The 128,095-nt window shown below is 28.9% G+C and overlaps 2 protein-coding genes across 4 annotated transcripts; one reads left to right on the plus strand and one right to left on the minus strand.

Moving 5' to 3' along the window:
• Positions 1–1,763: 1,763 nt before the first annotated feature.
• On the plus strand, positions 1,764–106,949 carry Hr39 (Nuclear hormone receptor FTZ-F1 beta). 3 transcript variants are annotated; one of them, XM_075293428.1, is made up of 8 exons: positions 1,764–2,403; positions 32,110–32,128; positions 67,763–67,824; positions 99,049–101,737; positions 102,300–102,449; positions 102,530–102,632; positions 106,204–106,358; positions 106,424–106,949. In XM_075293428.1, exons 4-8 carry the CDS (start codon positions 99,314–99,316, stop codon positions 106,505–106,507), a joined length of 2,916 nt encoding a protein of 971 aa, XP_075149543.1. In that variant the 5' UTR covers positions 1,764–2,403; positions 32,110–32,128; positions 67,763–67,824; positions 99,049–99,313; the 3' UTR covers positions 106,508–106,949. The 3 variants fall into 3 exon arrangements, with proteins under 3 accessions (XP_075149543.1, XP_075149544.1, XP_075149545.1); XM_075293429.1 differs by lacking the exon at positions 32,110–32,128; XM_075293430.1 differs by lacking the exons at positions 32,110–32,128; positions 67,763–67,824.
• A 14,581-nt stretch (positions 106,950–121,530) lies between these two features.
• On the minus strand, positions 121,531–126,120 carry LOC142224455 (uncharacterized). Its single transcript, XM_075294226.1, has 2 exons — positions 124,360–126,120; positions 121,531–121,554 (listed from the first exon to the last, which is right to left on the minus strand). Exons 1-2 carry the CDS (start codon positions 126,118–126,120, stop codon positions 121,531–121,533), a joined length of 1,785 nt encoding a protein of 594 aa, XP_075150341.1.
• Positions 126,121–128,095: the final 1,975 nt, after the last annotated feature.

Consider the following 128,095-nt stretch of genomic DNA (forward strand, 5'->3'; position numbering starts at 1 on the left):
ACATTTGTTGCTTCCAGGTTTGTGATGGAAAATATAAATTTGTTTATGTTTATGAAGCGAGCATTGCGGTTTTCTATGTGTGTTGGACAAAATAAAGGCGCTTTAAAGCAAAGAAAAAAGCTAGAGCATACGCATGCGATTTTTCTTTTCGGCCTTAAAGGTTCGCAGAGAAGGAAAATAACATTATTTATAAGATTATCTGTAGATAGTATTATTTATTTAATTTTATATATAGATTTAAAATTAGCGTTTTGAACCGACCTCAGTCAGTATTTTTTTTTTTTATTGACAAAAGAACCATAGCGTATTGATTTTGAATATTCGTAACTGAAAGCGCAACGCCGTATAATTTTGGGAGCTCCTACAAGATAGGTGTGTACTACAGTTTATGGGAGCCACCGTGGTGCAATGGTTAGCATGCCCGCCTTGCATACACAAGGTCGTGGGTTCGATTCCTGCTTCGACCGAACACCAAAAAAAGTTTTTCAGCGGTGGATTATTCCACCTCAGTAATGCTGGTGACATTTCTGAGGGTTTCAAAGCTTCTCTAAGTGGTTTCACTGCAATGTGGAACGCCGTTCGGACTCGGCTATAAAAATCTGGTCCCTTGTCATTGAACTTAACATGGAATCGGGCAGCACGCAGTGATAAGAGAGAAGTTCACCAATGTGGTATCACAATGGACTGAATAGTCTAAGTGAGGCTTGATACATCGGGCTGCCACCTAAACTAACCTAACCTAACCATCACCTTTCTATCACCCTTCTTTGGATGTGTTACCTGGGAGTGCGTGTAACTGTTAACTTTGTGAGAATACATATTGTAACGTCCGTGGGCTAGGCAAATGGGAGGAACCTCGTTATTTGCCTAGTGCTGAAAACGGCTCGTAACAACAGGATGCACAAATTTATAATATATGTATGGTATATTATTTTGTAATATGGTATATTATTTTGTAATATGAAGTTCATGGTATTCATGTCTTTCATATATAAAAACCAATGCTATGTTTGTCTTTCGTAACGAAAATCCGTGACTAATACTTTCTCCTTACTAACTCTATCCCTTTTTATATATATTATTATGATCATTCTCAATATGTAGTTAGCATCTCGTGTGTTTTTAAGTGCATTTACAATTAGAGTGAGCTCAAAATATATTTTAAATATGCGTCTGTTACATTTAGAGCGGAAATATCACAACGGCAACACTGTCATGAGTGCAAATTCAAAAATGAATTTTTCCGATGTGTGAAAGATTGGAACCATATACACGAGAGGCCCCTGTTGTTCATATTCTGCATCTGAAGTGAGGCATCTGTAGGAAATTTATATCTTTGATAGTTATTTCGTGTAAGGTTGTTGTCTTTGATGCGGCTTTAGAAGCGCCACCTATTTGGAATACATTCAGTATTAAGATAATATTGTTGCCTGAGCATTTATAAAGATAACATTCTGTTGGTTTCTGATACGTTTTCACGCTAGATATAAACTAATTCCTCATAAAATAATATATAACGAATTCCATATATATTCTTAATAATAAACTTGTAATTCATAATAAATATTAAAAAACTTTTGCAAAATATACAATCGTATTCTTTAACAAAAGATTTGACATGTAAAAATAACCGATAACCACTATACTCTCATATCCACTCTTTGTTTTCATGAGCTCTCTTTCTCTCTCTCGAATTGTTGCTTATTTCACCTGGCCTCAGCAAGGTTGCAGCTACAGATAAAAACAATAGTCGTCGTTTTTTGTTTTCTGAAGGCGGTTGTATCAAGCGTGAGCGGTTAACGGTAATGTAAAGCGAGCTGAGCCAAAATCGGAACGTTTTGAAGAATTTGTTTTTTTATTTGAATTTATTAATTTTTTTTTCAAAGACCTGATGCACAAAATACGAAACCGAATTTTCGTATATGGATAAAACAAATGTAAAGTGAATGAAAAGTTTTTAAGTAACAAAAAAGTCTGATCATATTTAAACAAACATAAAACAGAATATAAAATAAAATAATAATACTTGAATTGTAATTTATTATTGTGTTAAAAAAAATCAAAGAAAAAAATTGTAAAGTGAAGGCGAGCTCATGAAAGCAATACAGAAGAGAGTAAAGAATACAGCCCAGAAAAATTAGTTTTTTTTTTGTGTAAAGGTCATTTGATGGGTAGAAGAAGAAGCACAAGAAGAGTCAGAGCGAGAGAATAAAAATGTAAAATAGCAGTGAAACCACAAAATAAATGAATAGTGTGTATATGTTTTTGTTCTAGATTTTCATAATTGGAAAATATTATATATTTTTCAAGTTATCCCAAAACAAAATAACGTTTTCCTAAGCATTCACAAAACAATTGGATTTTATTTTATCACCTACACCAACAATTGCATACTGGAAAAAGGTACGAAGATATCTCATTTTCAATTTTTGTTTTATTTTTCAATTTCGTTGTCGTTTAGCCCAAACAAATACAAAAAATTGAAGGTTATTTTAACATAAAGGCATGTATGTCCCATTCTCTTGTCCCTAATGCTCCATTTGATAATGCCTCTCTCTCTCAATTCTCTTTATTTGTTATACTTCGGGTTACCATCGTCTTCGTTGTTGTCATCGTCATCATTTGAATGTAAACAAAAAATCAAGTGTATCGCAAAAGCAACAACACCATCTGTTGTACACCTTGCCTGGCCATGGCAGTCATGCATTGAAAAGAGATGGACATAGTTAATCTAATAAGAGCGCGCTTAAGATACAAAAATCGCTGCAATAGTGTTTCATATTGTAAGTGATGCCAACTGGATTAGGCGAAAAAAGTGAAATGATATTTTTAAGTTTCTTAGATTTAAACATAGAAACCGTATAAAACGATGCCAATTGTCTACACCCCAAAACAAAGGAAACCCAGCATGAAATGTGAACTATTTCGGGTGAAATTCGAATTTAGTAAAATAGTGTATTTCGTTATAATATTTTTTTTCCCAATTCGTGTAATTAAAGTTAGAGTAGAGTTCGAGCCGCTAAAATTGAAAACAAATCTGTAAAAATATGTAAAATTATACTTCTTTGATGCAAAATTTTATTAAAACTTGAAGGGGAAATACCCCAAAGCAAATTTTCACAAATGTTATATTATTTATAGTAGATTATTAGAGAAAAGTAATTGTGAAAAATTGGCGATTTAAGCAGCTAAACTCGAACATAATACCCAAGTTAAGCAAAAAATAACTAAAATAATGTAAATAATTAAAATAATGACGCTAATGTAAGAGATTTGGACCTATTTCTTGCAGTTCCCGAAAAATACTTGACGAAGGATACATGAGATGTGGTTTCATAAAGAACGCTTGTTTCATAGCGTAAAGGCCAGTATTAAATTGGCAAGTGACCTTTTCCAAGGATACTTTTCTTTAACAATTCATTCATTTCACCGAAAATAAACATTTTCAATTTTTGTATTGAATCATTCCCCATCAAAATTGGCAACAAGAAGATATAACTTAATTCTGTTTTGCAGATTTAAACTCGAGTTTAGTACCCACCTTAAAGTATAAATTTACTGAACTCATTGTTTTTCAAATGCTTCTACAGAAAAATCCCATTGTTGCAGGAAGAAAAAATTTGTTTAAGAAAATGTATTGAAATTTTTAGCAACTTTCACAAAATTAGTTGTTGTTAGTACCTCGCCCACTTAATGTGACAATTTATTATGGTTTTGAATTTGTTAATAAGTAATAAATATATTTTTCGTCAAATTCAAGAAAATTTATTAGACATAGCTACTTTTTAACTCAATTAAGAAAATTTTGTGCTTGAAGGAAAATATATAAGTTTAAAATTGCAAAAATGTCTTTAGTACCATACGAATTTCAAGATAGGTGCACTATTGATAAATTTTAAAAATTTTAAGAAATTTATGCTTTGTGTATAAGTTTGCCATCTTTTTGGATCATTTAAGTAACGCACAAAAAAATTTTAAAGTCAAGGAAATATAATTGGCTTTAATGCCATATAGGGTTCACTTTCTTTTAGTACGGAATGGATTACATGGATGCGTAAAATTAACTAAAACAGCGATTTTTATATTTCCCTGTATTTACTTTTATAAACTCCGTATACAGTGCACTCGTGGTAACGTGAACACACCGCTTAACGTGAAGAGACTTTTTCTTACACTAACAACTCCGTAAGGTGAACAGACTTGAAAGCTCTATAACATGAACAAATTTTTTGTCATAAAGTGTTAGGTAATAGAGGTGTGCATGTGACACGAAATTTTCTCATGGCAACGGCGTGAGTGTGCGTGAGCGTGAGTCACGAAAATAATACATTCGTGAGTGTGCGTGAGTAAAGAATTACGCTCACGAAAATAATCCTGCTCACCAACATAAAACCCTTAAGAGTTAAACTCATTTACAATTTTAGTGATACCTGGGTTGTTAAGAGTGTAATAACGCTCCCGATTTGAATAATGCTCATGATTTCAGACACGTCGCTAAAATAAATTACTCATACAACTATTCGTGAGTCACGGCATTTTTCGTGAGTCACGACATTTTTCGTGAGTTACGACATTTTCGTGCGTGAGTGTTCGTGAGTACAAAATGTCTTTTCGTGAGTGTGTATGAGCGTTAGTTCTACCAAACAATATCGTGCGTGAGTGTGCGTGAATAGGATTTTTCCGTCGTGAGTGTGCGTGAGCGTGAGTAAACTATTACCCACGTGCACACCTCTATTAGTTAACACTGAAATACATGGAATTTGACGTTAAAGGCAGATTCACAATGCCAAATACACCTATGGTTTTTTTTTTTTTTATTTATTTATTTATTTTGGCTTCCTAGCACAACAAGATGTTTAATCTTATAAATTACAGTACTAGGTTAGTAATTGAATATTATATCATTGCAGCAAAAAAAAGATTACAATAAAAACTAAATAATTTGTGAACAGGTTTTTTTTTAAACATTTTTTGATTGAACGAAATTATAATAAATAGTTGCAATAGAAAAAAAAGTTAAATTTGATTTATAAAATAAGATTGAAGTGTTTTCTTGAATTCGAATGCGTTGCTCATTAACTGTATATTGATTGGACGATTGTTCCAAAGACGAATTGTACTGACTAGGAATTGATACTCCGAAATGGCATACTTGTAACGCAGTTGAATGATCTTCTTTCCACGATTTGATTGAGTAAATTTTAGTCTTTCATAGAGATAGGTAGGTTCACCGGAATAAATAATTCTTTGAAGAAATACAAGGCGTTTGAAATGTACAAGGCTGTCGAAACTCATATTGTATATTTGGTAGGCAAAAGATGATATCCGATCGTAGCGAGTTTTATTGAATACATAACTTGCTATGCTGTTGTAAGCAACATTTAGCTTTTTCTTGTCAGCGCTGTACAGTTTCCAAATATTTCAACTCCATACAGAAGAACAGGAACAAAATAAGTTTTAGCCCAGAACATCCGTATATGATATGGTGTTGAGGATTGCACGGTCCACAAGTTTCTCAACATTCCGTATGTTTTCGCAATATTGCTTTGAATGTGATTAGTCCACGTTAGACGCTCATTAAATGTAACACCAAGATTTACTGCATTTTGCACAATATCTATCAGCTCGTTATGAATACATATTTCATAATGTGTACTAATGTTGACATTTCTCTTGTAGATAAACAAGCATTTGGATTTTGTTGGATTGATCATTAGATCATTATTCAATGCCCAATTGTTTATTTTCTCTAATTCCGTATTGATTTTCTCAATGCAGTCTGGTAATTTATTCACAGATGTACTAGCATAGACTTGTACATCGTCAGCATAAAGATGCATTTTGCAATATTGTAAGACAGAAAGCAAATCATTCACGTATATGCAAAAAAGCAACGGTCCAAGCACCGAGCCTTGAGGTATGCCTCTATTAGTATTTAGAGCACTAGACTTTACATTGCAGTGATATACAGACTGGGTTCTACCAGTAAGGTACGATGAAATAAGTCTACAAGCTGAATCAGAAAAGTAAAACAAATGTTTCAGTTTACGTGTTAGAATACCATGATTCACAGTATCAAACGCCTTACTATGATCAAGCAATATAAGTACAGATACATTGTTGTCATCCATTTTAGATCTCAGATATTCAATCACATCCGTGAGCACAGTAATACAGCTTCTTTGTGGTCTAAATCCTGATTGTCTGTCAGTTAGAAGATTGTGTGAATTTATGAATATACTCATTTGATTGTACATAACACGTTCCAAAACTTTCGAGAGAAATGGTAGTATTGCTATAGGCCGAAATTCCTCGGATTTAGGCTTGGGTAATGGTATGATTTTGGTGAATTTCCAGGACGTTGGAAAAACAGACTTCGTAAGAATGGTGTTAAAAATGAATGTAAAATAAGGTAGACACTTTGGAAGCAATAAATTTATAAATTTTGGGCTAAGTTCAGCGTTTGACTTTATAGAAAGAAAGCATTTCAGAACTTCACATTGGTCGACACAATTGAAGCTAAATTGAGTATTAGAAGAACCACAACTCGATGGAAGAATTTTCAACGTCGATATCAGCTGGCGCTGAGTGTTTCCTTCCAATGCCAATATCACGTATTGTTTTCCACTTTGATCCACTGTCAACTGCCATGCTAAATTTCTGTCTATAGCACGCTGTTTTAGCTACTTTGATTTTTCCATTGACTTCACGTCGTAAATTTTTGAATTCTTCATGAAGCGAGGTTGTTTTATAACGTTTCCACCTTTTGTATGTTGAATCTCTTTTATTAATTAGTTCTTTAATCTCTTGACTGAACCATGGCTGTTGTTTTGGTCTAAATTTTTTGTTTTTTAGAGGGACAGTTGCGTTGAAAAGTTCTGATACATTATGTTGCATAAAATTTATTTGGTTCTCCACATCATCAAAATAGTTTTGCTTTTTTTTGTGAATTTTAATTATTAATTTAAATTATTGATTTAAATAATTCCATACCCACTGATATTTTTCCAATCTCTATTTTTTAATTTTTTCATGAAATTAGATTTATAATTTAATTTTCATATTACTAATAACAAAAATAAAAGACTATCACGCTAGAACGTGTAAAATTCCTGAATATGGCTTTATTAGTGCAAAAATGACTAAATTGACAACACTGTTCAGTAAATAATTTTCTTTGTACGAGAGTATTTACGAAAAGCGCATCAAATACTATCAGCCATGCTCTCTTTCTTATTGTATCTCGCTCTCATTTATCTCTGCCCTCATTCCCTCGGGCTATGGTGTTTGTTTTCTTTTTTCCACCCCTCTTTACCACTCCCTCTCCGATAATCCATGCTAGGTGTGCGCTAGTCAGCAAAGCCAAAGTTGTGAGTGTAGTATTTCTTTTCATCTTTACGTGTTGGTTTTATGTGAAATGTCAATAAACTCTTCGGTTTTTGTAAAATGTGTTTAATGTCGTAGTGTCGTTGTTGTTGTTTGTGTTTTTTTTGGGGGCTCTGCTGCGAATGTCAGTGGTGTGATGGTATCACAGTGCTGTTCTTATTGTTGTTTAAAAGATGATGATGACGCTATGATAAACAGATTCCTGCTGCTTTATATAGCTGAGTGTGTTGGTGTTTGATAATCGACCTTCTTCTTCAACTAGAACCAGATTCCAGACTCAATGCGGATTCAGTATAAAAGAAAGACTCCAAGAAATATCTTTTAGCCTCTTCCATCTAGTTTTCGTCATCTCCATCATGATTTAGGTATTAGCGCCGCATTGGCAATCAGCCATCCCAGTTTCTTCAATGTGCTAATTTTTCAATGTCTTCTTTTATGATAAAAGAAAGCAACGATTTAATAGAGGTGTTTTGGATTGTTTTTGCAAGAATATACATATAAGGTGTGTTTTGATTGATTCTAAGGATTGCAGATATGAATTTGATTTTCAATTTTTTGTATAAAAAAACCTGATTGGAAATTAAACTATATCACAGGTTGGCATAGGTTTTCTCGATTCTCTTTCTATGTTTGAGCTCGCTCATTATGTCTGAGTTCGTGAGTCATACATTTGTGGTAAAAACACGCTCACGAAGGAAACACCTACACGTACATATATACTCACGAACAAAATCACTCTCAACAATAATCAACGCTCATGAGCAGTGTTGCCGGTATTTTCCGGCCTCTTGTCCCCAAAATGGAACGCTTTCATCCCCAAAAATCCTCAATTTAATCTAAAATTTCCCACAAAAATCCCCAAGAAATTTGTAGCATTTTTTTTGACAAAAAAGTAAAGTTATAAACTCTGCTGTAGAAAATCCGTAAAAAATAAAAATTGGAAAAATATAAAATTTTTTATACCAGTTTGCGTGTTACAAAAAGATGAAGATTTCGGAACAAAATATGATCCGATACAAGCCCTCATCAGAGTTAATTATTGGTATAAAGAGTTCTCGAATTTTTTTCTTATGCAAATCATCTTCAAAACTTAGTTCTAAATAGTCAAGAAATAAAATTGGGTGATCGATATGAACTCTATTCTATTTGTATGGGATTTACATATATTCCAAATCATTGATGTACGCAGATGAGTCCTTACGAAATAATTTCACAATAGTAAACAAGTATATACGGCCGTAAGTTCGGCCAGGCCGAATCTTATGTACCCTCCACCATGGATTGCGTAGGAACTTCTACTAAAGGCTGTCATCCACAATCGAATTACTTGGGTTGCGATAACACTTGCCGATGGCAAGGTATCGTAAAACTTTTTAACACTGTCTTCTAAATTGTAAGTTAGCCCATACGGGGTATATATTAAACAAAAAAGGCGATTAAATACGTATATAATCTAGTTTGACAAAATTTTCTATAGAAATAAAATTTTGACAAAATTTTCTATAGAAATAAAAATTTTACAAAAATTTCTATAGAAATAAAAACTTGACAAAATTTTCTATAGAAATAAAATGTTGACAAAATTTTCTATGGAAGTAAAATGTTGACAAAATTTTCTATAGCAATACAATTTTGATAAAAATTTCTATAGAAATAAAATGTTGACAAATTTTTGTATAGAAATGAAATTTTGACAAAATTTTGTATAGAAATAAAATGTTGACAAAATTTTGACAAACATTTGTATAGAAATAAACTTTTGACAAAACTTTCTATAGAAATGAAATTTTGACAAAACTTTCTATAGTAATAAAATTTGACAACATTTTCTATGGAAATAAAGTTTTGGTAGATTATTTTTGGCGATATGGACCAATTTTTGTGTAATAAGTCATCGGCTATATATAACTAAAGACCGATATGGACCAATTTTTACATGGCTGTTAGAGGCCATATATTGACAAAATGTACCAAATTTCAACCGTATCGGATGACTTTTGCTCCTCCAAGATGTTCCGGACGTCAAATCTGGGGACGGTTTATATGGGAACTATATATAATTATGGACCGATATGGACCAATTTTTGCATGGTTGTTAGAGACCATATACTAACACCATGTACCAAATTTCAACTGGATCGGATGGTCAAATCTGGGGATCGGTTTATATGGGGGCTGTATATAATTATGGACCGATATGGACCAATTTTTGCATGGTTATTAGAGGCCGTAAACTAACATCAGGTACCAAATTTCAACCGGATCGGATGAATTTTGCCCCTCCAAGAGGCTCCGGAGGTCAAATCTGGGGATCGGTTTATATGGGGGCTATATATAATTATGGACCGATATGGACCAATTTTTGCATGGTTGTTAAAAACCGTATACTAAGACCACGTACTAAATTTCAACCGGATCGGAAGAATTTTGCTCCTCCAAGAGGCTCCGGTGGTCAAATCTGGGGATCGGTTTATATGGGAGCTATATATAATTATGGACCGATATGGACCAATTTTTGCATGGTTGTTAGAGGCCGCATACTAACATCAGGTACCAAATTTCAACCGGATCCGATGAATTTTGCCCCTCCAAAAGTCTCCGGAGGTCAAATCTGGGGATCGGTTTATATGGGGGCTATATATAATTATGGACCGATATGGACCAATTTTTGCATGGTTGTTAAAAACCGTATACTAAGACCACGTACTAAATTTCAACCGGATCGGAAGAATTTTGCTCCTCCAAGAGGCTCCGGTGGTCAAATCTGGGGATCGGTTTATATGGGAGCTATATATAATTATGGACCGATATGGACCAATTTTTGCATGGTTGTTAGAGGCCGTATACTAACATCAGGTACCAAATTTCAACCGGATCCGATGAATTTTGCCCCTCCAAAAGTCTCCGGAGGTCAAATCTGGGGATCGGTTTATATGGGGGCTATATATAATTATGGACCGATATGGACCAATTTTTGCATGGTTGTTAGAGACCATATACTAACATCAGGTACCAAATTTCAATCGGATCGGATGAATTTTGCCCCTCCAAGAGGCTCCGGAGGTCAAATCTGGGGATCGGTTTATATGGGGGCTATATATAATTATGGACCGATATGGACCAATTTTTGCATGGTTGTTAGAGACCGTATACTAAGACCACGTACCAAATTTCAACCGGATCGGATGAATTTTGCTGCTCCGGGAGGCTCCCCAAGCCAAATTTGGGGATCGGTTTATATGGGGGCTATAGGTAAACGTGGTCCGATATTGCCCATTTTCAATACCATCCGACCTACATCAATAACAACTACTTGTGCCAAGTTTCAAGTCGATAGCTTGTTTCGTTCGGAAGTTAGCGTGATTTCCACAGACGGACGGACAGCCGGACAGACGGACAGACGGACGGACGGACGGACATGCTTAGATCGACTCAGAATTTCACCACGACCCAGAATATATATACTTTATGGGGTCTTAGAGCAATATTTCGATGTGTTACAAACGGAATGACAAAGTTAATATACCCCCATCCTATGGTGGAGGGTATAAAAATTAGGAAACAGAGTAAATTGAAAAATAGCTCTTGTACCCCCAAATAAATGCAGTGGAATAAAGAGGAGGATTTTATTTTATTTTGGAGATTCTTTGTACTTCTTTAAGTCTTTTTTGTTGTAGAAGTAAAAGAATTTCATATAAACCATTAATCTTATTTATTATACGGAACAGATTTCGAAAATTCCCGAACTCAAAAATGTTGTCCCCATCCACGAAAAAATATCCCCGATTTGGGGAAACTCCTCAATAATGGTAGCACTGCTCAAAATGTCTCTCATGTGGAAGCAACGTTATTTCAGCATAAAATCCCTGAATTACCGATAAATTCTTGTGTCACGAAAATATCGTGTCACGTGTTCATTTGTAGACCAGTGAAATACCACGTGGCAAAGCTTCTGCATTTATTGAAGATGCTCAATTCTATTTTGAATACAGTGAAACCTCCCAAATTTGGACTCGGAAATTCACCAAAATATTCACGCAAAGAAGAAATATGATCACCTCAAAAATGTTTCAAGAGCAAAATGTTATTTTTGTATGGTGACCATGTAACATGTTTGTCACTAAAATGTTATTTTCTCCTCAAATATAACCTGCTTGCCGAAATCATCCGAATCCGAGAAAATGACATGGTTGCGAAAACCATGTTACATGGTCACCACCCAAAAATAACATTTTGCTCTTAAAACATGTTTGAGGTGATCATATTCCTTCTCTGGGTGTTGAAAGTACACAGAAAGAATAATTTTTGTCCTCAATCATGAAATTGATTGACCCAATTAATTTTTAATGAAATTTTTTCAATCACAGAAATGTCATTTTTAAAAATTTCAACTTTGTGACATTTTTTACTTTTCTTTAATAATCACGATTACTTTTCTTTAATAATCCATTTTATGGAATACAAACTTTGTGAAAATTTGCTTTGGGCTATTCCCCATCAATTTATAATGAAATCTGCAACAAATATGTATAATTTTATGCCATTTTTTACTGATTTAGTTTTCACTTTAGTGAAAAAACGACGATTTTAGCGGCTAAACTCGAACTTAATACCCACCTTAATCGATAGTTTTGAATTACTATGAGATATCGGCATTGCGGTAGCCAGTGGTGAGGTAATTATTGCGTGATGTTAACTTCCGGATTTTTGAGTAGACGCGATTACTAACAAATCTATTATAAGGCCCTTTGTACGCCCTGTGCTTGTTTCAATAAACGGGATGGAGTTATATAAGGCGCCAAACGAAACTTTAGCTAAATCGCCCAGCGAGGGAATTTTGCAAAATTTCATTTCTAAATGAAATATTGTCAACATTTCGGTGCTATAAAAAATTTTGCAAAATTTTTTGTTGCTATAGGAAATTTTGTCAAAATTTCTTTGTTATTAGAAATTTTGTCAAAATTTCTTTGTTATTAGAAATTTTGTCAAAATTTCTTTGCTGTAGGCAATTTTCTCAAAATTTCGTTGTTGTAGGGAATTTTGTAAAATTTCATTTCTAAAGAAAATTTTGCTACAATTTCTTTGCTATAGAAAATTTTGTCAAAATTTCTCCTTACGTTATGAGAAATTTTCTTTGTTGTAGGAAATTTTGCCAAAATTTTTTTTGTTGTAGGAAATTTTGTTAATATTTTGTTGCTTGTTATTAGAAATTTTGTCAAAATTTCTTTGCTGTAGGCAATTTTCTCAAAATTTCGTTGTTGTAGGGAATTTTGAAAAATTTCATTTCTAAAGAAAATTTTGCTACAATTTCTTTGCTATAGAAAATTTTGTAAAAATTTCTCGTTACGTTATGAGAAATTTTCTTTGTTGTAGGACATTTTGCCAAAATTTTTTTTGTTGTAGGAAATTTTGTTAATATTTTGTTGCTATAGGTAAAATTTCATTTAATTTCTCGTTACGTTATGAGAAATTTTCTTTGTTGTAGGACATTTTGCCAAAATTTTTTTTGTTGTAGGAAATTTTGTTAATATTTTGTTGCTATAGGTAAAATTTCATTTAATTTTGTCAAAATTCCTTTGCTATACGGAATTTTCGCAAAATTTGCCTTGAGGTCAGCGTTTTGGTTTTCTTCTTGTGGCAACAAAACAAATCGAGATGTCCGGAGAATAGGTCAAAATGTTCACGGGAAATTAAAAAAAAAATTTGAATCAATTTTGAGGATTTAAAAATTTCAAGAACAAAAAAAATAAAAAAACGAGAAAGAAATAAGATTTTATTAAAATAGAATGCGTAAATGTTATAAACGTAAATAATAAAATGACAAAAATCTTTTCGGCCAAGGTTCAGGGTTGATCAATCGCATGTAATATTTCCACTTTATATATTTAGGGGGTAATGTTACTATCCCAGCAAAAGCTGCCCTGGAAAACTAGGATAATTAGTTCGAGTGAAAACTGCTTACACTGAAAAAATATTTACGTGATAGTAAAGATTGTGCAACCTAAATTTTAGGATGCGCAATTTACAAAATATTAAGGACAAATTTCTTTAAAATAAAGTTTATAATCTTTATTTCAAAACTTTTTTAATTTTAATTTTAATTTTTTTTATTAAATTCAGTACACAAATTTTGTAAATTTGTGTTCCTCCGTTAAAGTCGTATGTCTTTGAATTAAAGAAACACATTTTTGATTTAAAGAAATCGGCGTTAAATTAACTGAAATATTGAATCTTTAGATTTAATATAAAAAAGCTTCAAATACAGGCTAAGACTTATTTTGAGAATTTAGCATCTTTGGTTTAAAGTTTTCTTGGAATTAAGAAAACATTTTTACTTTGAGGTATCCGCTATAATTTGGATTTTTTAACTGGAATTTGTTTGTACGTGCACACTGAAAAAACAGTGAACCCACCAGGAAGAAAACTTTTGATTAATTTTAGGAAATTTTGAATATTTTTAGAAATTTTTAACTAAACAGTATTACAAGCGCTGGCATCGCGCCGATATCACAAAAATAAGTAAATATTTTTCGACAAATTCAAGAAAATTTATTAGACATAAATAATTTTTTTCACTTTTTAAAGAAAATTTTGTAGTCTGAAGGAAAAAATTGGAGTTCAAAATTGCAAGAATGTCTTTAGTGACATACGAAGTTCACAATGGACGCTTTTGTAGTAAAATTTACAAATTTGAGGAAATAATGAACTATTTTATGGCATATACGAATTTAGTAAATCTCTGTCCTTAACTTGTGTATAATTTGTTCCCGTCTTTTAGTTCATTTAACTAACGTACGCAAAAAATTATTAGAGTAAATGAAACTTTCACCAAATATAATAAGTTCATGAACTAAAATATAGTTAATTTGGCTTTAGTGAAATAGTGAGTTCACTTTTTTTTGAGTGCATAGCTTTATTAATATACCGCGAAAAGAAAATGAAAATTCGATAAATTAGATCTGAATCCTAATTTTAATTTTATTGATCCTAGATTTAAGCCCAGATTGGTCGTTAAAAATTGTCTTTATTTTAAAGAAGCCACATCTATGGCTCGGAATCAATACCAAAATCCTTAAGAGAAGGCCAAAATCTTTGGACCCAAGTAAATTTATTTTTTAAGTGTACCAAGACAATATCCACAGCAAATACACTAAAAAAAGTGAACCCTAAATTTCACTAAAGCCAATTTAACTCTATTTTAGTTCATGGAATTATTTGTCGAAAAATATTTACTTATTTCTGTGAAATCGTTATTAAAGGGTGATACGGTCAAAATTTGGTTAAGGGAAAACGCGTGTAAATCGGTGAAATCGTTTATTTAAAAATCAAATTAAATTTCTTTTTCAAGTTCAATTAGTATAAAATTCAGGAAAAATATTCAGTTAGGCTTTCGCTTTTCCAAATCCGAATTACCGGGCCTCACGCTTGACACCTGCCATCAGATTTTGTACAGCCACCTTGTCCACCTTCTTCGCCGCAGAAAGCCAGTTTGCCTTGAACTACTGCTCGTCCTAAGCAGTTTTTTGGTCTTCTTTAGGTTCCGCTTGACAATAGCCCAGTTTTCTCAATTGGGCGTGTTGGGAGGGTTCTTGTCCTTGGGAACCACCTGCACGTTGTTGGCGGCGTACCACTCCATGGCCTTTTTACCGTAATGGCAAGATGCCAAATCCGGCCAAAACAGTACGGAACAACCGTGTTTCTTCAGCAAAGGCAGCAGACGTTTATTCAAACACTCTTTCACGTAAATTTCTTGGTTGACAGTCCCGGAAGCTATGAAAATTCTGCTTTTCAAGCCACAGGTACAGATGGCTTGCCAAACCAGATATTTCTTTGCGAACTTTGACAGTTTTATGTGCTTGAAAATATCTACCACCTTTCCCCTTCCTTTTGCCGTATAAAACTCCTGTCCCGGAAGCTGCTTGTAGTCGGCTTTGACGTAGGTTTCGTCGTCCATTACCACGTAGACAAACTTCGTCAGCATCGTCGTGTACAGCCTCCGGGATCGCGCTTTGGCCGTCGTATTTTATTTATCATCGCGATTTGGAGTCACTACCTTCTTGTAAGTCGATAGTCCGGCTCGATTTTTGGCTCGATGCACGGTTGTAGACGATACACACAGGTTATTTGCGGCATCTCGGAGAGAGAGGTTAGGGTTTCGCTTGAAACTACCGGCAACTCTCTTTGTCGTCTCAGCGGCTTCCGGTTTTCGATTTCCCCCTGATCCAGACTTCCTGGCTGTCGACAAACGTTCCCCAAACACTTTAATTACATTTGTAACGGTTGATTTGGCAACTTTTAGCGATTTTGCCAGTTTTGCGTGCGAGTAGCTCGGATTTTTGCGATGCGCGAGGAAAATTTTGATACGCTGCTCTTCTTGCTTGCACGGCATTTTGACAACTGAAGAGTGAATGTTCAGGTTTTTTAAATGCAAAATTGAAAGAAATACGTCAAGTTTATATTGACCAAATTTTGACCGTATCATCCTTTAATTGGTGATGCATAAAACTGTTAGAATTTTAAATTTATGTATATCGATTGCTTATACGTTATGTTAAAGCTCATTTGCCAATACCTATGCCAAGTTTATTTGCCCCAAAACATTTTTTATTATGATTTTTTTGATTATTTCCCGTAATTGAATACCCTTTGGCATGGATTAAGCTTAATTAAAATCAGTAATTTCGATTTTATCTAATGCTTCTAATAATTACACCTAATGTTTGTAATTAAACAAGCACTTCACCTCAAATCATCAACGATCTAAGGTTCAATGTAACCCAAGAGATTATCATGGATACCATGTGGTGTGCGCGGGTTTGTTTTTTTTTTGTATTTCTTTTAGCAATTCTTTGGTGTCTTCCCATTGGGTTCAGGTATTCAAGTTTTATATTTCATTAGGTTTATAAGGTAAGAAAAAAAAAGAGAAGACAAGAAACATAAAGGTGGAGAACAAAAGAAACGATTGTGAAAAGAACATAGAAAAAAAGCCCATAGAGTTTCTAATGGCCATTGTTTCAATTTTTTTTTTCAATTGATTAAAAGTTGAGGAAGACAAGCCAGTGTTTAGTCATCCATATTTGGGTATTCCGGAGCGGTAAGTTGGGCTATGAACAATGACCGTAGTTAGAGTTAAGTTTAGACATCTTGATTATCAAGAAAAAAAGTTTATGATCATTATAATGATCGATATACCATCTAGATGAAGGAACAAGTTTAATGGTCATCTTTCTGATGATTTGTTCATTCTGATGGCAAATGGTGTTGTCGGGCATATGTATTGGGTTATTGAAGATTTACAAATAATTATCTTTTGAAGTATTTTTATCACTTAACTATTACTGAATATGTAGTTCACATTTTTCTATATGTAGAGACATTCTCTATAGAAATAGATTCAAGCATTGTCGTACTATAAATTCTGAATATTTTCGTCCGATTATTTTTTGCAGCTTTCATCGAATACTTTAAGATTTTCATGGCCAAAGAAAAACGAAAACCGTTCATGAAATCGTGAACGCCCTTGGATGAAAACCTGAACATTCCGTTTTGATTTTTTGTCAACGTTTTCGTTTCATTTTGTTACCATACGTTCACGATTTTGGGACGTTAGTTTTTCTATTTTTCTAACAAACAATATCCTACTGTCCCTTACTACTATTAAAATTCTGATTAACTCAGTGCATGGATGACTTTAATTAATTTTTTGGCGATGAAGCTCCGTCAAGGATGAGTGTTTATCGATAGTGATATGGTGAATTCAACCGAGGTCCTAGTTCACTACACCGTGCCACCGTGGTGCAATGGTTAGCATGCCCGCCTTGCATACACAAGGTCGTGGGTTCGATTCCTGCTACGACCGAACACCAAAAAGTTTTTCAGCGGTGGATTATCCCACCTCAGTAATGCTGGTGACATTTCTGAGGGTTTCAAAGCTTCTCTAAGTGGTTTCACTGGAATGTGGAACGCCGTTCGGACTCGGCTATAAAAAGGAGGTGCCTTGTCATTGAGCCTAACATGGAATCGGGCAGCACTCAGTGATAAGAGAGAAGTTCACCACTGTGGTATCACAATGGACTGAATAGTCTAAGTGAGCCTGATACATCGGGCTGCCACATAACCTAACCTAACCTAACCTAGTTCACTACAAGACGAATTTCGTGAACGTCGTCCAAAATCAGTTTTTGTTGCGGAAATCATTGCAACCAACTAATATTGCAAGATGGTCATGTGACCTATTTTGATATTGAGATAATTTTAAGCATTAGTGGCAGCAGCATATACTTAATACCTAATCATTTGACCGTAAAAAATTGTTCGCGATTGGTTGACATCAATACTCCAAATTTCGATTGCGGTGTATGAGCCCGAAATTAAACAGCAATCGATTATATTGGTGTTTCAGTATGAGCGAAAGTTGCTCGCGCCCGAAGCACTTCCAAGCTAATGATCGTCTGTTTTTTCGAAAAAACTTGCAATCATATTGCAATCGTAGTGGACAAGGCAGAACAGTCAATTCTGAGTGGTACACAGTTGTACAGTTGTCTTCCAAGAAATCAGGAAAACCAGGCGCCGAAGGTGGATCACTCTTCACCACGACAATGCGAGCTCTCACACATTGGCTTAAAGAATTGCCGATTTAAGCACACAAAACACCGGTTTGATGGATCATCTGCCTTATACTTAAGATTTGGCATCGAATGTCCTCTTTTTATTTCCGTTCGTAAAAAATAAAATGGGAGGTCAACGTTTTTCGACACATGATGAAAAGGTTGATGTGTTCAGAATGCATATTTTGGAGATACCTCAATCAGAGTGGCAAAAATGCTTCGACAATTGGTTCCAATGCATGCAAAAGTATATAGATTTTAATGGGAAATAGTTGAAAAAACAATAAAGCGAAATGAAATTATTAATATTTGTTTTTGTTCTCTAATTGCAAAATATAAATATTGCACTAGAACAGTAAAATTTGGGAGGTACACAAAATATTTGTTTGCCAGTTGTCCTCGAAGAAATCAACCTCTGGTTTACTATAAAAAGGTGATCCACATAGCAAAACTTTTCTGTCTAAATTCCTACTGTTCCATACTACTAAATTTTTAAAAGTCATACATTTATGATTCTACAACTAAAAGCATCAACGTTTTACAAGCAATGAGTTGAATGACATTTGTTTCCCTAGCAGAACCAGAGAAATATTCGAATGAAGAGAAATATGAAACAAAAATATCCTACTGGTCCCTGCTACTATTAAACTTTTGAACTAAAACCCAATAGCATCCCGATTTTTCAAGCGATGAGTCGAATAACTTTTTACAGTTTGACCTACAAATAAATGTGACTGTCAGCACATCAAAAATGCCGTTGCGAAGGAGGCGAAAAGAAAACATAATTCAGTTGTGTCCATAAAATTATATTTTTTTTAATGATTTTTTGCGGTTATTTCGTTTACGATGACACCAATGTGGTGATAAAATCAATGTTAAAGAAACTAAAAAAAAAAAATACAGCGAACATTTGCTGGTGAGGATTGCAGCAAAATAAGAAGAAAACAAAAAACAAAAAGAGCATTCAACATTAAATCAACTTAAAAATACTTTGGGAATACGTTAACATTGGTCAAGGTCTTAAAATGGATGCAGGGAATATCGGGGTTATGGTAGACGTAGAATTGGTCATTTCTAGACGGTTGTTTTTAAGCTTTACTAAGTTGATGTTTTTCGTGTTTTTTTTTCTACTTGCTGGCTCTGGTTCTTGCATCTGAGAAATTGTGATTAAAATCAAAATTTTGCTTTTATGTCGTAAAAAATGGTTTGATTTGTTTTTTTTTTTTTTTTTTTATATTCTTAATGTTTTTTATCCACCTATAGCTGCGGTAGACAGAAGAATTCGATATAAGGTTGAATCGTATGTGAATGCCGTAAAGGTTGTTTTTATAAGGAATCCAATGAGATATGCCAAATTGGAATTCTTAATTTTGAACCTTAATGGACAAAATGTAATGTTTAAAGAAAAAAATTAAATCTATTACCGAGTACAAATCCCTTGTGAATCCAACGTGAGGCTAGTTGTATTTGGACAACATTTTCTAAATAAATAAAATTTGGCAAAATTTTCTATAGAAATAAAATAGAAATAAAAATTTGACAAAATTTCCTAAAGAAATACAATTTTGACAAAATTTCCTATAGAAATAAAATTTTGACAAAATTCCCTATTGAACTAAAATTTTATACAGACATAAAATTTTGACAAAATTTTCTATTGAAATTAAATTTCTAACAAAATTTTCTACAGAAATACAATTTTGACAAAATTTTCTATAGAAATAAAATTTTGACGAATTTTTCTATATAAATAAAATTTTTACAAAATTTTCTATAGAAATAAAATTTTGACAAAATTTTCTATAGAAATAAAATTTTGGTAAAAATTTTCTATAGAAATAAAATTTTGGTAAAAATTTGCAATAGGAATAAAATTTTGAGAAAATTTTCTATAGAAATAAAATTTTGCTAAAATTTTCTATATAAATAAAATTTTGACAAAATTTTCTATAGAAATAAAATTTTGACAAAATTTTCTATAGAAATAAAATTTTGACAAAATTTTCTATAGAAATAAAATAGTGACAAAATGTTCTATAGAAATAAAATTTTGGTAAAAAATTTTCTATAGAAATAAAATTTTGGCAAAATTTTCTATAGAAATAAAATTTTGAGAAAATTTTCTGTAGAAATAAAATTTTGACAAAATTTTCTATAGAAATAAAAAAGTTGACAAAATTTTCTATAGAAATAAAATTTTGAAAAAATTTTCTAAAGAAATAAAATTTTGTCAAAATTTTCTATAGAAATAAAATTTTTACAAAATTTTCTATAAAAATACAATTTTTACAAAATTTTCTATAGAAATAAAATTGTGAAAAAATTTTCTATAGAAATAAAATTTTGACAAAATTTTCTATAGAAATAAAATTTTGACAAAATCTTCTATCGAAATAAAATTTTGACAAAATTTTCTATAGAAATAAAATTTTGACAAAATTTTCTATAGAAATAAAATTTTGTTAAAATTTTCTATAGAAATAAAATTTTGACAAAATCTTCTATAGAAATAAAATTTTGACAAAATGTTGTATAGAAATACAATTTTTACAAAATTTTCTATAGAAATACAATTTTTACAAAATTTTCTATAGAAATAAAATTTTGACAAAATTCTCTATAAAATAAAATTTTGACAAAATTTTCTATAGAAATAAAATTTGGACAAAATTTTCTATAGAAATAAAATTTTCACAAAATTTTCTATATAAATAAAATTTTGACAAAATTTTCTATAGTAATAAAATTTTTACAAAATTTTCTATAGAAATAAAATTTTGACAAAATTTTCTATAGAAATAAAATTTGGACAAAATTCTCTATAAAATAAAATTTTCACAAAATTTTCTATAGAAATAAAATTTGGACAAAATTTTCTATAGAAATAAAATTTTGACAAAATTTTCTATAGAAATAAAATTTTGGTAAAAATTTTCTATAGAAATAAAATTTTGACAAAATCTTCTATAGAAATAAAATGTTGACAACATTTTCGATAGAGATAAAATTTTGACAACATTTTCTATAGAAATAAAATTTGGACAAAATTTTCTATAGAAATACAATTTTGACAAAATTTTCTATAGAAATAAAATTTGGACAACATTTTCTATAGAAATAAAACTTTGACAAAATTTCCTATAGAAATAAAATTTTGACAAAATTTTCTATAGAAATAAAATTTTGACAAAATTTTCTATAGAAATAAAATTTTGACAAAATTCTCTATAAAATAAAATTTTCACAAAATTTTCTATAGAAATAAAATTTGGACAAAATTTTCTATAGAAATAAAATTTGGACAAAATTTTCTATAGAATTAAAATTTTGACAACATTTTCTATAGAAATAAAATTTTGGTAAAAATTTTCTATAGAAATAAAATTTTGACAAAATCTTCTATAGAAATAAAATGTTGACAACAGTTTCGATAGAGATAAAATTTTGACAAAATTTTCTAAATAATAAAATTTTGACAAAATTTTCTATAGAAATAAAATTTTGTTAAAATTTTCTATAGAAATAAAATTTTGACAAAATCTTCTATAGAAATAAAATTTTGACAAAATGTTGTATAGAAATACAATTTCTACAAAATTTTCTATAGAAATAAAATTTTGACAAAATTTTCTATAGAAATAAAATTTTGACAAAATTTTCTATAAAAATAAAAATTTGAAAAAATTTTCCTATAGAAATAAAATGGTGACAAAATTTTCTTTAGAAATAAAATGTTGCTAAAATTTTATATATAAATAAAATTTTGACAAAATTTTCTATAAAAATAAAATTTTGAAAAAATTTTCTATAGAAATAACATTTTGGTAAAAATTTTCTAGAGAAATAAAATTTTGACAAAATTTCCTATAGAAATAAAATTTTGACAAAGTTTCCTATAGAAATAAAATTTTGACATAATAGTCTATAGTTTCCAAATACTTATTCCAACCAATTTTTTTATTTCCAACGAGTTCTAATATAAAAAGTTTAGAGAAATTTTAGAAACTATTTCGGTTTTGGTGACATAAGCAATATTAGAGATCTATTTATTTTCGTATGTCAAAATACTTATGCTGCATAAAGTTGACAAAAAAATTCTTCATATTCATATGGACTGAAACATATCCAATCTCAAAATAAACAGAGCAAAATTAAAGTTTCTTTCAACAATTTCTCATACCAATGGCAAACACATAACAATCGCAAAAACCAGTTTCTACTGCAACCATTGGAATAAGGCCAAAAAAATGGAGTACAAAAAAATCTAAACTAGTCTAAAAAAAAAAATCAACAGAACAGTTACCTCAAACAGTGGAGCATGGAGGAGCCTTGCTTAACAGTTGAAAAAGGGAAGGGCTCCACACATAAACATTATGGCCTAAACAAAAATAATTTCACTACGTCTTTGAAAGTAGACGAAAAACACAGACGGAAAGCATTTACATGGCGACAAAAAAACCAAATTCTTTTCATATAAAATAAGAGTTACACTTTACCGAATGAGGTAGCAGGATGGAAAATATAAGAGCGCTTAGAAAAAATTTCAATTTTTCAATTAATATTTTAATTGAATTAAAAAAAGTTACAAATAAAAACATAATTTATTTAACAATTTTTTAATTAAAACCAAATCACAAAAATTTATTGAATCAATTGATTTTTTATGGACCTAAGTGACCGATAATATTATTTCTGTGATTGGAAAAAATTCAATTAAAAATTAATTGGACCAATTAATTTCGTAATTGAAACCAAAAATTACTTTTTTGGGTGAATGAAAACAAAATCGATTACATTGATCCAATTTTATTATATTATTTTTTAAATTTAATATTAAAGTCTTGACTTAATATTAAAGTCATTTAAAGTAATTTTCATTCTCTCCTCAAAAGTCTCTGCGGCCTTTGTAACACATCTCTGTGTTACATCGAAAGCCAATTTCATAATGGAATGATATAAAAAAAAAAAAAAATAAAAAAAAAAACTTTATTATAAAGTTGTTGTCTTAACTTGTCTGCTTAAAGCGTCAGAGAGTGTGTCTGCAATAGCAATACTGATGGTGGAATTGTTCCATAGTTCCACATGTATTATGGTTGTGACACTGTCTTGCCACAGCTACCAGAGACACCAGTCGTTCATATTCATTCAATATTCGACAATTCGTGGAATTAAAGAAAAATCTCAGCAAAAATAATAACGGCGACATGGATGGTTTGTTAACTGACTGAATATAAAGTGCAGTTGTCACTCAGATACTTCCTCAGCCCTGACGGCATTGACGTTTATAGTATCCTGACGTTAAAATGTGTCAACATTTTCTGATTCGTTGTAAAGTTGGTATTTTATTTTCCTATAGGCCATGCCAAAATAAACAATGAAGAGACATACTTTGTTATAAATAATAACAAAAAAAAAAAATAAATGAAGTAATGCGTTCTTCGTCTTCGCTGAGAATTGAAAAATTTTCCATTTTCTTGTCCAAAGTAATATGGAATTGTTTGATGATTGGTTGGTTGGTTGGTTTCTTTGGCTATAATCATCAAAATTTCCATTATGTCAACGTCGATGGTAGTGCTGATGATGGTGATGATGCCGTATACATCAGCGATTAACATTGCCAAGGCATGACTCACCGAAAAATAGGATTGCCAAAATAATGGCTGACAAGAATTTGGAGCAAAACCAGATCCGCAAGAAATGCAAGTTGCTTTGGGTCATCGTACCTTAATGATCGCATTGCCTTTGGAGAAAATTGTGAAATCGATTTTGATTTGCATGAACTTGCATGATAAATAAAATTAATTAATAGCGATATTGAAATATATAAAAATGTTCTAAAATCCTACTAAACTGACATACCCTTGGGTAAAATTTAGAGTTTGAATTGGTTAAGCCAGCCCCTTAGACTAGTCCATTGTGTGAGGAATACTAACAATTTCAAAATATTCTAATTGTCATAAGCACTGAACATACCCTTAGGAGTAATATATACACTCAGAGAATAGTGAACTCAGAGAATAGTGAACCAGTGTTAATATTGAACTTCGTATGTCGCTAAAGAAGCATATACCCATAGTAAGTTCAACATCTTCCTATAGGTTAGTAATTTGTTTTAACTTTTGTCAAGTTCAAATTTAACTGTTCAGAAGTAAAAAATTAACTAAATAATACATTTTTTGAAAACAAAAAAATTATTGTTCGGGATTTCCTAGACCACCTGGTGACTTGCAGCAAGGGGACCTCAAGGGGGAGGATCCCAATTTCTACATGACATATTATATTTAGTACAAACCGCTTACTCTTCTGTAGTACAAATCCTTTAGAATAATTTATTAGATTTTATTTTTATCATTTTATAAAATTTTACCTTTTGTCCGGACGGAGGACCGAACCGCGTACCATCAGTTTTCTAACTAAACACACTATCCACTGGGCCACTTAGCTCTTACACTCATCAACAACCAAATGTGACTTTGTTTATTCTTTTCTTGCTTGGCTGCATGTATTCATTAACACATACAGTCAAGGGTGTCTATTTTTAGAAACACCATACCACCACATGTTTCGGAGACGAACTATCGCCTAGAAGTAGATTCACTCAACGGTTGTTAGAATTGACATTCATCGTTAGTTTATTTATACTAAAAATGGAAGTTTCGTGCCCAACTAGACTCCGTAATATTGCACAGTAAAATTTCAGTAACGCTGAGAAACTTCTTCGTACGTTGGAGAAAATACGTACTCGCTATTATTATATTTGCTTCAGTCCATTTACGAACCCATTGGGAGTTCTTAACCATTTTGCTGGTAATGGCCGTAAGTTCAATTTACTTCCACTGAGTTAATTTTGTTCATCAATAGTTAAATTTAACTAACTGTGAGTAAAATTTTGAACTACTCAATATTATGAAATTTACTTGTAGTTACGACGTAAAATTTTCTAAGTGTAGATTAGGTTAGACAATAGAATCTAGAATCTAATCCAGAATACACGAGGCTTCTCTAAACATTAACGAATATGCGGATTGCACTGATCAAATTTTCTATAGAAATAAAATGTTGACAAAAATTTCTATAGAAATAACATTTTGACACCAATTTCTACAGAAATAAAATTTTGACAAAATTTACTATAGAAATTAAAATTTTGATATAAATTTTGTAGAAAAACAAAATTTTGACAAAAAATTTTTGAGAAATAAAATTTTGAAAAAAAATTTTCTGTAGAAATACGATTTTTTATAGAAATAAAATTTTCAAAAAATTTTCTACAGAAATACAATTTTGACCAAAATTTCTATACAAATAAAATTTGTACAAAATTTTCTATAAAAATAAAATTTGACAAAATTTTCTATAAAAATAAAATTTTGACAAAATTTTCTATAAAAATAAAATTTTGTTAAAAATTCCTTTCCAATAAGCTCAAATAAATATTGTAATAATTTCTAGTTTAAATGATTTGGACATTGAACCAGCCTGCATTGATATCAGGCTAACATAAAAAAAATTTATTTTTACAGAAAATTTTCTAAAAATAAAAAAATTTTGACAGAAATAAAATGTTGACCAAAATTTCTATACAAATAAAATTTTGACCAAAATTTCTATACAAATAAAATTTGGACAACATTTCCTATAGAAATGAAATTTTGACATTTTCTATAAATATAAAATTTTGTCAAAATTTTCTGTAGAAATAAAATTATGTCAAAATTTTCTGTAGAAATAAAATTTTGACAAAATTTTCTATAGAAATAAGGTTTTGACAAAATTTTCAATAGAAATAAAATTTTGATTTAAATTTTGTAGAAAAATAAAATTTTGACAAACATTTTTTGAGAAATAAAATTTTGAATAAAATTTTCTATAGAAATAAAATTTTGACGAAATTTTTTATAGAAATAAAATTTTCAAACAATTTTCTACAGAAATAAAATTTTGACCAACATTTCTATACAAATATAATTTGGACAAAATTTTCTATAAAAATAAAATTTTGACAAAATTTTCTATAAAAATTAAATTTTGACAAAATCTATATATATAAAATTCATATTCTATAGAAATGAAATTTTTACAAAATTGTCTATATATTGAAAATTTTATTTTTACAGAAAATTTTCTCCAAATAAAAAAATTTTGACAGAAATAAAATGTTGACCAAAATTTCTATACAAATAAAATTTTGACCAAAATTTCTATACAAATAAAATTTGGACAATATTTCCTATAGAAATGAAATTTTGACATTTTCTATATATATAAAATTTTGTCAAAATTTTCTTTAGAAATAAAATGTTGACAAAATTTTCTATAGAAATAAAATTTTGTCAAAATTTTCTGTAGGAATAAAATTATGTCAAAATTTTCTATAGAAATAAGGTTTTGACAAAATTTTCAATAGAAATAAAATTTTGATTGAAATTTTGTAGAAAAATAAAATTTTGACAAAATTTTTTTGAGAAATAAAATTTTCTATAGAATTAAAATTTTGACGAAATTTTGACATTTTCTATAAATATAAAATTTGGCAAAATTTTCTTTAGAAATAAAATGTTGACAAAATTTTCTATAGAAATAAGATTTTGTCAAAATTTTCTGTAGAAATAAAATTATGTCAAAATTTTCTGTAGAAATAAAATTTTGGCAAAATTTTCTATAGAAATAGTGTTTTGACAAAATTTTCAATAGAAATAAAATTTTGATTTAAATTTTGTAAAAAAATTAAATTTTGACAAATATTTTTTGAGAAATAAAGTTTTGAAAAAATTTTCTATAGAAATAAAATTTTGACGAAATTTTTTATAAAAATAAAATTTTCAAAAAATTAGACAATAGAATCTAGAATCTAATCCAGAATACACGAGGCTTCTCTAAACATTAACGAATATGCGGATTGCACTGATCAAATTTTCTATAGAAATAAAATGTTGACAATAATTTCTATAGAAATAACATTTTGACACCAATTTCTACAGAAATAAAATTTTGACAAAATTTACTATAGAAATTAAAATTTTGATATAAATTTTGTAGAAAAACAAAATTTTGACAAAAAATTTTTGAGAAATAAAATTTTGAAAAAAAATTTTCTGTAGAAATACGATTTTGACGAAATTTTTTATAGAAATAAAATTTTCAAAAAATTTTCTACAGAAATACAATTTTGACCAAAATTTCTATACAAATAAAATTTGTACAAAATTTTCTATAAAAATAAAATTTGACAAAATTTTCTATAAAAATAAAATTTTGACAAAATTTTCTATAAAAATAAAATTTTGTTAAAAATTCCTTTCCAATAAGCTCAAATAAATATTGTAATAATTTCTAGTTTAAATGATTTGGACATTGAACCAGCCTGCATTGATATCAGGCTAACATAAAAAAAATTTATTTTTACAGAAAATTTTCTAAAAATAAAAAAATTTTGACAGAAATAAAATGTTGACCAAAATTTCTATACAAATAAAATTTTGACCAAAATTTCTATACAAATAAAATTTGGACAACATTTCCTATAGAAATGAAATTTTGACATTTTCTATAAATATAAAATTTTGTCAAAATTTTCTGTAGAAATAAAATTATGTCAAAATTTTCTGTAGAAATAAAATTTTGACAAAATTTTCTATAGAAATAAGGTTTTGACAAAATTTTCAATAGAAATAAAATTTTGATTTAAATTTTGTAGAAAAATAAAATTTTGACAAACATTTTTTGAGAAATAAAATTTTGAATAAAATTTTCTATAGAAATAAAATTTTGACGAAATTTTTTATAGAAATAAAATTTTCAAACAATTTTCTACAGAAATAAAATTTTGACCAACATTTCTATACAAATATAATTTGGACAAAATTTTCTATAAAAATAAAATTTTGACAAAATTTTCTATAAAAATTAAATTTTGACAAAATCTATATATATAAAATTCATATTCTATAGAAATGAAATTTTTACAAAATTGTCTATATATTGAAAATTTTATTTTTACAGAAAATTTTCTCCAAATAAAAAAATTTTGACAGAAATAAAATGTTGACCAAAATTTCTATACAAATAAAATTTTGACCAAAATTTCTATACAAATAAAATTTGGACAATATTTCCTATAGAAATGAAATTTTGACATTTTCTATATATATAAAATTTTGTCAAAATTTTCTTTAGAAATAAAATGTTGACAAAATTTTCTATAGAAATAAAATTTTGTCAAAATTTTCTGTAGGAATAAAATTATGTCAAAATTTTCTATAGAAATAAGGTTTTGACAAAATTTTCAATAGAAATAAAATTTTGATTGAAATTTTGTAGAAAAATAAAATTTTGACAAAATTTTTTTGAGAAATAAAATTTTCTATAGAATTAAAATTTTGACGAAATTTTGACATTTTCTATAAATATAAAATTTGGCAAAATTTTCTTTAGAAATAAAATGTTGACAAAATTTTCTATAGAAATAAGATTTTGTCAAAATTTTCTGTAGAAATAAAATTATGTCAAAATTTTCTGTAGAAATAAAATTTTGGCAAAATTTTCTATAGAAATAGTGTTTTGACAAAATTTTCAATAGAAATAAAATTTTGATTTAAATTTTGTAAAAAAATTAAATTTTGACAAATATTTTTTGAGAAATAAAGTTTTGAAAAAATTTTCTATAGAAATAAAATTTTGACGAAATTTTTTATAAAAATAAAATTTTCAAAAAATTAGACAATAGAATCTAGAATCTAATCCAGAATACACGAGGCTTCTCTAAACATTAACGAATATGCGGATTGCACTGATCAAATTTTCTATAGAAATAAAATGTTGACAATAATTTCTATAGAAATAACATTTTGACACCAATTTCTACAGAAATAAAATTTTGACAAAATTTACTATAGAAATTAAAATTTTGATATAAATTTTGTAGAAAAACAAAATTTTGACAAAAAATTTTTGAGAAATAAAATTTTGAAAAAAAATTTTCTGTAGAAATACGATTTTGACGAAATTTTTTATAGAAATAAAATTTTCAAAAAATTTTCTACAGAAATACAATTTTGACCAAAATTTCTATACAAATAAAATTTGTACAAAATTTTCTATAAAAATAAAATTTGACAAAATTTTCTATAAAAATAAAATTTTGACAAAATTTTCTATAAAAATAAAATTTTGTTAAAAATTCCTTTCCAATAAGCTCAAATAAATATTGTAATAATTTCTAGTTTAAATGATTTGGACATTGAACCAGCCTGCATTGATATCAGGCTAACATAAAAAAAAATTTATTTTTACAGAAAATTTTCTAAAAATAAAAAAATTTTGACAGAAATAAAATGTTGACCAAAATTTCTATACAAATAAAATTTTGACCAAAATTTCTATACAAATAAAATTTGGACAACATTTCCTATAGAAATGAAATTTTGACATTTTCTATAAATATAAAATTTTGTCAAAATTTTCTGTAGAAATAAAATTATGTCAAAATTTTCTGTAGAAATAAAATTTTGACAAAATTTTCTATAGAAATAAGGTTTTGACAAAATTTTCAATAGAAATAAAATTTTGATTTAAATTTTGTAGAAAAATAAAATTTTGACAAACATTTTTTGAGAAATAAAATTTTGAATAAAATTTTCTATAGAAATAAAATTTTGACGAAATTTTTTATAGAAATAAAATTTTCAAACAATTTTCTACAGAAATAAAATTTTGACCAACATTTCTATACAAATATAATTTGGACAAAATTTTCTATAAAAATAAAATTTTGACAAAATTTTCTATAAAAATAAAATTTTGACAAAATCTATATATATAAAATTCATATTCTATAGAAATGAAATTTTTACAAAATTGTCTATATATTGAAAATTTTATTTTTACAGAAAATTTTCTCCAAATAAAAAAATTTTGACAGAAATAAAATGTTGACCAAAATTTCTATACAAATAAAATTTTGACCAAAATTTCTATACAAATAAAATTTGGACAATATTTCCTATAGAAATGAAATTTTGACATTTTCTATATATATAAAATTTTGTCAAAATTTTCTTTAGAAATAAAATGTTGACAAAATTTTCTATAGAAATAAAATTTTGTCAAAATTTTCTGTAGGAATAAAATTATGTCAAAATTTTCTATAGAAATAAGGTTTTGACAAAATTTTCTATAGAAATAAGGTTTTGACAAAATTTTCAATAGAAATAAAATTTTGATTGAAATTTTGTAGAAAAATAAAATTTTGACAAAATTTTTTTGAGAAATAAAATTTTCTATAGAAATAAAATTTTGACGAAATTTTGACATTTTCTATAAATATAAAATTTGGCAAAATTTTCTTTAGAAATAAAATGTTGACAAAATTTTCTATAGAAAGAAGATTTTGTCAAAATTTTCTGTAGAAATAAAATTATGTCAAAATTTTCTGTAGAAATAAAATTTTGGCAAAATTTTCTATAGAAATCGTGTTTTGACAAAATTTTCAATAGAAATAAAATTTTGATTTAAATTTTGTAAAAAAATTAAATTTTGACAAATATTTTTTGAGAAATAAAGTTTTGAAAAAATTTTCTATAGAAATAAAATTTTGACGAAATTTTTTATAAAAATAAAATTTTCAAAAAATTTTCTACCGAAATAAAATTTTGACCAACATTTCTATACAAATAAAATTTGGATAAAATTTTCTATATAAAGAAAACTTTGACACAATTTTCTATGGAAATAAAATTTCGATATTTTCTATAAATATAAAATTTTGACAAAATTTTCTATAGAAATAACATTTTGACAAAATTTTTTATAGAAATAAAATTTTGAGAAAATTTTCTATAGAAATACAATTTTAACAAAATTTTCTTTAGAAATAAAATGTTGACAAAATTTTCTATAGAAATAAAATGGTGACAAAATTTTCTATAGAAATAAAATTTTGACAAAATTTTCTAAAGAAATAAAATTTTGACAAAATTTGCTATAAAAGTAAAAGTTTGACAAAATCTTTTAAAGAATTAAAATTTTGTTAAAATTTCTATAGAAATAAAATTTTCTATAGAAATAAAATTTTGACAACATTTTCTATACAAATAAAATTTTGACAAAATTCCCTATGGAAATAAAATTTTGACAAAATTTCCTGTGGAAATACAATTTTGAAAAAAAATCTATAGAATTTTAAAATTTTGACAAAATTTCTGTAGTAATAAAATGTTGACAAAATTTTTTATAGAAATAACATTTTGACAAAATTTTCTATAGAAATAAAATGTTGACAAAATTTTCTATAGAAATATAATCTTGACAGAATTTTCTATAGAAATAAAGTTTTGACAAAATTTTCTATAGAAATAAAATTGTGACAAAATTTTCTATAGAAATACAATTTTGACAAAATTTTTATAGAAAAATTTTGAAAAAATTTTCGATAGAAATAAATAATATAATTAGGCATACTTTAATTTAATATTCTTAATTCAGAAGAAGTTTTTTTTTTAGTAAAAAAACAACACCTTACTCTCTTCACCTATGTAATTTATTTAAGCCATCAGATGTTCATATATCAATGTTAGCCTGTTTTTTGATGACTAATCCTTGGAATATTGCTAACATTTCGTTTAGTTTTCTGCTACAAGTTTGGCATTTTGGCTTTCTTGTTGTTTGATATGTCTTGCCGCAGGCTTTCAGTATACGAGAAAAGAGCAAACCATGGAGGTTCTAGTAAAAAAAAAAACCATAGTCAATGTCGTTTTAGGTTGGTAAAATGTGAGAAGCTGTATACGGAGATAGAGAGAGAGAGATGAAAAACAAGTTTGCTTACAGTTTTGTATCTAGAAGGGAAGTTTCCGGAAAGTTTGTATATTATTGCCAAAAATTTATAAAAAAACTACAAATTTTATGAAATAAAAAAAAATGTATTAAAGTTCGTTTGACTTATTTTAAATAAAAACTTTGCGGGGGTTATTTTGAAAGTATCTATGCTTGCATTGAAATGTATTATGAACACGTGTTCATTTGATTTTTATATTCACTTTTTTAAATACCTTAATGTGAATATGACCCATATTTCAATTTATTGTTTTTGATTCTAATTATTATTGTTTGTATTTTTCAGGTATAAAAAAATTACAAATGTAAGTGTATAATATTGTTTTTATATTGGATATTATTATTTTATTAATTATTTTATTTAAAATAGTTTAAAAGTATTTTATGCCTGTGCTAAACTGATACAAATAGTTTTGGTATATTAAAGAAATTTGTCATGACAATTGATCGAACTTAAGAATTTATTTTTTAATATTATATATTGTTGTAAAGCAAATTTCTCATAAAAAAAAAACAAAATATTTCTTACCACCATTCGTTTTTTTAACATATCACTTCAATATAATAATATTATGAATTATATGGTTCACCAATAGCGATCTTTTTTCTTGTTTCCATTGGGCCATTTTGAAATGATTAATTGTTTTTGCGAATATTATAAATATATATGCATATGGAGGAGACTCCACCCTTGCACCCTCCTGAAACAAGGTCGATCGAAATGATTTATTGTGGTAACGAAAAAAAAAATCGCATTTCCTACCTATCTTTCACATTTCTTTGGATTTTTTTGTATATTTTTTTAGCTTTCATATCTGTCGTTGGAATATAGTGAAACGTCAATTTGGCCTTTTGTTGTTCTCTGTTGAATACTGACAACTTAATTAATTTATGGCTTAAAAGCTGTTCACAATAAAAAAACAAAATAGTAACACATATATGCACAGAAAAAAAATATCACCAAAATATTTCCAATTAAAATGTTAATTGAAGTTGAAAATTTTTTCAATTAATAAATTAATTGATACAATTAACTTTTTAATCATGGTAAAAACATTAAGTTAATTAAGTCAATGATTGAAAATTTTAAAATTTTTAATTAAAAAATTAATTGATACAATTATTTTTTTAATCAAATTCTGAAGACTAATTCAGTTAAAAAAAGTGCTGATTTTTTTAAAATTTTTAATTAAAAATGTATTTCAAACAATCATTTGTTAATCCAAATAAAAACTCTAAGCCAATTCAGAGAGTAATTAAAAATATTTATCTTTTTTAATTAATAAATTAATTGAGTTTTGCAATCAACATCAATTAAATTTTTAATTGAATCAATTAAAAAATAATTGAAATTTGCTGAAAAAATCAATTAATTTTTTAATCAAGAATTTTTTCTATGCCCAATTAAAACTATGATTGATACTATCATTTTCGTGATTGAAGACATTTCAATTAAAAAATTAATTGGATCAATTAATTTGGTGATTGAATCAGAAAAAAAATTGTTTGTGTGTGTATGTGATTCTTGGCGAACTCTTATGGGTTGGACATATGTTGCAATTAATAAATTGGATTTTTTTATTCTTCTACGAGGGCGGTTCGGCAACTTCTTAGCCGATCAATGAAAGAGAATAGTTAGTTTTTCAAAAATATTTTCTATTTTTCAATATAATCTCCTGAAACTTCAATACACTTAGACCAATGCTTTTCTAGCAATTCTATACCTTGATTAAAATAGTTTTCCTCAAGGTCTTAAAAATAGTGGTTTACAACTGTAATTGAATCTTCATTTGAGGTAAAACGGTTTCCCCCAGCAAGGATTTTTTTTTGGATTTGGGAACAAGTAAAAGTCACCGGGAGGCTAAATCAGGAGATTAAGGTGGGTGGTCAAGCAACTCGTACTTTAATTCGTTGATTTTAGCCATTGTTAAAACACTCTTGTGCGCTTTTATCGACAAAAAATCGATTAGTCCAAAAGTAGGCCTTTTCGATATTTAGAAAAGCTTTTTTCGAATTTATAAAATTTTGAAAAAGTCCAGTATTGTGATTTTTAAAATCACTCTTCGACTTTGGACGGTTTGATGAATATTCACCATTTCCTTTTTTTTTTGGGAAATTTGGCTTTTCGAGTTTTTCTTTAAAATTCGATCAATCGATTTTGGTCACTATAAAAAATCGATTAGGTAATTTCAACCAATATCGGCAAAGCTCTCCGGTTCAGAGAATAAAGCCGTAGAGTCGCGCCGCTAATTTCAGTCGCCGCCTACCATTTTTTACCAGTCGACGCCCCCGCACAGTGGTTCCAAACCGCTTTTTTTTTGGAAATAGCTCTGCTACTTTAGAAACGGATAAAGTTATCAACATAATCCTTTGAGTTTGCAAATTTGTGGGTCCCTAGTGGGCCCACGGGCTGACCTGTAGGCGTTGAAAGCGGGTTACCTTGGGGGTATGCAATTTTGTTTTAGCTGTTAACTCTGCAATTTTGAACCGATTTCGATGATTTTTTTCTTTGCTGGGTAGAACTTGTAAAGCTCTGCAAAAAAAGTTTGCGTGCTTATGCAATTATCTTTTACCGATCGCACACAATTTATTTTTTTTGCAAAATTTGGACCAAGTGGGGTCAGTATTATGAACCTAGAAGTTCCGTTTTCGAGTGGATTCGTAATTCTTAACTGCATTCCCTACAAAATTCTACGAATTCTAGAAGAAAAAAATGTGTTTCCTGTGCTTTAGATTAAAAGTTGTAAAGTCCACAAATTGGAATTTTTTTTTGGAAAAAGGCACATACATTTTTTCTGTCGTAACTTTTTTTTATAGATTTCTCCCAATCTTTTTATACCCTCCACCATAGGATGGGGGGATATATTAACTTTGTCATTCCGTTTGTAACACATCGAAATATTGCTCTAAGACCCCATAAAGTATATATATTCTGGGTCGTGGTGAAATTCTGATAAGATCTAAGCATGTCCGTCCGTCCGACCGTCTGTTGAAATCACGCTAACTTCCGAACGAAACAAGCTATCGACTTCGAACTTGGCACAAGTAGTTGTTATTGATGTAGGTCGGATGGTATTGCAAATGGGAAAATCAGTCCACTTTTACGTATAGCCCCCATATAAACGGACCATCAGATTTGGCTTGCGGAGCCTATACGAGTAGCAAAATTCATCCGATCCGGTTGAAATTTGGTACGTAGTGTTAGTATATGATCTCTAATAACCATGCAAGAATTGGTCCATATCGGTCCATAATTATATATAGCCCCCATATAAACCGATCCCCAGATTTGTCCTCCGGAGCCTCTTGCAGGAGCAAAATTCATCCGATCCGGTTGAAATTTAGTACGTAGTGTTAGTAGATGGTCTCTAACAACCATGCAAGAATTGGTCCATATCGTTCCATAATTATATATAGCGCCTATATAAACCGATCACCAGATTTGACCCTCGGAGTCTCTTGGAAAACCAAAATTCTTCTGATTCAGTTGAAATTTGGTACGTGAAATATGGCCTCAAACTCCATGGTGGAGGGTACATAAGATTCGGCCTGGCCGAACTTACGGCCATATTTGCTTGTTTTTCTTTGCTTGTAAAGCTCTTCAAAAATGTTTGCTTGCGTGTGCAATTATCTTTTACCGATCGCAAGTTATAGGCCCCACAATTTATTTTTTTGCAAAATTTGCACAAGTGGGGTCAGTATTTTGAACCTAGAAGTTCCGTTTTTGAGTGAATTCGTAATGGATTCTTAACTGCATTCCCTACAAAATTCTAAGAATTCTAGAAGAAAAAAATGTGTTTCCATGTGCTTAAGATTAAAAGTTGTAAAGTCCACAAATTGGAATTTCAAAAAAATATTTTTTTTTAAGCACATACATTCCCAGCAATAAAATTGGAAGTTCTTCTAAAGGCACAACTTTAAAAGCACTTCCAAAAATGCTCTCCCAAAGATGTTCTTTATTTTAACTACACAGCTTTTGATTCAATTTCAATTCAACTCGCTTTTTTCATATTTTTAATAAGAAATATAAATTAAAATATAAAGGTCGACGAAAAATCAAATTAAAAATGAATAATTTACGAGTAATAAGAATTTTGTTTTTGTTTCAAATATGCTAAAAAGAAAGTAAGAATTAATAAAATGGTAACAATTATTTAAATTTTGTCGAAAAAAAATCTAAATCCATTCTAGAAAAATTGAAAATTTTTGAAAATATTTGATGTCAAACGTTTTAGACAAGCGTTAGAATGCAGTTAAAATCATAAAAAATTATGAAAAATATTTTTTTGCCAAAATATCACACAATTTTATAATTCACATCCAAAACATACAATTCGGACCACCCCTTATGAAGTGATGCAAATTCAGTGCAACGGCTGTTGAAATGGTGGACATCCGATCTATGACAAGCTCATGTTAAATTCATCGCTTCTGTGCCAATTTTGCACCACTTGCGGATCCAAAAAGAACATTTTCACTACTTTTTTGGCGATGCTTTTTTTTGCTGGGATTCTTTCTGTCTTAAGTTTTTTTTTATAGATTTCTCCCAAACAAAAACAAAAACGATATTTTTAACAGTAATTAATTGCCTAATAAAAGGGCTATCTGTCTCCTTTTTTTATAGACCACCAAATAAGGATACGTTTTAAGCTTTTATCGGTCATTTTGGTCAAGTAGTATATGTGAGTTCTTCTCCTCCAAAAATCGACAATTTTTCAAAACGAAAAAAAATTGTTTTCAAAAAGTCTCATTCGGCAAAGCACCGATTGCTAAGCCGATCTGTTTTCCAAAACGCACAATGTGTCCACTAACTAATTGTAAAAGGTTTCAACATCCTAACAGTAAACAGCTGAGAAATATGCAAATTACGTAAAAATAACGTTTTTTCAATATATCCCCAATCCCCACTATGGGGATTTTGGGGACCACTTTAGGGATTTTTGATACCAATTTATGGGAATGGTATATTCAGCAATATTTCTTAAAACAATTGTCCCTGCAAAAATCATAATGATATCACAGTTAGTTCAAATGTTTTTAAGGTTTCAATTAATATTTTTAATTCCCAACAAATCCGATTTCTTGAAAAAAATTGTTCCGTGCCCTAAAAACTTCAAATGTTCGTATTTTTTGTTTTTTTTTTTTTCAATTGTGTAGAAATAAAGCTCTCTTTGTAAGAGATAAGATTTGATTGTAAGATTGGTTGCACAACTAATCTCATTACCATTCGAATAACATCAATTTGTTTTTATAATGGATAATTGTCCGCCGCCGAATGGACAAATTTATATAGGCTTAGCCGTCAAGCCAAATTTTGTGTCAGCCGCCGCCAACAAAAATGGGTCGGCTTCATTCTTTGCTGCGGTCTATTGAAGCACTACGAAACGAGTTAATTATCCTTAATATAAAAATTCACTAGCATTTAAGTTGCAGGTTCGTGTCTCGACTAAGTGATCTCCAAAGAAACAAAAATTATTTACGCACATATAACTATACTAAATCTAGGACCTTTCACACACACACACACACACACACACACACATAATCTTTGCTCTGCTGTCTCCAAGAGTATTACGCGTAAGCAAGTTGTGATGAAGTATATTCAAAATTTTACTAAACCAATGTTTCGAACGTTTTATTTCTTGCGACCACCAATGCATCGTTTTTTATGCATTAAAAATTCATAAGTTTTTTGTTTTTTTGCTTTTAATGTAATTTTTTGAAAATTACTAAAAATAATATGGGAGGCGTATACAATACAGTCTGAATATATTATTTTGTTTATTAATTGCTTTTTCATATATTTTGTGTGTTTTTATATTTTTTGGGGGTAAAAAATGCTTATCATTCAAGTTAAAACAACAAACACAGAAGACAAAACGTTGCAGATTTTGCAGAACTGTGAACAATTAGGTCATAGCCGATGACACTTGAAACTTAAAGTTTATATTTTATTTTTGTAATATTTTCACTTTTATTTTTTTTGTTTATGTGTTATTTACTGATGTTTCACTATTTTTATTTTTATATATTAGCTAAAAAACTTATTTCACGTTTGTTTTCCTATATATATGAAATATCGTTGAATATCTTATCGGTATGACTCTGAATAGAATTCACTTCATATTTTCCACAGATAAGAAAACCATTTATAGGGAATTAGAAGATTCATAGGTGAATTGTTCAATAATGTTGCAAGTAAATTTTTCAATAAATATATAATTTTAAATATATTAATAGAAATGTAGAAAAAATTTACGATGGTTTAAAGTTTAGGAAACAAAATTTACACAATATTAAGGACAAATTTATTTAAAATAAAAAAATGTTATTAAACTAAAGTAATGTTCTTATCTTTAAATGTTCTTTTCATTAAATTTAGGATACATATCTTTGAAATATCTTTCCATTAAAGACATACACAGTCTCACACAAGTTTACATACCCCTGAGTTTGTTACCTCTTAATTAATTAATTTACTAAAACCAATATGCATGTATGTCCATACATGCATATTTTCTAAAATTTGAGTATACAAAGAAAATATAAATTCTTTAACCGTATGTAAACTTATGTGAGACTGTGTATGATTTTTTGATTTAAAGAATTAATTTTCAAATTAACTCGAGATATCGAATCTTTAAATCTAAAGTTGACAAGTATATACGGCCGTAAGTTCGGCCAGGCCGAATCTTATGTACCCTCCACCATGGATTGCATAGAAACTTGTACTAAAGACTGTCATCTACAATCGAATTACTTAGGTTGCGGTAACACTTGCCGATGGCAAAGTATCTTAAAACTTCTTAACACCGTCTTCTAAATTGTAAGGTAATCCATACGGGGTATATATATTAAACAAAAAAAAGCCGATTAAATACGTATATAATTCAATTTGACAAAATTTTCTATGGAAATAAAATTTTCAGAAAATTTTCTATGGACATAAAATTTTCCAAAAATTTTGTACACTGAAAAAATATGGTCGTGAGGTCAAAGATTTCATGTCTTTAAAATACGAATGCAAATTTTGCTTAGCATAGAAGACGCATTTCTCTAATATAAAGTTTTTTCCTTGTCCAAAAGTCGATAAACTTTTCAATGAAGTCGTATTGTCCTTATAATTAAGTGATTTGACTTGAAATGGGTATCATAACATGAAAGAAAAAATTATTGGGCTAAGGTCAACTTGACTTTAATAATTTAAAAAAATTCTTTAAATTTAATGAAATTGTCTTTAAATTTGTTGTCTTTTTGCATCTTGACTACAAAGCAAAAATTCGTTAAAATATAGGACACATTTTTCAACTCTTTATTTTAAAGACGTTTTTACTTGAAACATGCCATAATTTTCTTTGGCTCGGAATCAATACCAAAATTGTTAAAGTAAAGACAAAATCTTTGGAACCGGGCATGCTTTTTTTTCAGTGTATAGAAATAAAATTTTCTATTGAAATAAAATTTTATTAAAATTTTTTTATAGAAGTATAATTTTGACAAAATTTTCTATAGAAATAAAATTTTCAGAAAATTTTCTATATAAATAAAATTTTCAGAATATTTTCTATGGAAATAACATTTTCAGAAAATTTTCTATAGAAATAACATTTTCAGAAAATTTGTATAGAAATAAAATTTTCTATAGACATAAAATTTTGATAAATTTTTCTATAGAAATAAAATTTTGACAAAATTTTCTATAGAAATAACACTTTAACAAAATGTTCTATATAAATAAAAATTTGACAAAATAAAATTTAAAAAAAAATTCTATAGAAATAAAATTTTGAAATTTTTCTATAGAAATAAAATTTTGACAAAATTTTCTATGGAAATAAAATTTTGAAAAATTTTCTATAGAAATAAAATTTTGACAAAACTTTGTATAGAAATAAACTTCTCTATAGTAAAAAAAATTTTGATAAATTTTTCTATAGGAATAAAATTTTGACAAAATTTTCTATAGAAATAAAATTTTGAAAACTTTTCTATAGAAATAAAATGTTGACAAAATTTTCTATAGTAATAAAATTTTGAAAAATTTTATTATGGGGGCTATATATAATTATGGATCGATATGGACCAATTTTTGCATGGTTGTTACATACCATATACTTACAGCTCGTACCAAATTTCAACGGAATCGGATGAATTTTGCTTCTCTAAGAGGATCCGCAAGCCAAATCTGGGCGTCGGTTTATATGGGGGCTATATATAATTATGGATCGATAATGGCCAATTTTTGCGTGGTTGTTACATACCATATACTTACAGCTTGTACCAAATTTCAACGGGATCGGATGAATTTTGCTCCTCACCGCAAATCAAATCTGGGGATCGATTTATATGGGGGCTATATATAATTATGAACCGATATGGACTAATTTGTGCATGGTTGTTAGATTATCTCACCTCAATAATGCTGGTGACATTTCTGAGGGTTTCAAAGCTTCTCTAAGTGGTTTCACTGCAATGTGGAACGCCGTTCGGACTCGGCTATAAAAAGGAGGTTCCTTGTCATTGAGCTTAACATGGAATCGGGCACCACTCAGTTATAAGAGAGAAGTTCACCAATGTGGTATCACAATGGACTGAATAGTCTAAGTGAGCCTGATACATCGGGCTGCCACCTAACCTAAACTAAACTAGCGTGATTTCAGCAGACGGACAGACGGACATGCTTAGATCGACTCAGAATTTCACCACGACCCAGAATATATATACTTTATGGGGTCTTAGAACAATATTTCGATGTGTTACAAACGGAATGGCAAAGTTAATATACCCCCTCCTATGGTGGAGGGTATAAAAACGCTTCAAATGTAGGCTAAGACTTTTTTAATATTATAGAGAATTTTACTTTGAAGTTCACAATAATTTGGATTTTTACTATATTAAAATAATAAAAAATGGTAGATATAAATCTGAATTTGCTTCTCAAAAAATGACTTTATTTTAAAGAATACCAAAAAATCAATTAATACCAAAATCCTTCTTAATCCTGAAATCTTGGGATCCAAGTAAACTTTTTTTTTTGAGTATATGAATGAAACCTTTCTTCATGTGAAAAATGGAATAACAGATATTGGGTTAAAAATTGAACTAATCGACTGTCAATGCTATAATCAGAAGGTACCCAATTGTTAATAAATAAAAAAAACCGAAAACCAACAAAAAGCTTTTTTTATTATTTAAAAAAAAAACATATTTTATTAAATGTTCCGATTATGTGTGATACTTGAAATCTTTTTGGAAGAGATCAACAGATCTTCATCCAGACTGAATTTGATACTCTTCAAGGCTATTGCAAAACAAATTCACAAATTCTATCTTTTGCCAATCTTCTCCAGTCCAAGAGTCATTGTAATTAAATCCTCCTAAAATAGACCAAGAATTTCAACATATTTGTGATTAGTGATTAAAAATAACCTTGAAGCAAGTTCTTTTATACCCTTTTTCCTATATTTTATCTCCGATTGGTTTCTATAAACGGGAACAAGAATGTGATGAAAAAAAAAACGTAGAAATACAAACGCAAAAATCTTTCCAAAGAATCTTAAAGTAAACGTCCATGATGACGGTTAGCAGATTGGCCGTGTGATTTGTTTCCCATTTTTTGCCGTTTCTTTGATCGAACAAAAAAGATTCGCGAAAGAAATGGGCACATAATGAAGACCAAAAATAACGCAATATCTATTTTGGGACAAGAGCCTTTTAGACTACGATATACATAAATCCTTGAAATTGAGTAGAAGTTTGATCATTGATTTATTATTATTTCCTTTTAACGCTTTATGTAGCAGCAGCCGATGAAACGGGATGATTAAATTGGATGATGGAATTGGTATTGGGATTCCCAAAATACACACGCAGAAAAGGAATATCATACCCTCAAAAATGTTTCAAGAGCAAAATGTAATTTTTGGATGGGGAACATGGAACATTTTTGCCGCAAATATCGTTTTCTCGCCAAACATAAAATGCTTGCCGAAATTAAGTAAATAATTTCGCAGAAAATAACATGGTTGAAAAAACCATGCAACATATTTCTAATCCAAATCTCTCTCTGTTTCGCATGTGCTGCATTTCTGCGATTCAGAAGATTTTTGTATCTTTGGTTAAAATTTTGCCTTTTTGTTTTAAAATGCCACAGACGCATTAGAGTAGCGGATTCAACTCCGAAGATTTTAGTGGTCATTGTGTGGTAGAAATGCATGACGAGGAATCTCCGTTTTAGGACATTCTTGGTTGACGCATGTTTAGTGCGATGATGCTGAGTCCTTTTGGAATGTCCATGGTCGGTGGCTGAAATGTATGTCTGTCCTGGGCTTCAATACTTTATTTAGGAGATTTTTTCCGTTAATTGTGGCATTTAATTTGACACCACTGTTGATGAATTCGTGCACGGAGCGACCATCAGCCGTTATGGCGGCTCATACCATTACCATCTTTGGCACTTGAGATATAACTTTTAAGCTGACCTCCTCGATCATTTTGTTTATTCACAAACTGTTCAATGTTAAATGGCTTCTCATCGGATAGACCCTAATTCTGTAAATAGGCACGTTCGCGCAAAAGAATCAACCCTGGGCTCTTTCCAATCTACGTGTTTTTGTGCATCGGTGAGCCCTCGTACTTCTTGGAACTTCAATAGCTATAGTCCAATCTCATTTTTCTATGTGTGTTCCATCCGATCTAGCGACATCTTTAGCCCACGAGCCAGTTTCCTACCACTGGGTCTGGGATATAGATCAAATCAACCCTTCCTTCACTTTTCTGGTATTGTTATTTTTTCATCCACTTTTTGGACGCAATGCAACACTGCCAGCAAAAATGCGTTGCCAAAAAAAGAGTTAAAATGTTCTGTTTGGATCCGAAAGTAGTGTAAAACTGACGTAGAAGCACTGAATTTGCTTTTACTTCTTAGTGTGTGATACGAATTCAGTGTTTTTGGAAGTAAAGTAGAAAATTCTGTGATATTTTTCCAACTAAATAATTTTTAAAATAATAATATAACGATAGACACTTGTAGGTTTTCAGCCACATTCCGAATTCCACACCGAATAATTTTATGCAATAGATCAAAATGCTTTTGTAAGCTTGTAATCAATAAAATGAACTTTTAAGAAAACTACTCTTGTAGTTTAGTCAATGCAGAGTTTTAATCTGAAATCGGGTTTTAGCTTTTTATACCCTGCGCCACACTGCGGAACAGGGTATTATAAGTTAGTGCATATGTTTGCAACACCCAGAAGGAAACGAAATAGACACATGGTGTCTTTGGCATTAATGCTCACGGTGGGTCCCTGAGTCGATCTAGCCATATCCGTCCGTCAGTCCATCTGTCTGTGAACACTTTTTTGTGATCAAAGTCCAGGTCGCAGGTTAAGTCCAATAGCCTTAAAATTTGGCACAAGTTCATGTTTTGGGTCAGAATAGACCCCTAAATATTGATTTTGGAAGAGATCGGTTCAGATTTAGATTTATATATTTCGCCCGATATGGACCCAGAAGCCAGAGTTTTACCATAATTTGCTTAAAATTTTGCACAAGAAGAACAATTAGTGCTATAGTCAATCGGTTCAGATTTAGATATAGCTCCCATATATATCTTTCGCCCGATATGCACTAATATGGACCAGAAGCCAGAGTTTTACCCTAATTTGATTGAAATTTTGCACAAACATAACACTTGGTCGTATAGTCAAGTGTGCAAAATTTGATTGAAATCGGTCCAGATATAGATATAGCTTCCATATATATCTTTCGCCCGACATGGACTTATATGGCCCCAGAAGCCAGAGTTTTACCCTAATTTGCTTGAAAGTTTGCAGCAGGAGAACAATAAGTACTATAGACAGGTGTGCCAAATTTGATTGAAATCGGTTCAAATTGAGATATAGCTCTCAAATATATATTTCGCCCGATATAGACTTATATGGCCCCAGAAGCCAGAGTTTTAGCCCAATTTGGATGAAATTTTGCACCAGGAGTACAATTAGTAGTGTGGTCAAGTGTGCTAAATTTTATTGAAATCGGTTCAGGTTTAGATATAGCTCCCATATATATCTTTCGCCCGATTTTCCGTCATATGACCACAGAGTTCAAAGTTGTAGTCCGATTTACGTGAAATTTTGCACAGGGAGTAGAATTAAAATACTAAGTATGCATGTCAAATTTGGTTGAAATCGGTTCAGATTTCTATATACATACACTAATAGAAAAAATTGCGTTCCACAATCGTGAACGGACGGTGACAAAATGAAACGGAAACGTTCACAACAAATCAAAACGAAATGTTCACGATTTTGCCCACGGGCGTTCACGATTTCATGAACGGCATTCGTTTTTCTTTTTCGATAAAAGTTCTTAAAATAATCGTTAGACGTTGTTATGGCAACTCCGCCGGTGGTGCAATGTGCTAAGGCGACTGTTAACGCATATGGTGCGCACCACATAGGTTCGAGTCACAGTAGCGGAAATCTTTTTTTTTTTAATTTTGTTTATAAATTCGTAACCATTACGTTTTCAGATCATGAACGCTCGTTGTTGTTTTGACAACGGATGGTGTCATTTTAACGTTGTCAGATTGACCCCGTCTGTTCTCAGTTTGACAACACATGTGTGTTGATTCACTTTCATGAACGAAACGTTTTGAAATGACAACGCCGTTTATGATTTTTTCTATGCGTGTAGCTTCCATATATGTGTTTTTCCGATTTGGGCAAAAATGGCCAAAATACCCACATTTTCCTTATAAAATCGCCACTGCTAAGTGGAAAACTTGTAAAAGTGACTCAAATTTTTCTTTATTTCTAATACATATCTATCGATCGATAAATCATAAATACACTTTTGCGAAGTTGCCTCAAAATTGGTTCAGATTAAAATGTTTCCCATATTTTTTACTAACATAGTATACCATCCCAGGGCATTAGCCGACTTAAATTTTAAGTCTATAGATTATAAATTTTGTTCAGATGGAGTCAGATTTAAATTTATGTATTTGGGACAAAAATCTTTATATATAACATCCAACACATTTGACGGATTTGATATAGTATCGAAAATGTGGATTTACAAAGTGGTGCAGGGTATAATATAGTCGGCCCCGCCAGACTTTAGACTTTCCTTACTTGTTTATTTTGTATTCAAATATGAACAAAAATGCTTTTTATATCTAATCCGAAAGAATAAGATTTTTTTTACATATTTCAAAGTTACTCCAAACATGAAAAATAATTTCCGCCGTGAGTTTTGGTATAAAAAATATTTGGCGTTTTCCTGGTTTTTTTATCTTTTTGGGAGAAATCTAGCGGGTTTTTGTGAAACAATTCTGGCAACTCTGGTGAATGGAATAAATCTGACAGATGTCGGACGAGCGTTTTAGAAATTATAGCAACCTGCAGTTGGGTACAATACATATCATACCCTCTGTAAATACATGAATAAGAATATTAAATATTCATAAAATTCCCAATTGATAATTGTTGATAAAAACGAGCTCGAGGTCTGTTTTTATCAACAATTATCAATTGGAAAATCTATACAAAGGTCGAATATAATAAAAACATCCATAATATATTCATAAAATTATTTTTTTTTTATAAAATTTAAGACTACATGTTTGCTTTGATCATAACTTATTTTTCTAATCGATGTGTGTGTTCTTCTTCTTCTTCTTCTACTCTATGTGTATAACAAGACTTTTGATAATAATGATCACAAGAAAAGAGGACATTTCGTTTATGTAGCTTGTCCACATCTAGAAACTTTGCAATATAAAGTCAATAACCAAAGACCATAGAAAAAGAAGACATGAATTCGGCATGTTGTTATTCTTTTTTCTCAAGAACCAGAGATTAGCCCCATACATGTTCGATGAGAAGTTACAACTTTTTTTCGGTTTCTCTTTTCATTTTGCATTCGTAACAAAACCTAATTCTCTTATTTTAGCAATTTTTTTAACTTTTAAAAGAACAAAAACACTTCATAAAACATTTAATTAATAATTTAGTGCAAACGACACAGAAATTGGCAGGAACTTTTGAGAAAATAGCAAAATAAAAATTGTCTGCATCAAACCAGTAAGTTCGAAGCGCTTTTCCTACAAGTATGGGGCTAATCTCTGGTTCTTAGCACTAACACTATCAAAGCCCAATTCATGTCTTCTTTTTCTATGGTCTTTGTCAATAACCATAATTAGTATACGCGAATAAACGAAGAAGAAAAGAAGATTTAATGCGGCCTCATAACATTACGGCCAAAAGCCTACAATAAGGCCTAAGATAAAGACTCAACATCAGTTGAACAAGAAACACAAGAAACAAACCTATATATTGCTACGAGCAACAAAACATCAGTACAACCCCATCTTTGTTAGGCAACGCGGTGAGCGACAAGGAGATGGCTACCCATCTAAAGGAGTAGTTTGACGTTGGAAGGCCATAAGAAAGCCAAACCAATTAAGGCAAAACCACCAACCATCAAGTAACACATCAGCAACGGAAGAATAAGCCAAACGAAACAAATGGTAAAAGAAAATAAGACAAGAAATAGACACTCACTCACTACGCATTCACAACAGCAAGTCTGGCAATAAGAAAGCGGCAGTGGAGGTTATTTGCGGTTATTGACTTTGTCTCAATGAAATGACCTTGCCCGAAAAAGAGACTTTGAAGACAAGATTACCTAAAACAGACAAAAAGACATAGCTAGCAACAATAACGAAACTAACGAATAATGGATATATAAACAAAGAGAAAGAAGAAATAGTGTGCACATCGGTGTATATCATGGCATTAAATACGAAGAATATACCATAAACAAAACTCTAAAAGAACCAGAGAGCGAGGGAGAGTGAGCGAGTTAAAATGTAGAATATGAGTCAGGGATGGAAAATGCAGTACTATAGTACTTTTTTCAATACTTTTTCACCCCGGTCAGTACCGTAGTACCCCCGCGAATGATTTAGTACCTTTTGTGTAGAGATTTTTGAGTCGATATCAGATTTATGGTACAATAGCTTTGACAAAATATTTTAATATTTTGAGAAAGTCTTTATCAACCTTATTTGCTAATAGTCTTTTACAAATATGGCAAAACAGACATGTTCATGTGGGAAGAAAATCTCGATTTTGTAAAAGACATAGTCAAAAACAGGATTTTATTGAACTTCAAGAATGTTTTAGTCAAAAAAAGAATGCGATTCTATATTATCGATTTTTTATTTCGGTAGAAAATGCTGTCAAAATTTTATTTTTATAGAAAATTTTGTCAAAATTTTATTTCAATTGAAAATTTTGTACAAATTTTATTTCTATAGGAAATTTTTGCAAAATTTTATTTCTATAGAAAACATTTTGCAACATTTTTTTTCTACAGATTTTTTTTTTGCAAAATTTTATTTATATAGAAAATTTTGTCAAAATTTTATTTTCTTTAAAGTTTAGTCTCTTGACAATAATTTTCCAGTTAAATTTTTTTTGAAATTTAGTAAAAAGTACCTTTCCGCTCAAAAAATACCTTTTTTGTACTTTCTTAAAAATTGTATTTTCCATCCCTGATATGAGTACATTTATTTTGTCCTAATGTAAACAAACATTTGGTAACACCAAATACAATGAGGATTTTATTCTGTTCTTCTCTTCTGAGTGTTTTTCTCATATCTTGAGTAGGAATAGAGCAAAAAGTGTGTCTGACTTGTGTGACAACATCATTTTGTGGCCATATCAGAAAATTCAACATGAGATCGTCAACTCAGCTGTGATGGGTAATGAAGTAACATTGTACTCTTTAGAATACATTGTATCGAGTTATTGGTATAAAGACACTAGAAAATAGAAGATTATTATACCCTCCACAATAGGATGGGGATATATTAACTTTGTCATTCCGTTTGTAACACATCGAAATATTGGTCTAAGACCCCATAAAGTTTATATATTCTGGGTCGTGGTGAAATTCTGAGTCGATCTAGCTATGTCCGGCTGTCCGTCCATTTGTGGAATTCACGCTAACTTCCGAGCGAAACAAGCTATCGACTTGAAACAAGTAGTTGTTATTGATGTAGGTCGGATGGTATTGCAAATGGGCCATATCGGACCACGTTTACGTATAGCTCTCATATAACCCGTCCCCCAGATTTGGCTCGCTGATCTGATCCTCTTGGAGAAGCAAATTTCATCCGCTCCGGCTGAAATTTGGTACGTGGTCTTAGTATGTGACATCTAATACACATGCAAAAAATTGGTCCATATCGGTCCATAATTATATATAGACCCATATAAACCGATCCCCAGATTTTCCTTGTGGATCTTTCATCCGATCCGGTTGAAATTTGGTACGTGTTGTTTGTATATGGTATCTAACATTCATGCTAAAATTGGTCCATAATTATATATAGACCCCTTATAAGTCGATCCCCAGATTTGAACTCCGGAGCCTTTTGGGGGAAACAAGTAGTTGTTATTGATGTAGGTCGGATGGTATTGCAAATGGGCCATATCGGACCACGTTTACGTATATCTCCCATATAAACCGACCCCCAGATTTGGCCCGGTGATCCTCTTGGAGGAGCAAATTTCATCCGCTCCGGCTGAAATTTGGTACGCGGTGTTAGTATGTGACATCTAATACCCATGCAAAAATTGGTCCATATCGGTCCATAATTATATATAGACCCATATAAACCGATCCCCAGATTTTCCTTGTGGATCCTCTAGGAGAAGCAAATTTCATCCGATCCGGTTGAAATTTGGTACGTGTTGTTAGTATATGGTATCTAACTTTTATGCTAAAATTGGTCCATAATTATATATAGACCCCTTATAAACCGATCCCCATCCCCATCCCCCCATCCGATCCGGCTGAAATTTTGTACGTGGTGTTAGTATGTGACATCTAATACCCATGCAAAAAATTGGTCCATAATTAACAAGTTGGCTGATAAGTCCCCGGTCTGACACATAGATGGCGTCGCTAGTATTAAATGCATATTATTTTTATATAGTACCAACCTTCAAATGATTCGTGTCAAAATTTGACGTCTGTAAGTCAATTAGTTTGTGAGATAGAGCGTCTTTTGTGAAGCAACTTTTGTTATTGTGAAAAAAATGGAAAAAAGGAATTTCGTGTTTTGATAAAATACTGTTTTCTGAAGGGAAAAAATACGGTGGAAGCAAAAACTTGGCTTGATAATGAGTTTCCGGACTCTGCCCCAGGGAAATCAACAATAATTGATTGGTATGCAAAATTCAAGCGTGGTGAAATGAGCACGGAGGATGGTGAACGCAGTGGACGACCGAAAGAGGTGGTTACCGACGAAAACATTAAACAAATCCACAAAATTATTTTGAATGACCGTAAAATGAAGTTGATCGAGATAGCCGAGGCCTTAAAGATATCAAAGAAACGTGTTGGTCATATCATTCATCAATATTTAGATATGCGGAAGCTCTGTGCAAAATCGGTGCCGCGCGAGCTCACATTTGACCAAAAACAACAACGTGTTGATGATTCTGAGCGGTTTGTTAACTCGTAATACTCCCGAGTTTTTCCGTCGATATGTGACAATGGATGAAACATGGTTCCACCACTACACTCCTGAGTCCAATCGACAGTCGGCTGAGTGGACAGTGACCGGTGAACCGTCTCCGAAGCGTGCAAAGACTCAAAAGTCCGCTGGCAAAGTAATGGCTTCTGTTTTTTGGGATGCGCATGGAATAATTTTTATTGATTATCTTGTAAAGGGAAAAACCATCAACAGTGACTATTATATGGCGTTATTGGAGCGTTTGAAGGTCGAAATCGAGGCAAAACAGCCCCATATGAAGAAGAAGAAAAAAGTGTTGTTCCACCAAGACGCACCGTGCCACAAGTCATTGAGAACGATGGCAAAAATTCATGAATTGGGCTTCGAATTGCTTTCTCACCCACCGTATTCTCCAGATCTGGCCCCCAGCGACTTTTTCTTGTTCTCAGACCTCAAAAGGATGCTCGCAGGGAAAAAATTTGGCTGCAATGAAGAAGTGATCGCCGAAACTGAGGCCTATTTTGAGGCAAAACCGAAGGAGTACTACCAAAATGGTATCAAATAATTGGAAGGTCGTTATAATCGTTATATCGCTTGAAGGGAACTATGTTGAATAATAAAAACTAATTTTGACAAAAAAATGTGTTTTTCTTTGTTAGACCGGGGACTTATCAGCCAACCTGTTAGCACTATTTGCCAAATCGGAACATATGAGTGAATACTGAATGTGCGAAAGTGTACCAGCGAAGATATTTTATCAAACCACTATTATGGAAGCCGATTTGACTACAGTCTCTTTGTGTTCCATCCCAGTAAATGAAATAATAAATAATATGGATGATGGAGATGCTATTATTTATCGCTGCCTCTTTTCGGTCGTTCCATCTTATCTTATGGGTACAAGCAATTACTAATACTTACGTAGGTTACGAACGACATATCAATATAACTGTTTTGATTTTTTTAAACAAATTAATAAAACGAATGATGCTAGAATTTGAGAATTAACGCGCGCGCGAATTCTCATTTAAATTCATCACATTCACATCGTTCGTCCTCAAATTCTAGCATAATTCGTTTTATTATCTTATTCTAAACATTAAAATTGGAAAGATATGAGATGATCGACATGCTGCTGATGGGTACTTGAAAGAAATCGCGCGCGGGATTTTTTAGAGACGAACTGAATACTTCAAATTATACCAAAAAGGTCATTTTTGTATAATTGTACTTTTGGGAAGTGATATGTACCAAATTTAGTACAATTGTACCAACTTTTACATCCTTGATGAAAATAGTAAAAACTATCACATTTAGTGACGCGGTCTGATCGGAACGTTGATCCGAATTCTACTAAGAAGAAATCAATTTTTCCATGAATAATATTCAAAAGCTACATTTAACATAGTTCTCCTACTTAGCAATGAGGGTAATTTTATAATATTTAGTCTATATTCGTATGAAAGAAGTGAGCTTTAGTACCACCCACGTCCGCGAAGACAATCGAAAAAAAAAGTCACAATGCAATCTGGCAACACCGACGCGACTTGCACTGATGAAATGTTGTGGATAGAACACCAGTATAACGATGTTCTGGATGTTCTGTTGCATCTAGTAGTAAACGACAACAGGCCTACTATTGTTTCTAGCGATAACGTGATGCCTTTGAAGAGGTTGACAATATCAGAGACAATGATGTTGATGATGGATAGCTCATACCAATGTTGTATCCAGTACTAAAAGAAAACAGGCCTACTATTGTTTCTAGCGATAACGTGATGCCTTTGAAGATGTTGACAATATCGGGGACAATGATGTTAACGCCGGCAATGTCTTTGTGGACAATCCTTTGTCGTTTACTGGGAGAATACTTTGCATATGTTCGATTTTTTTTATTGATTGGTCTTTTTCGCACGTAAATATGTAATTACAAACGAGGGCCTTTGAGAAAACGAATCGTACTTGTTATAGTAAATGTAAAGTTATTATAATACTTTGTAAAAATTAGATATAACCCGGACCTCTGTTTAGCAAGCAAGAGAATATCTCTTATTTTGGTTAACACCATAGAGAACTCTTGGAAAACCCAAAGGCCTATTCATAAATTAAAGATGAGTAGATGGCTACGCATGTTTGAGGCTACGCATGTTTGAGGCACTGAAATTGGCAGATTGTAAGCAATGTTGTATCCTTATGAAATTAATAGGTTTATTCAGGAAATCCTCGAAAACTCTACAATTCTACAATTCTTTACAAAATTTAGTCTATTGCTTTAAAAGAACGTCACTTTCCCCGATAAAATATCGACAAACACCGAAGTGAATAGCACACTTAACCTACCCTGAATATTCCAAAAAAATCTAGAAACTTTCCTTCAAGGGCACGGATGGTTCCCTCCTCGTCCAAATACCCAAACAACAGGTACACCGCATTGATTTCATAACCTTCCCCCACGGCCTTTGTAAATTTCAAGAAAACTTGAGAATTTTAGTTTTTCTTCAGTTTTAGAGGAGAGCCCCCTCCCCGACCAAATATCAAAAAGTGATGTAGCGTACCTTGTGTAAACGTCCCAGAAAATGTCAAGCAAATTATATGCACAATTTTCAAAAAGCAGGGGTTGCCCCTCTTCCCGTCCACAAAATAAGTTATCCAATATTAATTTCATAACCACTCCCCACGTCCTCTGTAAATTTGAAGTAAATTGGAAAAGTTTATTTGTTTCTCTGTACGTACTTAATGAGAAGCGGATGTCTCCCTATGCCCTTTTATTTTTCCCCGACCAAATATTAAAAAATCAGGAACCTGATAGAAATTTCAAAATCTCGTCCAGTTTTTCCGTAAAATTTCAGTCGGAGGACTTTAGTTTTGTTTTCACTGTACTTGTAAAAAGTCGGGCAAAGGGGAGGTCCTCCTCCCCGACGAAATATCGAAAAATAAAGTGGCCGTTCTTTGTTTAGACGGGACATTACAAAATATAACAATTCAATTAAATATAATTCTATATTACAATTGGGCCAGAAGGGACCCTATAGGTCAGTAAGGACCACAGCGAGTCAGAAGGGACTCCAAGTTAGTTAGTCGAGATGGGTCAGGAGGGACCCCGTTGAGCCAGTAAGGGCTCCGCGGAACTCGATAGGGTTCAACATATATCAACAAATGGCTCAAAAGGGACTCCATATAGTCCGTTGAGCCAAAAAGGCTTAAAGTTCCAGAAGTCAGAGTATGGGACTCCAAGTTAGTTAGTCGAGATCGGTCAGGAGGGGCCCCGTTGAGCCAGTAAGGGCTCCGCGTAACTCGATAGGGTTCAACATATATCAACAAATGGGTCAGAAGGGACTCCATATACTCCGTTGTGTCAAAAAGGCTTAAAGTTCCAGAAGTCAGAGTATGGGCGCATCGTGTGTTTTAGAAATGGGCCAGAAAGGACCCTCCGAGCCTTTAGGCCAGTAAGTGCCACCGTATTATAGGGACTCCCGCCGTTAGATGAATAAAGCAGGCTCAAATGTATACCTGAAAATTAGAAGGCGACAACCCTTGAACACATCAGGTACCTCATATTAACTTCATAACCTCTCTGTTAATCTCAGATAATTTAGAGAATTATAGTTTTTTTTCACTGTACTTTAAAAAAAGTCGGACAAAGGGGAGGCTCCCCTCCCCGACCACATATGAACACATCAGGTACCGCATATTAAATTCATATCCCCACGGCATGTTCTCTGTAAATCTCAGGTAATTTAACGAAATTTAGTTTTTTTCACTGTACTTTATAAAAATGTCGGACAAAAGGGAGGTTCCCCTCCGCGACAAAATATCGAAAAATAAAGTAGCGGATCTTTGTCTAGATGTCAACCCCAACCTTCAATGAACATTTCAAGAACATCGGTCAACTTTGGAAAGGTCCCCGTCCGCGAGCATGTGTCAAAAAATGAGGTGCCCTATTTCCACCACATCAGCGCCCCCTACCATCTCTGAAAGTTTCAAGTAAATCAGTTCAGCCTTCAATGAAATTTCAAGAAAATCGGTCAACTTTGGTCACATTTCAAGAAGTCGGACAAAGTAGAGGTCCCCGTCCACGACCATGTGTCAAAAATGAAGTACCCCATTTTTACCACATGAGCGCCCCCAACGATCTCAGAAAGTTTCAAGTAAATCGGCTCAGTTTTCGAGCTTACCCGGAACATACAAACAAACAAATAAACAAACATACTTTGAATTTTATATATAGAATTATTTTCTATTCGAGCTTTATATTTTATTCCATTTTTCTATCCCTTCCCTGGTGATCAAACCTTAACCATTTCTTCTATGGCCAACATTCAATGAGAGGCCCTTTCACACCGCCCTTTACTCCACCCTAAGCACTGTAAGCACTCAATGTCTTTTGCACAGAATAAAGTAGTGCAATGACATTGACATCATTATAAATACGTTCCATTCTCACAAACATCAACACACACACACACATCTCATGTACAATATATTGAATCCGGGACTCATGATAATGTAGTTGTTGGTGCAAAACGAATAGTCGAGATACGTGTCAGTTTTGTATATCAGGTTGTTGTTTTTCTTTCATTATTCTTTGTTGCCTGTTTTGTCCTCTTGTAATTGGAAAGAGGCAAGGGAAAAGGAATGGAAGTATGATGGGTGAATGGATGGAAGAATTGAAAATACTCGATGGTTGTGTGGTGTACCAGAGTAGCAAAATAAAGTCAATGTCATATGATAAGTGCTGTCAGTATACGTGTACACAGTCCACACAACTTTTTCTTCTATTCATGATGACTCACTCATCCCAGGGCATTCGTTCGAATTTCTCTAGTTTACATTGGAATTACGTTGGAAAAATCAGATACATTAAGACAATATAGTAATTGTTGTTTTACTACACCAAAAATGTTTGATGTCTACACCCAAAAAATTGGATCCAAAAACGTTGATCTTCATTTAAGGGTTTTGAAAATGATTTCGAGCCATGGATGTGGTTTCTTTATATCATTAGGGCTGTTTTCTTTTAGTACTGGTTACTCTAAGACGTGAAAAGACGTAAAAAAAACAGAGTACCCGTTTATCCATTATATCTCTAAAAATAAGCAATACTGTCATCAGCTGTTTAAAAACAATCACAGAAAACAAGTGGAATTTGACATTTTCAAAGTACATATAAAATGCTCAAATAGTAATAAAGTAATTACTGCTGTGAATATTTTTGACACTATACCCTTTTGAATTTCATGTTATTCGACAAATTAGTCACAATAAGTTACTATTGCGAATCGAAAAAACGTCACTTTATCAAAATACAATCTGGCAACACTCACGCGACTTACACCAGAGAGAATAAAAACACAAGAGGACGAAGGTTAGGTTAGGTTAGGTTAGGTGGCAGCCCGATGTATCAGGCTCACTTAGACTATTCAGTTCATTGTAAAACCACATTGGTGAACTTCTCTCTTATCACTGAGTGCTGCCCGATTCCATGATAAGCTCAATGACAAGGGACCTCCTTTTTATAGCCGAGTCCTAACGGCGTTCCACATTGCAGTGAAACCACTTAGAGAAGCTTTGAAAACCTCAGAAATGTCACCAGCATTACTGAGGTGGGATAATCCACCGCTGAAAAACTTTTTTGGTGTTCGGTCGAAGCAGGAATCGAACCCACGACCTTGTGTATGCAAGGCGGGCATGGTAACCATTGCACCACGGTGGCTCGCTAGAGGACGAAAATTTCTCTTTTACAAAAACAACAAATGTCAACCGTATAGATGTCGCACAATGCCTGCAGCGTTGGTATTACCTACGTTGCGGTCGAAGCGCTGTTTTGATAAATTGTTTCTAAAGGCATCGGCAGTTATAATTTCAAATTGTTTGCCAAAAAATTTAATAGAATGAAAAGATTTATATAAAAGAACAAAGTAGGTTCTAAACCCTATTTTCTTTACGTTTCGTAAAGCCGGCAGAGAACTGAACTGGGTGACGACGACGCAAACTGCATGATATTTAAGAGAAGTGCCGACAAAAACCGCATGATATTAGAGAAATTTTCCTCATGACTGCCACCTACTGACGCAGTTTCGCTTGACAGTTTCGTTCTCTTGTTTTTTTATTCTCTCTGCTTACACTGATTAGATGTTCTGTATAGCTCATACAAATGTTGCATCTAGTACTAAAGGAAAAAGGCCTTATGATATGTTTTTTTGAATGCTACACTCAAAAAAAAAAAAAAAAACAGAAAACAGAAAACCCATCAGAAAGAAAAATTTTATTTAATTTAGCTTAATTTTAGAAAATTTTTAACTAAACTGTATAGTCAAGGAAACTTTTTCAAAACATAATAATTTCATGAATTAAAATAAAATTAAATTGACTTAAGTGTCATGTACACAGAAAAAATATCACCAACATTTTTACAATTAAAATCCGCTAAAATCGCAATTTTTCCCCGATTACTTTTCTTTAATAATCCATTTTAAAAAATATAAACTTTATGAAAAGTTGCTTTGGGCTATTGCATCCCTATTCTCATCCGATTTGCGTGAAATTCAAAATCTACATAGAACAAAAGTAAACTACATTATGTTAAAAATGAACAATCTCGTGCGAAAAATGAACTAAATTGTATACCAAATTTTGAGATTCTTTAAATTGAAGAAAATTTTCCGACTTTTTTGGATTTTTAATTACCATTTACGAAATGCATCTTTCTCGAGAAGAAAAAATGAACTAAAAATATAGAAAAAATCTTAAGCGCCAGATCATTCCCATTTTAACAACGCTGTAGTTCATTCTTAATATTTTTGAGAAGTGTACGACAAACTTCTTCTGTTTTAGATAGAATTGAACTAATTTATATGCAATTGAAATTTTACTGCCATTTAGTTCATAAAATTTTTGAGACATACTTGGAATAAAGAAAAAATCGTTGGGCTGGGAAAAATTTCTTACAAAATTTTAAATATAAACTAAAACAAAATAAAATGTTTACAATAAATATTAGTTGATTTAAGCATCAGTTTTGCAACAGACTTTTTTCCGAGTATAGGTATTATTAGCCCATATATAAGTAAGCTGAATATGGGACGTATCGATAAACGTTTTGATATAACCCCCATATAGACGGAACTCCCCATTTGTCTTCTAGGATTTCTAGACACCGCAATTTTTATCCGATTTGCCTGAAATTCAAAATGTAGCGATTTTTTAGGTCCTTAAAGGTGTAGCGAATAAGGGGTGGTGCGGTCCCTGTTTCCTTGGCAGAGTATCTGTCATCAAATCCACCGACGAAGAGTATGTGTGTGAAAATAAATTCGAATTTGAAATTTGCAGCAAAAACTTAGCCGAGACACAAACCGTCGCTTTAAATACTAATTTACGTTTTAACTTACTATGCAAAAACTAAGCCGCGTGCGGTATAGCGACTAGGTTTGTTGGAAAGGGCTTGAGCTCAGCTCTCATACCCACAAAAGTCTTCATTAGAAAGACTTTTGTGTGTATGAAAATTGAAAATATTTTCAATAAATTTTTACAACGGGTCCACTGTGCCAAAACTAAGCCACGTGTGGTATTGAGACTAGGTTCATTGAAAAGGGCTTGATCTCAGCTTTCATAATCACAAAAGTCTTCATTAGAAAAGTATTTGTGTATAGTGCAAATTTGCCAAAACTAAGCAGCGTGCGGTATAGAGACTAAGTTTATTGGAAAGGGCTTCAGCTTAGCTTTCATATCTTATGAAAGGTTCAATGGTTCATTATAAAAAAATGCATCATTTAATAAGTATTTACGGAAACTATATATTATGTACAAATTCATCTATTTTATGAAAAATTCCATAAACTTATAAAAATTTATGTAAACATTCATCTATTTAATGAAATAGTTCATAAATTTATAAAAATGTTTTAAGAAATTTATATTTGATAATAAAATCTCCCATAAAGGTAAATATCATTCCCCCGACGTAATGGCATGAGAGTTCGAAATGAATGGAGTACAATCTCAACTCGACTTTAACAAACTGAGAGCACAACCTCTCTACTTACCCTCCACCAAGTTCTTTTGTAACATGTCAAAGTGTAGATTTTGCCACACCCATTGCTTATAGCACCTACGTACATAATTCTGGAGAGAAAAAATAGTCAAATCCAGTTTTAATTTTTTTTTTTTGGTTATCACAACACAACCAAATTTTAACCCATTGAATATAACTGGACTTTTTTTGAATGGCCAGATTATCACCATCACTTTGAAAACTTTTTGCAACCAACAAAATGATTGCCAAACAGTTTGGTGTGCAACATTGTAAATTGAAGCTACTGGCCACAAGCTTAAAACCTCACCAAAACGGCTACATCCGCACAATCACAATCCTTAAGATGTATCCTATTTCGCACGAACTCCAACTTACAATGGCATGAGAAAAAGAGGAACACTCAACTGTGATTTCCTACTACTCTGGTCATATAATATACAGACTTCCCATATGTATACATGACCAGAAACTGGAAAGTTAGCTTTTGCCTTTGATACATTGTGCCTGGCGATGTGCAGGCAAACGGAACCCATGCGAACGATATAATTCCCATTAGAGAGATGTAGGGGGAATAATCAGAAACAATAGCCCCATACTCTATGACGAGGATGACGATGAAATCAACAAAAGAAGGAAGGTGTCATAAAACAAAGCCCTGGCAATTTAACCAAGGGAAGGAACAATCTCGACATGGACTACCATACATGGTTGCCAATCGTACCAAATATAAGCTACCACAATTTTACCAAAAAATCTACAAAATTTAAAATATAAAGTCTTTGGTCATATTTTTTTCAAAATTTACATAGAAATAAGATTTTGTCAAAATTGTATTTCTATAGAAAATTTTATCAAAATTTTATTTCCGCAGAAAATATTGTAACAATTTTATTTCTATAGAAATATTTGTCAAAATTTTATTTCTATACAAAATTTTGTCAAAATTTTATTTCTATAGAAAATTTTGTCAAAATTTTATTTCTACGGAAAATGTTATTAAAATTTTATTTCTATAGAAAATTTTGCCAAAATTTTATTTCTATAGAAAATATTGTCAAAATTTTATTCCTAAAGAAATTTTTGTCAAAATTGTATTTCTATACAAATTTTTTCAATATTTTATTTCTGTAGAAAAAATTTTCACAATTTTATTTCTATAGATTTTTTTTTTCAAAATTGTAATTCTATAGAAAATTTTGTCAAAATTTTATTTCTATAGAAAATTTTGTCAACATTTTATTCCTAAAGAAAAATTTGTTAAAATTTTATTTCTATATAAAATTTTGTCAAAATTTTATTTCTATCGAAAATTTTGTCACAATTTTAATTCTATAGAAAATTTTGGCAAAATTTAATTTCTATACAGAATTTTTTCAAAATTTTATTTCTATAGAAAATTTTGTAAAAATTTTGTCAACAATTTATTTTATAGAAAATTTTGTCAAAATTTTATTTCTATAGAAAATTGTCCCAAAATTTACATTATAGAAAATTTGTATAGAAAATTTTCCCAAAATTTACATTATAGAAAATTTTCTCAAAATTTTATTTCTAAATAATTTTTTTTCTATAAAAAATTTTGTGAAAATTTTATTTCTATTGAAAATTTTGTCAACATTTTATTTCTATCGAAAATTTTGTCAAAATTTTATTTCTATAGAAAATTTTCCCAAAATTTACATTATAGAAAATTTGTATAGAAAAATTTCCCAAAATTTACATTATAGAAAATTTTGTCAAATTTTTTTTTCTATAGAATATTTTGTCAAAATTTTATTTCTATAGAAAATTTTGTCAAAATTTTATTTCTATAGAAAATGTTGTCAAAATTTATTTCTATACAAAATTTTGCCAAAATTTTATTTCTATAGAAAATTTTGTCAAAAGTTTATTTCTATAGAAAATTTGGTTAAAATTTTATTTCTATAGAAAATTTTGTCAAACATTTTATTTCTATCGAAAATTTTGTCAAAATTTTATTTCTATAGAAAATTTTCCCAAAATTTACATTATAGAAAATTTGTATAGAAAAATTTCCCAAAATTTACATTATAGAAAATTTTGTCAAAATTTTTTTTGTCAAAATTTTATTTCTATAGAATATTTAGTCAACATTTTATTTCTATAGAAAATTTAGTCAACATTTTATTTGTATAGAAAATTTAGTCAATATTTTATTTCTATAGAAAATTTTGTCAAAATTTTATTTCTATAGAAAATGTTGTCAAAATTTATTTCTATACAAAATTTTGCCAAACTTTTATTTCTATAGAAAATTTTGTCAGAAGTTTATTTCTATAGAAAATTTGGTTAAAATTTTGTTTCTATAGAAAATTTTGTCAACATTTTATTTCTATAGAAAATTTTGTCAACATTTTATTTCTATACAGAATTTTTTCTAAATTTTATTTCTATAGAAAGTTTTGTAAAAATTTTGTCAACAATTTATTTTATAGAAAATTTTGTCAAAATTTAATTGCTATAGGAAATTTTGTCACAATTTTATTTCTACAGAAAATTTTGTCACAATTTTATTTCTATAGAAATTTTTGTCAATATTTTGTTTCTATAGAAAATTTTGTCACAATTTTATTTCTATAGAAAATTTTGCCAAGATATTATTTCTATAGAAAATTTTGCCAAGATTTTATTTCTATAGAAAATTTTGTCAAAATTTTATTTCTATAGAAATTGTTGTCAAAATTTTATTTCTATAGAAATTGTTATCAAAATTTTATTTCTATAGAAAATTTTGCCAAAATTTTATTTCTATAGAAGTTTTGCCAAATTGTATTTTATTTCTATAGAAAATTTTGTCAAAATTTTATTTCTATAGAAAATTTTGTCAAAATTTTATGTGTATAGAAAATTTTATCAAAATTTAATTTCTATAGAAGGTTAGGTTAGGTTAGGTGGCAGCCCGATGTATCAGGCTCACTTAGACTATTCAGTCCATTGTGATTCCACATTGGTGAACTTCTCTCTTATCACTGAGTGCTGCCCGATTCCATGTTAAGCTCAATGATAAGGGACCTCCTTTTTATAGCCGAGTCCGAACGGCGTTCCACATTGCTGTGAAACCACTTAGAGAAGCTTTGAAACCCTCAGAAATGTCACCAGCATTACTGAGGTGGGATAATCCACAGCTGAAAAACTGTTTGGTGTCCGGTCGAGGCAGGAATCGAACCCACGACCTTGTGTATACAAGGCGGGCATGCTAACCATTGCACCACGGTGGCTCCCTAATTTCTATAGAAAATGTCGGCAAAATTTAATTTCTATAGAAAATTTTGTCAAAATTTTATTTCTATCGAAAATTTTGTCAAAATTTTATTTCTACAGAAAATTTTTTCTAAATTTTATTTCTATAGAAAATTTTGTCAAAATTTTATTTCTATACAGAATTTTTTCTAAATTTTATTTCTATAGAAAATTTTGTAAAAATTTTATTTCTATGGAAAATTTTGTCAAAATTTGAGTTCTACAGAAAATGTTGTCAAAATTTGAGTTCTATAAAAAAATTTTGCCAAAATTTTATTTCTATAGAAAATTTTGCCAAAATTGTATTTCTATAGAAGTTTTGCCAAATTGTATTTCTATAAAAAAATTGAAAATCTACCAAACAGTAAAAACTCTAACATTTTGGTAGAATTTTACCAACTGTGGCAACCGTGGTACCATACCACAAGCCTACCATCAATCCATCCATCCATCCACCTATTCGTACCACACCATTTGGTAGCACCACCAAAGATTGCAACCAATGTCTGTCGCTTCATGTGTGCTATTCACATAATATGGCCGAGGCGAGATTTAGTGAGGCATGCAAAGCAGGTTGTGAACTCCAGGCATATGCAAACTGACTTAGAACTGAACTTTAAACGTCGTTATGCATTTAAACCCACATTATTGCATGGGCTTGCAACTCGACCTACCTCCCTCCCTCCCGCAATCCTGACCCCACAATATCCAGTACCACACTCACATACCCATTGGTCCAAATATGCATACATATTTCTTTGTTTGAACAAAATCAACCAACTGCAACACCCGCTTTTGCCTTCTTTTCCACCACATCACACCAACGAAACGGTGATTCTGTAAATATTGGCCATTCCATGATGTCAGTGGATGGCAAGCAAACAAAAAAATCTCTGCACATTTAAAGCCCCCAAGATGGTGCGCATGCGTAGCTCTATTCGTCGCGAATGCAAGAGAACTGTAAAACGCTCGTGTACAGCACATGGGTATGCGCATGCGTGGTTTACCTATGCAGCTGCTGGCATTGGATACCTGGTTGATCTGGGTTCATACACACGGTTAGTTTAGTAGTGTGCCTTACAACCAGTTCAATTGAATTACAGCCATCAGCCACTTGGTTTGTGGCGACTATATAGTGGTAAAGACCAAATGGAAAACTGGTTAATGTGGGCAATAAGTAACAACTGCTGGATTTCCTTTACTCACTGAAAAATGGAACAGTGGGATGAATTGGGAATTGAGTGAATATAAGAAGTGGTGTAAAGTCGAGTGGGGGTTGTCAGGGCAGAAAAATGGGATACGAACAAAAAAGCCTAAATCGATGTTTTATAGTCTTAGAATTCAATAGATCGAATTTTTACATTTTTTATGTCGAATCGAAATTTGAATTTGTTAGTGGCTTAACCCTTAATTTTTTTTAAGATACAACCAGAAAAAAATCTTACGTCTCAAATTTTTCACCGAATTCTATGAAATAAAGTTTGTTGCATTTAAAACATCATAACGATATTTAAAAAAATTGTAGTACTTCCGAGTAATCTCCATTCAAAATTGAAAAACAAATTTTGACCAAAAATTCAAAAAACTACAAATTAGAATTTAAGTAATATTTACCAGAGATAAAAGTAATGTCGTTAAAAAAAAAAAAAAAAACATTACTCATGATAAATTCCTTGTATAAACTCTTCAAGAACTTTGCGAAACTCCTTGGATCAACGTCTTTTTATCCTATTTCGTTCCACTGTCCATGCTTTAAGAGCATTTAAATGATGGTAGGAGAAAATGGTGGGGTATTTGAAGAGAAAGACCGACAGTTGGGTGGCCATTTGTCGTTGGCTCAAGTTATTGACCACAAATTCTGCGACCCCATTTAATTCTGTATCAGCAAGAAAATTTCCAGAATGTAGCCTTCGAGGTAGCATAAAAAACAGTGGTATAGGAAAACTTTTGCATAAAAGATGTAAAAAAAATTGTTGGGGATTTTCATTGGGGAATTGCGTTTCTAATTGGGGAGACGAAAGCGTCGTGATTTTGGGGCAAGAGCTAGAAAAATACTGACAAAATACTGATGGCAAGCTATTAGAGTTATTTTCCATTACTGAGAATAAATTTGTTGTTGTGAGAGAGATATTGGATAGTGAGAGTGTCTGTGTCTGTGTGAGTACTACGCACAAAAAAAATTTTTCTGATTCAATCACGAAATTAATTGATCCAATTAATTGTTTAATTGAAATGTCTCAGAAATAATAGTATCAATTAAAAAATTACTTGAAAGTCAATTAACAAATTAATTGAACCAATTAAAAATTTAATTGATAGTATTTAGTTTTGTGATTGATTTTTGTTTCAATTAAACAATTTGTAGAATCAATTAACTTTTTAATTGAATAGTTTTTAAAACTCAATTAAGACATTAATTGGAAACATTTTCGTGATTTTTTTTTGTGTTTCCTTTATGTATATAGGCTTTCACACATCACAAATATCGGGGATTAAGAGGAAATTTAGAATCTCTACTTTCAAAAATTATTCAATTTTCTATCTTATCTTTGGACTAGCAATTTTCATCAGTATTTGAGTACATATAAATATATATTGTTATATTCTTTTATAAATATAATTTCAAGTTGTTGCGTGTCTCTAATTAAACTACACAGTCAGCCAACGTCATCAAAGAGCCATAGTGCATTTAGACGACAAAAAAAACTAAAAATCACTGCAACTGCAACAACGACAATTATCATCATCGACGCAATCGGGCAACCACAGCAACCGACTAACAGCAAAAAGTTGTTTTGGGACAAGGTTATTTCTAAAGTTGCCGTTTTTTTAGTAGTGCTGCAGTTCGTTCGCTTTTGTTGGAGTGTTTGGTGGCCACATGAAACGTATGTGGTGGCCTACCACCAAGCCAAAGCAATGTTTAAGAGTAATGTAAAGAATCATACAGGCAAATACACATAGAGAAAACTTTATTGAAAATATTTTTGTGCTCTAAACGACAAAATTAACTATCAAGTTCGAATCAGACAATCAGATTAGAATAGAAAAATTTATTTGATACTATGGTATGGGCAAGACCCGAGTTGTATATTAGAAGTCTGTGCAACTAAATGAGGTGCAAAGTATTCCTCTCCAACTAAGAGGTACATCAATTTTTTATAGAAATAAAATTTTGAAGAAAGTTGCAATATAAATAAAGTTTTCACAAAATTTTCTATAGAAATAAAATTTTGACAAAAATTTCCAGAGAAACAAAAATTTCTACAGAAATAAAATTTTGACAATTTTTGATAGTAACAAAAGTTTCGATAGAAATAAAATTTAGACAAAATTTTCTATTGAAATAAAATTTTGACAAAATTTTCTATAGAAATAAAATTTTGACATTTTTTTTTTCTACAAAAATTTAATAAAATTTTTATATGGAAGTAAAATTTTGACAATAATTTCTCTTAAAATAAAATTTTGACAAAATTTTCTATAGAAAAGAAATATTGACAAAATTTTCTGTAGAAATAAAATTTTGATAAAATTCTGTATAGAAAAAAAAAAATTGACAAAATTTTCTGTAGATATAACATTTTGACAAAATTCGCTATAGACATAAAATTTTGATAAAAGTTTCCATAGAAATAAAATTTTGACAAAATTTTCTATAGAAATAAAATTTTGACAAAATTTTCTATAGAAATAAAATTTTGACAAAATTTTCTATAGAAATAAAATTTTGACAAAATTTTCTATAGAAATAAAATTTTGACAAAATTTCTACAGAAATAACATTTTGACGAAAATTTTCTATAGAAATAAAATTTTGACACAATTTTCTATAGAAATAAAATTTTGACAAAATTTTCTATAGAAATAAAATTTTGACAAAATTTTCTATAAAAATAAAATTTTAACAAAATTTTCTATAGAAATAAAATTGTGACAAAATTTTCTATAGAAATAAAATTTTGACAAAATTTGCTATATACATAAAATTTTGACAAAATTTGCTATATACATAAAATTTTGACAAAATCTTCTATAGAAATAAAATTTTGACAAAATTTTCTATAGAAATAAAATTTTGACAAAATTTTCTATAGAAATAAAATTTTGACAAAATTTTCTATAGAAATAAAATTTTGACAAAATTTGCTATAGACATAAAATTTTCACAAAATTTTCTATAGAAATAAAATTTTGACAAAATTTTCTATAAAAATAAAATTGTGACAAAATTTTCTATAGAAATAAAATTTTGACAAAATTTGCTATAGACATAAAATTTTCACAAAATTTTCTATAGAAATAAAATTTTGACAAAATTTTCTATAAAAATAAAATTTTGACAAAATTTTCTATAAAAATAAAATTTTCACAAAATTTTCTATAGAAATAAATTTTGACAAAATTTTTTAGAGAAATAAAATGTAGACAATATTTTCTATAGAAAAAAAAATTGATAAAATTCTGTATAGAAAAAAAATTTACAAAATTTTCTATAAATATAAAATTTTGATAAAATTCTGTATAGAAAAAAAAATTGACAAATTTTTCTGTAGATATAGCATTTTGACAAAATTTGCTATAGACATAAAATTTTGACAAAATTTTCTATAGAAATAAAATTTTTACAAAATTTTCTGTAGAAATAAAATTTTGACAAAATTTTCTATAGAAATAAAATAAAATTTTGACAAAATTTTGTATAGAAATAAAATTTTGACAAAATTTTGTATAGAAATAAAATTTTAACAAAATCTTCTACAGAAATAAAATTTTGACAAAATTTTCTATAGAAATAAAATTGTGACAAAATTTTCTATAAAAATAAAATTTTGACAAAATTTTCTATAGGAAAAAATTTTTGATAAAATTCTGTATAGAAAAAAAAGTGACAAAATTTTCTAAAGTTATAACATTTTGACAAAATTTGCTATAGATACACAATTTGGACAAAATTTTCCATAGAAATAAAATTTTGACAAAATTTGCTATAGAAATACAAATTTGACAAAATTTTCTACAGAAATAAAATTTTGACAAAATTCTCTATAGAAATAGAATTTGGAAAAAATTTCTACAGAAATAAAATTTTGACAACATTTTCTATTGAAATAAAATTTTGACAAAATTTTCTAATGAAATAAAATTTTGACAAAATTTTCTATTGAAATATAATTTTGACAAAATTTTCTATAGAAATAAAATTTTGACAAAATTTTGTGTAGGAAAAAATTTTGACAACATTTTTTATAGGAGAAAAATTTTGACAAAATTTTCTATAGAAATAAAATTTTGACAAAATTTTCTATAAAAATAAAATTTTGACAAAATTTTCTATAAAAAAAATTTAGACAACATTTTGTATAGGAGAAAAAATTTGTCAAATTTTCTATACAACAAAATTTTGACAAAATTTTCTAGAGGAATAAAATTTTGAAATTTTTTTTTATTCTAAAAAAATTTAACAAAATGGTTATGTAATATATAAAAATAAGTCGGCTATTCCTTCCTGACACAATAACTCCAGAACGCACGAACGGTTTTGCATTCATTGGAAAGGTCTCGGGCTCCATGAGGTTTATAGCAAAGAAAATTCAAGAAAAGTTTCAACGGAAAAGCGGGAATTTATTTTTACCTACAGCGCACATAACAATACTTTATAATTTGAATTCATCGCAGTTGCGTTTGTTATAAAATAATTTTATTTTTTCACATGAGAAATGTTCAGAGTACGAAGAGGGTAATCATGTGGTGAAATTAGGGTACCTCATGTTTTGATATCTGGTGGGGCAGGGGGACATAACCCTTGTCCAACTTTTTCAAAATTGGCCCAAAGTTCTTCGATATGGGTGCAATTTCCAAGGAAGCTTAGGGGTGATGTCTAGACAAAGTCCCGATACTTTCTTTTTGATATTTGGTAGCGGAGGTGGACCATCCCTTTATACGACTTTTGTTTGAAGTAGAGTAAAAAAAATCTCTGATTTACTTGAGATTTACAGAGAACACACCGTTATGTTATGAATTTATTATAGGGTCTCTGATTTTTTAAAATTTGGACGGGAAGGGGTAAAGTAAGGCAAGGGGGGGTTTGCCTTACTTTTTGAAAATTGGAACAAAATTATCTGATTTGCTTGAAATTTTCAGGCAAGAGGGCCTCCCCATTGCCCGTCTTTTTTTTAAAGTACAGTGAAAAAACTAAAATTTGTCGACTTACTGAAATTTTACGGAGAACTTGGGGGAGATTATACAATTTATATGAGGTATATTTTGTCGGGGAAAAATAAAAGGGTACAGGGAGACCTCATTTCTCCTCAAGTACATACCGTGAAACAATTAATTTTTTCCAATTTACTTAAAATTTACAGAGGATGTGGGGTAGGTTATATTATTATAATGGATATCTGATTTTGTGATATTCGGAAGGGAAGAGGGGCTTATAATTTGCTCGACATGTGTATGGAGCGATTAATCAGTATTTCAGTTTTTGTGCCAGATCGAAAGATTAACGAAAATATGCTTCGGGAGGCGCAGCGAAGCGGGCCGGGTTACGCTAGTTTTCTATAGAAATAAAATTTTTACAACATTTCCTATGTTGGTATTCTTCATCTATCCAGATATTTTTTAATAAATTTTTCCAGTGTACTTAAGTATTCGTATTGCGTTAATTATTTAAGAATGTCTTGAGTGTATTTTTGAATTTTGCAAGTTTTTTTTACTTTGTTTTATTTTTATTTCGTTGGCTTATTTCGATTTACAAAGTGAAAATGTTTGCCGTTAATGGCAATTCATCCATCACATCGGCTTTACAAGCACTTCTCTAAGGCAATTAAATTAAACATATATATTTTTGTCTATAATGAAGGTCATTTGCTCATTAATTTGTCGAAACATATACTATGTTGTTTTGTATAGAATTTCCATTGTAAATTTTAGAATAGGGAAAATTTAAAAAATTTCCCTTATCAACAAAACAAATCTATACAAAATTATTATGGTTAATTAAGATAAATTTTTAATTAATTTAATTTGTTGGCGGGGACATTATAAAGAATTCAAATACTAATGAAGAAATCATGATTTATTAAATAATTGTATTTTTTTTTCTTCTATTTTCAGATGTTTTATTTTTTCGAAAGTGGATATATTTACATATGCTTCCTACCAACAAAAGACTTAAGGTGAGATAAATTTGATTTTTTTAGAAAAATTTAAAAAAAAAAAAATTAGAACTTTTGGAACAGAGAAATTTTCATTAAAAAATGGCATTAAGATCGCATGGGAAAATTGTTCGTAACAATAAATAGATGGTCAGACGGACGGACGGACATATGCTTAGATTAACCTAGTTGGTGATTGCTGCTCGATTTTTTTGAGTAACTTTGAAACACTCTGAAATGCCATCAGCATTACTCAGAGGGGATAATCCACTGTTATGATCGAAACTGGGATTGAACCCACGACTCTTTGTATCACGGTGGGCATGCTAACCGTGTAAATTTAAATGTCATCGATTTTACATTGCGAGTAAAACCTATGGCTAAATTTCTTAAGATGGGAATTTCGACAAATTTACCCATGGATAGGGGGGAGGCGTGACGGTTGGTCATCATGGGGAAATAGCACATTTTTCTTTGGCAATATGGGACACTCATTGCACTAATTGTTATGCCCTAACTTTCGGGCAAAAGATGGCCATGTGCTCTTCTGGAATGTCAGTTACGTAGCACGAACCTTTAATCTGTGCCTAAAAATCTTGATAGTTCCCATCATTCGTTTCAAAGTTAATAAAGTCCTTGAATTAAAATCCCATTTTTTTTTTTCTTAAAGATACAAATTACAACTTAAACAGACTACTGCCGAATATATCTTTTAGTGGTGATAATCTTGAGAAGTATAGATTTCTGAATGCCACTTTATGTCGAGATATCAACATCAGTGGATATTAACCATAGAAATATGTATTCGAATAACAAGTCACTGCTCCACTACACCACACCCTCACGACTGCATTTGCAACGATGTCAGCCAGTGGTGCGACACCATTCAGGCTGTTTAAATAATAAAAAAAAAACAGAAAACAGATAGACTGACGGATAGACCGACGAATGTAAAAGAGACAACAGCAGCAGCACCACCACCAACAGTAACAAAGCCAAGTGTGATAGCGCTACAGAAATTATTTAAGTGTCAATAATCTGAAAACGTGATAAAACTGGACTCAAATGACACCAGACAACAAAAATAGAACATGGCAACATGGCCAGTCAGCTAGCCACACACCATGTCCATGCCATGTCATGGAAATCTAAGTGCCTGCTTTTAAGCATTTCCAATATAGAGATGAAAATATGGATGAAGATGAACAATTGCATGTAGGGATTTTCGATATGAGGATGGGAAATAATATATTTTGATTTGATTTGCTTTTCCTGGATTTCACAATTTCCATTTCTGCAGTTTAACAACAAATATGAGGGACTGAAAATTTTAAAATGTTTAGTATTTGGAATTTTTTAGACAATTGTTTTATTCAAATTCTGAAGTGTTTTAATAATTGATACTTTTATCATAATAATTTAAATTATATATATATATATATATATATATATATATATATATATATATATATATATATATATATATATATATATATATATATATATATATATATATATATATATATATATATATATATATATATATATATATATATATATATATATATATATATATATATATATATATATATATATATATATATATATATATATATATATATATATATATATATATATATATATATATATATATATATTTTTTTTTTTTTTTTATTTTTTTTTCAAAAAATAATAAAAATAAATTAACTAAAACTAATTTCCCCTGGGATTATGATTGTTGTAAAAATATTTCATAATTTCCAAGATTTGGAATTTTTAAACTAAAAATGTAATTTTCCAGTGTTTTTAATTTTATTGAAATTTGAAAAAAAATTGGTCAGAATATTAAATAAAAAAAATAAATTATATTAATAATTAAAATGTAATTAATAAAGTAAATAATAATAACATTTTCTTGATTTTTTTAAAATGAATTTGCCCGCATCTCAGAATTCCAATTACTACAGTTTAAAAACAAATATGAGGGACTGAAAATTTTAAAATGTTTAGTATGTAAGGGGCTACATAAATTGTTTTATTCAAATTCTGGATTGTTTTAATAATTGATATTTTTATCATAATGATTTAAATTAAATTTATTTAAAATAGTAAATTAATTTATGTAGATCCCGTGGAAGACTATCGACCCCTAGATTTGGCTTGCGGAGCCTCCTAGGGAAGCAAATTTCATCCGATCTGGTTGGAACTTGGTACGTAAGCACGGTTGCCACAGTTCTACAAAAAATGGTATATTTTTAACTGTTTGGGTAGATACTTCAATTTTCAATAGGAATACAATTTTGAAAAAATTTTCTATAGAAGTAAAATTTTGACAAAATTTACTATAAAAATAAAATTATGAAAAAAAATCTATAGAAATAAAATTTTGACAAAATTTTTTATAAAAACAAAATTTTCTACAAATATATATTTTTGGCAACATTTTTAATAGAAAAAAATTTTGACAAAATTTTCTATAGCAATAAAATTGTCAAAAAAAATTTTCTTAGACATAACATTTTGACAAAATTTGCTATTGAAATAAAATTTTCACAACATTTTCTATAAAAATAAAATTTTCACAACATTTTCTATAAAAATAAAATTTTGACAAAATTTTCTATAAAAATAAAATTTTGACAAAATTTTCTATAAAAATAAAATTTTGCCAAAATTTTATATAGAAATAAAATTTTGACAAAATTTTCTATAGATATAAAATTTTGACAAAATATTCTATAGAAGTAACATACTGACAAAATTTTCTACAGAAATAAAATTTTTACAAAATTTTATATAGAAATAAAATTTTGACAAAATTTTCTACAGAAATAAAATTTTTACAAAATTTTATATATAAATAAAATTTTGACAAAATTTTCTACAGAAATAAAATTTTGACAAAATTTTCTATAGAAATTAAATTTTGAAAAAAAAAATCTATAGAAATAAAATTTTGAAAAAATTGTCTAAAGTAATAAAATTTTGACAAAATTGTCTAAAGAAATAAAATTTTGAAAAAGAAAATCTACAGAAATAAAATTTTGACAAACTTTTCTATAAAAATAAAATTTTGACAAAATTTTCGATAGAATTAAATTTTGACAAAATTTTCTATTCAATTTTGAAAAAATATTCTTTGAAAAAAATTTCTATAGAAGTAAAATGTTGACAAAACTTTCTATAGAAATAAAATTTTGAAAAAAAAAATTTATAGAAGTAACATTCTGACAAAATTTTCTATAGAAATAAAATTTTGAAAAAATTTTCTATAGAAATAAAATTTTGAAAAAATGTTCTAAAGAAATTAAATTTTTAATTAACTTTTCTATAGAAATAAAATTTTGACAAACTTTTCTATAGAAATAAAATTTTGAAAAAAAATCTATAGAAATGCAATTTTGACAAATAAAATTTTCTATAGAAATACAATATTGAAAAAATTTGCTATAGAAATATAATTTTGAAAAAAAATCTATAGAAGTGACATTTTGACAACATTTTCTATAGAAATAAAATTTTGACAAAATTTTCTATAAAAATAAAATTTTGACAAAATTTTCTATAGAAATAAAATTTTTACAAAATTTTATATAGAAATAAAATTTTGACAAAATTTTCTACAGAAATAAAATTTTGACAACATTTTCTATAGAAATAAAATTTTGACAAAATTTTCTATAGAAATAAATATTCTATAGAAATAAAATTTTGACAAAATTGTCTAAAGAAATAAAATTTTGAAAAAGAAATTCTACAGAAATAAAATTTTGACAAAATTTTCTATAAAAATAAAATTTTGACAAAATTTTCTATAGAAATAAAATTTTACAAAATTTTCTATAGATATAAAATTTTGAAAAAATATTCTATAAGAATAAAATTTTGAAAAAATTTTCTATAGAAGTAAAATGTTGACAAAATTTTCTATAGAAATAAAATTTTGAAAAAATCTATAGAAGTAACATTCTGACAAAATTTTCTATAGAAATAAAATTTTGAAAAAATTTTCTATAGAAATATAATGTTGAAAATTTTGTCTATAGAAATAAAATGTTGACAAAATTTTCTATAGAAATAAAATTTTGACAAAATTTTCTATAGAACTAAAATTAAAAAAAAAAAATCTATAGAAATAAAATTTTGACCAAATTGTCTAAAGAAATAAAATTTTGACAAAATTGTCTAAAGAAATAAAATTTTGAAAAAAAAAAATACTCTACAGAAATAACATTTTGACAAACTTTTCTATAAATAAAATAAAATTTTGATAAAATTTTGTATAGAAATAAAATCTTGACAAAATTTTCTATAGAAGTAACAGTTTGATAAAATTTTCTATAGAAGTAACATTTTGACGAAATTTTCTATAGAAATAAAATTTTGACAAAATTTTCTAAAGAAATTAAATTTTGATAAACCTTTCTATAGAAATAAAATTTTCTAAAGAAATTAAATTTTGATAAACTTTTCTATAGACATAACATTTTGACAATCTTTTCTATAAAAAAATTTTTTTTTGAAAAGAAATTCTATAGAAATAAAATTTTGACAAAATTTTCTATAGAAATAAAATTTTGACAAAATTTTCTATAGAAGTAAAATTCTGACAATATTTTCTATAGAAATAAAATTTTGAAAAAAATTTCTATAGATATAAAATTTTGACAAACTTTTCTATAGAAATAAAATTTTGACAAAATTTTCTATATATTCAATATCATATTTCATGTTAGCCTGATACCGAAACAGGCAATTAACGTCCAAATGCATTATATCTAATTTTACAATTATTAATCGAGCTTTATGGACAGATTTAGATTAAGGAACATGATTAATTGAGTCATTGAAAAGAAATCGCAAGATACACATCTATACACGCCTGGACTGTACATGTTTCGATTCGGGCGAATGAATCTTTCCATAGCTTTTAGTATAGATCTGGCTGGGAGACATAACTCAATTTTGGGCCCTTTATGCTAACTCCTTATGTAGAAAACATTTGGGAATTTTTCTTCTTACAAATTGAATCATCTTTTCTCCTACTGTACGTTGTATGGCCTCTAATCGCAGTTAAAGGCACCCTCATATTTCTGGCTCTATAATTACAGCCCAAAAATTTGAGTGCTTCAATAATGTTTGTAATCTGCGAGATTTGGAATTATTTTTATCACAATAATAGCAAATAAATAATTTTTAATTAAAATTAAAATTTCCTGGAATTTTGATTTTACTGTTTTTCCTTTGTTCCAATAATGTTTGATGGAATAAAAAAATTGCTAATTTATTCTTAATTTGTATATTTTAAATGATAATTAAGAAATAATTTTTCTTAGTTATTAATTTCTCATACAACTATGTTCTTTCTGAGATTTTTCTGTAACGACACCCCTACCAGCGATAATATTAGTAACAACAACGTTTGCTGTTGAAATGAAACCAAAGTGGACAACATTTTTCCATTCTGCCAATGTTGCAGTTTTTTTTCTTCTTCATTGGGGTTTGCCTCACACAGGCATTAGAAACAAGAAATCAAATGGCATAGATTTCTCCTCCCCGGATTCTATATAGAATGGGAAAAAAATACCTTGTGTCAATTGTGAAGATTGGACATACCAATGAATGTCTCTTTCTTCGACTTCGACAGACGTCCCCAGAAGGCTATAAACGACAACCATTAGCCAATTTCTATACATGGGAGTGTAGCTGTATGTGTGAATAGTTAAAATATGGAAACTTGTCTTGACCATAATGGACGCACCTGTTGAAAATCATGTTTTTTGTTTTTCTGGCCGTGTCTTCTCGTCTCCTCTAAATGTTCAATAGTTTATGGTGCTAGATTTCCATGGTGATTTGGTTTTTTATACTTCGTCTTCTTAATTTGCTGCATAACTTGAAGCAAACAAAAATATTTGCAACAATTGCAACATTTTCCCATTAACATGGTCATCAGGTCTATCCGGCTTAGAGAAGGAAACGAGAACTACAATGTTGATGACATGAATGCCGTAGAATGTTTGAATATTACTAGCATATATTGAATATTTAATGCATGTGATCCTTGCTTAAGACGACTAGTTTGAAAGTCATTGACTCATAAGTGATGTGAAGAAATATTGTTTAGCAGCGGAAATTTTTGAAATAAAATTAGAAGTGAAAATTTTAATTTATATTTCAGAAAGATGAATAAAAAACTTCTTCCAAAAATGTGTTTAAAAATGAAGTCCCAAACTTGAAACTTGAATTGATATCGACCTAGTTTAAACTATTCCTTGGTTACTGTTAGATTTTATAACTGAAAACATTTAAAATAATGAAATGTGCAGCAAGTATTGTGTTTTTGTCATCCGTTAGAATAAATTGTTTTATGTATTTAAAAACTAAAACAAGATTTAAAATAGATTTTGAAGATATCGCAAGGATGTATTTGATATAAAGTTTAATAAATTGATATTAACTTAATTCGAAATGATCCTTGACTAACTTAGTGTCTGAAATTTTAAAATGATTAAACTGTATGTGTGCAGAACAATATTCAATTTTTTCGAATAATCCAAAACTAAAATTGATTAGTATACACCTAGACCTCGCTTTGCGTCGCATATACGTTCCAAAAAAACACGACGCAAACTGAAACGACGCAAAGTGAATTATGAGTTTCTATGGCAAACCATGCAAAGATTGGAGATAGGTTCCAGGATTACGAAAGTACTACTCTTTCAAAAAAAAAAAAAAAATTGAACAAAGTAATTAAGAAACAAAACAAAATGTAAACTTTTATTTAATTCCTAAGAATAACAAAAATAATATAAGTTCAATTAAAGCAAAATAAAAAATTCAATTAATAACCAAAAGCAAAATAAAAATTAAACGCTGTCTGATGAGGTGATAGTGGCTGTACATCGGTTCTCTTTCACAAAAAATTGGTTCAATGTTTTCTGAACTGCTTTCTTTTTCAATGTAAAATACATTTCCTTGTAGCAATTGATATCAGAGGCTACCGCCTGGGGCACTTTAAGACTCCTTCCGCTGTCAGGATCGTTTTTTATAAAAATTTCCATAGCTTCATCAATCAAACACATCGCTTTGGAAATTTATTTGCATGTCAAATTTTGTTCTTTGCAGATGTTTGTTGAACAATCACTGTCATCTTCTTCATTAGCAAATTGAAGTTCCAGTTGCAACAGTTCTTCATTAGACAATAGCAGTTCATTTATATCACTCTCCTCCATACCTTCAAAATTAGATTCTCTAGCTAAATCAGAAATTTCATGGCGAACAGCTGTTGTACTATCAACTTCTACTCCGCATGTTCTGTGAACACATTCAGGCCAACAGCATTTCCTATATCTACAGCCTTCTCTCCTTTATCAAATCGACGCAAAATATCAAGTTTTGTCTCCAAGCTGATTTATCTAAATTTACACGTGGATATATAATAAAAAACAAAGATATAACTCTCTCAATGATTTAATTTAAAATTATTTACCTTTTTCTATCAAGCCGAAAACTTTATAAAAATGTATTATTGAAACGCTAAAATAACACTTTCCTTGAGAGTAAAAGAAAATGAAATGAACTAAAATAAGCAAAACAAAGTGTGTATGTATTAAAAATGAGTCGTGTTTTCTGGAAACTGAAAACACTTATTATTTCTATAGAAATAAAATTTTGACAAAATTTTCTAGAGAAATAAAATTTCAACAAAAATTTTTTATAGAAATAAAATTTTGACAAAATATTCTATAGCACTAAAATATAAAAATAACATTTTGATAACATTTTCTATAGGTATAAAACCATGATGAAATAAAATTTTGAAAAATTTTTTGCTATAGATATAAAATTTTGACGAAATTTTCTATAGAGATAAAATTTTGAGAAAATTTTTTCTACAGAAATAAAATTTTGACAAAATTTTCATGGTGAAATTTTCTATAGAAATAAAATCATGACGAAATTTTCTATAGAAATAAAATTTTGACATTTTTTCTATAGAAATAAAATTTTGACAAAATATTCTATAGAAATAAAATTTTGACAAAATTTCTTATAGTAATAAAATTTTGACAAAATTTTTTATATAGAAATAAAATTATGACGAAATTTTCTATAGAAATAATATTTTTAAAAAAATTTCTTATAGAAAAAAAATTTTGACAAAATTTCTTATAGTAATAAAATTTTGACAAAATTTTTCTATAGAAATAAAATTTTGACAAAATTTTTTCTATAGAAATAAAATTTTGACAAAATTTTCTATAGGAATAAAACCATGATAAAATTTTCTATGGAAATAAAATTTTGACAAAATTTGCTATAGAAATAAAATTTTGCCAAATTTTTCTTTTGAAATAAATGTTTCACAATTTTTTTTAGATATAAAATTTTCTATAGAAATAAAATTTTGAAAAAATTTTCCATAGAAATAAAATTTTGACAAAATTTTTTTATATAGAAAAAAATTTTGACAATTTTTTTCTATAGAAATAAAATTTTGGCAATTTCTTTCTATAGAAATAAGTATTTGACAATTTTTTTTATAGAAATAAAATTTTGACAAAATTTTCGATAGAAATAAAATTTTGAAAAATTTTTCCATAGAAATAAAATTTTTTTCTATAGGAATAAAACCATGAAGAAATTTTCTATGGAAATAAAATTTTGACAAAATTTTCTATAGTAATAACATTTTGATAAAATATTCCTAGAAATAAAACTTTGACAAAATTTTCTTATAGAATTAAAATTTATATAGAAATAACATTTTGACAATTTTTTTCTATAGGAATAAAACCACGATAAAATTTTCTGTAGAAATAACATTTTGACAAAATTTTCTATAGAAATAAAATTTTGACAAAATTTTCCATAGAATTTAATTTTAACAAAATTTTCTATAGAAATAAATTTTGACAAAATTTTCTTGGAAATAAAATTGTGACAAAATTTTCTATAGAAATAAAATTTTGACAAAATTTTGTATAGGAATAAAATTTTGAAAAGATTTTATATCGAAATAAAATTTTGGCAAAATTTTCTATCGAAATAAAATTTTGACAAAATTTTATATAGAAATAAAACTGTGACAGGTTTTCCTATAGAAATAAAGTTTTGAGAAAATTTTCCATAGAAATAAAATTTTGACAAAATTTTCCATAGAATTTAATTTTAACAAAATTTTCTATAGAAATAAATTTTGACATTTTCTATAGAAATAAAATTTTGACAAAATATTCTATCGAAATAAATTTTTAACAACATTTTCTGTAGCAATAAAATTTTGACAAATTTTTCAATAGTAATAAAATATAAAAATAAAATTTTGACAACATTTTCTATAGGAATAAAACCATGATGAAATAAAATATTGACAAATTTTTTGTTATAGAAATAAAATTTTGACAAAATTTTCTATAGAAATAAAATTTTGACAAATTTTCTGTAAAAATAACATCAAAGTCAAAGTAGTAACTTTCTCTTGTTGTTGTAGGTTACAAATATTTAAAACTTCGACGCATTTACCATGGTACAATTATTTGTAAGGTAACCTCACCAGCCCAAAAATAACAATAAAAATATAAAAAAAGCTCAACACAATGTCAGAAAAAAGTAAATACAAAAATATTTGTTTGAATTCTGTATCACTCATGAGAAATGTTTATTAATGTTGTGGAAAACAAAACGAAAGTGAAAAATATTAAATTTTTTTTTATTTGGTCGTGGTTTTATTCCTAAAGAAAATGTTGTAAAAATTTTATTTCTACAGAAAATTTTGTTAAAAATTTATATCTATAGAATATTTTGTCAAAATTTTATTTCTATATCTTATTTTTATTCTATATTTATTTCTATATCTTATTTTGTCAAAAATTATTTCTATAGAAAATTTTGTTAAAACTAAATTCTATGGAAAATTTTGTCAAAATTTTATTTCTATAGAAAATTTTGTCAAAATTTTATTTCTATAGAAAATTTTGTTAAAATTTTATTTCTATGGAAAATTTTGTCAAAATTTTATTTCCATAGAAAATTTTGTCAAAATTTTATTTCTATGGAAAATTTTCTCTAAATTTTATTTCTATAGGCAAATCTGTCACAATTTTATTTGAGTTATTTCCGAATTTATAATTTCAATTTAATTTTTTAACAACAACAATTTTGACTACAATAACAACAATAAGTTTTGACGTTTTAATGAGCCCATTAAAGTCACCTGATGAATTAAGGCTACCTTATAAATAATTATATCATGGCATTTACAATTCAAGGGATATTTAAACACTCAAATAAATTGTCGCTATTAGGAGTGATAAAAAAATAATAAAATAATAAGATACTTCCTTTGAAGAAACATTTTTTTTTTTTCATAATAACCACAAAAAATTGATCAAACACTGGAAAATATGATTTTTTATTTAGTACTTTTTTGGTAAAATTTTTCTTGAAATTTTGGTAGATTATTGTTAGCTCGAGTGACCACTATGCTCTCTCTCACCCTCCCTCTCTGTTTATATTTATGGAATTATTTGTTTTGTAATCCAACACACTATATCTTTGTACACGGCTTGAATCTGTACAATAGTGTAATTTCAACAAAATTTATTTTATTTTTAGATTTGGCAGCACACATAGATGATTTGAATTTTTTCCGATTGTAGATGTCCATCTCAATATGGGGTTTGTTTTATTTTCCCTATATCAATTCATCTAGCTAAGTTAAACGTATATTGTCTTTCCCTCTCTCAAAATCCGAAAGTATCTTTTTTTAAATCTTTTTTTAATTTATAATTTAAAAATCAAATATTATTTTTTTTTTTATTTTATATTTTTAACTTATTGGTAAATTATTTTATTTTACCATTATTTTTCTATCTTATCATTTAAAAACAAGAATATTTGTCTTTATTTAAGAGTTACAGATATTTAATTCATATTAATTCAAAGTTCAATAATTGTCTTTTGTTCGTTGCATTTTTCTTGTGTGATTTTATATTTCAACCTTTCTTTGTTATTAAGATTATTTTTGTTTTTCGATTAAATCTCATTTTCCACTTCACAATAAGGGATTTTTTTACTCGGTCAATGGCTTTGTAGTTATTGTTATACATATATGAGCGCAGGTTTTTTTTTTTCAACACTGTGTTCTATTCCTGGAGCTATTTGTTTCGCAATTACTTTTGTTGTAAATGTCAATGTCATCTTAATACATAAATAAATGATGATGATGATTATGATGATGATTTTTGTCATTGAATGCATATTTTACTACTAGAAAGTTATTGACACTTAACAGTCTTGGCAAAACAATAAACAGTACATGCAACAAACTAAACTTTAATAGAAAGTTCGCAGACACAAAGGCAATGTGAGAGAAATTTAGAAATTCCAAAGGATCAAAATCCTTTTTTAAGGCAGTGACATGAGAGATGGGAGGAGAAGAAATAATATTTTTCGAAGATATTACAAAGATTTTCTTTTGCTTGGCAGCAAGTGGTAAAATTAATTACACAAATACACAGGAAAAAATATCACCAAAATATTTCCAATTAAAAAGTTAATTGAGGTTAAATATAATACCTTTTACGGCCATTTTCATGTAGCTCCGTTAGGCTTTAACTGCCAGTTAACAGAAAGTAAATTCCAAATATCGTCTCTCCGGTTAACTTTAACTGAAAATATTTCGGCAGTTAAGTTCCTAACTGGCATATGGAATATATACGCAAGATGGTAGCTATGCCCATAATACGGTTTAAAAGTTCGTTAGTTAACGCAGCACTAACGGAGCTTCATGAAAATGGGCGTTAATCAAGATAGAAACATTAAGTTAATTAAGTTAATGATTGAAAATTTTAAAATTTTTAATTAAAGAATTAATTGATACATTTAATTTTTAAATCAAATTCGGAAGACTAAGTCAGTTAAAAAACTTGATGAATATTTTTTAAATTTTTAATTAAAAATCTATTTAAAAAATCAATTGTTAATCCAAATAAAAACTCTAAGCGAATTCAGAAAGTAATTAAAAATATTTACCCTTTTTACTAAAAAAAAAATTAATTGAGTTTCGCAATCAACATCAATTAAATTTTTAATTGAATCAATTAAAAAATTAAAATTAAATTAAAACTGTGATTGATACTATCATTTTCATGATTGAAGACCTTTTTATTAAAAAATTAATTGGATCAATTAATTTCGTGATTGAATCAGAAAAAAATTGTGCATTTACATGAATACACAGAAAAAAATATCACCAATATTTTTTCAATTAATATTTTCATTGAATTTTTAATTAAAATAAAATAATTAAAAAATATATATTTTTTGTCGTCTTCTGCGATTGAAGACATTTCAATTAAAAATTATTTGGGTCAATTAATTTCGTGACTGAAGACAAAAAATATTTGTTTACTGTGTCAGATTTACATTTCAAAACATGGCGGTTTGATGGTGAAAAATTTACTTAGAAAATACAGGAAATTTTTTATACAATTTTAGTTTTACCATTGGTATAATTATTTTAAATTTTATATCTTAGATAAAACAAAAATGTAAATTAATTGAAACAATTTTTTAGATAAGGTTTCTTTAAAAAAAAAATAATTATATATAGGTGTAGTAAAAAATTAATTTGTTTAGCTCATAAAGAAAAAAAAAAATATGAGAGAAAAAACTCTAACTCCCACCCAGAGAATGAAGCCGACCCATTTTTGTCGGCGGCGGCTGATACTAAATTTTTCTCTCCGGCGGCGGCGGCTTGACGGCTAAGCCGATAAAAAATTGTCTATTCGGCGGCGCAAAATTATCTATTATAAAATCAATTTGAAGTTTTCCGAATTGTAATGAGATTAGTTGTACAACCAATCGTACAATCAAATTTACATTTCATTAAAATTTTTTGAGCTAAATTTTTGTAAAACTATTATAGCAACTTGATACGAATTGATTGAAGGTGGAAAGTTCAAAATTTTGGCAAAAACTATAACAAATATTATTAATTTTTTTGATATAAATCAATGTTTTAGATTAATTGGCGGCTAAATTTGAGTCGAGATGAGTCGACGTATTCGGCGGCGGCGTCGACAGCTAAAAACTGGTCGGCGACGGCTAAAATCGGCGGCGCGACTCGGCGGCTTCATTCTCTGCTCCCACCTCTATTTCTAGATCACGGCAAGCACTCAGCTCTACTATGATCCCACCTTAATTTTATTGTGATCTATGTACTAACCTGTCATAATTCGAATGTTATATTTTTTTAAAGTATTTGATCTTTAACACCCTCAAAGTTTGAACTAACATAATACCAAACGGCTTTTGGCCAAATGACAACAGTTGTGTATTTACAAGAGGCGTTTTTCCAAACAATCACTACAAGAATGGCTAGAGAAAAAAGTAATTTAAACAAATGACAAATGTTGTCTTGACAATGCATTCGTGATTGGACTTTTAAATAATTCCGCTGCAAGCAAAAGAACTAAAAAAAAAACTCGAAAAAATTTTATTGTGTCAATATGCAAATTCTAAAAGGCTATGGTTTTGCAAAATCAAATGAGAACTGCAACAGGAAATGTGTGTTGGATACTTAAGATATATACACTTCAAAAATAAATAAATAGATAAATAAATAAATCAAATATAAATAATAAAATTTTACAGTAAAAAAAATCACGTAAATTTATATGCGAGTTATTTTAATTTAATTATAGTAACAAAAATAATTAAATTAAATTAAGCTTCAATGTATTTCCAGATGTTACCATTACACCTCATTTTTTTATACCCTGCTCCCCACTTAAGTTAATCATAAAAGTAAACCAATAAGACGTCTGGTCAGTTGTTTTGGCCTGGCCCAGCATTTATGCCATAATTATCTAATCAATTTCATGGTAGACAGAGGGATATGGAAAATCAGCGAGGGACAAAATAATAATTACCCAAGACCCACCAGAACCACCATGTATGCATTGTGAGGTTGGTATTCGTAATTGTAGTGAAGTCAAGTGAAGTTTGAAGTGAGTTTAGAACAAGAATTTTTGCATTTATTCCAAATGCAGCCGCACAAGTCATGAGACACACCTTGAAGTGTCAGCACCAGCTTTAATACCGGCAGCAAGACCACATTACAATCGATAAACCAGTCACCTATGGCAAACTAAGAATTTATATTGTTTGAAGGGTTCTATTTTTTTCTTATAGCTAAGCAATTGTGCAAGAACTTGGCAAGGCAAGATAGGAATGTTGGTCATGGATATGTGATTGGTAAAATTTTTCTATTACTGAAATATCTCTGGTGTTATCGGATTTTATAGGAGACAGGAAATGAATGGAAATTCTATTGGACAAATTTTATTATAGTTTGATCTATGCTTTTGGTGATTTTATTTACGTGAATATGGTGAAGTAATGCATACTGCGAATTTTTAATATTTTTCCGAAATCCGAAGGGCTTACATTTGTGGCATTACAATGGCCTGAATGTATAAGTCATCCTGAAGTAAGGTCAAGCATTATAACCACTGGTGCTACTCAAGCCAAAAATAATTTACCAAAATTTTGAGAAAATTGTACCATAATTTTAATTCTATAGAAAATTTTTTCAAAATTTTATTTCTTTAGGAAATTTTGTCAAAATTTTATGTATATAGAAATTTTTGTTAAAATTTTATTTCTATAGAAAATTTTGTCAAAATCTTATGTCCATAGAAAATTTTGTCAACATTTTTATGGCTATAGAAAATTTTGTCAAAATTTTATTTCTACAGAAAACTTTGTTAAAATTTTATTTCTATAGAAAATTTTGTCAAAATTTCATGTCTATAGAAAATTTTGTCAAAATTGTATGTCTAAAGAAAATTTTGTTAAAATTTTATATCTAAAAAAAATTTGTGAAAAATTTATTTCTTAAGAAAAATTTGTCAAAATTTTATTTCTATAGAAAATTTTGTCAAAATTTTATGTCCCAAGACAATTTTGTCAAAATTTTATTTCTACAGAATATTTTGTTAAAATTTTATTTCTGTCGAAATTTTTTTTTTAAATTTTATTTCTGTAGAAAATTTTGTCAAAATTTTATTTGTATAGAAAATTTCGTCAAAATTTTATTTGTATAGAAAATTTCGTCAAAATTTTATTTCTTTAGGAAATTTTGTCAAAATTTTATGTATATAGAAATTTTTGTTAAAATTTTATTTCTATAGAAAATTTTGTCAAAATCTTATGTCCATAGAAAAATTTGTCAAAATTTTATGTCTTTAGACGATTTTGTCAAAATTTTAATTATATAGAAAAAATTGTCAATTTTTTTTTCTATAGAAAAATTTTTGAGAAAAATTTATTTCTAAAAAAAAATTCATCAACATTTTATTTCTATAGAAAATTATGTCAAAATTTTATGTATAAAGAAAAATTTGTGAAAAATTTATTTCTAAAGAAAAATTTGTCAAAATTTTATGTCCATAGACAATTTTGTCAAAATTTTATGTCCATAGACAATTTTGTCAAAATTTTATTTCTACAGAATATTTTGTTAAAATTTTATTTCTGTCGAAATTTTTTTTTTAAATTTTATTTCTGTAGAAAATTTTGTCAAAATTTTATTTGTATAGAAAATTTCGTCAAAATTTTATTTCTATAGAAAATTTTGTCAAAATTTCATGTCTAAGAAAATTTTGTTAAACTTTTATTTCTATAGAAAATTATGTCAAAATTTTATATCTAAAGAAAAATTTGCGAAAATTTTATTTCTATAGAAATTTTGTCAAAATTTTATCTCTATAGAAATTTTTGTCAAGATGTCATGTCTATAGAAAATTATGTAAAAATTTTATATCTAAAGAAAAATTTGTGAAAAATTTTTTTCTAAAGAAAAATTCATCAACATTTTATTTCTATAGAAAATTATGTCAAAATTTTATATCTAAAGAAAAATTTGTGAAAAATTTATTTCTAAAGAAATGTCAAAATTTTATGTCTTTATATAATTTTGTCAAAATTTTATTTCTATAGAAAATTTTGTTAAAATTTCATTTCTAAAGAAAATTTTCTTAAAATTTAATTTCCATAGAAAAATTTTCAAATTTTTATTTCTATAAAAATTTTGTCAAAATTTTATTTCTACAGAAAATTTTGTTAAAATTTTATTTCTTTCGAATTTTTTTTTTAAATTTTATTTCTATAGAAAATTTTGTTAAAATTTTATTTCTATAGAAGGTTTTGACAAAATTTTATTTCTATAGAAAATTTCGTCAAAATTTTATTTCTATAGAAATTTTGTCAAGATTTCATGTCTATAGAAAATTATGTAAAAATTTTATATCTAAAGAAAAATTTGTGAAAAATTTATTTCTAAAGAAAACTTCATCAAAATTTTATTTCTGTAGAAATTTTGTCAACATTTTATTTCTATAGAAAATTTTTACAAAATTTTATTTCTATAGAAAATTTTGTCAAAATTTTATGTCTAGAAAATTTTGTTAAAATTTTATTTCTATAGAAAATTTTGTTAAAATTTCATTTCTATAGAAAATTTTGTTAAACTTTCATTTCTATAGAAAATTTTTAAAATATTATTTCCATAGAAAAAATTTTCAAATTTTAATTTCTATAAAAAAATTTTTTAAAATTTTATTTCTATAGAAAATTTTGTTAAAATTTCATTTCTATAGAAAATTTTGTTAAACTTTCATTTCTATAGAAAATTTTTAAAATATTATTTCCATAGAAAAAATTTTCAAATTTTAATTTCTATAAAAAAATTTTTTAAAATTTTATTTCTATAGAAAATTTTGTTAACATTTTATTTCTATAGAAAGTTTTGTCAAAATTTTATTTCTATAGAAAATTTCGTCAAAATTTTATTTCTATAGAAATTTTGTCAAGATTTCATGTCTATAGAAAATTATGTAAAAATTTTATATCTAAAGAAAAATTTGTGAAAAATTTATTTCTACAGAAAACTTCATCAAAATTTTATTTCTATAGAAATTTTGTCAACATTTTAGGAAATTTTTACAAAATTTTATTTCTATAGAGAAATTTGTCAAAATTTTATGTCTAGAAAATTTTGTCAAAATTTTATGTCTAGAAAATTTTGTTAAAATTTTATGTCTAGAAAATTTTGTTAAAATTTTATGTCTAGAAAATTTTGTTAAAATTTCATGTCTATAGAAAATTATGTCAAAATTTCATGTCTAAAGAAAAATTTGGGAAAAATTTATTTCTAAAGAAAAATTTGTGAAAACTTTATTTCTAAAGAAAAATTTGTCAAAATTTTATATCTATAGAAAATGTTCTCAAAATTTTATTTCTATAGAAAATGTTGTCTATATTTTTTATCCATAGAAAATTATGTCAAAATTTTATGTCTATAGAAAATTTGGTCAATATTGTATGTCCATAGAAAAAGTTTTCTACATTTTTTATCCATAGAAAATTATGTCAAAATTGTATGTCTATAGCAAATTTTGTGAAAATTTATTTAAAAAAAAAAAATTTACAAAATTTTATTTCTATAGAAAATTTTCTCAAAATTTTATTTCTATAGAAAATATTGTCAAATTTTATTTCCATAGAAAATATTGTCAAATTTTATTCCCATAGAAAATTTTGTGAACATTTTAATTCTAAAAAAAATTTGTGAAAAGTTTATTTCTATAGAAATTTTTGTCAATCTTTTATTTCTAGAAAATTTTACCAAAATATTATTTGTATAGAAAATTTCTATTCTATTTCTATAAAAATATTCGGTAAAATTTCATGTCTATAGAAAAATTTGTCAAAATTTTATTTCTATAGAAAATTTTGTCAAAATTTTATTTCTATAGAAAATTTTGTCAAAATTTTATTTCTATAGAAAATTTTGTCAAAATTTTATTTCTATAGAAAATTTTGTCAAAATTTTATTTCTATAGAAAATTTTGTCAAAATTTTATTTCTATAGAAAAATTGGCTCAACTGCAGTTTATGGGCCCCTCACCGAATTGCGTAAATTTCATATATGTTGTGTCATTCGGTGAGCTGATTCCAGCAAAGTGACTCATAGCCGGGGGGAAGTACCCGGGTCTTGAGATATAGCTCTCGAAAAGGTCAAGAAACTTGATATCTCTCCTTTGGTTTTTGGCCTATATGGACAAAATTGGTATCCTATGAAAGCTTATTTAATGCACTTTTATACGCAAAACATATTTCATAAACTTATTTTTGGAGGTATGGATAAAAAAAGAAAATTTTTACCCTCATTTTTTTAATATTTTCGTTGTATCTAAAAAAGTCTTCGATTATACCCTAAGATTTTTTACACAGTTAGAAAGCCTACATTCTGGCCTTTCAATTGATGCACAACATAGTCTACTTTTAGCAAAGTTATTGAGCTTTGATTCTGAGTAGGAAAAAAATTTATTATTACTGAAATAATTGTTTTATGTTGTAAGTATTAACGCAAGGGGGGAAAGTGGTCGTAAGACTTCTTCAGTCGGGGTTTAAAACTTTCTCCTATGAACAGAGTCCAACGTGGGCTTACGCAGGCCGGAAAAAAAAACAATGGAGATACATATATCAAGTTTTTTTACCCTTTCGAGGGCTATATCTTAAGACCCGGGTACTTCCCCCGGCCATGGGTCACTTCGTTGGAATCAGCTCACCGAATGACACAACATATATGAAATTTACGCAATTCGGTGAGGGGCCCATAAACTGCAGTTGCTCCGAAAAATTTGTCAACATTTTATTTCTATAGAAAATTTTGTCAAAATTTGATTTCTATAGAAAATTTTGTCAAAATTTTATTTGTATAGAAAGTTTTGCAAAAACTACCAAAACATCGTATATTCTACCAATATACCAAACAGTAAAAAATCTACCATTTTTTGTAGAATTCTACCATTGCAAGTGTTCGCTGGCGGGTCTTTAGACAAAACGGAGAAATGTCTACCATTGGGATAATGGTATAACCTCGCCTTCGAGTTGATTATGCAAAATCTGTTCAAAAGTTCCTTTATGCCTTGTGGGAAGGAATAATTAGATTTTTTACAATTAGGTCTTATTAAACATCTCTATAAATGGTGTCTCACATTGTGTGACCCATTGTTCGACCACTGGATAAGAAGATAACTTATCATTGAGATCAAAACGGAATCGAGTAAAGTTTCACTTTTCTGCGGCGATATTCACCGGATATATGAAAACATATTTATTGGGGACGGCGTATATCCCTCTAACCCTTTATGTTTATATTCCAATTGTCCTTTTTCATAACATGGAAATATTCTCTTTCAAATTATTTGCCTTATGTTATCTCCTTGTATTTTCTATTTACCTTTGTCTCTGTTTCTATCACCTTTAAAATAGCGTCATAATTGCTGGCTATCCCGTTGGGGGAATTCTATCTGATTAATACAGTGTATGCTCAAATTTTACCTGCTTACCTCTATGTGAACCCTTTGTCTTTCCCCTCCCCCGCTATTAGTTTATTATCACCTTTGCCAATCAATAAACAGCAAACACCAGCGAAAAGGAATCAAAGAATAAGCAAAAAGAAAGATATTCTTAAACTAGTTTCACCACTTGGTTTTTTTGCCATATTCTTATGTTTTCTTCCTTCGTTGTCTACTACAATGGAAGTAAGAGAAGAAAAAGGGAAACATGATTTACTACTACCACTATCTTTTACTATTAACTTTGCTACTAGGAATAATTTCTTTTTTGTACTTTCGGATACATTTGCGCGTTATTCGCAGTACATTTCTTTTAACTTTGGTTTTTGTTATGTTTTTTTTTTTTACATTTCATGGAGTTATTATTGGCTGGATGATAATATGCTGGCAAAACCAGAAGAAAATACCCCAACATGACACATACAGAGACTAAAGAGATTTGTTCAATGACAGAGTATGAGAGGCAGAGAAATGAGAAAATTAGATACTTTTTCTCATAGCAAGACTCTTAAAGTGTTTTTGCTTTAAGAGAGTATTATAGGAACATTACAAACAAGTGTTGCCAATATATTCTAATGCTTCAGCTATTGCTAAAAAGACGCTATAATGGAAGAAATGCTTAAAAGGCTAGCGGCCGTATAAATAATTTTATTATAATTTGTAATTATAAGAAATATAATAAATTAAGTAACAAATAATAAATTTACTCAACATGTTTGGCCGTAATTTTGATGACCATATTTTTATTAGCACTATGTTCACTGGTCGAGATTGTTTATGATGGAAATGTTACGTTGCTACAATCAATTCCTATTATATTATATTCTTTGAATATAATTGTGACAAATGTGCTTCTTCTCTGCGTGTAAAAACAGCCAAAATAGAGTAAAGGCTTTATTACACTAAAAAAAAATACTAAGGAGAAAATATTGGGAAATTTTAGAAGATTTATTAATAAAGCTTTATTTATTAATAAAGCTTTTCACCTACAAACAAATGCCAATCTAAAAATCCAAATTAGGTTTTCTTAATTCCAAAAAAAAAAAAACTTTAATCCAAAGATGCTAAATTATCAAAATAAGACCTAGTCTATATTTGAATCGTTTTTATCTTAAATCTAAAGATTCAATACTTCACTTAACCCATGGCTGAACAAGAAGGTTAAATAATGGGCCCATATGATTATAATTTTTTTATTTCGACAAAATTTTAAGATGTCAAAATCATATGTTTATGGTGATTGCAGCTCTCCAAATGACACTGCATAGTAAATGCATCTCAAACAAACTCGCGCATTCATAGCTGGAGAATTGTTCAAAGATGACTTGAGTATCTTGATAACATATTCCAGACCCAAAATACCACGCACATCAGTTTTTAAACTGCATCATAAACTGTTTTTGTTAATAGATGGCGAAGATCCATTTGACTGACTTCCATTCTTAACTTTGGTGGGTATTATAGTCTTATTTGTCTCATATCGGCGTTCCTCGGATGAATTATCCACTTCACAATCACTCATAGGTGACACAATTAAATTTGAACCTTTATTTTTCTCTGGATTTTAATTATTTTTTCAGGACAATTGAAAGAATAAATAATTGCCACTTTTACCAATACCATACGATTCTTTTATCAGCTGATTGTGACTTCTTAAAATTGTAAACAACATATTGAAATTTGTTGTTTTTGTTATCGTGATTCAACCTCCTTATTCAGCCATGACTTAACCCTTTCACTACCGAAATAAACCTAACGTTAAAAACTTTAATTTTTCTTCTGTTTTTACTTGTACTAACAGCATGTTGAACAAAAATTGCCATTTTGAAACCCTACCTTAATTACTTCAAGAGCTATATGACCTTGTTCTGAAAACTTGATTCTTGAATTGTGACCAAATGGCCTTACGAAAATAAGCCCTATTTGGCCTATAATATCCCTCAAAGTGTGAGAAAAAAATACAAAAAAGAATCCGAAAAAGTATCAGCTATAGTTTTAGTATTTACTAGAAACATACAGTAGAAAAATTTTCTCAAATTTTCGTATATTTCGTTTATTGCCAAAGATGTTTATAAAAATGTATTTTAGACCTCATCAATGCGGAAAATATTTATAGATTATTTAGATTAAAGCCTCTACTTTAAAATAACATCGAGAAATAAATCGAAACTAAGTGGGAAAATAGAATTTGGTGTATTTTTCGAATGTCCTTCTAAGTGGACATAGGTAGTGAAAGGGTTAATTTAAGGACGATTTCTTTAAAACAAAAACGTGTTTCTTTACTTTAAAGAAAAATTGGCTTAATAAACAAAATTTTTAAGCAAACATTATAAACTTTTTTTAATTAGAATCTCATTATTTTAAAAAAATTGCGCGTCCTAAAATTTTGGTTGTCTAATCTTTAATATCACGTAAATATTTTGTTCAGTGTGTCTTTAGTGTCATGCGAAGTTCAAGAAGAGCGAATTATTGGTAAACTTTAATAATTTTAAGAAATTCTGCAGTATTTTGAGAAACACATGAATGTTGTAGATCTTTGTGCTTCTAAAGAAAATTTTTTCAACATTAAATTTCTATAGAAAAAAATTCTCAAAATTTTATTTCTATAGAAAATTTTGTCAAAATTTATTTCTATAGAAAATTTTGTCAAAATTTTATTGCTATAGAAAATTTTCTCAAAAATTTTATTTCTATAAAAATTTGTATTTCTATAGAAAAGTTTGTCCAAATTTTATTTCTATAGAAAATTTTATTTCTACACTGAAAAAAAAGCAAGTCAAATTGACCTTAAATTTTCTATAGAAAAAAAATTTTCAAAATTTTATTTCTATAGAAAATTTTGTCATAATTTATTTCTATAGAAAATTTTGTCAAAATTTATTTCTATAGAAAATTTTGTCAAAATTTTATTGCTATAGAAAATTTTCTCAAAAATTTTATTTCTATAAAAATTTGTATTTCTATAGAAAAGTTTGTCCAAATTTTATTTCTATAGAAAATTTTGTCATAATTTATTTCTATAGAAAATTTTGACAAAATTTATTTCTATAGAAAATTTTTTCAAAAATTTTTTGATTTTTTGTCCAAATTTTATTCCTATAGAAAATTTTATTTCTACATAGAAAAAATCAAGTCAAGTTGACCTTAGCCCAAACATTTTTTCTTTCATGTTATGATACCCATTTTTAAGTGAAATTACTTAATTATAATGACAATACGACTTCATTGAAAAGTTTATCGACTTTTGGACAAGGAAAAAAACTTTATATTAGAGAAATGCGTCTTCTATGCAAGCAAAATTTGCATGCGTATTTTAAAGACATGAAATCTTTGACATCACGACAATATTTTTTTTTGTCAATCTTTTATTTCTATAGAAAATTTTGTCAATCTTTTGTTTCTAGAAAATTTTACCAAAATATTATTTGTATAGCAAATTTTGTAAAAATTTTGTTGCTATAGAAAATTTTGTCAAAATTTTATTTCTATAGCAAATTTTGTAAAAATTTTATTGTTATAGAAAAATTTGTCAAAATTTTATATCTATAGAAAATTTTATCAAAATTTTATTTCTTTATAAAATTTTATCAACATTTTATTTCTTTAGAAAATTTTGTCAAAATTTTATTTGTATAGGAGGTGCCTGATTTGTGTATATTTCTTTTTCCTATTTTTTAGTTAATTTAAATAACGTACGCAATAAATTATTAAATACATGGAGACTTTCTTTAAACATAATAATTGCGTAAAACAAAATTAAATTGGCTTTAGTGCCATATGGGGTTCACTTTTCTTTGAGTGTTAAGGAATAACCCCACACTAATATAATACACACCAAAAAATGTTTACTTGGATCCAAAGAGTTTTTTTGTTATTTCAAAAATTCGTGCCCAAAATTTAATTTAAAACAGTTATGGAATTTTTTCTATTTAACATTTCTTAATTTTAAAGAATTTTGTCCTTAATATTGTGTAATTTGCGTGTCCTAAAAATTAGCATCTTTGTTGCTCGTGAAAAAATAACATTACGCTTTTGAAACATGGCTGAGATGATTATATTCCTTCTCTGCAAATAATCATTTAAAACATATGTTTTTATTTTTAGTTTTTAGCATTATTCTTAGATATTTTTGTGTTTTTTCAATGAACGGTCCTTAAAGGGTTACATTATCCACCAAAATCTATCTTTATTTTCTCTTAATTATTTCTGGGAAACAATTCTCTTTTTGGACAAACAAAATTCATTCCCTAACATGTCTACATTGAGAGAGATTCTTATAGCTAAGGTCTTCCTTTTAGAGGTTTTGTATTTTTTCTTTTCTCTTCTTCGCTTTCATTTCCAATAATATCCATACAAAAGCCATAATAATGAGAATTTGTAAAAAAAAAACTATGATGTTGTTGTATTCCAATAGCGTTTCATTATTTCGGAATTTCATATATTCGGGATTGAATGCATGTGTGTGTATGTTTATCATAATTGCGAGAACTCAATTGACGTCTTCGTTTGCCGTAAATGCTACTATTGTATTCCCGAACTCAAGAGTTTATATTTTGATTGTTTTGGGGAGCAGACTGGATGGGTGTGAGTGTATGAATGCGCATGTAGAGTCGTTGTACTCTTCGTTCATAAACGCTGTATGTTTTTTTATTATTGTTGTTGTTTTTATTTCCTTAGCAAGGTCGTTTGCGTACACAAATGCAACAACATTACTTGAAGGTCGTCCTTTTTTGTGTCTTCGCTGTGTATTCGCTGACTTTTGTTTATCGCTACAGCGACTTGGCCTGGTGGTGCTGAGCCTGTACTCTCTGCTTTAAATGAATGATAATGATGTGTTCTGTTGATGGTGGGGGATGATAAAAAAGACGACGACGACGGCTATGACGATGACGACCAATTGGTGTTGTTTTTGTTTTTACTATTGCTTTGATAGAAATGACGATGATGATGACGATGTCGCTATGTCATCGTTGGGTGGCACACACACATACATACATCCATGTACCCATTAAATTGATGACGGTTTCATGGTGACGTGAGGCAAGAGTGTTGGTGGTATTGTTCAATATCAATGGTCGGTTTGTAGAGGGTTGTTATTGTTGCTTTTGGTGTTAATTCTTTTCTTTGTGCGTTGTTTTGTCAAGCAACGCTCCCCTCTTCGCCATATAATAATACTTGAAATTTTTCTGTCATCTGGTTTTTGTTTTTCGTCATTTGCTTCTTTTTTGTGTTATTTGTTTATAATCCCTTCAATTGGGAGCCCTTTGTTTGATATTTTTTTTTCTTTTTCATGTTCATTCTACTACGTCGTTCTCTGTGTCGTTTCGTTTTTCGCCTTTGTTTGTGTTTTTTGCTTTTTACTTTAGTTGGCTTTGTTGTGCACGTGAAATTTGCTTTTGTTTAAGGTCGTCGTCATTTTTTTATAATATTTTTTTATTTCTGTTATCACATTTTTTTGCATTTTCATTATAACCTTTTTTAATACATCCCCAATTTTGGCTACCTCTCTCTCTATCTCTCTCATGGTTAGTGAATTGTTTTTTTCCTCTCTTTTTTGTCACCTACTAACTAATTAAAAGAACAGTGATATCAATTGTAGCGTTTTTTCTTCTAGGACAAATATACTTGAATTTCGAAAATTTCGATTTTGGATCTAAATTTTGGATAAACACCTGTGGTTTTAGAAAAACGACAACGGGAATTTAGTATTCAAGAGAAAGCTGGCTGAAAAGTGAAAAAATCACCGATATACAAAAAAAGCTTAAGGTTTGCATGAAAATGGACTGTTGCCGAATTTGATTTTTTTCCAATGAGAAGCCATTCTAAATTGAACAGTTTGTAAACTAACGTGATTACAGGCCAATGAGGTTAACTGCAAATTAGCTTTCCTTCGCTTGGCCACTAGAACACGAACGCCTCTACCGTAATAGTATGGGCCGCATCAACCATGGGGTCAAAATAAATGCCGAATATTATCGGGAAAATGTCCTAAAGACAGAATTGAAGACCTGGGCAAACAAACATTTCGCCCACAAGCCATGGATATTCCCACAGTAAAAATAAAATTTTGACCAAATTTTGTATAGAAATAAAATTTTGGCAAAATTTTCTATAGCAAAAAAAAAAAAAATTGAAAACATTTTCTATTGAAATAAAATTTTGGGAAAATTTTCTATAGAAATAAAATTTGGAGAACATTTTCTATAGAAATAAAATTTAGGCAAAATTTTCTATAGAAATAAAATTTTAGCAAAATTTTCCATAGAAATAAAATTTTGACAACACTTTTTATAGAAATAAAATTTAGACAACATTTTCTATAGAAATAAAATTTTGACAAAATTTTCTATAGAAAAAAAAATTTGAAAACATTTCTATAGAAATAAAATTTTGACAAAATTTTCTATAGAAATAAAATTTTGACAAAATTTTCTTTAGAAATAAAATTTTGATAAAATGTTCTATAGAAATAAAATTTTGACAAAATTTTCTATAGAAAAAAAAATTTGAAAACATTAACTATAGAAATAAAATTTTTAGAAAAATTTTTATAGAATAAAATTTTGAAAAAATTTTTTATAAAATAAAATTTTGAGAAATTTTCTATAGAATAAAATTTTGAGAAAATCTTCTATAGAAAAACATTTTGAAAACATTTTCTAGAGAAATAAAATTTTGAGAAAATTTTCTATAGAATAAAATTTTGAGAAAATTTTCTATAGAATAAAATTTTGAGAAAATTTTCTATAGAACAAAATTATGAGAAAATTTTCTATATAACAAAATAATGACAAAATTTTCTTTAGAAATAAAATTTTGACAAAATTTTCTATAGAAATAAAATTTTGAGAAAATTTTCTATAGTAATAAAATTTTGATAAAATTTTCTATAGAAAAAAAATTTGAAAACATTTTCTATAGAAATAAAATTGTTAGAAAAATTTCTGTAGAATAAAATTTTGAGAAAATTTTCTTTAGAATAAAATTTTGAGAAATTTTCTATAGAATAAAATTTTGAGAAAATTTTCTATAGAAATAAAATTTTGGCAAAATTTTCTATAAAAATTTTTTTGAAAACATTTTCTATAGAAATAAAATTTTGAGAAAAATTTCTATAGAAATAAAATTTTGACAAAATTTTCTATAGAAAAAAAAAATTGAAAACATTTCTATAGAAATAAAATTTTGACAAAATTTTCTATAGAAATAAAATTTTGACAAAATTTTCTATAGAAATAAAATTTTGACAAAATTTTCTTTAGAAATAAAATTTTGACAAAATATTCTATAGAAATAAAATTTTGACAAAATTTTCTATAGAAAAAAATTTTGAAAACATTAACTATAGAAATAAAATTTTTAGAAAAATTTTTATAGAATAAAATTTTGAAAAAATTTTTTATAAAATAAAATTTTGAGAAATTTTCTATAGAATAAAATTTTGAGAAAATCTTCTATAGAAAAACATTTTGAAAACATTTTCCATAGAATAAAATTTTGAGAAAATTTTCTATAGAATAACATTTTGAGAAAAATTTCTATAGAAATAAAATTTTGGCACAATTTCTACATAATAAGATTTTGAAAAAATTTGTATAGAAAAAAAAAATTTAAAAAAAATTTCTATAGAAAAAAAATTTTGGCAAAATTTTTTTATAGAAATAAAATTTTGGCAAAATTTTCCATAGAAATAAAATTTTGATAAAATTTTCTATAGAACAAAAATTTTGAAAACATTTTCTATAGAATAAAATTTTGAGAACATTTTCTATAGAATAAAATTTTGAGAAAATTTTCTATAGTAATAAAATTTTGACAAAATTTTCTATAGAAATAAAATTTTGAAAACATTTTCTATAGAAATAAAATTTTGAGACAAATTTCTATAGAATAAATTTTGCGAAAATTTTCTATAGAAATAAAATTTTGAGAAAAAATTTCTATAGAAATAAATTTTTGGCAAAATTTTCTATAGAATAAAATTTTGAGAAAATTTTCTATAGAATAAAATTTTGAGAAAATTTTCTATAGAATAAAATTTTGAGAAAATTTTCTATAGAAAAAAAATTTGAAAACATTTTCTAGAGAAATAAAATTTTGAGAAAATTTTCTATAGAATAAAATTTTGAGAAAATTTTCTATAGAATAAAATTTTGAAAAAATTTTCTATAGAACAAAATTATGAGAAAATTTTCTATATAACAAAATATTGACAAAATTTTCTTTAGAAATAAAATTTTGACAAAATTTTCTATAGAAATAAAATTTTGACAAAATTTTGTATAGAAATAAAATTTTGACAAAATTTTCTATAGAAAAAAAATTTGAAAGCATTTTCTATAGAAATAAAATTGTTAGAAAAATTTCTGTAGAATAAAATTTTGAGAAAATTTTCTTTAGAATAAAATTTTGAGAAATTTTCTATAGAATAAAATTTTGAGAAAATGTTCTATAGAAAAAAATTTTGAAAACATTTTCTATAGAAATAAATTTTTGAGAAAATTTTCTATAGAATAAAATTTTGAGAAAATTTTCTATAGATTAAAATTTTTAGAAAATTTTCTATAGAAAAAAATTTTGAAAACATTTTCTATAGAAATAAAGTTTTGAGAAAATTTTCTATAGAATAAAATTTTGAGAAAAATTTCTATAGAAATAAAATTTTGGCAAAATTTCTACATAATAAGATATTGAAAAAATTTCTGTAGAAATAAAATTTTGACACAATTTTTTTATTGTATTTCTATAGAAATACAATTTTGAGAAAATTTTTTGTGGAAGTTAAATTTTGAATTCTTGAGTCTGTCTGCTTTTTCTCTTTCACCTGAAACTTTAAGCTCTTTTTGGCTATCGGATTTTTGTTTGACTCATCTACCGCTCCCTAATAAAATCTATGGTTAAATGATAAACGAAAAAATTCGGTTAAGGTTAATGTACCCATTGTTGTAGTCTGGTTCCATCTGTATTTGGGTCTGTCCGCAGTTGTTAATTTTTAGTTTTGTTGCTATCCGCGCTTCTTTACTACTACTGCCTTATTGTCATTCATTATTCGTCTATTTTCTCCTTTTACGCTATTGGCGAACATTGTTCTTTTCTTTGTTGTGATGATGACTACAGTGTTGTTTCTTTATAGAAGGAGGGGGATAGTTTCCATGTGTTAATGTATATGTCCCAGGTTCATTGACACCTACATTTAATTTAATTTCTTTGTATTGCCTACCAAGACTGAATGCCTTTGCCGTCATGTAAAAATTGTAACACCACAATGCATATATGTGGGGTGAGTTGAAGCGACCTTGATTTTATACTTTCCTTACGTGGAAATGAGCTTTGGAAATTTTGAATACAAAGAAAGAATAAAGTAGAAGGTCATTCGACTAGACCAATTTATATGATCTAGAAAACAAAGAACAGTGGGACATAGAAATTGAAATGTCTGTCAATATATCTTCAGAGATACAACCATTCGTTTCTGATATAAAAAATGTCTACAGCCAAGTTAAAATTACTTATAGAAGTCATCAGTGTTATCTACGGGATCGGGTGCCACTTTGGTCAAAGATCATTTCATGTTCCTCCAAATTTGTTGGAGCCACTGTGGTGCATTGGTTAGCATGTCCGCCTTGTATACAGAGGGTTTTGAGGGTTATGCTCTACGTATGCAGTTTTTTACCTTAAAATTCCCTCTGAAATGTCATCAGCTTTATCTTAGTGATCGGGCGCCACTTTGCTTCTCCTTAATTTTTTTTTTTTGGGTAGGCGTTATAATTTACTAAGAAATGCCATCAGAGCCATGTAAGGGATCGGGCGCCGAAGGAAGCCATTGTAGCGCATTGGTTAACATATCCGTCGTGCATACGAAGGGTCTTGGGGGTAATGCTCTAGGTAAGCATTCGTTAGCCTCAACTAATACAGCTTTTTCTGGGTATGCGTTATAATTTACTCAGAATTGTCATCAGAGTCATGTAAGGAATCAAGTGCCGAAGGAAGCCATTGTGGTGAAATGCTCTAGGTAAGCAGTTGTTCACCTCAACTACTTATACTGGTTTTTTTTTGGATAGGCGTTCTACCATCAGAGTCATGTAAGGGATCAAGTGCCGAAGGAGGGCATTGTGGTGCAATGGTTACAGTGCCCGCCTTGTGCAAGAAGGGTCTTATGGGTTATGATTATGAGCCCACAAAAATCGCGCTGATTCTCCCTTAAAATCCTGCTGAAATAGTGCTCCATTTTTTGCTGGGGAATGTTTGCCAAAATTCAATTTCTATAAGAAATTTACGCAAAATTTCATTTCTATAGATAATTGAGTCAAAATTTTATTTCTGTACAAAATTTTGTCAAAATTTCATTTTTATAGGAAATTATATTAAAATGATTGTACACGGACAAAAAGACTGTTTTTCATATGTTTGGGTGTAAAAATTATATGTTTAGAACTCAAATTTTTTAACACAATATTTTTAAGTGCAAGCATATAATGTTCATAAACTAGCATAACATGTTTGGGACATATATGTTAACATGTTAGAACATATTATGTTTGGGACATAAAATATTTGTAAATATAATATGCTTAGATCCAAATATATATAAATTAGGAAATAGCCGATAAACATATATGTGTTTAGAAAGAGAGACCTAGAGAGTATGCTGCAAGTAAAATAATGGAAGTAACCAATTGGCGTCTTAAAAATATATCCACACAAAAAAAATGTTATTACATTTTTTTACTACCGGTGTATGCCCTAAGGTGAAACATAATAGGTTTGAACAATACAAACAATATTTTGTTTGGACCAATCCTGAAAATATGTATGCTTGAAGCAAAATGTGTTTGGGGTATATGTTACAGAAGCGATTTTTTTTAGGTAACCAGTTTTTCACACCAACTACTTCCACATTTTTCCTGGGAATTCGTTAAAAATTTCCCAAAAATGCCAGAATCATGCAAGGGATCGGGCGCCAAAAGGAGCCATCGTGGTGCCTTGCATACTAAAGGCCTTGAGGGTTATGCTCTAGGTAAGCAGTTGTTCACCTCAACACTACTGCCATCAGAGTTTTGTCAGGGATCGGGCGCCGAAAGAATCCATTATGGTCCATTGTATAAGAAGGGTCATGGTGGTTGTGATCTATGTAAGCAGTTGTTCACTTAAACTACTTTCTCAGTTTTGTTTGGGTAGGCGTTATAATTTACTAAGAAATGCCATCAGAGTCTTGTCAGGGAACGGGTGCCGAAGGAAACCATTGTGGTACATTGGTTATCATGCCCGCCTTCAATAAGAAGGGTCATGCTCTAGGGAAATATTTGTTCACCTCAACTACTTACACAGTTTGTTTTTTGGGTACACGCTATAATTTACTTAGAAATGTCATCAGAGTCATGAAAGGGATCCGGCGCCAGTGTGGTCCATTGGTTAGCATTCTCGTCTTGTATGAAAAGAATCTTGGAGGTTATGATCTAGGTAAGCAGTTGAGGTGAACACCTCAACTACCCAAACAGTTTTTTCTGGGTAGACGTTGTAACTTACTAAGAAACACCATCAGAGTCATGTAAGGGATCGGGCGCCGATGCAAGCCTTTGTGGTGCATTGGCTAGCATGGCAGCCTGGCATACTAAAGTTCTTGGGGTTTATGCTCTAGGTAAGCAGTTTTTTTCTGGATATTCGTTAAAAATTCCCTCCCAGATATCCCATCAGATTTAGCTAAGGGATCGGGCGCCACTTGTAACCTTCATTCATTAGAGTGACCAGCTTCGATAAGAGAAATTTTATTTCCGTATTTAATCCTCTTTTCTTTTATTTCTCTTTCTTTCAGATACTAGAACAACATGTTACTACACGATCAACGACATCTTTCCAATTTTTATAAAAAACTCTTGCACAATACAATCAAATCTTAAGAAGACAAGACTTACAGCTCTACACACACGTAAAGCAGTCCAATTAATTAGAATAACAAAAGAGGGCGTGGAACGCCCTCATGAATCCAAGAGACTAAAAGACAAAAGAAAATAACGAATTAAGCGATTAAAGACTTAATCATTGCACACATTCACACACGCTTAGATATAACTCGTACTATGTCTAGCATAAAAACGGAAAATATTGCAGGACCATCTGTGGTTACGACAACCACAACAGGGGCGGGGACAAATGCAATACTGGGAGGTAGTAGTAATGGTTCCACTACTACTTTTCAATTACCCATCAATATGAGTACAACGACGACATCAATGACAGGAGGAGGAGTAGGAGTAGGAGGGGGAAATATTACCACAACTGGAGGAGTAGGAGGAGTTATAACAACAACAACAACCACCACCACCCGCAATAACATCTCTGTGACAAATATCAAATGTGAAGTTGATGATGGAGCATCACAAGCCGCCTCATCATCAACCACAACTAATGGCAATATAGTTTCCGTAGGATTTTATAATGGCTCGAGAACAGGTGCAATTGTAGCCGGTACAACAGGTGGCACAGGTGGTATGGTAACAACAGGAGTTATTACCTCGGGCCATGGTATACGTATACCGGTTACTAAAGCTGAGGATTCAGATTCTGAGACGGAATTAACGAATATAGAAAATTTGAAAGTTACTCGAAGAGTGGCTTCATCCAGTACTTCCACCAGCAATCATCACAATGGACCCAGACCTATGTCCTGGGAGGGTGAGTTATCCGATAATGAGGATACCAGAGAAGCCGAACTAATGGATACTGATACCACTATGAGTAATGGTGGCGGCGGAATACAAGAGCCAACAAATGCTGTGGCCGTTATAAAAAGTGAAGCGACCACAACCACACCTTCTGTCTCTGTGGTTCAGGGTTTTAGTACTCCCATTAAACCTGAAATGGATCAGGTTTTGGGAGAATTACATCATCCCGGTACCATATATCATCCCAAACTGAAATTGGCTCCAACGCAAAGTGATCCCATCAACTTGAAATATGAACCTCCCGATCACACCGCTCCCACGCCATTGGTCAATTCGCCTCTGTTGGCCCGCCAAAAATCCACTACTGCTTTGCCTCATTTACCTGCCAATCCCAGTCCCGACTCTGCCATACATTCCGTGTACACACACAGTTCCCCCTCCCAATCCCCCTTGACGTCGCGACACGCTCCATATACACCATCATTGTCACGGAATAACAGTGATGCCTCACACAGTTCATGCTATTCATATTCCTCGGAATTCAGTCCAACACATTCGCCCATACAGGGACGTCATCAAGCTCCCCATGTGGTCTATGGCAGTTTTAATGGTTCTTCCGGTAATAGTTTACATCATTCCGCCCTACTCTATAGGCCCTTGACAGGCAGCTCTCAAACATCCAGCAGCGCTGGGGGTAAAATGGAGAATGTTTCCAATGAGGTACAAAATCTGTCCATGGATGCTTCCTCAACATCATCCACAACGTCTGCCTTCGGCATGACCTCAGATCCCTCGGGCCTATCTGCCTCGCCAGCCGCAGCGGGTATATCACGGCAACAGCTTATCAATTCACCTTGTCCCATCTGTGGTGATAAAATCTCGGGCTTCCATTATGGCATCTTCTCTTGCGAATCGTGCAAGGGTTTCTTCAAACGTACCGTCCAGAATCGTAAGAATTATGTATGTGTCAGGGGTGGTCCCTGTGCCGTTAGCATTACGACACGCAAGAAATGTCCAGCGTGTCGTTTTGACAAATGCCTGCAGAAGGGTATGAAACTGGAGGCCATACGGGAGGATCGTACACGAGGCGGCAGATCAACTTACCAATGTTCATACACATTGCCCAATTCCATTATGAGTCCATTATTAAGTCCAGAACAACAATCGTCTTCGCAGAACCTTCTGACGCAACAACAGTCACAGCTTCAACATCAACTGCAGCAAAGGCTAAATCCTCCCTTGCATTCACCGCATCATCATCCCCATCATCAGAGCAATGGTTTTGGTGGTTTGCCATCTAACCATAACTCATCGAATAATGGCGGCGGTGGCTTAGGCAGTGCCACCATTAAGACAGAGATCATAGATCCTTACAACAAGAATCCCGAGTCTTCTGCTTCCCATTCACCATCGTTGAATGGATTGCATGTCTCTACTACTTCACCCCGTAATCACTCTGGACCTTCATCATCTTCGAACGTCAATAATTCCAACAACAGTAGCACAGCGCAGCAATCATCTAATTCCCATAATAGCAGTATTCCCCAACTTCTTCAAGAGATTATGGATGTTGAACATCTTTGGCAATATACAGATGCTGAATTGGCACGACTCAATCAGCCATTGACTTCGTCATCATCTTCCGCATCGTTAAATTCATCATCGACAGATTCTTCGACAGCAGCTGCAAGTCATATGACCAATCCACTGCTGGCCAGTGCTGGTCTCTCATCGAGCACCAATCCGGATTTGATAGCGCATTTGTGTAAAGTAGCCGATCATCGTCTGTACAAGATAGTAAAGTGGTGTAAAAGTTTGCCACTATTCAAGAATATATCGGTGAGTGTAAATTGCTTATAACAGGTTATAATCAATGTGGTAATCGGCCTCTTATTATGTCATATCTTCCAAATTATAACGACATATAACAAATTTAATAAACATAACCCTTGAAAGCAAAATGTATTACTGATATCGGATATACGATTAGTTTTCCATAACCGGATATAAGATTAGTTTTCGATGACCGGATATCCGCTATCAATAATCTACAAAAGATTTTGTAATTTTTGTAACTTTCTATTGTGGATAGCTTAAAGTAGAAGTTATAGAAATAAGTTATCGATATATTTATATTTAGTTTGTGTTTAATCGGTAATCGATAGAAATTGACGCATATATCGGATATATGATGAGTTTTCGATAAGCGAATATTAGGTATCGATTTGTATTTTTGTAACTTTAACTTATGGAACTCTTAAAGTTGGAGTCATAGAAATAATTTATCGATATCTTCAATTTTAGTTTTTTTAATCGGTAATCGATAAAAATCGATATATTTCATAAAAATAACGCAGAGATTTTATTTAATTTTCTTCTGACCTTTCTCGCTCTCTTCCAGATTGACGATCAAATTTGCCTTCTCATCAATTCATGGTGTGAACTTTTACTCTTCTCTTGCTGTTATCGTTCCATTGATACACCGGGAGAAATTAAAATGTCATTGGGTAAAACAATAACACTGCCGCAGGCTAAATTAACTGGTTTTCAGGTTAGTGGTATTTACATATTTCGCCCAGAATTAAACATTATCTAAATCTACTTGTTTTATTGTACCCCACCCTTCAATAGCCCTGCATTGAACGAATGCTGAATCTGACAGACCATTTAAGACGTTTGCGTGTGGATCGTTACGAATATGTGGCAATGAAAGTTATCGTTCTTCTGCAATCGGGTAAGTAATTAGAGGGGCCAATAGACCTCTGAACATTGTTAATGTCCTAGTTCTCTAAGATATTTTTTGTATTATAAAGAGAAAAAATTTTGTAGGAAAAACTAATTCCCGAGCCAACGCGAAACTCAATCGCAATGTGTGGCGGACCTTCGGCCGAGGTTTGAGATTTCCTCCTATGAGAGCGCGTAGCCGACATCAGCCGGAGATGTAGACTTTCCCCTATGGACAGGGTCCCAAGTGGGCTAACACGATCCCAAAGTTAGGCGCGTTACAGGCGTTTGACCGAATATTGAGGCTAACCGAATAGTGGGCTAACGCGAATCCAAAGCTATGCGCGGTGTCGGGCTTCGGTCAGATTTTGAGATTTTTTCTTATGGCAAGAATTTTGCGTAGATTTTTTATGAAAAATTCCGCGATTTTTTGGGTTTTACCCAAGTATCTTTAGTTTTTATCGAATTGCTTGGGGTCAAAATTTGGATGTCCCAGGACCACGGTTGTTACTCGTGCCAAGAATAATCTACCACAAGTTTAAGGAGAAAATTTTGTCAACATTTTATTTCTATAGAAAATTTTTATTAACATTTTGTTGCTATAGAAAATTTTGTCAAAATTTTATTGCCATAGAAATTTTTTGTCAAAATTTTATTGCTATAGAAAATTTTTTAAAAATTTTATTGCTATAGAAAATTTTGTCAAAATTTTATTGCTATAGACAATTTTTTCAAAATTTTATTTCTATAGAAAATTTTTTCAAAACATTTTGAATGTCCCAGGACCACGGCTGCCACACATGCCAAAAATAATCTACCTCCAGTTTAGAAAATTTTATCAAAATCGATGAAATTTAAAACAGACCAAGTTTTTGATCAAAATTTTGTCAAATTTTTCATTCTATAGTTTTTGCCAAAATTTTATTTCTATAAAGAATTTTATTTTTTCAATTTTTTTTTTCCATAGAAAATTTTTTCAAACCTTTCTTTCTATAGAAAATATTGTCAAAAATTTTATTGCTGTAGAAACTTTTGTCAAAGTTTTATTGCTATAGAAACTTTTGTCAAAATTTTATTGCTATAGATAATTTTGTCCAAATTTTATTGCTATAGAATTTTTTTTTCAAAATTTTATTGCTATAGAAAATTTTTTTCAAAATTTTATTTCTATAGAATATTTTGTCAAAATTTTATTTCTATAGAAAATTTTGTCAAAATTTTATTTCTATAGAAAATTTTGTCAAAATTTTATTGCTATAGAGAATTTTTTCAAAATTGTATTTCTATAGACAATTTTATAAAAATTTTATTTCTATAGAAAATTTTGTCAAAATTGTATTTCTATAGAAAATTTTGTCAACATTTTATTTCTATAGAAAATTTTGTCAAAATTTTATTTCTATAGAAAATTTCGTGAAAATTTTATTGCTACTCATGCCAAAAATAATCTACGTTAAGTTTAAGAAAATTTTATCAAAATCTATGAAATTTAAAAAAAAACAAGTTTTTGATCAAATTTTTGTCAAATTTTTCATTCTATAGTTTTTGCCAAAATTTTATTTCTATAAAGAATTTTATTTTTTCAAAATTTTATTTCCATACGCAATTTTTCAAACCTTTCTTTCTATAGAAAATGTTGTCAAAAATATTATTGCTATAGAAACTTTTGTCAAAATTTTATTGCTATAGGAACTTTTGTCAAAATTTTATTGCTATAGAAAATTTTTCAAAATTTTATTTCTATAGAAAATTGTATAAAAATTTTATTTCTATAGAAAATTTTGTCAAAATTTTATTTCTATCGAAAATGTTGTCAAAATTTTATTTCTATCGCAAATTTTGTCAAAATTTTATTTCTATAGAAAATTTTGTAAAAATTTTATTGCTATAGAAAATTTTGTCAAAATTTTATTTCTATAGAAAATTTTGTCAAAATTTTATTGCTATAGAAAATTTTGTCCAAATTTTATTTCTATAGAAATTTTTTTCAAAATCTTATTTCTATAGAAAATTTTGTCAAAATTGTATGTCTATAGAAAATTTTTCCAAAATTTTATTTCTGTAGAAAATTTTGTCAAAATTTTATTTCTATAGAAAATTTTGTCAAAATTTTATTTCTATAGAAAATTTTGTCTAAATTTTATTTCTATAGTAAATTTTATCAAATTGTTAATTGCTATAGACAATTTTGGCAAAATTTTATTTCTATAGAAAATTGTATCTAATTTTTATTGCTATTGAAAATTTTGTAAAAATTTTATTGCTATAGAAAATTTTGTCAACATTTTATTTCTATAGAAAATTTTGTCAAAATTTTATTTCTATAGAAAATTTTGTCAAAATTTTATTTCTATAGAAAATTTTGTCAAAATTTTATTTCTATAGAAAATTTTGTCAAAATTGTAGTGATTTAGAAAATTTTGTCAAAATTTTATTTCTATAGGAAATTTTGTCAAAATTTTATTTCTATACGAAATTTTGTCAAAATTTTTTTTCTTTAGAAAATTTTGTCAAAATTTTATTTCTATAGAAAAATTTGTCAAAATTTTATTTCTATAGAAAATTTTGTCAAAATTTTATTTCTATAGAAAATTTTTGTCAAAATTTTATTTCTATAGAAAATTTTGTCAAAATTTTATTTCTATAGAAAATTTTGTCAAAATTTTATTTCTATAGAAAATGTTGTCAAAATTTTATTTCTATAGAAAATTTTGTCAAAATTTTATTTCTATAGCAAATTTTGTAAAAATTTTATTTCTATAGAAAATTTTGTCAAAATTTTATTTCTATAGAAAGTTTTGTCTATAAAAATTTTTGTCAAAATTTTATTTCTATCGAAAATTTTGTCAAAATTTTATTTCTATAGAAAATTTTGTCAAAATTTTATTTCTATAGAAAATTTTATCAAAATTTTATATCTATAGAAAATTTTGTCAAAATTTTATTTCGATAGAAAATTTTGTAAAAATTTTATTTCTATAGAAAATTTTGTCAAAATTTTATTTCTATAGAAAATTTTGTCAAAATTTTATTTCTATAGAAAGTTTTGTCTATAAAAATTTTTGTCAAAATTTTATTTCTGTCGAAAATTTTGTCAAAATTTTATTTCTATAGAAAATTTTGTCAAAATTTTATTTCTATAGAGAATTTTGTCAAAATTTTATTTCGATAGAAAATTTTGTCAAAATTTTATTGTTGTAGAAAATTTGTAGTAGAATTCTACCAACTATGGCAACCGTACCACAGTAAGTAAATTTTGTGGCGATAATGGAATTGTATATAGAGGGTCATGGGTTCAATCCCAGTTTCGACCAAACATCAAGAAGTTTTCCAGCAATGAAATATCCTTTCTCAGTAATGCTGGTGACATTTTTTAGTTACACCGTAATGTGAAATGCCGTTCGGACTCGACCATAAAAGAAAAGGTCCCTTGTCATTGAACTAAACAATTTCCTTTCATAGGAAAGAATTAGGTTTTAGTGTGTAGCTCTCAAATGTAGCTAAAAACAATTGGTTTAGGACAACTGCTTCAGATTTAAGTTACTGTTGTATTTCTCTGATTTTTCTTAATCTTCTTCCAGATACATCCGAACTGCAAGAACCTGTGAAGGTCCGAGAATGCCAAGAGAAAGCTTTACAAAGTTTACAGGCCTATACACTAGCAAATTATCCAGAGACTCCATCGAAATTTGGAGAACTTTTACTACGTATACCCGATTTACAAAGGACGTGTCAGGTATAATAATTAATTCATTCAAAAAAGAAAATTAATTTTTAATATGGTTTCGGTTTTTGTTTCAGTTGGGCAAAGAAATGCTTTCAATAAAATCCCGAGACGGTGGTGATTTCAATTTACTAATGGAACTTTTACGAGGAGAACATTGACGATGGCTAATAATGATCAAAGACATCAATTGCATGACCACCATTTGGACCACCATCATCATTATCATCATCATCATAAGACATTCAAGATTTACCATATTTTCAAATGGTAAAATCGAAGCTCTCTCAACGAAGAGATTCTGCATATATACATATATAGAATACTATAGAGCATTTGTTCTCTTATACACATCTTCCTAAAAAATAAGGAAATTTATTTTTTTATATAAAGAACAATTAAAAAAACATTTTTATGGAAATTTTTTATAAGTATTTTTTATACTTTTGTTTTTTAAGGAAACTTAAGGTAGCAATTTATAATATTTGTATTTTTTTTGTAAGAAACCATATTGATAACGTATATATACTCTTTTAAATAATTAAAAAAGAATGTGCCTAATAACAAATAAAAATTAAGAATAATCTTAAAATAAATTAAAAACATGGTATTTAGTTTTTTTATATGAAAGTAAAAAATATTTAACTTCCAAAAATTAAGGAAAGAAGAAATTACCAGTAAATGCAATAAAGAAGAGACGAAATCTAAGACAGACATTTGCCAACTAATTTTCTCCACAAACAATCAAAATAGTTTTTCTGTATGTACAATAAACTGGCAATATTGAAAATCAATATCATTTTTATAAACTAAAAATAAAACACTTGAAGAAGACTTGATTTTTTTTCTAAATAACGAAAACTCTCTTTAAAAAAAAATCAAGAAAAACCAATAGTAAATAATAAATATTTTGTAATAAGTAATGAGAATTGTATTCAATGGTTAGTTTATAAATAGTATTCTTTTTTTTATTTTTTTATATATATTTTTTTAGTAAAATAAACCCATAAACTAGAGTGGTAAAAGAAGAATTGACTTGCGATGATTTTTTTTTTTGGAATTTTTCCTTATGGGTATATTTCTTCTTATATCTAACTCTATATGAAAATGTTTACTATAATAATAAAATCAAACATAAGTTAATTAAAAAAAAAATAAACCTATTACAGTTTTTATTTTGTAACTATTTTCGCAAATATGTCTGCAAGGCAGAAAAACGTTTTTATTTCATTTGAGTTTTGAAATAAAATGTGAAAAATACAAACCCCTATTCAAAACCACCTCCAGAACATTTTCAAAGAGAAAAGTTTCTATAGCAATAAAGTTTTGACAAAATTTTCTATAGCAATAAAATTTTGACAAAATGTTCTATAGCAATAACATTTCGATAAATAAAATTTTGATAAAATATTCTATGGAAATAAAATTTTGACAAAATTTTATGTAGAAATAAAATTTTGATAAAATATTCTATGGAAATAAAATTTTGACAAAATTTTATGTAGAAATAAAATTTTGACAAAATTTTCTATAGAAATAAAATTTTGACAAAATTTTATATAGAAATATATATTTTTTAATAAATTTTCTATAGAAATAAAGTTTTGACAAAATTTTCTACAGAAATAAAATTTTGACAAAATTTTCTATAGAAAAAAAATTTTGACTAAATTTTCTATAGATATAAAATTTTGACTTTATTTTCTATAGAAATAAAATTTTGACAAAAATTTTCTATAGAAATAAAATTTTGACAAAATTTTCTATAGAAATAAAATTTTGACAAAATTTTCTATAGAAATAATACTTTAACAAAATTTTCTATAGAAATAAAATGTTTACAAAATTTTCTATAGAAAAAAAATTTGACAAAAGTTTCTATAGAAGTAAAATTTTGATAACATTTTCTATAGAAATAAAATTTTGACAAAACTCTCTATAGACATAAAATTTGGACAACATTTTCTATAGAAATAAAATTTTGACAAAATTTCTATAGAAAACAAATTTTGACAAAATTTCTATAGAAAACAAATTTTGACAAAATTCTCTATAGAACTAAAAGTTTAACAAAATTTTCTAGAGAAATAAAATTTTAACAAAATTTTCTATAGAAATAAAATTTTGACAAAATTTTCTATAGAAAAAAAAATGTTGACAAAACTTCTATAGAAATAAAATGTTGACTAAATTTTCTTTAGAAATAAAATTTAAACAATTTTTTTTGTAGAAATATAATTTTGATAAAATTTTCTATAGAAATAGCATTTTGACAGAATATTCTATAGAAATAAAATGTTGACAAAATTTTCTATAGAAATAAAATGTTGACAAAATTTTCTATAGAAATAAAATGTTGACAAAATTCTCTATAGAAATAAAATGTTGACTAAATTGTCTATAGAAATAAAATTTTGACAAAATATTCTATAGAAATAAAATATTGACAAATTTTTAGATAGAAAGAAAATTTTGACAAAAATTTTCTATAGAAATAAAATTTTGATAAAATTTTCTATAGAAATAAAATTTTGATAATATTTTCTATAGAAATAAAATTTTGAAAAAATTTCCTGTAGAAATAATATTTTGACAAAAATTTTCTATAGAAATAAAATTTTAACAAAATTTTCTATTGAAATGAAATTTGACAACATTTCTATAGGAATACATTTTTGAAAAAATCTTCTATAGAAATAAAATTTTGACAAAATTTTCTTTAGAAATAAAATTTTTACAAAATTTTCTATAGAAATAAAATTTTGACAAAATCTCCTATAGAAATAAGATTTTGACAAAATTTTCTATCGAAATAAAATTTTGACAAAATTTTCTATAGAAATAAAAATTTGACAAAATTTTCTATAGAAATAAAATTTTGACAAAATTTTATATAGAAATAAAATTTTGAAAAAAATGTCTACAGAAATAAAATGTTGACAAAATTTTCTATAGAAATAAAATTTTTACAAAATTCTCAATAGAAATAAAATTTGGACAAAATTTTCTATAGAAATAAAATTTTGACAACTTTTTTTAAAGAAATAAAATGTTGACAACATTTTCTATAGAAAAAAAATATTGACAAAATCTTCTATAGAAATAAAATGTTGACTAAATTTTCTTTAGAAATAAAATATAGACATTTTTTTTGTAGAAATATAATTTTGATAAAATTTTCTATAGAAATAGCATTTTGACAAAATATTCTATAGAAATAATATTTTGACAAAATTTTCTATAGAAATAAAATGTTGACTAAATTTTCTATAGAAATAAAATTTGGACAAGTTTTTTTATAGAAATATAATTTTGACAAAATTTTCTATAGAAATAAAATTTTGACAAAATTTTCTGTAGAAATAAAATTTTGACAAAATTTTTGATAGAAATAAAATAATTACTATAGAAATAAAATTTTGACAAAAATTTTCTATAGAAATAAAAATTTGACAAGATTTCCTATAGAAATAAGACTTTAAAAACATTTGCTATAGAAATACAATTTTTACAAAATTTTCTATAGAAATAAAATTTTGAATAAATTTCTATAGAAATAAAAATTTGACAAAATTTTCTATAGAAATAAAATTTTGAAAAAAATTCTACAGAAATAAAATGTTGACAAAATTTTCTATAGAAATAAAATTTTGACAAAATTCTCCATAGAAATAAAATTTTGACAAAATTCTCTATAGAAATAAAATATTGACAAAATTTTCTATAGAAATAAAATTTTGAAAAAATTTTCTATAGAAATAAAATATTGACAAAATTTTCTATGAAAACAAAATTATCTATAGACATAAAATTTTGACAAAAATTTTCTATAGAAATAAAATTTTTCAAAATTTTATATAGAAATAAAACTTTGACAACATTTCTATAGGAATACATTTTTGAAAAAAATCTTCTATAGAAATAAGATTTTGAAAAAATTTTCTATAGAAATAAAATATTGACAAAATTTTCTATGAAAACAAAATTATCTATAGACATAAAATTTTGACAAAAATTTTTTTTAGAAATAAAATTTTTCAAAATTTTATATAGAAATAAAACTTTGACAACATTTCTATAGGAATACATTTTTGAAAAAAATCTTCTATAGAAATAAGATTTTGACAAAATTTTCTATAGAAATAAAATTTTGACAAAATTTTCTATAGAAATAAAATTTTGACAAAATTTTCTATAGAAATAAAATTTTGACAAAATTTTCTATAGAAATAAAATTTTGACAAAATTTTCTATAGAAATAAAATTTTGGAAAATAAGTTGAGTGACAACAGTGCTTTCAATACGACCGACATCAAATTCTATTTCCTTGCTTAGATTCGATTTATATTCAAAATGTAGGCTTTAAGCTAATTGATCTATATATATTTTCCATATTGATGAGCACTAAAATCCTTTTTTTATAAACTTACTTAACAATATAAGAAATTTTGAGACAATTTCTCAACTGTCCGCCTCTAGTAAATGGACATTCATACAGAAACTATACCTGATATTTTTCGGAATCTTTTTTGTATTTTTTTCTCACACTTCGATAGATAGTGTAGGTTAAATATCACTCATTTTCGTAAGACCATTTGGTCACAATTCAAGAATGAAGTCTGCAGAACAAACTCATATAGCTCTTGAACTAATTGACGTACGTAAGACCTCAAAATTACAATTTTTTTCTATATGCTGCTAATACAAGTAAAAAACGAAGAAAGATTAAAGTTTTTATGATTAGGTTTACTTCGGTAATGAAAGGGTTAAGAGGCATCAGAAATTCCAAACCATAAATAATATTAGAATACATATTTTGTAGCATACCTTAAGGCACAATAATTTAACGAATTTAATTGCAATGACAGAGATGAATGGTGTTCGACACTTCAATAACTTCTCCAGTTAAAGTAACTAACGCCAGGAACCACCTTGGTGCAGTTGGTGACATATTCGCTTTGCATACAAAGAGTCTTGGGTTCAATTCCAGTTTCGACAGAACACCAAAAAATTATTCAGCAGCAGATCTCCTCTAAGGGGTCACAGCATTCGATATCGAATTTTTTTACCGAAATTTACATTTTTCGATCCAAAGGAGTCAATATTAACTTTTACTGATCGAAAACTTGTTCGATTGTCAAATTGCTATCGAAAACCAATTTTTGTACTTTTTGTTTACATTGTTTTCGCAATATAGGATGAGTAAAAATGTTAGTTTTAGTTCGAATTGTTTGGTAATTTGTAGTAAATTTCCATATAAAGAATATATTTTGAATGTTTAGAGCTAATGTAACTCGAATAAAAGTTAAACAGAAATTGGTCATTGTCTAGTTTGGCAGGAACCATATACAAAGTGCACAGGTAAGAGAGATTTCCATGAGATATCCATATGAGAGAAGTTCACCACTGTGGTATCATAATGGACTGCATGGTCTAAGTAAGTCTGAAATAAAGGTCTACCACTATACCTAAAATAACCTAAGTCACTAACTTTAGCTATAGAAAATTGGCACCGAAAAGGATTGGAGATACCATATTCATATTCTCGACGTTTTTCAGATTATCTATTTTGGCTGATGCCCATGCCCTATGATCGACTACAAAGACTCCGAGATCGCTTAGAATATCGTTTGGAGACATTGCATAGGGCATTTCCTTTTCAAATTTTCGAATTGGAAGCTTTTTGCAGCTTTTAAGAAATGTATATTGATTGTTTTGCGGCTACATTTCAGTCGATATGTGTCGGCGTAATCGGCGGAAGTGTGGCCTGCCCAAACATCATCGACAGCGACTAAAATAGGGCATGTGCCTCGGCGTTTTCATTCTCTGCTTGAGCCAATCTAGGTCTAATAGATAACTACCAGTTCGTCCATATATTTGTCGTCCTGTCTATTTGGTATACATATGATATGTATGAAGTAGCATGAACGATCACTATTGAGATCCAGTCTATCATCAAAGGATTCAGAAAAATTTTTGCGATTGATCAATAGGTTATGTTAGGTTAGGCGGCAGCCCGATGTATCAGGCTCACTTAGACTATTCAGTCCATTGTGATACCACATTGGTGAACTTCTCTCATATCACTGAGTGCTGCCCGATTCCATGTTAAGCTCAACGAGTCCGAACGGCGTTCAACATTGCAGTGAAACCATTTAGAGAAGTTTTGAAACCCTCAGAAATGTCACCAGTATTACTGAGGTGGGATAATCCATCGCTGAAAAACTTTTTGGTGTTCGGTCGAAGCAGGAATCGAACCCACGACCTTGTGAATGCAAGGCGGGCATGCTAACCATTGCACCACGGTGGCTCCCTGCGATTGATCAATGCGTAGTTGTTTGTTCGTTGCTCGATATAGGTTCATATTGCGATATAACTGGAGATTCTGTTAATGGCTTTAATTTGAGGAAAGAAGAATCACGTTTGGGGTGATCATATTCACCCCAAACGTGATTCAAGAGCAAAATGATATTTAAGGAATATGTTTGCGGCAAAAATGTTGTTTTCTTGCCAAACATATACATGGTTGCCGAAATCAGATATATAATTTCCGCGAAATTAACATGATTGCGACAAACATGTTACATGTTCCAAGTCCAAAAATAACATTTTGCTATTGAAATATGTTTGAGGTGATCATATTCCTTCTCTGGGTGCAGAAAAGGAATAGAACAAAATGTTATGTTTTTGGACGGTGAAAATGTAACATATTTGTCGCTACTATGTAATTTTTTTTGGACATTATAATTTCTGATTTAGACAAGAATTTTATATTTGACGAGAAAATAAAATTGTTGTGGCAAAAATTTTCTCGCCATCCAAAAATAGCATTTTGCTGTAGGAGGTGATTATATATTCTTTCACTGTTTGTGATATGAAGAATCGAAACTTCATTCTGAGTTGAGATAGATGTGATTTGCTATTGGACCATTTGTTCGTTTCTATAGATTAATCCCCATGTTCATAAAAGTTAACGTAACCATTAAATCTATTATTACCATATAAATTCCTTCGATAAACAGTCAGTACACTCAAAAAAAGTTTACTTAGATCCAAAGATTTTGTCCTTCCTTTAAGGATTTTGGTATTGATTCCGAGCCAAATATGCGCCTCTTTTAAAATAAAGACATTTTTTTGAGACCTCCCCGGCTTTAAATCTAGGATCGATAAAATTAAAATTGGATTCAGGTCACATTCATCGAATTTTTATTCTCTGTTTGCGATATATTAATAAAGGTATTCATGTACAAACAAATTCCAGTTTCAAAATCCAAATTATGGCAAGTACTTCAAAGTAAAAACTGTTTTCTTAATGCTAAAAAACCTTTAAACCAAGGATGCAAATCCTTAAAATAAGTCTTGGCCTATATTTGAAGCATTTTTATCTTAAATTTAAAAATTCAATATGTCATTTGAGTTAAAGACGATTTCTTTAAATTAAAAATGTTTTTCTTTATTTTAAGGAACATTTGCCTTAATTCAAAGATCTAAAACTTCAACAGAGGGACGCAAAATTTCAAGATTTGTGTTCTAAATTTAATGAAAAAAAAAATTTTGAAGCAAGGATTTTAAACTTTCTTTTAATTAAAATGTCATTATTTTAAAGAATTTTGTCCTTAGCATTGCGTAAATTTCGAGTCCTAAAATTTAAGGTGCATAATCTTCCATATTAGGTCAATATTTTTTTCAGTGTAGATTATTATCATAACATATATGAGCATAATATTCTGACATAGTCCCTTATTTACTGATCATTTTCTTTAATAATACATATAATACTCTTAAATTTGATTAATTTATTTAAATTTGGACGGTCTGAAGAGTGGAACATGTTCGTGAGAAGTTTGCTATATTAGCCCATTGAAATTTAACTTTTTTAAGTATGTCTCAAACATTTCATGAACTAAAGTTCAAAGACGGTGCACATACACAGAAAAGAATATCACCGAAATATTTCCAATTAAAAAGTTAATTGAAGTAGAAAATTTTTTCAATTAATAAATTAATTGATACAATTAACTTTTTAATCATGATAGAAACATTAAGTTAATTAAGTCAATGATTGAAAATTTTTGGATTTTTAATTAAAAAATATTGATACAATTAACTTTTTAATCAAATTCGGAAGACTAATTCAGTTAAAAAAAAGTGATGATTAATTTTTAATTACAAATGTATTTCAAACAATCATTTGTTAATCCAAATAAAAACTCTAAGCCAATTCAGAAAGTAATTAAAAATAGTTACCTTTTTTAATTAATAAATTAATTGAGTTTTGCAATCAACATCAATTAAATTTTTAATTGAATCAATTAAAAAATTAATTGAAATTTGCTGAAAAAATCAATTAATTTTGTAATCAAGAATTTTTTCTATGCCCAATGAAAACTGTGATTGATACTATCATTTTCGTGATTGAAGACATTTCAATTAAAAAATTAATTGGATCAATTAATTTGGTGATTGAATTAGAAAAAAAAATTTTTGTGTGTAAGTTCAATATGAACTAAAGCAAAAGAAAATGTTCGTAGGATTCCCAAAACTAGTAAGAATGAACTACTGAATGGACTGGGAACATGTAACATGTTTATCGCAATCATGTTAATTTCTCGGAAATTATATATCTGATTGCGTATGGTTAAAATGGCGCCAATGATTTTCTTATTTAATTTTAGTTATTTTTTTCTTCTATGAGAGGATGTAATTTCGTGAACAATAGCTAAAAAGTACAACAGGGCATTAAATTTTCCTGGTTTTATTAACGCTTTGTGGAAATCTCAAAATGTGGAGTACAATTTAGTTCAATTTTCGCACGAGATAGTTCATTATTTCTATAAAACATTCTACTTTTTTTGGTGTATTCACTAGGCCTATTATACGGCAATTTTGTTTTTTTGTGTTTTTACTATTTATTTTTTTTTCATAAAAAATATTCCTATGTATTTTTTGTAAATGTAAATGATATAACATATGGTATATATAATACAAAAAAAGAAACAAAACATCAATTAAAATTAAAAATTCGACTGATACAATTAATATCGTAGCAAAAATATCGAATATCTCTTTTTGAAAAAAAAAATATATACAAAAAAAATCTTTCTTTTTTAAACATGTAATATAAAGACAACCAACTATTACTATTACCATGGCTAGATATCTAAGTAGATCGATTTGAAACGTTTTTTCCTATCGCAAAAGATAACTAAAATAAAATAAAATAAACTCTATATATATTTTGGGAGCAATTTTTTGCTATTTTATATAGAAATAAATACTATATTGAAACTATAAGAAAAACAAAAACTATTGTAAAAAACATAATACAATCATATTTGTGTAACACTTTTTTGTTTTGGTAGAAGAATTATGAAACATGAAAGGAGAGATATAAAATAAAGAGAACATTCTATGTTGTAAATCTATGGTGTTTAATTTCCTTTTATATTTTTTTTGTGATTTTCCAGGTTGAATTACATTTCGAATATCTTTCTTTTCAAATAAATCCATAAATAATCGCTTTTGGAGGCTTTTAAACCATATAATGATTGGTCAATTAAACACATATCATGTAATTTTAATTTATAGGTTGGCGGGATAAACCATTGTTACAATTCATATACACAACCAACAATTACGAGTATGCAATAACGTTTCTTCCATTCACAATAGCTCTTTTATTGTGAATAATTGGTCCAATAAGATGAAATAAGATATGGCGAATCTCATTCAGTCTTTATATTGATTATGTTTTAGTGGAGAAATTTACATTTTGCTACAATTATTGACGTAGTTGTGTTAGTTGAGTAGCTGTTGTTTGGATGTTTGTTATACTGGCATGGGGAGAGAATCATTGGGAAAGCATTGATTGTGAGCAAGAGAGTGGCTTAAATATTTTATGGATAGAGTGGGAGGGAGATTGGATGATTTAGATATAATAATGGTCAGATAGCCGGATAATTTTACTAAATCAGTTCGAAATAATAATCCTCATATAGAAAAAGTTTAAGTAAATTGTAAACCTACTTTTCTCATATAAATTCCTTCGATAAAGTGTTAATAAATTGTTTTGTATATTGGCATCAACCCTGCCAGCATTTCAAAGTTCCATTTCATCTTCATCGCTACCACAGACTCGTAAATGTCACTACAACCATCCTACTGTGATGGGGGGCAGCATATCATAAAGTACAAAATGTACTTCATACATGTATTTTGCCATCACTACTTTTACAAAAGCCATTTTATTTTTTGTGAAACGCCAGGCGCAACCAGCTTGTTATATTTTATTTAAATAAAAACGAAAATAAAGTTCTGAAAACATAGATTTTACGCTTAAAATTGTGAAAGGTATATTGGTGAACAATTTTTGATTTTCCAAATGGAATAAAGTGATTGTTTTTCAAATATTTTACAGACACGCTGCCTCCATCGAATAAAAACACTGGCTGATAGACGCTGCAACATGTACATAACTCGCTACTTGTAACTCTACCTCATCATTAATGCAAAAAATTATGTTAAATGTGATGTGATAGTGGTATAAATGTTATATTTTTAAGAATTTGTAAATAATTAATCAAATTATTAAATATCTAAACAAACGTGTTTTACTCGACCACAATGATTCTTTTACCACTATCTTAAAATGTGCTTTTTCTGATTGTTTGGAGGGTCTCTTATTGGCGTCGTTCTAAATTGATCTATAAAGGCACCTAATAATTGCACTCATGCGAAACCTTTTTGTAGTAACTTGGCGTGGTACAACTTCTCAATAGTGACGGCGCTTTTCCGACGAGTTTTTGATATCGTATATGATTGTTTTCGACGTACTGGGGATTCTCAGAAGCGCCCCCAAATTCAAAAAATGTTGGCAGGGAACATATACATATAAGTAGGTACTGGTATAGGGATTTCATATATGTGGATATGTTGCTGTTTCAAAAGAGAGATATATATTAAAATATAGTAACTAATTTGAAATGATAATAGATAGACCCATTATACAAAAGAAAAATACTGATTATTTAACAGTGTAATTGTTTGGTCGCGATGAAATAAGATCACAATTATTTCGTGCTTTTGTCTTTCCCTAAATTCTTTTCACCAATAATATCTACCGTTAAACAAGAAAAACACTCTTTTGAGCATCATAAGAATATTTCGTCATATGAAATCAAAAAAGGCGTAAGTTACAAAATATTCAAAACCGACTTTTTGATTGATTACTATGCATCGCATCAAAATACACGTACCTGCTAAGTTTTAAAGTCATACGACTAAAAACGACAATTTTATTATCAAAATTATAAAAGCCGTAGCTGCAAGCGCAAGGAACTGCAAGGAAGTTTTTTGCTTCTCCTGTAAAAGGTTTGCACTGTAAGTTACGCCTTTTTATACGCTCCACCATGTCCTCCAAGCATGTCCGTCCGGCCGTCTGTTGAAATCATGCTAACTTCCGAACGAAACAAGCTATCGACTTGAAACTTGACATAAGTAGTTTTTATTGATGTAGGTCAGATGGTATTGCAAATGGGCCATATCGGACCACTTTTACGTATAGCCCCCATATAAACCGACACTCACATTGGCTTGCGGAGCCTCTAAGAGAGGCAAATTTCATCCGATCCGGCGAAATTTGGTACATGATGTTAGTATATGGTCTTTAACAATCATGCAAAAATTGGTCCACATCGGTCCGTAATTATATATTGCCCCCATATAAACCGATCCCCAGATTTGGCTTGCGGAGCCTCTAAGACAAGCAAATTTCATCAGCATATGATCTCTAACAACTATGCAAAAATTGGTCCACATCGGTCCGTAATTATATATAGCCCCCATATAAACCGATGCCCCGATTTGGCTTGCGGAGCCTCTAAGAGAAACAAATTTCATCCGATCCGGCTGAAATTTGGTACGTGATGTAAGTATATGGTCTCTAACAACTGTGCAAAAATTGGTCCATATCGGTCTATAATTATACATAGCCCCCATATAAACCGATCCCACAATTTGGCTTGCGGAGCCTCTAAGAGAAGCAAATTTCATTCGATCCGGCTGAAATTTTGTACATGGTGTTAGTATATGGTATCTAATGACCATGCAAAAATTGGTCCACATCGGTCCATAATTATATATAGTCCCCATATAAACCGATCACCAGATTTGACCTCCGGAGCCTCTTGGAAGACCAAAATTCATCTGCACTGAAAAAAAAGCATACCCGGTTCCAAAGATTTTGTCTTTACTTTAAACAATTTGGTATTGATTCCGAGCCAAAGAAGCGGAGAATACAAGTAAGACACAATTCTCTTTTAAAATCGGGTTTTGTGTACTTGCTTCTAGGAAGCAAATTTTAATTTTTCGCTTTTTTAGCTTTTTTTCTTCATATGCTATCAAAGTCCTTTAAAAACAAGTTAACGACGACTTTATTTTCCAAATTAAGACTCGACTTCTAGTAGAAATTATGCTGTGTTTCAAGTACAAAACGTCTTTAAAATAAAGTGTTGAAAAACATGTCCTATATTTGAACGATTTTTTGCTTTGTAGTCAAGATGCAAAAAGACAACAAATTTAAAGACAATTTCATTAAATTTAAAGAATTTTTCTAAATTATTAAAGTCAAGTTGACCTTAGCCCAAAAATTTTTTCTTTCATGTTATGATACCCATTTTTAAGTCAAATCACTTAATTATAAGGACAATACGACTTCATTGAAAAGTTTATCGACTTTTGGGCAAGGAAAAAAACTTTATACTAGAGAAATGCGTCTTCTATACTAAGCAAAATTTGCATTCGTATTTTAAAGACATGAAATCTTTGACCTCACGACAATATTTTTTTCAGTGTGGAGGGTACATAAGATTCGTCCTGGCCGAACTTACGGCCGTATATACTTGTTTATATTAAATAAGGAAAAACTAGTTTAATGCCATTTTGTCTAGGATCTTTATTTATCAATGTACTTATTCCTCAATGTTCTTGAGCTTTGAGTGTCTGGTAGGCTAATAGTCATGTCAGCTTACCATAACGTATTTGCAAAGTTCCTTTTATAAGTTACAAATTACAAAATATTATTTAAAATAAATCATATGTTTGTTTTCTCTTATAATTAATTTATTCTTTGTTGGACTTACACAACACTTATACTCATATGTATATAATAATTTAGTCTAAAACTAATCCTCTGTGTGGACTTTTCTTAAATAATGTCTTAAACAGCCAGGATAGTTGAAATTATTTTCGCTTCTCAAAAATTTCGGAACACAATAGAAACCATGTGGTCGTTTTGATACTGGTAAGGCCGATGCTTCAATAATGAAATAATCCATATCATTACGCAGAAATTGCAATTCACTCACATTATAATTGATTTCCAGAGGTTCAGGAATAGCAATTTGACCTGAAGAAAACTTCCAATAAATTATAAATAGTAAGAGAATATTGATTGTGTATAACTTCATAGTTGAAATGTCAACTGAAGACTGCAATGGTTTTTGTTTTAACTAAAAGCCATATATGTAATAAAAAAAATACATCCATTAATTTTATAGATGTAAGATTGTAAAACTTATATGTCTAACAACTTTTGGACAAATAACATTTATTTATTCAATTTAATATCTTAATGCTTTTAAACCATATATGGGCACAAATAACAACAGCATATTTTTGTATTGGTGAAGATAAAAACTCTAAAAACAAGAAATGGGAAATTAACAGCAGACATCAGCTGTGCAAAAACAGTACTAAAAATAATGCAAACTAATACAATTTTAATATAAAAATTATTCAAATAGTAGCTAATATTACTATTCTAATACTAAATAAATGAAATTTGAGCAGCTTTAGCGAAAATATCCGGCTAACTGCTAATTTTAACACCTAAAGGTCAGTACTATTTTCGCTTCTCGCGTTGACATTTTCGCGATTACTTTATTAAAACAGTGCAGATTTCGGCAAGACTTTACAGGAATATGTTTGTTTTCATTTACAACTTTGATTATTTCTGGAAAAGTAATCGCTGAAATAGAACTCGAAAACCGAACATAGTACCTACCCCCGTAAAAAAATTATATTTGCAACGTGTAAATTTAAATTCTAGTCTTATAAAGAACTTTTATTGAAAATATTTTTTTCTTATTTTATTTACACTTTTGGACGTTACTAAAATACATACTCGTAAACGAAATCTTTACTTAACGTTTGCTTTGACAGAAAATACATACTTAAATTTTTAGTCATAGAAAATATTTATATGTGCAAAATAATATTTTAAATATATGTCAAAATAAAATTAAGATAGTGTGATTAACTAATACGATATAGTATTGCCCTTGTTTATTAGAACTTGCTGTAATCGGTGAGGCATAGCACATACCAAGTTTTTCAGAGTTGCCATATCGATTTTTTCCCATTCTGCCTTAACTTAAAAAAGTTAAAAAACTTAAAAAAGTTTTTTGTGGGGCGTGTAACATGGATGGGAGCATTATCTTGTTGGAAAGTCCAAACTTCACCATATAACTCCTCTGCAAAATCTATTAAATGGTTCTCCAATAAATCGACATATATCTCTGCGTTCATTTTACTGGGGACAAAATACATTTTAGATTTTCCTCGTGCTCCAAAAGCTGCCCATACCATAAGAGATCCACCCCCGCGTTTATAGCAAGTTTGACGAGGGTACCGAGAATCTAGCCAATATTTGTGATGGCCATCAAGACCATCCAAATTGAATTTCTTTTCGCCGCTAAATATAACCGTCCCAAAACTTGTATTTTTCAGCAAAAGAAATACGAGCATTTTTATGGTGTTGTGTTATTCGTGGTTTAGGAATTTTATTTTCGTATTTTACTCCTATATCGTGCTTGATAATTTGCTGAATTTGTTGTCTAGTCACATTCAGACCCAATTCTACTTTTATTTCTCTGCAGCTCATATTTTCGTTGGCAGCAAGTTGGCGAATATGTCGCTTTGTCCTTTGGTCAACGGTTGCAATGTGCCCACTGCGTTTAGCACAGCCATGGTTTGTGGGATTTTTTAAAAAAGTGCTAATGTATTGTGGTGTCGATTTGTCACCGATGCAATTTCTCCAATTTTTTTACCAGCTAGGTCCATTCCGATAATTTTTCCGCGTTCTTCCTCTGTAAGTTCACTTCCTCGAAGCATTTTTCACTAAAGATTACAAATTTGCACTAAATTTATTCTAAATACATAAAAAGAACATAAATGTAACTCACCCAGAATCTATATTTATTATTAACAACGAAACTGTAATTAGCCTGTGCACTCTTCATCGAAAAAAATGTAAATGATGTACAATGCCCATGTAACTATATAACTATTTGCAATTGAACTTCTAACTATAAATTTCATATAACGGTACATCGAATTGGTGTTTAGCGATGAAATCGCTAATGATAATCATAGCTTAGAGGGTGATAAACATCGTTAAAACGAAAAATTTTAAGTACCGTTATTTTCGTCCAAAAGAGAAATGAAACAATTTTTGAACATATATTTATTTTACAGAGGTACTTTAAATCATCCTTTGCCCTAACCACCCTATTTATAAAATATTCAAAATACCATCCTATTATTGTTATTGCTCCTCTCTCTTGCTCACAATCAATACTCACCCAATTATTCTCAAACTTACTTCACCAACTTACTGAAAGCGTACCAGCGGGCCATTTTCCCTAAATAAATTAATATCATTTACCCCCATTTTTAGTAAAGCTCCGTTACACCCTCACAAAAAATCGCTTCGGTAACATATACTCCCAAACATATTTTGCTTCAAGCATATACATTTTTGGGTATTGCCCAAACATTTATATGTTTGATCTCTACCAATATATAATATGTTTGAAAGCATATTGGTCTAAACAATATATGTTTGGGTAGTCTAAGTTCCAAACATTTTGTATTTTTGCATCCAAATTCAATAATGTTGTCTTCCAAAAAACAATATGTTATTATGTGACCATATAATATGTTTGGAAGCATTTTGCAACCAAAAATATTATATGCTTAAAAAAATTCTCCCAAACAATATTGTGCTCAAAATTTTATTTATTTATTTATATATTTACAATCATAATGAATTATGAAAATAAACAGGTAATATAGGTGCTAACAACATAGGTTTTCGACCTGAATGCTCAAAATTTTGTTTCTGCCCAATTGTATATTCCCCCACATCTTTCTCACTTCCACGAGATTTTTTAGTTCTTAGCACCTTTTTCTGTAATACAAACATTGTAGAAGAAATTATTCAATTTTATGATTTTTTTTTAATTTTACCTTTTGCCGGACGGGGATTCGAACAGCGGACCACACAGTTTGTAAGGATCAAAGAAGTAGCTGATCAATTGCCCAAGGAAAAATAAAATGTTAATTTTGTAATAAGAAGCAACAACCACCAACTTAATTCAATATCGCTCCCTGTTAAATAGCGCTCCAAGCTACTAAACACATATATGTTTATAGGCTATTTCTAAATTAATATATGTTTGCATCCAAGCATATTATATTTACAAACATTTTATGTCCCAAACATAATATGTTCTAACATATTAACATATATGTCCCAAACATGTTATGCTAGTTTATGAACATTATATGCTTGCACTCACAAATATTGTGTTTAAAAATTTGTGTTCCAAACATATAATGTTTATAGCCAAACATATGAAAATCAGTCTTTTTCAACCGTGTAGTGTTCCATTAACTAACCAATTTTTAAGCCGTATTATGGACGAAGCTGTCATTTTGTCATCTTGCCATATGTCAGTTAGGAAATTAACTTACGAAAATTTTTCAGTTAAAGTTAAACGGAGAGACGATATTTGCAATTTACTTTCTGTTAACTAGCAGTTAAAGTTTAACGGAGCTACATGAAAATGGCCGTTAAAAGTTAAAAATTTTCCCAAAATTTTACTTCGATAGGAAATTTTTTCAAACTTTTTTTTCTATAGAAAAATTTGTCAACATTTTATTTCTATAGAAAATTTTGTCAAAATTTTATTTCTATAGAAAATTTTGTTAAAATTCTATTTCTGTAGAAAATTTTGTCAAAATTTTATTTCTATAGAAAATCTTGTAAAAATTTTATTTCTGTAGAAAATTTTTTCAAAATTTTATTTCTATAGAAAATTTTATTTCTGTAGAAAATCTTGTCAAAATTTTATTTCTATAGAAAATGTCGTCAAAAATTTTTTCTGTAGAATTTTTTCTTAAATTTTTTATTATTTTATCAAAATTTGGACAAGCAAAAAATGTTTTTTTTTTAATTCAGTCTAAAGAAACTCTTGATTATAATATTCCAATGGAATTTTTGATGAAATTTAGTGAAATGTACTTTTTCGCTGAAAAAATACCTCTTGTACTTTCTTAAAAATTGCAGTTTCCATTCCTGATGTACACACACTGAAAAAATACTTTCCTTAGGAATGACATTTTAGACAACCGAATTTATCCTTTGTTATAGAAAAATTCCTTGCCTCAAAAGAAAACTCTTCTTTTAGTGATTATATTTAATATTTTGAACGGCTTTAGCAAAAATATCCGACTAACTGATAATTTTAACACCTAAATCATCCTTTGCCCCAAACCACCCTACCTATAAAATATTCAAAGTACCATCCTATTATTGCTATTACTCCTCTCTCTTGATCGCAATCAATACACACCCAATGATTCTCAAACTTACTTCACCATGCAAGCATAACAAAAGTCAAACACACACAACAAACCAAACAACAGCTACTCAAACTTCATTCTATAGGCAAATTATTTTGCTCTTCGAATATGAGCGTGACAAAAAAGTTTCCTCTCTGGGTGTTTGCATGGACATCACAAATTCACCAGATTAATAGAGGTTTCCATTGAAATATTATTTGTTTAATTATTTATTAAAAAAACTAAACATACATACATATATTTAATTAATTAATTTGAAATTAATTTTTTTTCGATAATGTCCCGTAATCAATTCCAAAAGAAATACCAAAGCGCTTAAAACTAAACCTCCTATGATTATTAACCAAAGCCAATAGAGATCTTCCATAAATAAAGCCTTAGGTCCTCCTTCATTCTGTTTAGGTCTTAGCAAAGATATTTCTTTCATTTTTAACATATCGGAGAAGGTGTAGGTATGCCAAGCTTCCATTAAACCCAAATCATGCATTCGATGGATAAGATAATCAAAAGGCTCTTTATATTCGGAATCCTTTTGTAAGCGGAGACTAAATAAATGTGGTGAAGCTATGGTCAGGTTGTCATAGACACAAAAAATCTTATAGGTTAAACTCTGTTGCTGTCGTTTGAATGTCTGCCATACAGTCGAGGTCATGAAATATCCGTAAGAGGTATTGAAATTTTGACGCACAGTTTGGAAAAAGGTATTGTTTTTGGTAATGATCATATTTTTCACTGGATATGGAGGTTCTCTATAAACAGTCTCGGTCGCTAATATAGGTAAACCGACATGATTGAGTTCATCATAATTGTCGATGTGTTTGTGATAGGGTGGGGTGGTTAGAAGTGATTTTATCCTTACTGCAAATTGGATACCTATAACCAAACCATTGATGAACATTAGAATGTATAAAATTTTAAGGCTTCGATTTGGTAATTTGCTGGGCATAAATGATTGCCCCAAGATGCTTGGTACGGCCTTGTCGTTCAAAATAAAATTCCAAATTCCCCTTAGGTCTTCAAAAATCCAATCAATCAAAGAATGAAGTAGGGAAAAGATTAACGAGGATAGGAATAGAAATCCAAAAAATTTACCATTCAAAAGTGTCATATAAATTTCTCCAGTACTAAAGGGTAAAGGACATGGAACCATTAGCTCGACTCTAGTTACTTCTATGGCAGCGGTATTCATACGCCAGCTACCCCTATGACCTTCATCAATGGTAATGGGAATATCCACTAGATTTTGTTCTACCACATCTACCATATGAGTATAAAATGTTGATTTATCCAATACGGGTATTTTATACAATTTCAGGGTGGCATTAAAGCGTTCAGCAAATAATAGAACCAATTTGTTCCAAGGTCCACTCAGTTGTAAGTCTCCCTCTTGATCTAAATATAGATAAGTTCGTGGCGCCACTTGTTCTACATATATGACAATTGGCCTCCTTTGCATATTCTTCCAATTTTGGGTATATAAAGGACTCTCCGAACTTCCCAAACTCCAATTATATTGAGGATAAGGTCTGAGATTATAACGGGAAATTATAATCCCTTGCAAGCAGTCCATAAATACCAAAAGAATTTTTGTAAATTTATTTTTTTCACATCCTTGCAATAATTGACTTAGGAATTTGTTGTCATAGCTTTCTCCATTATGGTGAGTTATAACCAAAATTCTTGTCTGACGCATATAATCCAAAGTCTGGGCTAAATAATCGAATAATCCTGGATCCCAATTAGCAGGCATAAAGATAACCGCAATAATTTCCGAGTTGAAAATGTCTTTGAAAATAAAATTCTCACTCCCCTTGCCCATTATAATTTTGGGAAATGTAATCTGGTATAATTCGTTCATGGTATTGTGATGATGATTTTCTTCTTCATTTGATAATATTAGAAATACGGTATTGAATGGTGATTCCTTATATATTTCGGCCAATAGCTTTGGTAATCCATGATTGTAGGAATCTGTAGTATATTCCAAACCATTGTATACCGAGGTGAGTGTTGGTATTAGCGCTGCTAAAATTCTACAGACTAACAATGGTTTTTGTAAATATTTCATTGTAACTAAATGAAGAATATTTCTATGAACTATCTCAAACCTTGTTGGAATTTTTAATTACATTTTCCTAATTATTGATAGATTTTAATTCATTTATCATTACTTTAATGGGTTTTCTAATGAAATGTCAGACTTAAGAGCCTTTTTATGTACATTCAAAAAAAAAAAAAAAAATTAACCCACCAGGAAGGATACTTTGGAAAATGCAGTACTGTGGTACCTTTTCAATACTTTTCATCATCCCCGTGAATGATTTAGTACGTTTTGGTATATACAGGACGGTTTGCCACAGTTGGTGGCAGTGTTGCCAGTATTTGTCAACTTTTTTTTCTATAGCAAATTTTGTCGAAGTTTTATTTCTATAGAAAATGTTGTCAAATTTTTTTTTTTTATATAGAAAATTTTGCCAAAAATTTATTTCTATAGAAAATTGTATCAAAATTGTATTTCTATATAGACGATTTTGGCAACATTTTATTTCTATAGAAAATTTTATAATAATTTTATGTCTATAGAAAATTTTGTGAAAACTTTATTTCTATAGAAACTTTTACCAATTTTTTTTTAGAAAATTTTGTCAAAATTTTATTCCTATAGAAAATCTTGTCTAAATTTTATTTCTATAGAAAATCTTGTCAAAATTTTATTTCTATTGAAAATGTTTATCAACTTTGGTAACGTGTCTACCACCCAATTTTACTACTTGAATATTTAGAAGTAAATTTTCGTTCATAAATAAAAGGTGACCGAAGCCCCATTTTTATATCTCCAGAATTTATATCTCCAGCCTCTTGGTGTTGTCGTTCGAAATCTTAATCTTCCTTGCTGGATTTTACAAAATTTTAATTTTTAAATTACTACTGATTTTCTACAGCAGAGCCTTTTGCTTTATTTTTTGTTTTCAAAAAACTTGTAAGAACTGTATTGGGGATCTTTGTGAGGAATCTAAGTTTAAATTTGGTATTTTTGGGGACGAAAACATCATAATTTGGGTATGAGAGCCATAAAAATACTGGCAACACTGGCAAATATTCCTCCTCAACTAAGAGTTAGAAAATTTTGATAAAATTTTCTATAGAAATAAAATTTTTGCAAAATTTTCTATGGAACTTACTTCTATAGAAATTAAATTTGGACAAAGTTTCCGATAAAAATATAATTTTGACAAAATTTTCTATAGAAATAAAATTTTGACAAAATTTTCTATAGAAATAAAATTTTGACAAAATTTTCTTAGAAATAAAATTTTAACAGAATTTTCTGTGGAAATAAAATTTTGACAAAATTTTCTATAGAAAAAAAATTTTGCCAAAATTTTCCATAGAAATAAAATGTTGACAAAATTTTCCTTAGAAATAAAATTTTGACAAAATTTTCTATAGAAATAAATTTTTGACAAACTTTTCTAAAGAAATAAAATTTTACAACATTTTCTGCAGAAATAACATTTTGACAAAATTTTCTATAGAAATAAAATTTTGACAAAATTTTCCATAAAAATAAAATGTTGACAAATTTTCCTTAGAAATAAAATTTTGACAAAATTTTCTATAGAAATAAATTTTTGACAAACTTTTCTAAAGAAGTAAAATTTTACAACATTTTCTGCAGAAATAACATTTTGCAGAAATTTTCTACAAGCATGAAGTTTTGACAAAATTTTCAGTAAAAATAAAATTTTAACAAAATTTTGAAAACTATTTCAATGGAAATAAAATTTTGACAAAATTTTCTATAAAAATAAAATTTTCTATAGAAATATAATTTTATTCTGATTATTAGCAACACTCAAAAATATGGAAATACAATTTTGACAAAATTGTGTATAGAAATAACATTTTGACAAAATTTTCTATAGAAATTCTGACAAACTTTTCTATAGAAATATAATTTTGACAAAATTTTCTATATAAATAAAATCTTGACAAAATTTTCTATAGAAATAAATTTTTTACAAACATTTTCTCTAGAAATA

The sequence above is a fragment of the Haematobia irritans genome, chromosome 2, assembly GCF_050003625.1.
Source record: "Haematobia irritans isolate KBUSLIRL chromosome 2, ASM5000362v1, whole genome shotgun sequence".
NCBI classification, from domain to species: domain Eukaryota; kingdom Metazoa; phylum Arthropoda; class Insecta; order Diptera; family Muscidae; genus Haematobia; species Haematobia irritans.

What these genes read in the sequence shown, in the direction of transcription:
- Hr39 (XM_075293428.1), top strand. Translation starts at nt 99,314, where the DNA reads ATGTCTAGCATAAAAACGGAAAATATTGCAGGACCATCTGTGGTTACG. An exon ending in CACTATTCAAGAATATATCG is followed by an intron (nt 101,738 to 102,299) that starts GTGAGTGTAAAT and finishes GCTCTCTTCCAG; the next exon opens with ATTGACGATCAAATTTGCCT. An exon ending in TATCGTTCTTCTGCAATCGG is followed by an intron (nt 102,633 to 106,203) that starts GTAAGTAATTAG and finishes ATCTTCTTCCAG; the next exon opens with ATACATCCGAACTGCAAGAA.
- LOC142224455 (XM_075294226.1), bottom strand. Translation starts at nt 126,120, where the DNA reads ATGAAATATTTACAAAAACCATTGTTAGTCTGTAGAATTTTAGCAGCG. An exon ending in GTTTAGTTTTAAGCGCTTTG is followed by an intron (nt 121,555 to 124,359) that starts GTATTTCTTTTG and finishes TTATGTATTTAG; the next exon opens with AATAAATTTAGTGCAAATTT.